At 40.1% G+C, this 144,179-nt stretch overlaps 3 protein-coding genes and 1 long non-coding RNA gene across 21 annotated transcripts in view; 2 read left to right on the top strand and 2 right to left on the bottom strand.

Annotated features, from left to right (window-relative positions):
- Positions 1 to 22,665, top strand: part of DMD (dystrophin) — a 994,758-nt gene extending 972,093 nt beyond the window's left edge. For all 8 annotated transcript variants that reach the window (XM_044441365.1, XM_044441364.1, XM_044441363.1 and 5 more), the window contains 5 exons: positions 4,515 to 4,758; positions 5,152 to 5,275; positions 11,584 to 11,676; positions 15,912 to 15,943; positions 19,940 to 22,665. In XM_044441365.1, the coding sequence (XP_044297300.1) occupies positions 4,515 to 4,758; positions 5,152 to 5,275; positions 11,584 to 11,676; positions 15,912 to 15,943; positions 19,940 to 19,951 (505 nt within the window). In that variant the 3' untranslated portion in view covers positions 19,952 to 22,665. The remainder of the gene's footprint in view (positions 1 to 4,514; positions 4,759 to 5,151; positions 5,276 to 11,583; positions 11,677 to 15,911; positions 15,944 to 19,939) is intronic.
- Positions 22,666 to 53,703: 31,038 nt separating this feature from the next.
- On the bottom strand, positions 53,704 to 65,380 carry LOC123028977. 5 transcript variants are annotated; one of them, XR_006415806.1, is made up of 4 exons: positions 64,894 to 65,380; positions 64,254 to 64,306; positions 62,874 to 62,963; positions 53,704 to 57,174 (listed from the first exon to the last, which is right to left on the bottom strand). It is a non-coding gene; the product is annotated as an uncharacterized LOC123028977 (long non-coding RNA). The 5 variants fall into 5 exon arrangements; XR_006415805.1 differs by lacking the exon at positions 64,894 to 65,380 and adding an exon at positions 64,577 to 64,878 and having other exon boundaries at positions 64,169 to 64,306; XR_006415807.1 differs by lacking the exon at positions 64,894 to 65,380 and adding an exon at positions 64,594 to 64,878.
- Positions 65,381 to 66,321: 941 nt separating this feature from the next.
- On the top strand, positions 66,322 to 117,822 carry TAB3 (TGF-beta activated kinase 1 (MAP3K7) binding protein 3). 7 transcript variants are annotated; one of them, XR_006415877.1, is made up of 9 exons: positions 66,322 to 66,517; positions 79,367 to 79,557; positions 80,432 to 81,890; positions 84,040 to 84,200; positions 87,107 to 87,200; positions 87,674 to 87,757; positions 89,612 to 89,777; positions 90,607 to 90,758; positions 116,123 to 117,822. XR_006415877.1 is itself a non-coding variant. In XM_044441794.1 (8 exons), exons 2-8 carry the CDS (start codon positions 79,456 to 79,458, stop codon positions 98,433 to 98,435), a joined length of 2,085 nt encoding a protein of 694 aa, XP_044297729.1. In that variant the 5' UTR covers positions 66,322 to 66,517; positions 79,367 to 79,455; the 3' UTR covers positions 98,436 to 99,971. The 7 variants fall into 7 exon arrangements, 4 of the variants coding, with proteins under 4 accessions (XP_044297729.1, XP_044297727.1, XP_044297730.1 ...); XR_006415876.1 differs by lacking the exon at positions 116,123 to 117,822 and adding an exon at positions 91,221 to 95,088; XM_044441794.1 differs by lacking the exons at positions 90,607 to 90,758; positions 116,123 to 117,822 and adding an exon at positions 98,417 to 99,971.
- Positions 116,999 to 137,376, bottom strand: LOC123029112. Its single transcript, XM_044441715.1, has 4 exons — positions 137,271 to 137,376; positions 128,104 to 128,792; positions 127,900 to 128,018; positions 116,999 to 117,187 (listed from the first exon to the last, which is right to left on the bottom strand). The coding sequence occupies exons 2-4, from the start codon at positions 128,747 to 128,749 to the stop codon at positions 116,999 to 117,001; spliced, it is 954 nt and encodes a 317-aa protein (XP_044297650.1). The 5' UTR covers positions 128,750 to 128,792; positions 137,271 to 137,376.
- Between the last annotated feature and the right edge of the window lie 6,803 nt (positions 137,377 to 144,179).

The following is a 144,179-nucleotide window of genomic DNA, read 5'->3' as shown; positions in this document are numbered from 1 at the left end:
CACTTTTTGTCAGCTTAGGCTGATATATACCAAGATATTGCCTTTGTATGGTAATTCATACCATGCAATCAATCCTGTGGTTGGATTACTGCAAGGCATTTGAAAGGAGTCCGGAACCTTTAGTTGGTGTAAGCTAGGGAAACCCGATGTTTAATTGACACCAGATGAGATGGTTATTTTGCATCAGTGCTTCATCATCTGCACTGGCTTCTTTTCAGATTCACTGAGTTCTTACATTTAATGACCTAAATGGCTTGGGGCCAGGGTACCTGAAGAATCACCTTCTGCCACATATACTTACCCGGATCTATGCCTTTTACCCAGAGCCTTCACTGGGTACCCCGTCACAGAAACTAAATGGGTGGATTCTAGGGAGAGAGGGTTTTTTGGCAGCAGAGATCTGTTATGGATTGCTTGCCCCAGGCAAACCTCTGACCAATCATTTTTTGTTTTTGTTTTTTCCAGCTCTAGATGAAAAGCACTTTATTTCCTCGTTTTCTAATCTGATCTTAAAAATAGAAGTATCAAGTTCTGTATTGCTTTTATTCTCTTGCTAGTTTTAGGCTGTGTTAGTTTTTATGGTAGCATTGTCTTACTGGTATATCGGATGGCTTTAATTTTATTCTAAGATGTGCAGCAACCTAAAAACAAAAGGAGAAATACACCCAGCCTTGCTCAAGAAGTGACATTTTGTATTTGAAGGGTTACATAGATGCTTAAGCAGTAGAAGAGAAAATATTCAGCAAGGAATACAAATAGGTATGCAGGTAGAGAGATGGAAAATTGTATCATATCATCAGTTATGTCATGGGCATTTTCTGATTAAGTGCCTATGTCAGTTGCTAAACCACATACTTAGCAGTCACATTATTAATACTAGCACTGACTAGGAGAAGAAAATTGCATTTAACCAGCAATCTCCAGACATAGTGTATTCACAGCAATGTTAGTGAAACTGGAGAAAAGATGTCTTTATCAACTGCAGCCAAATGGGTCTTTGGAATAAGAATTGCCCATACACAGCCTGGCGATGAGGTTATAATGCATTCATTGTATCTTGCTTTTAAATTGCACTGCTGTCTGAAATCAATCTGTTATACCTGGTGTGAAAAGTTTGGAGTATTATATTCATACCCTGGAGCAATAGTTCCACAGTTTCACTGGAGCCATCAGCCACTATTGTAATACAATGAGTAAAAGTTAATGATGAAATTATTGCCAAGGGCTGCATGATTCCAGCCTACTGCACAATCACTGCCATCATTTAATAAAATAGAGCCATTCAAAGAATGATCTTTTGTGGATGCCGCTTTCCCATAAGCTGCCTCCCAATTGCACTATAGAATTAAATAATAAATAGCACAACAACTGATGAAGCAAAAGCAACCGTGGGGTGCGGGGTGGAAAGCAGATGAAATGTAAGATAGACTACAGCAGCACCGGCAACAGCAAAGTAACAGATCTGGTATTCATATACACACCATGAGGTTGATAAAAGAAAATTTGTAGCAGCTCTGGAACACCAAGCTGAGTAACTGCATTGTGTAATCTAGGGGAAAACACTCTTCTTTGAAAAGTGTGTTTCATTTACGTGCCTCCATGTGTAGGAAATCAAATTCAGATGCAAAGCAAAAGATGCTGGGCAGAGCAGTCCTTTGGCCTGCTTAGATTCCCGGCTTCAAGTCTGGAAATCCACTCAGACCTCACAGCTGGGGATCCACCCCCAAACCCCACACTGTAGCCAGTGTAGGAAAGCTTGCCTGGAATCCTGGAGTGCTGCTGCCAGGCAGTGCCAGCAATACTGAACTGTATGGACCAGTGGTCTGACTCGGTGTAAGGCAGCTTCTGGCAGATATATTTGCCAGATAACATACATATTTGTCACTCTGCAGCCATGTCTAACAGTTCTGTTTAGTTGCCTACTGGGACCACAAAAGACAGCAGACATATAATTGGTAGACACTGGCTTGGAAAACAATAGGCGCCATGTATTTGCTATAAATATTTGCAATCCCTGGAAATAAATTACAATTGCTCATTTGCTACCACATGGAAGTTCTTCAGAAGGTTGGAATTGTTTATAGGGTAGTATGGCCACGTTTGTTGCCAGAATTGGTGTTCAGAAATCTTCAGGCCTACACAAATACTAGGAAGACAATTGGGAAAAGTTCACGGCAGAATTTTGGCTCAGGTCCATTTACAGTCAGTACCCTCAGTAGTATGGACTGATGCACCGGCACCCTTATAGGAAGTTCTTTCTCTCTTCCCTGCATCTTTTCTACTCACCAGCTAGCTATGTTCATTCCAAGATTATGTACAGTTCTATGAAAACAAATGCTTTGATTTTCTTTTTCAAAGGAAGGTTGGGCAGATATCAAACTTAAGGATATATTCCACCTCTCTCTTTGTAGTACAGTAAATGAATTTTCATATATATTAGTTAAACATTAGTTTAACTTTCCCAAATATTTAGTGCTACTGGTGTTATTCATGACACATGAATGCATTATCCAGCATTTACATTACTTGTATTTAAAACTGTTCCAAATGCTTTCTCTATTTTTCTTAAAGAAATGCCTCTTTGCTGATAGAATAGTTCTTATTCTTCTCAACTAGACATATTAATACGGCACAGTCTGGAGGCATCTTAGCTTTATTATGCAATGACGTCAGTTTGACCGCAAATAATAGCACCTGGCCCTAGTTGTAGTTTTGCAAGGAGGATTACAGAACACTGCCAGTTCCTGTGCTCCCATTCATTTTGAGAGGATTATGCTTTATCTCTCTTTCTCTTGCTCTGCCTTCTGCATCTATATCTTTCAAGAAATTATCTTTTTCTGAGCCTAACTCTGACTGACACGAGCAATGCCACAGAAGCTCTGTGTTTCCTCTCCCCCTTCACACTGGCTTAAGACTGCTCTCCAGAGCCTGGTGAAATATACTGAGAGGATTTCTTTTCTTCTCCTATGAATTTCACAAACAGATATCCTAAGCATCATTGTTTAGGCTGTAAACCTCTTTTACCTTAACTAGCACTTGGACAAAAGAATGCATTGCTGATTATATTGATGCAGTATTTCTTACATCATTCAACAATGTAAAAATTCAGGCTTTTAGAACTCAGAAAATAAGGCAGGGAACATCAGATTTAATACTAGATTTTTTCTTCCAGAGCAACTTCTATCCATCATCTCTCTTATTTCAATGTATCAAATCAAAATAATGAGACAAATCAAAGGACCCATTTCTTAAAAGAGTGGTGCTGAAAGTGCAAATGTATACGAAGTTAGTTACTTTGTGTAACTTATATAGGTTGCAGACCTCAGCTCTTGTCAAGGCAAAATTTGTGTTGTCTTAGCACATAATTTTCATCCTAAATGGTTGACCTGACGCCCAGCATTCACATGTTGGACTGTGAGGCCAGCATATAACTATTCTAAACGGCTAGTAGACTGCCCATGTCATGTTCTGTTCCCTCTTTCCCTTTTATCATTCAAGGCTATTCAGGCTTCACATCAGCCATTTATTAATGAAGCATATCAGTTTCTAGTGATGTCACTGACAGCAATCAGTTGAATTATACCGCATAGCTACTAGATGCGGACGGGGGAGCTGTCTTTCTCTTCAAGAAAAGTCTGGGAGGATTTTTCTTGGTAGTCACAAAATCTATTGCAAAAAATAAGCTGTGGACTGTACACCAATGTTCCTTTTCAGGCGAGAAAAATTAAGTTTATGTGCAGAAAAGACATATTAGTCTCATAAAGATACTATGTCTCTTTATCTGCGGTGCAGGATCACTTTCCTCATTTTTTAGACAAGTATAGACATTTTAATATTGTGAGTAAAGGGAAACTGTGATCAGCTGGGCAGAGACAAATGGATGCTGGAGCTTAAACTCAAATATAACTGGTCTGATCAAGCTGAGGACTGCTTCTTACATGTCTGCATTAGGTAATGTTTGCAAAGTGTCACAAACAGGAGGTCCCCAAATCATTCATATTTTTATTTGTAAAGTAAAAGTGCATTATGTAGCAGAACAAATATTCTCATACTTCACAGTACTGTTTAAGTGACTGAAAAACCTAGAACACTTTAACATTGATTATTATTTCTACATGTCATGAAGCTTGACTCTAAACTTAGAGTCTTGTTTCTAAACTGTGATGGATTTCTGGAATGCACAGATGAGGGATTAATACATCAATCTTTTCTGTACCACCTCTGTTATGAGAGAGAGAAGAATAAACCTTCTGAATTGGAAATTGTACAGGGATATACTATAGTAATTGTATACAATGTAATTACTTTTCAGTAATCTTAAGGCAGCAGCTCTTAATCAACTGCAGTTCAAAAACTATGGAAGCAGTCTCCATGGCCTGAAAACTTTAGTTTAATAGACTCCAGGTCTAATTTGTAAGATCAAGCTATAATGACCTGCATTTCAGTTATACATTGGAAAGGTATTTGCCTTTAACACAAATGTTAAGATATCACTTCTACTCTGTTTCCAATAGAAATCTCCAGGCAGAATATGATCGGCTGAAGCAGCAACATGATCACAAGGGACTGTCTCCACTGCCATCCCCACCTGAGATGATGCCTGTTTCCCCCCAGAGTCCACGAGATGCTGAACTCATTGCAGAAGCTAAGCTGCTTCGTCAACACAAAGGCCGCCTAGAAGCCAGGATGCAGATCCTGGAGGATCACAACAAACAGCTGGAGTCCCAGTTGCACAGGTTGAGACAGCTGCTGGAACAGGTGAGTCCTCAGCCTTTCCTCTTTCATCCAGTCAGGGTTTGACAACATGGGAGTAGCAAACATAGAATTGCTCTCCCGTGTATAGCTTCCATTTGCTATTAATTGTTGGAAGTACGTTGTCATCATTGGCTTTCTGTTCACAACTCGAGCTCTTTGTTTAGCTAATTTATTTTACATACCAATACATTTAAATGGAAAATTGCTAATATAAATATGGTGACATTGTTTCATAATATAAATATTTAGACTGCAGTCTCATGCGCACTTAGTTGGGAGAACATATTGTTGAGTTCAGTGCAACTTATTTCTGAGTAAATCTATATAGAATTATGTTGTAAGTCATCCTTTTCCTCTTTTATAGCATAACCACTATGTTTCCTTCTGGTATTTTAGCCTCAAGCAGATGCCAAGGTGAATGGTACAACTCAGTCTTCTCCTCCTACCTCGTTACAGAGGTCCGATAGTAATCAGCCGATGCTTCTCCGTGTAGTGGGCAGTCAGACTTCAGAATCTATGGGTAAGATGAAACAGATCCTTCTCTTTCTTTCTTTCTTTCTTTCTTTCTTTCTTTCTTTCTTTCTTTCTTTCTTTTTGAAAGATGGGAACAGTCTACAGTGTATGCTCAAATATTGGGTGAATACTGTTTCAGTTGGTGGCTAGCTTGGATCCCGTCCAAACAGTCACAGTTTCTTTTGGCAGTTGTGTTTCTTTGTAGGCAATCCCAATTTCATTTTGCTGCCTAGGACTTCTCATTTTCTTTACATTCAAACAACAAAATTTTGCTATTTTACCCCTGGCGAGTGTGATCAATTCTAATTGCAAGTACTGTATATTGTGCTGTTGCATGATGGCTGCAGGCTCATTGGTTCTGTCTGAGACATCACAATGAGTAGGATAACTCTCCACTTGCCTTCTGTAGAATTCTTAAAGTTATATTTTCTTGTGTTTCTGAATAGGCTTTTCCAAGCTATGCTTTAACCATTCAAGTACAGCAGGCCTCCTGTAGGCATTAAAATGAAAAACTAGGGCATACCGGGAAGGGTATCTCCACCCTTCCACTGGATGCAGGTGGTCCTTTCACTTAAAAACAGGGTGGATTTTTTCCCTTTTTAGTATTGCAGCAAAGTGGCATGAAGTTCCTTTCTTGGCCCACATTCCTCAACTTAAACCAAAATAATAAGTTAGTACCACTGCATTCAGCCCCATCCCAATCTGCAACCCTTTCATTACATGAAAGCAACTTATTGTGCTAGAGAAATTGTATCAGTATTAATGCAAAAGTAGTATTAAGGAAATTGTCATATATGGAATGTGGGGGACAAGCAGGGGTGGAGTGACTGGGAAATTCCCCAAATGTCATTTCAGGCATTTTTATGCTCCTCAGCTGGCTTGAAAGTATTGGTATAAATAATTTTAAAAAAGGCACCAAGAAGAGAGAACTGGGAGTGGAATTGTTTACTTTCTGGAGGCTGGGATAGCAACTGCTTGCCACAGGAGAAGATTCTCTGGGGCATGAACTGAGAGACGCTTGCTGAATTTCACAGCACTGGGATGCCTGTAAGAAGCAGAGGCCAAACTGACAGCATAGCAGGGTATGCTCTGCATCTTAGCAGCATGGCCTATACAAAACCTCAACGAAAGGTTCTCACATGAGAGCAGAGTATACATATTCTGGTGACTTCCTGACTGAACAGCTGCAGTGCTTTGTGTGGAGGGCTGCTTTTGACAATGGATCAGGAGTATCGTTTGTTTTCATTCTTTCTGTGAGCTACCCCAAGAACTACATTATATGGCAGCCTATAAATACTATAAGTGAAGATACATATTTTAGAGCACAAGATACTAATTCTCAGAGACAGAATGTCTCTCAATACTGTGGAATTTGCAATCACATGTCACCATGATGGCTGTCAATTTGGATGGCTTTGAAAGGAAATTTGACAGCTCTGTGGGAGATAAGGCTATCAATGGCTACATGTCGCGATGACCATATATTCATTCTAGTATCATTTAGTACCAGTTGTTAGAAAACACAAGTGGTTCAGGATTTGCTGTTTGCACTCATGGCCTGCTGTATACTTTCCATAGGTATCTGGCCTTTGTGATTGCATAATGCTGCACTAGATGGGTCCTTTTTGGTCTAATCCAGCCTAGCTCTTCCTGTGCCCTTAAAGGGAACAAAGCAAAATTTTGCTGATCAAGCTAATCCCACCTGGTGACTCTTTTATAAGCATTTCTATTCTCTGCATAATAGTTGGTATTAGCAGCAGCAGTGGCAGCAGCATGATGGATAAATTAAGCAGTTGTATCAGATGCTTTAGACACAACAAGTAGTGTAAACTGCCCAAAAGATGCTATTAATTGGAGAGTGCAGAAATATGAATAAATAAATTAATTAATTGGAGGATTTGTAAAGATAGCAGGGAAGACAGCCATAGGGAGAGCTGTAACACTAACTGCAGGGACAGCTTGTGGTGAATTCAGCCTAACCTGTCTTAACCAAACTAATTCCCTCATATGTTTTAGATTACAACTCCCAACCTTCCTGATCATTAGGTGTGCTGACTGAAGCTGGTAGTTGATATCCAAAACATGTGGAAGGGACATGGTTTGGGGAAGCCTAAGCTGTTAAAATGAGCAAGAATACCTGAGCCCTTAGTGACAAGGAGTACTTGGCATCTCCCAAAGGGAGTTCAGCCCCATCTAAAACAGACTGGATCATCTTTCCCAAGTACACCTTATTAGCACTGAGCTTCAGTTTTTTAGCTGTCTTCTAGCACATAACCAAGATCCATCACTGATTTAACTCTTTCACCACTTCATTGATGCGAGCATCAAAGAAAAATAAAATTGAGTGTCATCAGAATATTGATGGCACTTAATCTGAAATCTTCGGATGAATTCTTCTCTCATCTTCATAAATGTTAAGCAGTTTTATGAACCCAACAACACAAGTCCAATGTTTCTGAATAGCTTCCCCCAAAACCACCCTCTGTAAACAGGAGTAGAAACATAGTATTGCCATGCTTCCAGTTCACATAGCTGGTTCATATCTGATTGGATCAAAATATACTAATGTGAACACAGTCCTTCTGTCCTTCTCCTAATATCAAGGCAAGCAAGGTAGTTTCTTTGCCCAAACAAATCAGGTCTGAAACTTGATGGAATGGATCCTGAAAAACAGTTTATCCATAGAGCCTGGCATTGTAAAGCCACCACCTGCTCAAGCACATTACCAAAGAAATTGAATATATACAGCTAATTATCATTGTCACAAGCCTTGGGGTCCAAGGAAGACCTTTAAAAGTACTATTTTTTCAGTTTATGAATTATCTATTGCTGGAACTCTCAGTATGACATCATGTTTAATCAAAACAATCACAATAAAATCAATAATAAAATCATTTTCAAGAACTACAACCATTTTTAAAGTATTTTATTTATATTCTTATTGATACTTCAGGGATTTTTTTAGAGGCAAAGTCACACAATTGCTTCTCCAAAATAGTCAGGACTTCAAACGTCAGTGATTTTTATTTTAATACTAAAGCAATGTTATAATCCATAACTTATTTTACTGACTGGGCTGATTTCTGATCGAGAATTGAATGACTTGGATGGGACCATGGCTGATGGAGATTTTTCCCTTTTTAGACGCTGATGTTACATGCTATATTTGTAGATTGTGCCTTGGTACCTTTTCTTCCATATATTTATTTCCTTCCTCTTTATTATTGTACTTTGTGAAAACATTTTTTTAAATGAAAAGAATAGTGTGATCTTCTCCTTGCAAGGCATGTATCATTTGTGGAACCAGCTAGTTAGTCTCTGCTTTATAGATGTCATCAGCTGGGACAGCAGTCAGTCATAATGACCACCCCTGGCCAAGCATTTTTTCTACATCCTCAAACCACATTGCCTGGACATCATCTTGGAATATAACTGATCTTATTGTCGAAGTGTTTATTGTCTCACAACATGCCTTTGAAGTTCATATATTACATTCTGTGAAAAGGAAGATAGAAGTGTAGGCCCTGAACCACTCAAAAAAAATGTCTACTCGGTGACATTCTGAATATGAAACGGTGATAGTGAAGTACTGTTTCTTCATCACTGATAACAAACAAGTCCAATAATGAGTTTTCACTTATGGTCAGATGTTTATTATTCACTGCACTTGTATGCCACTCAATAATAAAATCTTCTCTGGGCATCCAATAAAAGACAAATAATAACACCAAAAAAAGCTTTAGATAAGAAAGCCAGTAGCATATGATAAAACCAATAACCAGCGATAAAAAAATACAACAAAAAATTCACAAAAGCATTGCAATTTTTTCAGCTTCCAGAACATAGTATAATTAAGTATGTCAGTGTTTAAAAGCCTGGAAAATGAAATAAACTTTTTTTGCCTTGCACCGATCAAAGCCTATTTGGGGAAGGTGTTTCATGCAAGGGTTCTACAGGTAAAAAGGCCCTTTCCCTAGTAGCTACCCAGTGACAGAAGGACAGGAAGTACATGTAGTAAAGGGCCTCCAAAAATTATATGAGAGTCTTATAATTAACCTGGTCCCAGGCTGTTTAGGGCTTTAAAGGTCTGGAATTGTTTTGAAAAGTTTGGCCAGCCCAAAATAGGACAGCAAGACTTTACTGGAGCTGGACAGTCTTTTACATTGGTGCTTTGGCATCTACTTAGCAGTCAATTTCCAGGCCGAATTCAAAGCATAACCACTCATACAACATGTTGCAGTAATCCATCAATATTGCATCTTCATGAACTTGGCCAGGGGCGTATTGCACAGCTGAGGCTAGTGTACCAACTGGTTCTTCCTAGGGATGTCTGATCTGGCTTATGGTCGCATATGCCTTATTTGCATGTCATTTGGACTACCGTACTATGTTCTGTGTTTTCGCTATTTAGAAACTGGAGCTCATTCAGAATGCTGCAGGGACTGTAGACCAGCGCAGGTTACAATGTGCAAGTACTTCTTACCTGCTACAATTGTTCCCCACTTCTGTAAAGCAGCATACAACTTGGGACCAGGCTCTCTGAATGACTGCCTTCTCCCATATAAACCTTCCCAGATCTTAAGATTTCAGGAGAAGCCCTTCTTTTTGGTGTGCTTGGTGGCTCTGCAAGAGAAGACCTTCTCCTTCATCACTTCCGCATGGTGGAAGTCTTTGCCAAAGGAAGCTCGGTTCACTCTGCTGTCCCTTTGCCAAAGTGCAAAAACCTCTTTATTCAACCAGGTCTTCAGCATATAAGCAGATTTGTTGTATTGGATGTCGTTTATATTCCATGATAGTTGTATGTTTATTTGTGTTTTAGTGAATATTAAAAATATTGTTCTAATCAAGTTTCATTTATGTTTGTAAGTATTCTTCTTCATAGAAAGGTGGGATACAAATGATAAGCAGCCCCCAACCTTCAATCTACGACTTAGTTTAGCTGATGAACTATCTTAAAGAAATGCATCGTTCTGCTTATGCCATTGTATAAACTCCAGTGTACTTGAATAAAACTCCAGTGTGCTGCTAGTTTCTGTGATGGCACAGTTTTGTGGATACATGATAGCCACCCTTTGGAAATCTTATTAAATAGCTAGGTACCAAGATGGTTACCATGTGGTAAGCTGTTTTTAGCAGCTAAGATTGCTTTTTCTTTATGCTACCACAAATTGCCAGATCAGACCAAATTAAAACAAAAAAACCATACACCCATTTATCCAGTCTGTGTGATGAGCTGCTGCACCACAAGAAATTTGTTAAAGTGATATCCACCAATTGAATTAATTCAGGTATTTTATTATGTTTTAAAATTAACTCTTCCTTGGATTAGCTGTCTGATATTAAAAGGTTGAAAGGTAAGGAAGCAAAAGAAGGATGACTTCAAATCATACTAGAAATTTTATAAAACTTGTAAAATGCAAATATTGCAAATATACATTGACTGCTGGAGTGTACCAAAGAATTTCAGAAGATCAGGCCGTGCTTTATATACTACTGCAAAGCCTTTGACTGTGTGGATCATAAGACACTATGGATAGTCCTGAAAGAAATGGATGTGCCTCATTTATAGTTGCTTTGTCACTGGTCCATAGAATGTATTTAGAAAACAAATGTACTATGCTTCGGTAAATCTTCCAGAGCAGACTTAAGAGTATAAATAATTTGTTATGCAACTTTTACCTAGCCAAATTAAATTGTCAAAATTAATACTAATATAATTGTGTATTTGTCAGCTTGTCAAGATTAATACTAATATAATTGTATTGCATTATGTTGTATTGTACAATTTGTCAGCTCTGATTTACTTTGCTATGAAAAACATTTCCAGTCTTGCCATGCCACCATTGAAATGCAGCTTATGACCACAGAAATTGTAGTAATGGGAGGTTCTTATTCATTGTAACAATTGCTGTCACCTTTTTCCTGGTATAGACACTTAAGACTTGTATTACTTCATAAATGAACTTAATAAATGAGCATAGTTAGCTGCGGCTATTGGGGAGGTATAAAAATAAACAAATAAATAAATGGCCCAAGCAAGGCAATTTTGAAAGAGATGAGGGAACCTATGTGTTTTGGCCCGTATAGTAAAACTACTATTAGATTATTAGCCAGGAAGGTTCATTTAAAAATGAAAAGATTTCAGTAAGATGAATTAAATACACTTTGGCTACAGTGCAGCAAAGGCACCCTTGCAGAAGTCCCAGGTGAATCGCTCAGGATCACAGGTTTGCAGATAAGAGCCCTGTATATAGAGCAGGTGCTTTCCTATGGCTGTTATCCCATGGCACTGCATTTGTGTTTTGGTTTGCTCAGGTGAGGATGATCTGCTCAGTCCTCCCCAGGACACAAGCACAGGGTTAGAAGAGGTCATGGAACAGCTCAACAATTCCTTCCCAAGTACAAGAGGTAAGCTTCGTTTCTCAGAAGCAAAGATCAGCTGTTAAATTATACCTAGTGCAGCTTCCTTGCAGGTAAGTCTTATACTTGAAAACCATTGCCTAGATGAACATTTTTGTATAGGAAAAAAGATCACATTGTGAAATCTTTCTAAAGCCTCTATCGAAGAACACTTGGATTTTACTGCAAAAAGTACGTGATCTGAAATGCTTTGTAGAAGAGACACAGTACATACATCTCCATATGTATTACAGTCACAATGCCATCACTTGGATTCACAGAAGCCTGTGCTTGGATGTGCAGGTGGATTTCTTTTGCTTGTGAGACCATTCATTCATTTCAGCAAAGGAGGCCAATCTGCATGTGCAACGGAGCTTTTGCATTCAAAAGGAAGGTATAGCTCGGGACATTCATACTTTATGATGTGTTCTCCCCCACCTCAGCTCCTTCTTTCATCAATTCCATTTTATTTCAATTCTCACATCTGTGTCCTTTCCCATTTTCAAATTTCTGAACTTGCACATGCACATGCACGTGTGCACACACATCAAAGCTATCTGGCACAAATCTTGCCATTTTTGGTGCCAGCTTAAGGTAGCCCTTTGTACTGAGGCTTTTAAAGATCTATCTGATTATTCAGGGGCTTGAGGGGATGACTCATCACAAAGATTTGCTTTTACAGCATTATTCACTGTGTGTTTTTAGCAGGTTTTATTTTTTAATTTATTTGTTTCTTTTGATTAGATTTTATGGCACTTCTTTAATATTTTATTGTATTTTTTTAATGTACTATGGTAAGCTACCCAGAGAGCCTTGGCTATTAGGCAATATAGACAAGAAAATAAGAACAACAACAATAACACACTTGGCACCAGAAGCAGAATGCAACCCAAAGCCATTCTAACCAAACATGAAGTAGAATGGCATGCAGTTGGAAGCTCTTCAATTTTTATTTGTCTGATTTTTCTTCCTTTGTCAGATTGAGAACAGATAGTGTTTGAATAATGTTTCCAATAAACGTTTAGCGTTCAAGAAAAGGTCACTGCTGAATCTGGCTACTACATTATAACAGGAATGTATAAAATGTGGATCAAAGTCTGCTGGTAGATCTCTGAGTGACTTGCAGTAAATCAGCAAGGGTTTCTGACTTACACAAATTTAACAGCAGCAATACCTGAATGCCTCTCTCTCTTTCCTGAAATAAAGAAAAATTGAGGGTGTTCAGGCAGGAAGGTGATCAAGAGTAGAGACTGGTGAGAAAAACCTAAGCATTCCATCCCGGTAAAGAAAAAAAATTCCTGGCTGAGCATGTGCTCAAGACTAAGCTTTTCTTTAATTCTAAGTGTATGCCCCATTGGATGACCATGCACACACTTGTTTCTAGTTGATGAATCTCAGGGAAGCTGATCCCACAAGGCTGCAGTCTGTTCAGTCTTGCAAAAAAGGGTGTGGGTTAGAGGAGACAGTGTTTCTATCTAGAGCAACATATTTGGCCATGCCACTGTTGGTAGGGCCAAGAAGAGGCAGTTTGGGAGCAGCTGGAAATGTACAAAAATTTTAGGTTCTCAGGTTAACACGGTACATCAAAGCAAGCCAGAAGCTGTGCCAGGCCAAGAGATCTGGCATTGTTAGTTCCTTTCTTTTGGAAGTGATGAGAGAGGAAAATTGGAAAAATGCCCTCCTCCTTCAACCCATACATTTCCTACCCTGAGTGGGACAGCCTAGCAAGCTTCAGAAGTGGCAGCAGTGCCACTACGGATCTTCCCACTGCAACGGGTAGGATTGCTTTGCCTATGAATAAAATAATTATACTATAAGTTTTATGTAGCATGTATTGCAGGAAGTTATAAATTACTGTTTGTATTATAGTAATGTCATTATTTTGATATTAGATTATAGGTGTTAGGCCATAATGAATATAACAGTATCTCTGGGGCAGCTAAATGTAAATCGGCAAACAGAAAAGCTATTCCAATATTTTCCATTTCCATAACTGCATGATTGTTGCACATTAGCTGACAATTGTAGAAGAGATTAGAGAAGAATATATTCCACAGGACAAAATATAAATTCTTCATGACAGTATTGGCTGGAGAAAAGAGTCTACTGAGATTAATGGAAAATTTAGGGTTATATTATATGTTACTTATATTATCTTATATTATTTTTTTCAGGCTTATGGGATTACAACTAGAACTTGTATGTGAAGTGTGATAAGTTTGATGTGCTTTTCACCCATTTTTCACAAACAATTCTATGAAGATAGATAGATAGATAGATAGATAGATAGATAGATAGATAGAATATATATAAAGGATTTCTGTGGTCTTTCCCCTTCCTTCCTTCCTTCCTTTAAAAGTGAAAAGCAATATTGTTCTATCATAGTTCCTCTCCACACACACAGTCTTGTAGCATCTCAACACATTTATTGTGGCATGACTATACTATATCCAGCTATATTTTATCATTTTCCTTTGAGAAGAAATACTGCATCATGTAGGAAAACCTAGCATGCCTTTGACCTATAATGGCAGATCTTCTGGAGGAAAACTAACTTATGTCATTGTATTTTCTCTTTGTTTTAACTTTAAAAACTGCTAATAATGCCTAAATTAGTAGAGGGGTCTTTGCATTCAATGCAAAGCTGAAGGTTGGTTCTGAAGGTGGTTTTACATCCATTACTGGGAATTTCTGCTGAGTTTCTGATCATTGCTGCCCCAAAGGAATTTGCTTTTTCTTATAAGATGTACAGTTTCCCTCCACATTCCTTTTAGCATGCTGCTCAAAGCAAATTCATAGTGGCTGCAGCTGCTTTTTCACAGCTGTTGTGCTAATTCAAAACAGATGTCAAAGCCAGAGGTCTGACATTTGGTGGAAATGTAGTATTAAATACCACTTTAGTGGTTTATTAAACCCTGCAAGGTAATAGGTCACAGAACAAATTGCTTTCACACTATACTCGTGTCTTGTGGGAGTTTTGTATATATCCAATGGGGGTTTTACTGGTTCATTTGTTTACATGTTCAAGAAATGTCAATGAAGTGTGAACTCAAAAATCCAATTTCTAAGCTGTGAGGTATGTAGAAGACATATGGGGCTTCCTTAGGACAAACAGCTTACTGGCCCCAAATAAAAGAAGGTTAAGCACATCAAGTCATGTTGAAATCAATGGGATTATCATGTCCTACTGATTATAATAGACATCACTCAAGGCCACAATTCTGAGAAGCTGAGTTCTGTATTTGTAGAGATTTTGGGGATATCTATAACACCTATTGAAGATTTGAGAATTTTAGAGGATAATAAATTTGACAAAAGGCCAATATTTCCATCACAAAGCTTTGTGGATAATCTGAGTCTGATGTGATACTTTCATTAAGACACTAGTTGATTTTTCTTCATGTGGTTTTAACCTGGCAGGCCCTAACATGTATTTGTGGTTCTGTTCTCTGCGAACACATCAGTCCCAAGAAGCTGTTTCTATCAGGACTAATGGAGTGTCAGTTCTATTAAAGTGTACAGTTGTCATTTTGATTCAAGCCCACTAAGTTCACGCTGCTCAAATGACAGTGCAGAAGGGGAGCATTTTATTTTATTTGACTCGGTACTTGCAGTGAGCCTGCAAGGACATTTTCTAAAAATAATAGTCTGTTGCCCTCTTTGTACTGTAAGAGGAAGGGACATAAGAGCCAAAAGATTGTCAGTATGTCCAAAGGCTAGATAATGCATAGTTTTGTGCATACACGAGAGATGTGTTTAGGAGCACTTTCCTGATTCTTCTGTTGAAGTCTACATAAATTCCTTGAAACTGCAGCCCACATGGAAATAACATACCACATGTAATATGCCATTTTCCAGCAAGGAATAATATGACTTCAGTAACTCCAATGCTAGTCATGACTAAGCCACCATTAGTGGAAAAGTGCCAAATGATCCTTTAAGATATCTGTGTCCATTTTTTAAAGAAAAAGATAAATTAGGGACTTGGGACCTCAAATCTTGAGAATCCATTAACAGTTTCTAGGTGTGATTGTTGAACTGTAATGATAGGAACATGCAACTTGAATGCTTCTCAGGAGAATTGCTTAGCCAAAATATGACATTCTCTGCACTTAAAAGCATTGTAATATCTCAGTTCTCTTTTTAAAAAATGTCTGTTTTGAATTTCATTCCATAATGAACACTGAAGTACTTCTGCATTTGTGTTTTTCCCATTTTTCTTTCTGATACTTCTGTTACTAAAGGAAGAAATATCCCTGGAAAGCCAGTGAGAGAGGTTAGTGAGTTGACACCCACTGCAATGGCTTCCTGTTTGCCTCACTCTTATTATTGTCTGGCATTCGTGGCACAGCATGTGTGTTACTAGGTACATTTTGTAGATGTGTTCTAATATGTAATACCTCTCAACTCTACATCCAAAAGATTAAGAATTGCTATTTCTATTAGGTCCCTACAGAATAGGTTAACTTGCCAAGGGAGAATTAAGATGAAACTGTTACCATAAAATCTTTTTTATGGTTCATAAGGTGTGAAATCATAATTTGGCTTTAGCCTGTGCCCTAAAACCATGTGAAAGACTTAGCTACAAATGTTTATAGGAAAATAATATTCTGCGTTCCTTTAGAAGAGATGGTTGAGAGGTATAAACATATTCCTTAAGCTTGCAAGTTCAGCACTGCACCAGCTAGAGTGGCACTAATACGCAGGGCCTACATTGCGCTCCATTAAACTACAGATACAAGTGAATAGAATGTGATACCACCAGGACCATTCTGCAAAGAGATCCCACTCATACCACAAATGAGCTTTACCACCACGCTTCCTACCTTCTAGTTGGGTCTGCCCCATAAAGACTTTTTGGGGCCAGAAAATGTTCTGTTTTTGTAGGACTGGATACTGGACTTTGCAGTCCTTCCGAGAAAATTTCTGCCGTCTTGGGTGTGTGTTTAGGGCGAGTGGGTGTTTTACGCTTCACTTTTGTGGCCTCTGTGCATTACACATATGAGTTCTGAAGCTGTGCAGGGCCTGTTGTCTGGAAGATTTTCCTAGACAAGCTCATTTGATAGCATAGCTTGTGATGATGATGGGAGGCATCTGCACCACAGGATGTTGGTTGCCTCCTTGCTGTCTCCCATATCTGAGTTGGTAATGGTTGAAGATAATGCTGTGGCATGCCATTTTGTGGAGTACGAAACCAACAGCCATTCAGGCCTGGACTAGTATGCTGATCTGGCCTTTATCAAGAAGATGTAGTGGGATGAGATTGGGCAAAAATCTCCCCCATTAGGGTTTTCCATGTTACAGCAGGCAAGACTTGGCAGTGGGTGGGGTGAACAGGGAGGCAAAGGTACAATCGTTTACCATGATTGTATCCCTTGGTCCAGGTGATCCAACCCACAGTCTAAGTTTTGAATGTGTGCATCTGAAGGTGGGTATTAGAGATAGTGTAAGGGCAACCTCTCCTGATATTTCTGCTGGACCTTTTATTGACTTTTGAGACTTCTGACCATGCTATCCTCCTAAGGCAACTGTCTGAGTGGGGACTGGGAGGTACTATTATATGGGTGTTCAAGTTCCTGAAGGTCTGGTCTCAGAAGGTGGTGGTGAGAGATTGCTGTTCAATGTCATGGCCATTGGCCGGGGTAATATATATATTGATGTTAGTTTGTCCTCCAGGATATAGGATGCTAGTGTTTAAAAATAATAAGAGTTATTTGTCAATAATTAGAAATATTATTGAATATGCATAGAACCTAGAATTTGTCTCCTTTTCTATAAGTTTTCTTTCTTTATATAATATAAAATGTGTGATGCTACAAAATGCTTATTATGGAATATGCACACTAATCAAGGTGGTAAAATTGGATTAAAGGTCTGAAGAGATGGAGAAATACTTGTGATTAAGTTACAGTTATGCAGGTCACTAAGCGATAAGGCTTCATTTGGTCTGCCTCTACAAACAGTGGTTACTCCTATAATGTGCTTTCAGTTAGAATTTAGTATTGGATAAAATGGAACTCCGTGGGACCCCATGGCATAACTGCCGTGGTGCAGAGCCACAGTTCCCCAGTGACACCATCTGGAATCAGCCTGCCAGGTGCGAGTGGAACGACTGCAAAGTAGTGCCTCCAACCCCCAACTCAGTCAGAAGAATACCGTGGTCGATGGTATCAAAAGCCCTAATCCGAACCCTAAAACAAATCATAGAAACAGTATAGGTAGATGACAGGAATGGAAATACATTTTAATTGTCTAATTACACTAGTCATCCAAAAGTGATATCACTAAAACCTTTGATGTCTCACTGTTCATATGCATAGAAGCAAATTACCAAGTGACAAACACAGCTTTTCAGCTGTGTTTTCTCTCCTTTTCTGTGATGAAAGTCAATAACTAGAACCCAGAACTCCCATACCCCAGTCCAAGACTCTCACCACTGCTTGCTAGTGATGTGTAGTGGACCATTCTGTGAATCATTTCCATAAATATTCTTACATTAACAATTAGGTAGATTAAATATTAGACTAAGTACTCTATAAAGTCAAATCAAAATGGACCTACCAACTTGGACAAATCTGAAGCAGCCTCCATAGTATGACCATAATATGTAGACCAGCCCTGAGTCACGGCCTTTTGAGAAAGATTCCATACGAGGAGCACTTAGGCATCATTTTTAATCCTTGTTTGCTATTGTTGCCTCTTTGGTGAGCATAACCATTGAACCACCATCCTCTTCATGAATTCTGAGGCTGTTAACAAAGGTCTTCCTTCATCTGCTTCCACCAGCAGAAGAGGTAGTGAGCAAAACAGTACTGTTTTAGAAGTTCCACTCTTTTGTCAATACTCTCTCCCCAGGGAGATTCTGCTGGTGTAGATTTTTTCTGTTTTGCAAGAGGGTGATGCTCATTTATTTGCTGAGGCTTTTTATGCCCGTTGGTGTTTATTTGTTATTTAAATGGTGCAGAATTGTTTTACTTGCTGCCTTCTAGTATATATAATTTTAGTTAGCTTTGTAAACCATTTTTAAGAGCTAAAATGTATGGTATAAAAGTTACACAAATGAAATATGCAGTTGGTGTAGTCAGCAGAATATTGGATTTAACATTGGAAATCTTATTCCAAATCCTAATTTAGAACTACACATGAAGACACAGCTTAGATACTTTGAGCATTCCCAGTTTTGCACGAAACTAGCCTGATAGAATTTGTACTGTATTGTGGTTTGCTTGCACAAGGTGATTCCTGCCAGCCATGTGGTCATTTCATCTTTGTCCAAAAACCAGGAATGTGAGAACTGCAGAAATGCACACAGAATATACATTGAGCCCAATAGAATATATGTGCATATACACCCCAAAACATTACATGGTCCTCTGAGTCTGCCTGGCCATTTTAATTTGCTGATTTGACTTTTCATGCTGGTCTTTTCCCTCTAACATGCTTATATCCACTTTCTCTGTTTCTGCTGTTTCTACAGTGTGATAACTCATAGTATATCAAGATACAGCTTTATTAGTAATGGATTAAGATAAACTACCACCTAACTAAAATACATAAATCCATCAAATTTAATGTATTGACATTATAAATAATATAAAGAGTATTAGAGCAAGTCAACCAAGAATAACAAACTTAACCTGACATATCCAGCTTTTCTCCCCCTCCCCCCTTGTTAATGGAATATATACAAACAATTTCCTTTAATTAGGAATAGTGTTTTAAAAGATTCAGTAAATTTATGTAGGTTGGTTTAACTCTGCATTTTGGTCACCAGTGGCAGTTTCGCCAGAGACCTTACTCTCATTAACATCAATTAGCACTTTGGCAAATTTTGCAGTCAAGTTGTTTGGGTTGATTGCGATTGATCAGGTTAGCAGTTACTTACTTTAATTGATTCATTTTCAAACACTTGTATAACAGTCTTTCATGCACATTTAATTTTGGAATTTCTGCCAAGGGTTTTCATGCATGAACCTTTGAAATTGATTTGCTCGGTATACCCTTTTAAAAACTCAGTATGGTGCTAGCTGAAAAAATCTTTGTAGGGTTCACAGAATTTTGCTAGTAGTTAGCAGTGTTAAAACTCCTCAAATTATTTGACAATTGCCCTTGCATGAAAGTGTTTATCGTTTTATGTTGTTATCTAACTGTGTGTCTGTCTGTCTGTCTCTCTCTCTCTCTCTCTCTCTTGTATAGTGCACCACAAGGGAGTCTTCAAAAGTAGCCACAGCACAGTGTCATTTGTGTAATCTTTTTGCCCTTTGTTTTACAGGCCACAATGTAGGCAGCCTTTTCCACATGGCAGACGACTTGGGCCGAGCAATGGAAACTCTAGTGACAGTGATGACTGACAACAAGATGTTAGAATAGCAAGATGTGTTTTACAACTTCAGGCATACCCGCATGGTTTTTATAATATTCATATGAAAAGGATTAGACTGTAAGCGTTTACATGAAAACAAATCTATATTTTTGTGAAGGGTAGTGGTACTATACTGTAGATTTCAGTAGTTTCTTAAGTCTGTTATTGTTTTGTTAACAATGGCAGGTTTTACACGTCTATGCAATTGTACAAAAAAAAAAAACTATAAGAAAACTACATGTAAAATCTTGATAGCTAAATAACTTGCCATTTCTTTATATGGAACGCATTTTGGGTTGTTTAAAAACTTTATAACCGTTATAAAGAAAGATTGTAAACAAAGTGTGCTTTATAAAAATAACTTTATATAAATCCCTATAAAAAACAAAAAAACAAAAACATAAGGCAGTGCATTTGTTTAGCATCACTTCAGCTCTGTAATTGTACCATGTTCTGTGTTCTTTTCTTTACAAATCAAAAAGAGAATTTCTGCAGCACCAAAACTAGTACATTTCTCATTGTTTGTTATCTGACTAGCACTGGCTTAAAATACGTTTGTTCTAAACTTCCAGTTGAGGTAGCTTTTTCACCTCCTTCCAAGTAGAATTAAGTCTTATTGGAATTATCCAGCTAGTTGGCAATAATATGAAAGAGCACATTACATGACAAATAGTATCTTCAGAGCTTGCAAAAATATAAAGACAAATTGAATCAGTAATCAGTGTTCCTGATGTTTCCTCCAGTACTCTGAACCTGAATGTTATTAGTAAACACAAAATAGGAATTGCCTTACCGGATTATACCTTTGGACTTTATTGTCCGGTATCCTGCCTCTGGCACTGGCCAGCACCTTAATGCTATGAAGTAGAAGTTTGCTTTGCTTTCATGCCCTGCAACATCACCCTTTCAAGAAATCCCACATCTGTGTGTGGAAGGATGAGGACTAGGCTACAGGTACTCATCTGTAATCTACTTGCATCCTGAAAGACTGAGTTATCTTATCATTTAATTTTAATTTTTATGGTACCAGCATTATTTGAATGCTGAAAATTGCTTAATCTCTTAGAAACAAAAATGGTCACAACAGATTTGCCTTGCAGCGAGTTCCAAGTTGCTACAGCAATTTGATTAAATAACAGGAAAGAGTGAGAAACAATTATACTTCTTTCCACTTGGTGTGCAACTGAAAGTAGCCACACTGCTTCCAGAGAGTTTGGTCATCCAAAACAAATAATCTTGTTCCTCCCTAGGTCTTTCTACAAGTAATACCGCACAATTAACAATGACTCAGGAGAGGGATAACAGAAGATAGATGTTACATAACAGCTCCTCAGGTTTACTATTCTAAAATTGTGAGGTGCTGTTAACAAAAGCTTTACCATTTCATTTCATTTCACTTCCTTCCACCAGCCTTTAACACCACTGTCCAAAAATAGAACTTCAACATCTAATTCATGTTAATATTTTGCAAGAGTAAAATCTGTTACCTCTTCTTGTATGAAGTGTAATTAAAACTTGGGAGAGAAAAAATATTTTATTTTTAATGCTAGTTAACATTAAACATGGGTAGTCATGTTATTTCTACCTCACTTTGGTTTTGTGGTGTTCCTGACAATTATGTACAGAAGTTATTACATCATCACCACTTGTCCATCGTGTAAACAGTTCTTACCATTTTAACAACAATAAATTTACAAAAAAGTATTAAAAGTGTAATAACTTGTAAAGGAAACCCCAAACACACAATTTCATAATAAATGTTTTCTTTTGTGACCTTTGGGTACAATCCATCGTTGTGTGAGTACAAAGCCCACATGCTAAAGAATTGGCACAGGCTTCAAAAGACTCCTGTTGCTGCCCCATCCCTTTCCCACCCTTTAGCACTTAGAGGAAATTGTGTCTGCACGCTGCTCCCCCCCCCGCCCCGCTTTGAAGCATCCAGCCTTCCATCTTGCCCAGAGGTACATTTCTTAAGATCTAGTAGCAATGCACACTGAGGAGAAGGGCAACAGAGCTACTGCGTCCTATGCCAATTCTACCCTACGCAGGCATTTTTCTTATACTGGGATAGACCATGCCTTTTCTTTATCACTGGGTATCCTTCACATTCAGATAGCCTTTATTTAGGAAAGTAAAGCATAGGGTTTATGGGGTGGGATTCCTTTTTTTTCTTTCATGCTGTTTAAGTTGAAAGTTCTCTTGGGTACATGATTGTTTTCATCAGGGGTTTTTTTCCTTTGTTTTCCTTTATAGACATTAGTTTTGAAGTGAGTCTGTCAAAAATATTTAAAAGAGTTTAAGAGCTTTATTGCTGCTTTTTGAGCATTTCTTTGGGAATATTTCATGTTCCTTATATCCACAAACTATTAAACTGTAAAACATTATCAGTGTAACTGAATAACTATCACCTGGCATGTTATACCATTGTTATCGAGTATCAGTTTATTACTTGGGTATCATAATCAATTGTGTTCTAACATCAACACTGTAACATTTACTAATTATTTTTATAAACTTCAGTTTTACTGCATTTTTCACAAGATATCAAATTTCACCAAATATATGCCTTACTTATTGTATTATATACTGCTTTACTGTGTATATCAATAAAGCACGCAATTATGTTATAAAAATAAGTGTGTCATTTTTACGGGTTGTCCAGCATTTAATTTGTGCTTCTCCTTCCCAGAGTGCCGTTATAGATTTCAACTGGGCAGAATGCCACCTTTCCCATTTCTGAATTCACTTCTTCCCCCAATGTAATTAATGTCCTGCAGCTAAAGACTCCATGGCCAAAAGCCAACAGCAATGCCTGTTTTTAAAAAGCACCTTTTAGAAGGGAGGGGGCTAAGCTTACTGTAATACCTTGTTCTTTTTCCTTCTTGTGGCTTAATTTGTAAGCCAAGACATACATGAGATCACATAAGAAATCTTGTATGGTGGTTGAAAACTTTTTTTATGAAAACAGCCTTGTTAAGTTGTAAACAAAGTTTTGGTTCAAACCTCAAATACTTTTTCTAGATGAAGCACTCCCTAAAATTCATATCAGTGGAAACACTGCTGCTTATATCCATCTCTCCACATGATTTCCACCTCTGACACCACATACTGCATTCAGTATTTGCATACAAGTGTTATCATATGCTCAGATAGGAAGTATTTAAACTCCTTTCCAAACTAAGCAGGAATGGACTTGTTTAGAGTTTGATTGCCAGAAATTGACTCTAGCTTTCTACGGTTAGGAGCTGGAAAATTGAGGATCATGCAGACACAATAGCCCCACTCTTATTCTTTCTTTTGTCCAAAGGCAACAAAGAATGCTTTTATGTTCAATTAATTTATCATCAGGAAATGGTGGCAGCACTTGACACTGGTACTGGTGTATAACTTTATTAACTGCCATCTGTAAAACAAAGCTAATTAATCTCTCACCATAGCTGTGGGCACTTAATCCCACTGCAAGCTTGAGACTGTATGTATAGGTATTCAGTAAAAAAAGGAGATTGGTGCCATCAGTTTTGATCATGTTGGTCATCCACTGGGGAGATTTAATTCTGGGTCCACCTGCCCTTCTTCTGCCAGATAACTTATGCACTGAAAGCAATTGTTCAGCAGACAGTCAAGACATATTTCTCCTACTGTGGGTTTGTTTGTTTTTTGAAAGTGAACATTACTTAGCTGTCCTGCTGCAGAGAATATATTATTCCCCATCTACTGTGGGCCAGGAGTATCATCGTACTAACAGTTAATCCGGTTATGTAGAACCCAGATTGTTTGTAATTAGGCATGAACACTTTTGAATAAAATAGCTGCAATATCTTAGAAATGGGACTCACTCAAACTGCAAGAGGCATTGAAGAGAAATGAGAGCTACTAAAAATCAGATCCTATATTATATTTTCCTCACTACTTTGCCAGTGAAATGATGTTTGGCTGATGCCCAAATGACTAACAGCACAATCCAATCCACTAGATGCAAGTGAATTACATTTCAGACACTTCTCTAGATCCAGTGCTAATATTTCTACAATGTGATAGCGATCATTAACACATAACTGTGAAAGATCTCTGCTGCTGCCACCATTAAAAGCTATTGCTGCTTTCATCATTTAGAACATATTTTTCTCTTATATTGGCTTTTTCTAAGTTTTGAAGAGCAGGTTGCTTAAAGGAGGGAAATTTCATTAGACCATTGAATCAGAAACCTATTCCAAATGCTGTAAAAAGCAACTTCTTAGTCACAGGCAAGGCAAAATGCAAGTTTTTAAGACACTGGGCAGCAAGTATCGTGTGTGCCATATTTCAAACTCAGCAAAGTGAAGGGCAGCAGCATTGGTTAATTTCCTTGGCTCATTCTTGTAAGAGGTCAAACTGAGGCAAAATAAACATAGGAAGCTGCCTTATGCCAGGTCAGACTATTCGGCCATCTGGCCCACAGTTACCTGCTTAGGGTCTTAAGCAAATGTCTTTCATGGCATCTGCTACTTAATCCTTTTTAAAGTGAGATGCCTGCGATTTGTACATGCAACACTTGTGTTAGTGGCATCATCTCCCCCACCCACTCCTATTTTAATAGCAGTGTTCTCCCTGTTCACATACATTTGTTTGGGATTGCAGCCTAATCCTTTCGCATCCAAAGGAGGAATAATGCACTCAGCCTGCCACTTAGACCTAAATTCTGAACAGCACCAGGTCGGGAAAAGCCATTCAAGCCATTTACACCAATCAACTTGGTCTTACCTCTCTCCTTTCAGCATAAATAAGAATAGACACTTTTGCAGAGCCTCTGCCTGACTGGAGATCCCACCACAAGAGGTAATCAGCTCCATTATCAATCTATTCTTATCATCCAAATGTTTTGCTAAATGTTCAACTGAAATCTACCTCCTCTACTCACCTATTAGATTAAATATTTGCTCTTTTCTTTCTATATTTGAGAAGTGCTGCCTGAAATTACATTAGCCTCTTCTGCAGCCAGACCATGTGTGTTCAGCTTGTGAGCCTTTCCAGTCTCAAGATTCCTTCACTGGTACTACTGTGTAGTGCCAGGCAATCTCCGTCCTATACCTGTGCATTTGATTTGTATTGTGGGGAAGATAAGTTTGTTTAGAAGCAGCGCTTCACATTAGCCTTGTTGAACTTCATTTTCAAAGAAGACTTTTTCATGTATCTTGAATTGTAAAGAAGAAGCCAGCTATGATTCAAAATATGGGTGTCCTTTAAAGTGAGAACTATGCCGTAGGCCAGACCAGGTGGGAAACCCCTTGGGGCCAGTTTGGGTCTTTGGGCTGTTATTCTGTTAGTTGTCCACCCTTTTCTCCAATAAACAAACAAGGACCTAGAGATGCTCCATATGGATTGGGGTGAGGACAGTTGCACTGCATGTTCATGAGTGCAAAGATGCAGAGAAAAGCTCATTCTTATCCCTAAATTGTCTAAAGGAGGGGTGGGCAACTTATGACCTTCTTAATGTTTTGACCTGAAATGCTCATCAAACCTCCTCATTGGCTATGCTAGCTAGGGCTAATTGAAACTGGACATCAAACCATCAGGTCAGCCACAAGTTCTCCATGGGCAACACATTGCCTACCCCCTGCTGCTACACAGAGGATCTTGGACTCTGCCAAACAGGGTGAGTTGTTATACAGTGGGGAACCTGCAAAACTGGACAACTTTTATGACAGAGCCTTCCATCAATGCAAGTCACATCCTAGCTCATTCCCCTGGTCTCTCTGTCTTTACCGCAGGCTCAACTGGCACACTCCTTGGAGGGAGAAAGTGAGGGAAGTCCTCACATTTCCAGATCTTGAGGGGGTCGGGTTAAATTTGACTAACCAAACTGATCCATTCCAGAATTTATTTTCACAACTACAGAGCTACAGTGTTGGGGATCATTGCAAGACTATTTACACCACCCTATCAAATCTTGTTATAAAATCTATAATTATGATATGATGCATGAGGAAGCAGATTAAGTTTGCATGGCTTGTGATGCATAATAATCCAAAGCACATTCCAAGCTTTAGCCATGCCTCATTCATGATCCCCAAAAGGAATCATGTCTCAATTTGATAAACAGAGCATTTTTTCATGGAAATGAAATGGATGTGTTATTTATATGTCATTTCTCTCACTTCATCCAAGAGGAAGTCATATGTAAACCTTGAAATAGCTAGACGGAAATGATTAAAAATAAGCATTTTGTTCACCTACAGAAAATGCTTGTATTTACCAATGCTAGCCTGAGAATAGTTGCTTCCTGAAAGTTTCTTTAAAATTGAAGGAAAAAAATTGCTTCTTTCACAGTAAACAAGCTAGGCTTCTTAGCAAGACCCAATCATTTAAAAATTTAAAGAGATTTTTATACTGAGAGGATGGTGACATCAGAATAACTTTAACCAAGAATCAGTGCGCCTTTACTACAGTTCACAGAAGCAGGAAACTTGCTACCTCAGAAAGGGGTGTAAAATGTTGCTGGTGTGCTGGACCTACCCTGGAAATGTAGATCTGTGTCAGCATATGCTTCTACCTTTCCCCAGCCTGGTTCTCTACAGATGTGTTGATCTACAATTCCTATTATTCCCATCCAGCATGTTCAATTGTCCTAATGGGCACCAGGATGAGGAAGGCTGTTTCTAACCCCCCTCCCCCGCCACCCCATCAACTTAATTTGACAAATGAAATGCTGAAAGAAGCCATGCCATGAGAAGGCAGGAAAAGGAGAAGAAGACAGTAGGGTCCAATTGAGATGACTTTCCAAGCTGAAACAAAATAAAAGTGGAAGAGCACAGCAAAAAGGCTTATGATTCTTAAGCAAGTCACCAAACCTGCAGCAGATGGGGTTATCGGGCAGAACAGAGAAAAGCAGCTCATGCCCTGAATTCCAGTGTGGTTGTAGTGAGGAACGGCTTCAGCAGTGTGAAAGAGTTTATATGAACAGCCACACACTCACTGAGAAAGGGAACCCACTGGTGAACACACCCAAACACCAGCTAGTGCAAACAATTCTAAGTCCCCTGCCACCAAGCCGTAACACCCAGACATCATCAGTCTAGTACAAGGTGCAGTATCACATTCATGTGTCGTTCAGATTTTGTGCTAGCAACACAGGCTAAGTTTTCAGTTAAGCAGCAAACCTGTATCTGAGCTTTAGGCTCCAGGCAAGGGCTCATATGACTGAGGGCCTTCTATATTGCATGTGTGTGCACGCGCATCAAATACACAGAAAACAAGGCAGGCCCAAAAAGAAAAAAAAAGACCTTTCTTTCCCCTTCTTTCCCCTTTTCTTTAGATGAGGTTTCTTGAGAAAGAGCTGCATCCATATATGGGGGCCCCCATGAACTGTGAAGTGGTACAGCCTAGACACATGCATAGCACTCTACTGTGCCCCAAGCACAAAGCGATGACTGTGTGTGCATCTTTGTCAGATTAACACTCACTGCGGACTGCAGAAGTCAAGTCTTATATAATCTAATGCACAGAATACAAACAGATGCCACATTTTATTGAAGACTTGAGGATTAAGTCAGGATGTAAGATCTGCCCATTTTAAAGATGAGAAAGAAGGGCAGCCAGTGAATGCATAGCAGAGAACTCAAAATATGCTGATCAGGTAACTCCAGACACTAAGGCGCAAATATATGCTAGCTGCAGCATATTGTCTAGAACAGGTGGGCAGAGGGTGCAGAGGGTGTAAGAGGAAGAAGCATGGAACTAATAGAGGGGGGTGGGAGAAACATGATGTGAGCACCATATATGTTCTTGTAAGTCAAGAAACTCACCAGCATGCACTGACATTTGTCCACTGCTCTTCTTGCAAGGTTTGCCAGAATATTCATCAAGGATTCAAATGCCTGGGTGGGAACAAGAGATAAAAGAGGCAAGGTTACTAATTTTAACATTGTAGTTGGTGCTGCAAAGCTAATAAAGTTTCACTAGTTTACATGATTCAAGCATTTCGTGGTGTCCCTTTCTGGTCAGAGTATACTGTACATATTAACTTTGGGTTAGAAAGCTCACTGAAGGTTGCAAAGTTGAAAGTTCACACACTCCTGAATTAAACACTTTGGCATGAAAACTGCCAGGACAACAGAAACGGGCCACGTGAGCCTTGAGGATTGCCAAGAGCAGCGATGTGTTCAAGTTCTTTACTCCAAGGCTTGAGTCAAATCTCAAGTCTTTACTTTCAAGTCCAAGTAAAGTTGAATTTTAAGTCATTCCAAGAAATGTTCAAGGCGAATCTCTATTCTTAAGTCTCCCCCTCCCCTCACGCCATCCCTCGTTGCTCCTTCCCACTGGCTCCCTCGTGCCAAAGGCCTTCCTTTCCCTTCCCACTATCACAGTGCCCTCCTCCCTTTCCTGCCCAGCCCGCCCTTAAAACTCCCTCCCTCCCATTGCGCCTGCTACATTCATGCCTGTCTTCCAGGATATTCTGCAGCACGGGAAGCCCTGGAACAACTTGGGCATTTTTTACTTGAGTAAAAAATGTGGACCTCTTGAGTCAAATCACTCGCTCATGGTTCCCGAGCTAAGTCTGACTTGAGCTGCTGACACAACTTGAGTTGGACTTGGGAGGCAGTCGCTCATCACCAGGCACTAACACTGGCCAAGGGGCTCATGCTTCAGGCCACGCCTCACCAATGTTTTCTCCAGGATCTCATGACTCTTGCTACCTTTCAGCATACATTTTACCCCTGACAGCCTCACCCAGCCATGCATTTGGACAACTGCTCTGCAAAAAAAATACTGGTTTGCATAAACGAGTTTTAATTTTCAGGAATCTTTTGTGAGCTAAGGTAGATGATCTGTAGCTATAGAAGATGCTATGGTATGAGGCTGTGTTTTACATTCCCATCTATTTACCTTTTCTCCATCTCTCCCCAGCTGCTTCTTTGCCTCTTCCTAATTATTTGTTGCTTGCTGTCATTTTTTTTTGCAAATGAGTTGAAAGAACGAAATACAAGCTATTAATTTTTAAACCCAAACTCTGTTATGATGGAAAGAAAACTAGGCAGCACTTTTTATCCATAGGAAAAGTGAAATTCCTGCAGTTGCATGTTGTCTGTGTTCCCTATGAAATAAATGACACTGAATTCAAATGTGACTGGGAGAAAGTTCACTTTCAGCTGCAATTTTAGTTTATTCTCAGAAAAAGGCTGATGCACCATGCATCAACTGGGTATTTTTGCTGTTGAACAAAAAAGAAAGGAAAAGAAAAGAAAAGAAATACTGATCTTATTGTTGATTCAGTTACAGGACAGCAGAAGTCAGGTAACGTATGAGCAGTAAATGAAGGTAAAATATAGCAGGTTCAAAAAATAGTTTTAATAGCTGTTATGTCAGCCTTACATCTACCCCTTAGCAGCACGAGGTTTAGAAATCTTATCTCTCTAAACAGATACTAGTTTCTACCCATATTTCAAGGCAGAGTTAAAGACTTATCTTCAAACTCCATAAAACAATATCCAAAGTTGCACAATTGGATAAATGCCAGACAGTAACAGCACCGTCTTCCTCTGAGAAAGTGACTGTCTTAATGGCTGTTGCCATGGGTACCGGAGCAGCAAACCGGAGGATAAAGTAGGCAAAGATAACCCATGATAACTATTGCAGGTTACAACAGAGCTTTAAATTAACTGCAGTCACAAACTGAGAGAAAAATCACACTGCATTCTTGCCGAATATATTGCAAAAGGAAATGCTATTAATATGTGACTCTTACAAGCCATTTGTTTGCACATGAAAGACTTCCTAACAAAGCTATTTTAATACCATGAAAGACTTGTTATTTCTGAATTCTCTGGGTATCTCACTTGCACCCATTTCCCTCAGAATGTTTGTTGTCTATCTTTTTAATGTTTTTGGCCTCCTGGCAAAGGCTCTCGGTTTCCCTGGGTAACAAATTACTTGGTCAGATTTAATGCTGAGAGGAAAAGAGATAATATATCTTCCCAATTAGATCCTCTATGTGACATCAGAATGTGCTGCTGTCTATTGTGGCATTAAGAGCTGGGGAAATCTCATGACTCAAATCAATAAATACGAAGAACTGACCAGCTTTGACTTTAGTTCCAAAAATAGAAGATGGCTGCAAGGAGGAGGTTACCAACCAAGCAAGCAACCAACAAAAAAACCCAGGCTCATCTCTCCAAAATAGGGCTTATCTGTCTCCACATAAGGTAAAGTATGTTGGGGCTGACTGTATTTGTTAAATTTACAATAAGTGCATCTTTAAAACAATAAAGAAAGTATATTTATTTATTTTCAAATTTATATGCCACTCAACAGCCTGACAGGACTCCCTAAGTGGCTAACAATATACAACAAACTGTACAAATATGGGAGGAAGAAGGGAGGAAATCTGTTGGAGTGAGCACTTATAACCAGTTTTTAAATTCAGGTTTGGTAAAACCTGCAAAAAAAGATGAACTTCACCTGGTGCCAAAATGAAAGCAGAGAAGGCACCAGGTGGCCCTCCTTAGAAAGCCTATTCCAAAGGTTTTTAAAATACTGTCTCAATTTAAATAGGCATTTTAAGATAGGATACTTGTACGTATTAAAATACTTTTTCTTCTACCTTCTATTATAAGAATTAACAAATATGAAGGATAAATATTTTTGCAACACTTTGAAATTTGTACATTACTTTCCTAATTCTGTTGTACAAAATGTTAGACAAAGATATATTGATATCTATAGTTGTGTGCAGTTTGTGTATGCTATATAAATTGTCAGTGCTCTTTCACTGATCTTTCCCCCCTATTCCAAATTATCATTTTCACCACATCACTTATCCTTGATTCTAATATATCCTGTAGTTTGAATCCATTCTGATTATTATCGGAAGGCTTGTTGCCTTCTTTCACGATTAGATACTTATCCCTTGTTTCACTTACAACAGAAAATAGAATGCTTCAGTTGTTACCATACTTACTTTTGCAATCCTTATTACATGGATATGCAAGGAAAAGAGAAACTTTTCTTCCTTGCACTAGTTGCCAACGTGTTGGTCCAAGAATGTGTCAGAAAGAAACTTACATTAAGGCTGTTATTAATGTCAGAATCTGGGCAGCCTAGCCACAAGCCCATCTGTTTTCCCATGTTAGTCAAGTAATCAAATTAATTTGCATGCTCAGTATTATTCCTGCAGGCATAAGAAGTAGATCAGGAAGATGCTGTGCTAGAGAAGGAGACGCTATTCATGAAGGCTCTGTAGTACCTCCAGTGTTAGAGAGAAGATACTTCTCAGTGTCAGTTGCTGGGAGACACCAATGGGATACTGCTAACACACCCATGTCCTGAACCTGAGCTTTTCTTAGGAATCTGGTTTGAAGTTGGCACCAGTAAGCTTGACAACAACATTTCTTGTTCAGAGACTATAATGTCAGTCTCAAGCGCACTGAGGGAATAGGTGGAACATCACTCTTGGAAGATTGGGGGGGGGGGTCCCCAACAAAATCTTCAGCTATGGAAGTGTTCTGAATGAAGGTGCCACACAGGCACCGAGTGCTATGTGGGATGCACAGAGACTGTGAAGAAGTTTGTGTGCCCCACGTGTGCTTGTCCCACTTTGGCCCAAAGTGAGTAAGCAAAGCTGTTTTAAAATATCTGGACGGTGGTCTCCAGATAGTTCTTAAACTGCTTTGAACACACGTCGGGGTGCTGGCAGTGTTTTATCCAAAAATCTGTGGCTGCCTTCCTCAATCTGGTGCCCTCCAATTGTGTTGGTCCACAACAATCCTGGCTGTGGGATTATAGGAAGTGCAGTCCAACAATCTAGAGAGCACCAAGCTGGAGAAAGGGGGGCAGGTCCTGTAGAAGGATTTCAGATAGCTTCATGCAGTAGATAAAACCCTATTGGCATTTAAAACAGCAGGTGTGTGCCACCTTGTGGTTAACAATTATAATAAAACTTTATATTGGTGTTGTAAGCATTCTCATATATAATGGCATAATTAAATGCATTTCTATGCAGTGTTTTGTATACCATTAGGTTCTTGGGTCTACATAAGACCAACTCCAATTTGGTTGGGCAACAAAGAGTAAGAACCAGGTCCAATCTCTGGATAACTTAAAGGCTAGAGCTTATGTGTTAAGATATGAGATAAGAGTGAATACAGGCAGCCATTTATCATGTGATAATTTGACGTGATTTGTACATTAAACTTGTTAACCGGATTATCTGATTTGGCCCTCAGCTCCTACCATGCATTAGAATCCATAACATCATGCTTCCTTGAAATATAAACCATGCAAATCTGAGGAGACAAAACTTACCACTCAGTGAGTAAAACAAACAGGGGATATGAACATGAAAACAAGGACTAAGTAGGATATGGTATTCTGTGTATAGATACAAGGTTAGAAATAGTTACCTGCATTTAGATTTCAGAGAAGGGAAACCAATTAATTTCCATCCAAACTGCCCAAATACAACTCTTCAGTTAGTTTGCAAACCTCAAATAATTTCTCCTAAATGCGGTGGTCTTTGAATCAAAACCAAGTAAACCAAGCAAGGGGCTTAGGAAAAGAAAAGTGAACTCGCAGCAGGCCATGTTGCTGTCTGGCTTTGCTCTCCCTCAGCTAGGTAAGGCAACCCCCACTGTCTTTGCTCTCCCTCAGCTAGGTAAGGCAACCCCCCCTGACCTGCTTTCCCACCATGGAAGGCTAAAAGAAGACTCTTCAGCAGGCAGAAAGCAGCTGGCAGAGCGAGGGCTAGGAAGGCTGGGGCACGCCTACTGGGCTGCCACCAAACACCTCCCCCCATGCACTGCCTTGCACACTTCACCTCTTCCCTTCTCGTTTATGTGTCTGAGTGTGGTGAGGGGCTTTGTTTTGTTTTTGTTTTTTTGCTTACTGTTTGGTTTTACTGTTACTCTAAAGGCCACTGCCAGGGTCATTCTACGTGAACAGGGGCCTCAAGTATGCTGTAGGCAAACAATGGTATATGAAGACTTCCTAACATTTTCTTTTCTTTCCAGGGATATCATACAGAAAAATGTCCAGAAAGGTATCAGAGTCAGTTTATCTCTGAAAAGAAACAGAAGCTATGGTACATCATCAAATATCATAATTTCCCTGAAGCTTTTAAACTTTGATTCATGTGACATGGCAAGATGCACCTGCATTGATTTAGTGTAGAAAGGATAAAACAGAGCAGGAACAAAACAGTAATCCTAACCCTCTTTCTTCCCAGCTTAAACCAGGCACCTAGGATGGCTCGCATGATAAAATTGTAAAAACCTACTGTATCTTGGGCATAAGGGAATTGTAGTTTCTTTACAGTTGCTATAGGAAACAGACTTCATAGTTCTTCCTGTAGCAGGAAGGAGTTTAGTAAATGGTTAGTAAAATACAAATTAGATTTGCCAAGGAGTCAACACATTTTATTGGTAGTTAGAAGGTCCATAAAGAAATGCTGAATAAAAGAAGAGCAGTGAGTGAAGACTCTCACTGGATGGGTTAAGGACAAGCTTTGTCAGTGTTTCTATCTATGAGAGAAGGAGAAAAAGGGTAGCCAGTTAGAAACCTACTGGTTGTTGACAGCTGGTTTTTGGTTAGAAGGAGACCTGAAGACTACAGGTGGTCACTCAGATATGAAAGTTAACACAGCATTCCTTAATTGTGAGGTCTGAGAACATTATTAAATATTTTGGCAGGAAGGTCCATAGGCCCACAATTGAAGCAAGAGTCTAATTTTAAGCTCTAATATGATCCTAGGTGATACAACAGTAATGAATATTCCATTCTAATGAATATTCCAGTAGTTAGAATCATTCTAAGACATATTTGGAATTCTGCCTTCCAAGGTATAAGGTGTTCTTTGGTTATTTAACAAGTGGATCTTGTTCTCAAAATAAGTGTCGCAAACTGAGGTTTCATCCTCTGCGCATTCAAAAACCACAGACCTTTTTCTTTGCAAAACATTATGTATTGACACAAAAGTGTAAATCACACACAACGAATATCTGAGCATGCACAGAGCTGTTTCTTGAATCCCATCTAGTATTCCCCTTCAGGAACTCACCTTATGAACATGCCTGGTTTCCATCCCTTTGTGCACGGTTTTCCCAAAGTGAGCACAATTTCTCTTCATGCACCAAGCCTCTAATTGAGCCACCTGTCTCTGCTAATGCCTTGTCATGGGGCCAAGAGCCAGGCCAGGCTGCCTGGTCTGCCTCATTCTCATAGTCCCCTCCCATTGGCTGTATATCTTGGCTATTCACAGGAACTACCTGCACACCTGAAGAGTATGGCCTTGAGATAAGCACACCTGCTTCTCTCGTTTCAGTGTCTCAGCATCCTCCCCAACTCCCCCTTGATCTGCTTCACATTCTGATTCTGATTCTTCTGAAACACAGCCAGCTGTCCTTGGGAATGAGTGCTCGATGAAGCCATCCTGCTCACTCGCAGCAATAAGAGAGGGACCTTCCCAGAAGGATGGCACAGAATGTCAGAAGCCATCAGCAAATGCATGTTCTGATGAGTCACATGTTCTCACACAAGTCTGTATGCATACTTGTATTCGCATAGCACCACTGAAGGAACATGGGTGGGGCCAGTGAGCATGATCCTGACCTATGGATGACTATGCAGTTTGTACTTCTAGTAATGGAAAATAGCAGAAATGCCAGCAGAGCATGTCTGTACATGCTAATATGTATTTACCATATTCTGATAATAGATAATAAATTATATTTTGACAATAAGTTGGTAGGAGACCTATCTGATTCTACTTATGGAAAACATGCTTTTTTTCTGATGTAAATAATTTGGACATCACAAACACTGTAATCTTTTTAACATCTAACTCATAATTTTTCATTGCCCTTGTCTCATTTTTGAAATAATAATTTAAGAAGAGGAAATGATAGGAATTTTTAAACTATCATTTGACTTATTAGTGCTATATAATTCATTATGCACACACAGCTTTTATAAGAGCCTTAAATCAACACGGCTTCTTAATTAGAGACCTGAGGCTGTTTCAGTTGTAATAACCAAGGACTTGACCTCTAGATCACTCAATGACCATCAGGTTCAGGCCAGCTTTCTATTTTTTCCCTTGACAGAAAGAACAATTAATTATTATCAAGGTTATAGGAAGGGAAATAAATTGCATTCCTTTTTACAAGTAACATCAACATTGTCAGCGTTCTCAGTACATAAAGGAGAAACTAAATCAGTATTAGTTGTATCTGTTTGGTTCAACAATGTATTGATAGATAGGACAAGCCATACAAGTGTTGCCTGAGCACAACTCTTTCTTCAATAATTCTCATAAAAGGTACTGACTGGGTTTGCACAATGTGAGAAAAGGAGTTAGGGGTGAGCACACATCTGCACCTACCTGAGCACGTAGAGGCTCAGGATAAACGCAAAATGTATACCAGCATGTGGACTAGCTGTGGGCAGAGCAGACAGATGAACATCTTACTGTGAAGGGGGTTTGAATCCCAGCACATCCCTTTTTCATATGAAAAGATGCATGGTCCCTTTGTTTTCTTTTGACAGCTATCAAGAAAAAGAGGGGAGGGGATTTGAAACCTCTTCTGGGCAAGCTCCAGGGTTGGTGTCTGCTGCACCTTGGTAATAGGCACTCCCCAAGATATTGCTGCAGCTGTGGGTTAAACCCTGTGTAGCTGTGCAACTGCCCCTAAAAATATTAAAAGTGAATAAAGTACTCTTTTTGCATATTTTTATTTTCAAACAGATTCTGCTAGCCACTGCGAGCTCCTCCGAGGAGCTGGCGTGTGTCTCTGCTTGTCCGACTGAAATACAAGCACCGTTGGGGTATCAGGCAGTTATAAAACCCTTAACACAAACCATGTTCCTTTCCTTATTCTGTGGTGCAGACTCACTGTATAAAACTCACTTTATAGAGTGGCCACTGTGGCAAAATCACCTCACTTTTAATAACATTGGGTTGAACAGATTGGGAGAAAGAAAAATAAGTCTCATAGCTAACTATGTAGTATATGGTTCTTCCCTCTTTCCCTTGATGTGGCATAGATACAAATATGTGTAGTGACATGACAGCAGGAGCATTAAAATGTATGATGACATTTTCTACAAAATACAGCTACATTTATGTTTGAGAAATGTACAAGTTGCTCAAGTTTCAAAGATCATAATATCTTTCTTTCTTTCTTACTCACTAGTAATAGTTTCTGCAAGAGGTTATAAATTAAATTCAACCAACTCCAGATTAAATAGAGATGATGACAATGGCTCATTTCTTGATTCAAGGAACTTAAAAATTAAGGTTCAATGGTGCTGTTCTTGTTCCACAGTTTTCAAGTGGTAATTCTCAGAAGGGTTCTTTCCCAGCTTTTCTTGGTACATTTTCTCTTTGAAAGCTAAGAACTTGCCTCAAGAATCTATGCCTTGCTGACCTCTAGACTAGACTATTGCCAATACAATTGTAAATGGGACTGCCAGAAATACTAGTTCAGAAACTACACTGATTCAAAATCCAGCAGCCTGAATTTAAATGAAAGTTCACTGCCAAATGATGGCAGAACACAAAATGGTGTTATCTCAGTCTCAGTGATCTAATTGTACCTAGGCCAGTGCTAGGTGCTGCTGTGGACCTTGACAAGTTGAGGTGTATGTGCCTGAAGGAACATGTTGTCTTATGTTGTGCACCAAAGCTTTTTAAGGAGCGTCATCTACCTGTATCTTCAGCCACAGGTATGAACTAGAACGTTTGAGGCAATGATGGCATAGTTGTTAAACTCCCTCTTTGATGTCATTTAGTGGGCTGATAAAGTCTGTTTTTATTTCAGAGGCCATTTAACTGAAAGTAAAAATTACCACTGAAAACACACACAAAATCAGAATAAGGTAATACTGTACTATTTGTTTTTCGAAGCATTCTTGCTTTGGGGAGTTTTAATTTTTTTTATTTTGCTTAATTTGTATTGAAAGCCATTCAGTTATGCTGTATGAACATCCCATGTATTTAATGAATAAATATGACATGCAGTTTGTATCATGCTCAGATAGTGGCTTTAGATATCAAAGTGATATAGCCTAACCCTGCTTAACAAGAGGAAAATAGACCAGTAGCAGAACGTTCCAGACTCCACCACTGGCATCTAGCTAAAAGGTTCAGATAGCAGGGGGTGCAAAATGCCTTTCCTCACATCCCTGGAGTTTTCCCAAGTCCTCAACTCCCTCCACCAGGCAGAGGAGTGAATTCTGTTGCCAGATGAACAAATAGGCTCGACTGTTAAAAGTTGTCTTCCTGAAAGTCCATATTGGTGCTCATCTGTGAGAATGCATTTTGTAGGAATAAATTGATCTTCCTGCTGTTTTTTAAAAGCCACCTGTGATTTGCATTTCCTCTAGAATACAGAAGTATGAAGGAAAGAATCTGGCTTTGTTCTTAGGTCTGACCCTACAGATGATGGCATAGTTTGCATTCTAATCTGATATATAAGAACCTTCCTAGTCTCATTTTGGTGTGTGATGAGTAGCTGCCTCTTCAGCTAACATTAGTGGGGAAGAAGATATTCAACATTTTTTAAAGGCATTTCTAGAAGCTATCCCAATTTCAGCTGACAGCCAATTTAAATGGTTTCATACTTAATGGAAGTTATACATTGTAAAATACATTCAGAAAGCCAATACAAAAAACAAGCTGTATGGATGTTTTGCTGACTTGTTGCGTGGTTGTCTTTCTCCATCTTTATCTATATGCTATTACCTTAAAATGATGTGACGGCTATAAAGCTGCATTTATAAACCTTGTTTGGGGTAGAATAACATCAAGGCATTCTATGATAGCGGTATTCACAAACTCTGCCTTTGACCTTCAAGAGCTAGAGAATACTTTGTGTCACTGCAGGGTCTGAAGCATTAAATATCCATTAACTTTTTTCACCAAGATGACAACTCTGATATTGCAAGTTGTCCTCTGTGCTAACCAAGTTTGTGAGTCATCAAACACGGAGCCCTGCCCAACCAGCAATTACCTTGTCAGAGATGGCTGCGCCTTTACTTACAATACAGATTATCATAGTCATGTCAGCATACATTGCCTTTCATCTTGTGTTACCTTTCACCAAAGTCATGTCCTTTACAGCATGCACAATTCAGATGCATCCAACTGAATGTTTTCCTGCATTTATTAGACTCTTAGACTTATGGCCTGACTTGCAGGAACCACTGCATAGGCATATAAGTATTCATAGCACCAGACACTGGAAAGAACATTCCAAGAACGCAAATGGTAGCGTCATTCTGAGCCATATGCGCAACCTGTGACATTGGCACCAAATTAAATAAAAATGTGTGCTAGAAGTAGGGTGTGGTGGTGATAGGGTTTAGAAAAGATCCAAATAGCTCCTCCCGTAATAGGAATGTATAATAAAAATGAAAGAATTAACAATCTCCTGTCTTTTAATGGTGGCCCTTAAATCCCCGCTAAGACAGGCTGCTGACATGACAAACCCTGGGCTATCCCAGGAGTCTTCACACAAACATTTGCCTGTGAATGAAGAGATCAGAGAGAACAGTGGGGTCCATCCTGCAAAGAAATACGATCAGAAAGTAATTCCTAAAATCTGACAGAAAAATGATTCAGCATTACCGGCTTTTATAAAAGGATAGGACAAGCCAGAGGCCTCCAGCATATTTTAAATGGATATGGGGCTGAGACACACAATATATTGAACAATACTGCTTCACATAGTCCATACCCATCTGAATGAGTTCTGGTTCTTACGGTTTTCCATAGACAAAAAGTTTTATTGATAGTCTGAGGAGGCTTTCTGGTTTTGGTTATTTGCTGTAGTATTTTTAACAGGTTCTAAAGTCTCCTCACTGCATCTCTAGATAAAATAGTATATAATCTGTTTTCTATTATTTCAGCTTGCCCATTTTCCATTGCAGATTCAGTATTGTTATATTTCCCACCATTTACCGGCATTCCAGGAAAAGCCTCACCTGCCCAATTCCTTTGTGCCAGGCTGCTATTAGAGGCACAGAAACATAGCCAGTTTTAAAAATGATTTATTCATATTTTTTCTCTCATATTTTATTTGCCTGATGTAAAAGCCTTGTATTGGAGATTTGGGATCCATGTGGCATTTTTAATTTTTTTTCAAATGGTCTGTATATCAGGTCTGTATCAATATCAGGTCTGTATATACATTTGTATATTTTAAGAAACATCTCATGTCCACCAAAGCCCATCCAAAGATAGAAGTCAAACTGAAGCAGTTGGACTATTGTTCTCCATGTGTGCCTTGCAGTTCATACAGTCAAAGCCTGATCTATCTATGTCCATACTGGACCAATTGTATGTGGAAACCCAGATACTCTAACTGGATGTTGCAATATGCTGTCAGGTTAACTCCAACTTGCAACAACCATATGAACTAGACACTCTAGCTTGCCTACATTGAGTAAGACTCATACCTACCTACATCCCTCTCCTTGACAATTTGGACACACAGTCCAGTAAAACACCCAATATTGGGATTTGGGATCCATGGGATCCAATAGCCTTCCAAAAGGTGCTGCTATTGTATCAACCTTGTGAAAATAAGTATTAAGTCTCAAAATGGCCTTAAACAATCCCATTCTACTCAGTTTATCCAGACTATCAGACAAATACCTTCAAAACAGAGCATGTCTGAAGAATTAGTACCATCCTGCTGTTCCTTTTTATACATTTATACCTACATACATCCATGTTACATTTGTTACATTGTTACATTTATAGCACTTCTTTTCTCCAGGATAGTGGCAATCACATCAAGAGTAAGGCTGAAAAAGTGACTGGTTCACCAAGTTGACTATATGACCAAGCAGGGATTTGCAATTAAGTTTCCAGTGTTCTAGTCCAACACTGAAGTGCCTGGCTGCATGATTAAAACTCAGAATCAAAGTCAGTAATTACAGCTATCAGCCTTCTCCAACCTGATGCCCTCCAGATCTGTTGAATTTCAACCCCTTCAGATAATATGAACAGATAACTAAAATTTGGCATTGATGCTTCAAAACAACAGACCCATCCCTAAAGCAAAGGTTTGGGTGGGTTGCTGTCTTAGCTGACTTTCCTAATGCATGGTGTGTGCCTCATGAATAAAGTACTTGGAAGGGAACGAGAAAATGCAATATATCCAGTCCAAAGCTGATGCTGGCCCAACAAAAAATATGAATAAACTTTCCTATGGAAAAGCAGCTATGGGATTTCCTTGAACTACTTCCAGGTGCAGGGAAACTACAGCAGGATAGAACCTTCTTGTCCTTCTTCTGGGCTTCCAAGAGGCATCTGGTTTAACCACTAGAGGGAACCAGATACTGGAATGCAGAGACCTTTTGTGTGATTCAGCAGGGTTCTTCTTACATTACTACAGAAGCCAGTGCAACTGTTCTCTGTGGAATGCACTGCTAGTTAAATGTGATTAGAACATTTTCTTTAGGATGTTTCTTATGCAACAGTATTCAGGCCCCCAGGATAAGATACGTCAGACAGAACATTCTGATGCCACAAAGATGTTGAGATGCTGATAAAGAAAGGTAAACAGGGTAGCATTGTGTGCATACTCCAGTCCTGCGATATGGTATACCTTCAAGAGCGGTACCTTGGCAGGGATGAACAACTCTAACACACTATATTTCACAGCTAGTCGAGACAGCTTCATTTGTGCTAATGCCCCAAAGCAATTTTGCCATTGCGAACAATAGAATTACTAAGAAAACAAGCTTACAGGAAAATGCTGCTCTCCCAGACGTTTACCAATCTGAAATAAGCTCAGGAAAACACATCAGCTATTCAATAATTTCTGTGTGTCAAGCTCCAGTTAAATGACAATGGTGGCTGGGGGGGGGTGGGGGGGTTATGCGACAGTGCTAACAGCAGGGAACATAGCAATTCTGATTCACCAACAGAATATACACAGGACAGTGAAGCTATGTGTGTTGCTCTTCTAAAAGATGTCAAAACCCTGTCAAGTAGCTGTTGGTGAGGAAAGGAGAGCTGTGGGGCTAAATCCAGCCCCTACCTACCCTCGCAGACAACTGATGGGTTTGATTTTACTATTAAAAAGAAGTTACAAGTCTGTGCATTGGGTTGGGCAGTAGAAACCTTATACTCCATTGAGAATGTGCCTTTTCCCTCCAGCCACAAATACACCGCCCCAATGGGGGGGGGGGCAGCTTTGCAAATCTTATTGTCTAAGCCTTGTATCTATGGACAAAAGATACAGGAACATAAGCTAATCTCCACCATCATAAGTTAAATGTATGCTTTGTTATTTTTTTAAAAAAACAATATGTTTAGCTTTTATGCTTGCAAGTATCAGCACATTCCAATGCATGGTTAGCAAGGAAGTCAATGGGATTTGAGTTCAATGGGATTTATTTCTCACTCAATTTAAACTTGTTTTTCTTCTTGTGTGCCTGTGTTTTAATAAGTACTCCCTACTTGCTCAGGAAAAGCTCCTTCTGCTAAGGTAGCTCTACAAAAGGCATGTGGGGGCAGATGAGAGTGGAAGAGAAAAGAAACTCTTGCTTGCACTTTACCACGATCTGACCTGCTTTCAAGTGGGACTTTGGGAAGCAGCTAAGAAAAAGATGCAACAAAAATGGAATGGCAAATGCAAACAAGCTGAAGGCATGTATTTTTTCTGCTTGTGCAGCCTGATTTCAGTCATATTCTTTAGATGACCACCAGTAGCATGGAACTGATTCTATTGCCTGTTTTCTGTTTTGTTACTATAAATACAAGCCTTACAAGGTGTGCTAAATGTTTCATGAAAATGCTTCATGTAGGCGGAAGCCATTTGGTGTTGGCCTTCTGGTTTTTGCAAAGCCCAGGAAAGATGCTGCGGTTCCAAAGTACTGATTGAGCTGTTGCAAGGAGGGTACTCCCAGCACTTCTGATTGCACTTAGGCCTTTGTGCTGTCCTCATCTTCAGTGCTGAATTCTAGCTAGTGTTTATATTGCACGCACAGCTCCCTCTGAAATGGATGTTGTTCATCATGTCGCCTTCCTTAAAGCGATTCACATTTGTTACTTTTGCAGCCATTAAGAGCCCAGACACAATAGAGATAATTTTCAGCATTAAAGAACAGCTGTGTAATTACTCTGAACTTGGCCTGTTCTCTGAATGGGTTATTTAGTTTGAGTGTGTGTGTGTGCACGCACATCTGTGCGTGCATGTGTATAACAGAGTAGCCAGAGGTAGAAATCAATAAGTCATTACACAGCAAGGCTTGGATAAATGTATGCTGAATTCTTGGTGGCAGTGCGGAGGGCTGGGGGAGAGCTACAGAGGTGAGGAACTCCATTTTTTTCTTAACCATTTATGCTCACTGCTTTTACCAATTTCTCTTAGACATGCAGTGCTGGAATCCATTTACCAGAAGAAAAGGAAACAGGCATTTAGAAGAATGCATTCACTCCACCAATTCCTAGAGCAGTATCAGAAATTACCCTGGTCATTTCTGGCTGAGGCAGGAAATATAAATAATGTTCCCTCACACCACAATGGCAAAGTACATTATTACAGTAAGTGGAATTTGCTCTGTAGAAAGTGTGCATAGCATTGTTTCACTAGTATTTCAGGTTCAGCAAGATTATCTGTGTTTGTGGTAACCTGGCTGCACCTCTGCCGCATTAGTTTAATAGTTTATTCTTTGATTATAACTCTGGGTTGTTTCTCTCCCATGAAACCAGAATTCTAGGGTCAGACAGCATGAAGAAACAGCAGACATGCTGGAGCATTTGGGTTGTTTAGTGCAATGGGGAAATGATTGGGAGCCAGCACACTTTCTTACTCCTGAACAAGCCATGGTTAATAAACTGGGTTAATTCTTCATGTGGACCAGGTCATAGACACCTGTAGTCTGGTAAACATAAAGGATGCAATATTATGCACACTTCTGTAACACTTAATTTGATGGGAATTACTTCTTAATAGATATGCAGCTGTGATCTATCAGATTTATAGTGTAGATTTCAGATGCAAGCAGTATTATCCACAGTTGGCAAACATAATGTTCATGCAAACATATGCAAACATTTAAATAAAAAAAATGGGAGCAGATAAAACCATGACATCTAAGATGGCATGTTGAAATCTACTATATATTGCTAATTATATTCACCTGCCTAATTATAGGGCCAGCAATTTTCAGAACTCTATGTTGCTACAACCCTTTGTTGCTCTAATAACAGTACGTAATAGTCTCACTTCCTTGATGTTCAAAATACTTCACACACACTATTCCAGCAATCCTTACAAGATTCCTGCATTTTAACTTAGGGCAATTTAGTTTCATGGCTGAGGATACAAGATAACAGCAAGCCCAAGGCTACCTTGTGAGTTTTGAATAGATAGTTACAGTCTTCTTACTCTGTCAGATTCTTGTACAATACAGAGGAGGTCTTTGTCTTGAGGAACTGCCATTTGTGTGGATTTATTGTCAGCAAGGGGATGCCCGTGTTGCTTTACTTGTTAGTATTTTCTAATTCTCTTTTTACTGTTCTCTGCTGTGTTCCTTTCTGGATGGAAAAGCAGCACATACAATTTAATAGCATGCCGGTAAAAGATTTACCAGCACAGTATCTGTCTCATGAGTAGCTATTAAAGGACAGGTGCCCTGCCAGAAAGAAACTGGCAACCCTCGTGGCAAATGCTGATAACAGAGCAATGGGTCTAAATGACTCTGGCACACAGTGCAGGAGAAGGAGATTATGCCTGTGTTCCAGCTTTTCTTGTGATTTGATTCTGCTAGTAAAACTCATGAGCAGAAAACACATTCTGCATAATGATGGTTTTTCTCCTCCAAAGCACCCACTCACTGCTTCACTGTTCTGGCACTAACCTGAAAATGTTGATGCCACTGGCAAAAGTGCAGTTTGTATCTCTTTAAATGAAGGCAACCTGGCAATTCAAATCTAGTTTTCTTCCAATTAATCCACTTTATATCCTACTTCCTATGGTAAGAGGCTTATGCACCGTTACTTGCTACATCACTTGGTAGTGGAAAGAGAATTTCCCCTGCACAGGTTTGCATCTCATTTCACATGCAAGTCCACAATTGTCTGAGGTACTGCTTGCTGTTGGCTAGATGGTTGCTTCCATTTCTGGGAGAAGCTTCCAGAGCTGGCCAAGAAGAGAGACCCTCACCCAGGCCAAAAGGAAGTGCAGGCCATCTGTGCTTGTCCCCAGGATGGCCTTTATAGGCTGGCCCAGAGGCAGGGTGCTGAGAACCCAAAGCAGATGATTCTACGGAGGCGTTCCCTTTGGGGGAAGGTGCTTTGCGGGAAGCATAGGCAAGGACCAGTTCCATAAAAACTTGGCCAGTTGAGTTGCTTACTGCCTTTGGCAGGGGAGCCCGTTCATGTATGTGCTTAGGAGGGAACATCTGGGTCCAGAAAGCTTTTCTATTGGACTGTACAAATGTAATATTAACATAAGTGTAATAAATAAACACCTAAAAAGAGCGACCTGTGGGAGACCAAATTAGTGTAATGATTAGTAGAGGAAGATAAGGTGTCTGGAAGAGGGCTAGTCAAGTAAGGGCAACACACCCAGCCACTGACTATGCCATGATCTGGTCTTCCTCACGCCCCCAGGTTTGGTGGTTGCCCTTTCAGCCTGCCCTCAGCTCTCCAGATGCTGCTTTTAAATGCCAGATCAATCTAAAATAAGACCTCTTTCACCCATGATTTCATAATAGATAAGGCAGTTGATCTGGTATGCATTAGATGAGATCTGGCTTGGGACCAGGATAACTGAAGGAACGTCTCCATCCTTATATGCCCTCAATGCCCCTTATCTGCTCTGGGTACCTCTCTGAAGGAGGTAAAAAGGACATCTACTCAGAGTAGGGTCTTCTCTGCTGTGGCGCCCAGATTGTGGAATGCACTACCCAGAGAGGTTTGCCTGGCGCCGAGCCTATATTCTTTTTGGCACCAGGTTAAAACCTTTTTATTTAAACGTTATTTTAAAATTTAGCAATTTTAATAACAGTTGCTTTGATTTATTTTATTGGTTATACATTATTTTATTGTATTGTTTTTATTTGCTGTAAGCCCTCCTGAGAAGATTGTTGTAAAGGACGGCATGCAAATGTTTTAAATAAATAAATAAATCTGGGTGGAAGAACAAAGAGGAGCTACCCTCTTCAGTTATGCCCACTGGGGTACTTGGTCCAGCACCAGAGTAGACCTGAATGCCAGGCAAAGTGGGTTGCTGAGGTCTATAAGCCCTTCGCCTTTCTTTCCAGCTGGCTCCCTGTCCATCTGACTGCTAGGCTGGAGTCTTTGGATCTCACCAGTAGGGAAGACTGGGGATTCTGCTATTGTGCATGACTCAAAAGTTCCCCTACCTGAGTCTAGCTATGACAATGGGTCGGATAAAGGCTAACAAAGTGAAGCTCAACCAAAACAAGATGGATTTGTGGTTTTTCTGATGTGATGGAGGCTGCTCAATTTGTTTGCTCTTTTGAAGGAGCATGTACATAGACTTGGGTCTTCCTGGAACTACCTCTATCACATGAAGCTTGGGTGGCTCAGTGGCATGGAGGGACTTCTACCAACTTCAGCTGGTGGTCCAGCTATGCCCTTGTCTGAACAGTAAAAGCCTGATTTCAGTAATCTGTGGTCTGGTAATCTGCAAATTAAATTACTGCAATGCGTTATATGCGAAGCTGCTCCTGAAAACTAATCATGCTGCAGCTTGTGCAAAATGAGGCAGTCAGACTGATAACTAGGAACAATGTTCCAAGCATTAACACCCATTGTGACCTGCTTGCATTGACCTGAATGCTTCTGAGCCCAATTCAAGGTGCTGATTTTAACCTACAAAACCTTATACAACTCAGGACCACAAGACCAGTTGGAGCACCTCTCTCTTCAGCGTCAATCTACCTGGACACTGTGTGCACCCTCTGAAGAAGGTCCTGAAGGTGGCAACAAGGAAGAGGGCCTCCTCAATGGTGCCCCCCCCCCCCCAATTATGGAATGATCTCCTTACTGAGGCCTGGCTGCACCAATTCGGCTATTCTTTCAGGGTCAAGTTAAGACTGCCCTCTAATGGTTTTCAGTGGCATATAGGGGGCTTATATTAGTTGTTATTTCTATATAACAGTGTTGGATGTGTTGAGCTTGTTTTCGATTTTTTGTTTTAAAGGCTGTAGTGGGTCTTGTGGTGTTTTTATGGTATTTGTATTTTGCATTGTATATTATCAAATCCTATCAATGGTCCTTAAATTCTTAGAAGGCTTCAGCAATAAGACAATACCAAAATAAATAGCATTGTTATTATATTTTTCTCTTTAAAAATCATCACCATCACATGTTGCTATTATTTTATAAATTTTTTAGAGCAGGCTTGCTCTACTGAATTCAAGAGGTAGCAGCAAAGCGAATCAGATTCTGATGATGTCTTGATATAATCGCACTTACTGCTATTCTTCTTCATTCAGGTGTTTCTTCCTAGAAGTAAGCACAACTGACTTCAGTAGGTAAGTAAGCATATAATTGAAGCCTATGTTAATTTAGGACTTGCTCATATATATTTTTCAGTCTGAAACTTCTTATGGCTAACCGTCTTTCTCCTATCCCCTCTCATTTTAGCATACGGATGTGGGAACACATCCTGCCCCAGTGTGGAATTAATGGGACAGCTCCCTTCATTAACCTAGTTAAGGAGGACTTTGGAGAAAAAATCACTATTACAGTTCCATCTGGCCTTTCATCTTAAGAGTTCAGAGGGTTTTTCAAATATGGGAGCAATATAGACTTCTCATCAAGCTTAATCTCACATGCCTTGTTCTGACAAAGTGGTTTCCTAAGAGTTTTTAGTTAGAAGCAAGCCATGCTGTCATTTTTTCTGGGATTATTTCTGCACAAGGGTGTCAACTAAATGGAAGCCAGTCAGTTTTCTCTAGGAACCATCAGGTGGCACTGATTGAAAGGTGTCCTGCTTCTTCCACTGCCTTCTTCCATACAATGTTTAATGGAGAGGTGTTGAGGTTTAAGCTTATCCCAAAAATCATAGGCTATGACCTGGAAGCTTTTCTCTCAAGCAAGAGACAAGTAGTTGCAGTTGAGGAATAAGGTCTCCACACAGCAGTCCACGTCTCCTATTTCAGCTCGGGGACTTGGCTGGTTTGCTTTAATGAGAGAACAACTAGATTTCTGTACTGTGACCCTGACTTTGGGTGCAATTCCATGCATATTTGACAGCATGCTGACAATTGTAGGACTTAGCTCTGCTTTGACATGTACACATTTGCACCAATAATTTATTTATTGGATTACACTTCTTTTTGCTATAGCACAACAATCATATAGCCTGTTCAGACACTTGCATTTCTAAAGGAATGGGAAACATTGAAAAACTGAGAAAGTATAGAATTCCCAAAGGAACAGAATTATTTTAATATTTGTGGTGGATGATCCTAAAATTCCCCAAATCAAATGCTTAGCCAAGAAACTGTCAATTCTACGGTGGATCATATTTGCTTCATTACAATTACAATGCCATCATATATCCTAGTAAAGATACATTTTTGGATTTAGTCCTCCATGTGCCAGTCTTTATATAATCAACACATCACTAATTGGAAATTACAGAAGTACAAAATGAATGTGGAGGGAATAATCTTATGGCAGCTGGCCAGCATCTGAGGGGCCATAAGATAGTTTGATTTACCAGTTCTGAGATCAGAGACAGCACTCTGACCTTGGACCTGGGAATCAGAACGTCTCCCTTTTCCCCCACCTGGGCACTGTCAGCAAAGATAGAACTAAACCAATTTTTCTTTGACTTGAAATTCTGGAAAATAAAACAGTGGAAGAAAATTCATTGATACCAGAGGACCTTGTCCTCCACAATTCTACCTCAGAAGCTCCACACAAACTTTGGGATACAGTCCCTCAATTATGACTGGCCCCCACTCTCTTGGATTTTAGAAAGGATATGAAGTCATATCTCTCCAGCTTTTTAAATGACATACTTTTTAATGGCATGTTTTACTGTTTTCAGTGTTCTTATTTTGTTGTTTTGCTCACATCATGAGAAGGCAACACTCCCTGAAGAAGACAAATGTGCTATGGAAAGTTCAAGGCAGAAGAAGAAAAGGAATACAAAATACGAGATGAATAGACTCCATAAAGGAAGCCACAAAAGCTGAACAGAGCTGACATGGACAGGCGATTTTGGAGGACTGTAATTCTTATGGTTGGCATAAGTCAGCAGTGACTAAATGGCACATAAGCATCACAACAAATGTTTTGTTGTTTTAAATTGTGCTCTACCTTATTTTTTCCCTTCCCTTTTTAGCAAACAGGACAGGATATAAATATTAAGAATAGATAAATAATTTAAGTCCTTGAGAAAGCTGACCCAGAATATGGGTTAAAACATTTTTTGATTAATTTCTAATTTACTTTTTCACTGGCTCCCACATATTCATCATTTTCTAACCCAAATATAAAATACATAATGGATGCTCACCATAAATATCCTACATTTGCAGATCTTATAGCACATTTTAACAGTGTCTTTTGGTTTATAATGAACAGATAGCTTCCAGATAATCCAGCCTAACCTGGATTAGTAAATAGGCGTACTCCAGGAAAAGAAGAGGAAGCTGGGACCTCAATAGCCACCAAGCTCCAAGTGGGATTCCCAGAGTGTCACAATGGTCATGGAGGACGGGTAGCATAATTCCTAGACTCTCCCTTTAGGACAAAGGCAGATGTGGATCTTCAGGATTGAGCTGTAAAGCTTAATGTCACGATAGTGGCCAGCCCTGTCTCCCATGTATGTTTACTTAGAGGTAAGTCCTTTACTGAGCATTAGTCCCTAGCAAATCTGAACAGGATTTCAGTCCAATTCTGATGTTGCTATTCAGTATCTGGTCCATGCAAGCAAGAATCCAATGTGACATCTCAGTAGACATGCACAGGATCAGGCTGGAAATAACTAACTAAAGGAGACTATGGTATTACTGACACAATTCTAAAATGCCCTCATTTAATTTTGCCCTTTGTTTACTCAATTCCTAGATTTTTTTTTGCTTAAGAAATCAATTGCCTTAATTACTAAATCATTTCTTTTGATCAGTCTACATGCCTTTAAGTTACAAAACCATCAGTCAAACAGTAGTCAGATGAGGACATGGCAATGTGTGGAGCAGACCAAGAGCATTTACCTTTTCTCCATCCTTGCACATTTGATAGCAGATTAACAGTTCAAGCATTAAAAGCAAGCTGGGCTATGCCCCCTGGTGGCCATTTTAGCTGGAGAATTCAATGGAAAATAAAAAATCCTAACATAAAACACAGTACCAGGTGGGAGAGCACTTTAAGACCTTTTATTTTCCATATAAAATAGTATAACAACACCCTGCGCACAGTTTTGCTAAATTTTACTAGATGAGTAAAAAACAAAAACAGAAAACAATCAGAACTGGCATATGTAACATCTGATGCATGGCTATCATAGCATTATCACCCTGTAATACAAGCATACACCACATACACCAAGAATAAAAGGCTGCAGGCTAAAGAAGAAGGGAAACTGTTCGTACTTACTACATTTTTTGGTGTAATATGACATCTGTATGTGGGATAAGCATCACAGTACCTTTAGGGAATTTTAGAACTTGTTAAGATAAATACAGGAAGAGTGTGTTTTCAAACCACCAAAGACAGTAATATGATCAAACTCTGGCAGCATTTGGGTTTGAAATATTGTGTGAAGTAAAGAAGAAGATGGAAAGTTATAAAGGTTTGCTGTTTCTTAGATAATTGCATTTAAAATGGATGAAGATCCATGAAGAACTTTGGTTTACAGTTCATTCCAAAGTCAGTTCTGATAAAACCCACAGATGTAATTCTGTGGTAGCTTTCCTGGAAGCAAGGCTCACTGAGCTGAATGGGATTTACTTCTAAGTAGACATGTAGAGGACTGCAGTATTAGATGCTTTTTCCCAAGTATTTATCATCATTAATGTATCTTGTTAAACCGTAAAGTTTATTATTTCACATTATCTGAAGCACAAGCAATAGAAAGTCCTCAAGCAATGTCATAGTGTCAGTTCCCTAAAGTAGAGATGCTGTGTAATTTATTATTGAAGAATTATCCTGGGTTTTTAACTGTATTAGTTTAAAATTCTACAAAGTTATTAGATGCTGGAAGCACGACTTGAATGTTTGATAAGTCTACCTTCATACAAAATTTTCTCTAACCATAACTGCCTAGCCTCTGCACCTATCCTTCTGCAATCTTACAATTTCTTCCCTCTATGATGTATGCATTCTCATAGAAGCACATCCTGTTTTATAAACCTCCAAATTGTAAAGGCTACTCTTATTGCAAAGTTCTCTGTACCTATTTCTCTGAATTCAACTTGGCAGGCTTGACCTCCTCAGAAAGAGCAATTATCCCTATCCTAGCCAGTGTAATCCACTCCTGCTGGCCAGTACAGTGTCCAACAAGTTCATCAAATGCTAACAGAAGACCAAAAACCAGTTATTTTTAAAAACCCATGTTAAGCAATGGGAGTCACAAAACCTCAGATTTCTAAATCTTGACTCCAATTTGGTTCCTACATGAAAGCTAGTGGCCTCTGAACTGGTTCAAACTAAACTGGGGCATTTTCTGAAGCAACAAACCAGAAGTCAAATGAAATATTGTGATCGTTAGACACCTCTACACCAAGCACAAAAAACACCAGGGCGATTTCTTTGTGTTTAAATACCACCAGTATTGAAGAACCCTTCAGGCTGGAGCTTTAGTGTTGAGTGCTTGCCAAATATTTGATGAAACATTGACTTTTTCAGTAGGTGGCTATTCTCTCACTACTTTTTCATCTGTTTCTTCATCATTAACTACACTACCTGTTTTACCTGAATTGTGACACAGAAGAAGGAGCCTCAGATTTATTCATGGCGTCTAAATGTTGTTGAAGAATTCGGTGTGGATTCCTAATGTTCTGGCTCTGTGCCTTCAGTCTCTTATTCAAGTAACATTGCAATAAATCCGAGACTTTGATTAAATAAGGGGGTGAAATTATGGAGAAAAGAAGGGGCAGACTCTTGATCAGTGGTCAAAATACCTATCTGAATGTGAAGATATATATATATATATTCAAAGATCTGGCCAATAGAGTGATGGGTGGAGGAGATGAACAATGCAAAAGACATTTCTGTCATGAGCTCTGAGAGTTTCTGTTGCATATCAGTGTAGTTCTTGCCTCCAGGTAATAGGGGAAATTGTGTAAGCTCTGTCAAGCTTTTATCTGATCCCAGATAAATCCTTAAGTATTTGTTCACACACATCCATATGCAGAAGCCATTACTGGCTAGTTCCTGCTGTTTGGACATCAAGGTATTGTTTAAATGAATGTCTTCTTAATTACCATTTCCTACCATTGAACTTGCTTGGGTTTTTTAAACATAATGACCTTTTCAGCCTGCTTTTTGTGGCTCAAGAGGTGATGTGAGAATACCACAAGTTTCCAAGGTATTGGAACTGCAAAAAATGAACATACAAATTCTGCTTTTGCAATATTTTTCTTTGGGAATGCTTAGTTTCCTGTATTATGATCGATGAGCAACAGAAGGTGGGGAACAATAAACCCTGTCAGCAGATAACATAATTATAGGTCAGATTCATTAAGGGGCATACTGGGAGCTATAGGCTTTTGTTCCGTCTAATCTTGTATAGAATTGCACCGTAAGTCAACTAAAATAGTGCTATGTTTTAGTGCCCCGATGACATATAAGGTTTATAATAACACCAAAGGGTCTTACCACTTCATACAAGGGAGGTCCTATCAATTATGCCTTCAACTAACTCCCACAAAAATCATAGCCTGATTCTTCCAGTCAGATGAAAAAGGGTCTTCTAATTGCTGGACTTTGGAATGTAGAGTAATAATATTTTTACATTTTTTTTCTATAGGAACAAAGACTAACCATGTTTAAACTGAAAATGCAGAATCTTGGAAGCTTATTCAGAGTGTGGTGGATGTTTTAGGTTCTATGTTTGAAAGCTTTAAATAGAGGTTGATCAATTTTCTAATATTTTAGTGTAACCCCTTAAATAACCTGTTTTATATCTCTAGGAGGTCTTGTATGCCTCTGATGTTATTAATGGCTTTTGCCAGAGAGAAGAAAGCATAATAAACCAGAAGAAAATTTCTCTTTCGACTGTGATCAACGTTCATTCCAGAAACATTTTTCTCTGTTACTGAGCAGAGACCTGAGACAAGGGGCTGTCATCCGGTGTGCAATTGCTCATCCATCATGTGAGTTAAGATCTATTCACTCTCAGTATTTTGACTCCTCATCATTCATATGAAAAGGTCCCCATTTAGATAAATGAACTACAGAATTATTATTGCATTAAAGTTGTCCTTACAGATAAATTAAAAAATGTTATTACCATCTTTTTCAGTCTTGCAGTGTTGCATGCATACTTCGTGAAACCACATAATTTAATCAGGGCCAGCTAGTGAGTGATAAGCGCAGAAGTACAGAGAACCTGAACACACAGAGCACAATGCTGAAATCTACTCTGAAGAGTAATGAGGCTACATTTGCCTTTCTGTCTTGCTCTGTAGATTGCTTATCTGGTAGAAATGGGGAACAGTGGAGGATATGGCATCTTCTCCCATTTGTAGCTGATAGGTTACATTCCAAGCACTTGGTGGCACAGATAATGGAATGCACAACCATTTTCATCTCTGTACTTCAATGAGGAAATAATGAAAAAGTAGTGTCTCTTTCTGTAAAATCTGTTACTTCTGTTCCAAAACTCAACCAAGCAAACCGCAACATTTGGAATGTCAATCTAGGACAACTAATTTGTATTATAACATTATTGTTCCACTAATGATTTCTTGCTAACTTCTACCTGTTTCATGTTATCACAGGATGAATGCTATCTGGAAGTCCTGATCCTCTTCTGTTAAGTGTCCTTGCCTTTTTCCAATTCCAGCTGCAATGGTACTGGATTTTTTCTTTTTCTTTTCCTTTTCATTGGCATTTCTATACTTTCTGTTGATCATGTCATGTTAAGGTTCCCATTAAAAACATTTAACTGGTTTTAGACCAGGGCTAATTAGCCTCACAATATACCAGGGCTAATTAGCTTTTCATCATCATGGCAAAGTGATTGCACCAACAGAGGAATCCATCCTTTTTCATCAGCCTTTGACTCAATTCCATCCTAGAAGTATCACCGTCTGACTGGAGCCCTAAAGTATATCAGGATCTGAGTATAGTAAATATACTAGGAGGAGGTGCACTAGCCTCCAGGCACGAGCCCCATGGCCACCATCTTTCTGCATGACTTTTGGAAGGCAAGAGCCTTCTGTCTCCATAGAAGCCATGTGATTGCAAACACTGAAAAAATCAGTTTTCAGAATTACACAGGACAAACTCCATGGTTTGAGAAGGCTTTTCCTTCAGAAAGTTGTCCTCCTTTGTAGAGAGCAACAGAAATGGTGATAGAGGGTGGCAGACCTAATGCACTCACCCCCTCAAATCTTTACTACTCTTGGATTTTGAGTGCCTTTATAGGGTTCCAGATAAGTACATACACATGTGCCCCAACTTTTCTGAGCAGTGAGAAAAGTTGGCAGTTACCCAGGTTTGATTTGTTTTGGAAGGAGGGCACTGGAAGCTTATGGCATTTTGTAATCTTTGAGTTTATTTAGAAATATAAAGATCAAGCAGGAAACACAGAGCTTAAAACACATCAACAGCCAATTCCACTGTCCTATATTAGATCACTAGAGAAAGGCAGGCATTACCCCAGTTTTGTAGCAGCCAAACTTAAAAGCAGCCAAACCCAGGTTACCCCAGTCCATAGGTCTCTCTCGGTCTGATCTTATGGACAGGTCATGAATGTCCACAAGTTGTACTGTTAACCTCAGTTTGAACTTAGTGTTACATATTAGTGAGGCTCATATTATCAGTGATAAGGTACTGCAAAAAAAAAAAAAAAATCACAAACCTTAAGAAACAGCAGGTATCCAACAGCCCCAATGTAGCATAATTTACAGTACAATCCAATGCAGGTTTATTCAGAAATCCTACATGGGCTTAATCCAAGGTAAGTGAGTAGAGGATTGCAGCCTTAAAATGTTTAATGCAGGAATGAAAGGTACTGAACAAAGAACTGATCTTTATTTCCTTATTTTGGTGCTAGTTGGTCTTATACTGGCAAAACACTGGAACGGTAAGACATTTGGAATCAAAAGGTGTGGTATGTTGCTTTGGTAGAGGTATGATTCCAGCAAATCTACCTATTTAAATGAGAAACACAGTCAGCCACCTTCATTTCAGTTTGCTAGTGCTTTATTTCATTTACAAATTTGAACGACACAGGAAGAGAATCACTTACCCCCCAAGTAAATCTATAAAAAGGTATATAAACTAAAATTAAACAAAACAAAGGAAAATAGGTCAGTATCACAAAACTATGAACTTATCAGGCTTCTTGAGCAATCACTGAAAAGGTGCAATCTATGTATGGAAAAGGAGGAAAAAAGAAAGAGCATTATTTTTTCCTTATTTTGGAAATAGACATTAAATGCTTTAAATATCATGTTCCAAGCAAGGATATTATGAACTTCACCAGTATCACTGGTTCTAGTAAGTCTCTTCTTGCTGTAGAATTGTTCATGAAGGTCTTAAGTGTGGATCTGGGACATAGCCATCCTCCACCCAATTCCTTTTTGACAAAAGGCCAACATGAGTAATTTGCAATAGCCACAAAATTGGAGTCCTGTGCTCAGCTCATGATCCTTTGTTGCACAGTGAACTACAAAAGTGCAACAAAAACAAAGAACTCATGTGTCCTACAAGTTTATGTTCTGTGAAGGAGATTTGTCTATCAAATATCTCAACTCTGTGTCTGCTATGGTTCTGGACACACTAATTTATTGTACCACTTCTTACATTGGCCACAGTTGGGTGGATGTCATGCACAGAATCATAGCATTAGAATACATCTTCGAATTCATCTAATCTAACACCCTCTGTGAATGCAGAAGATCTACAGTGTGGTTCTTCTTCTCCACTCCATTTCCACACACTTATCTCCAACCCATCTAAAACTGAATCTTAGATCACTCAAATAGAAGTTGCTTCTGTGTAGGGCTAGATGGCAATCTACCCTCTTCAGTCACCATTCCACTGAACATCTCTAGGTTTTACTGGGGGCATCTCCCCAGAGGTTCCCCCATCATCATCATCACCATCATCACCACCACTACCACCACCACCAGCATCCCAATATCACTTCTGCAGATATGTCTCTCTTGTGCATGGATGGCATTGCTTGGGCTAAATGAGCTGAGACCATTGTCAGTATGTGTATTAAGATGTGATGTATCTGCTATAGCCACTAAAGGAAAACTATAGATTTTTGTGCCTGTTTTGTTTCTAGGTATCATTTCTGTTATATATGTGGGTGTCCCTACAAACATCAAAGAAACACTGCTTTAGTTGCAACTCCCATTTAATTTTGCACACAAAAACAAAAACTTAACCTCAAATGTTTTTCAATGAGTCCTGCAAGACAGAATGGACTTCCAGAATTTCAGAGTCTGGCCTATGTAATAGAGATATGGGTGATGGCTGAAAAAAGATATGAGATACCATGGCCATCTGTTACATCTTACCAAGTGGGAAGGAGAACATTATCATACATCAACTGCCAAAGCATGGGGAAATGGTAGTCTGTATTGACTGTCTGTTTACTGCTGCTCTCAAAATGTCATTATTCTCTTAGTACAATGCAGTTATAATGTAACACCTTGCTGTGCTGTGGAATCATGAACACTGTTGCAGAAGAGATTAGGTTCTTTTTTCTTTTTTTAAACAGAAACCTGAGGCCTGCAACATCTTATGGCATGTCACATTAGTGTCAACAAAGACAAAATGTTCAACCTGGCAGATTTCAAAGGTCTTGGAATCTATTCAGCTTTGTCACAGCATAGATTGCATACTAGTTAAACATGTACGTGGGTGTTTTTCTTTTCTAAGTTGTATGCAAAATGTATTAGAAACATTCAATTCACATTATATTTTGGGTTTCATTTGCATATTTGTGACATTTTTTCTGATCCACTTTAAAGATTGCAAGTCAGACCCTAGAAATAAAAGAATATAATTTTCTAGAAGACGTACAAAATCTCTACCTTTACTTGAACGTTGACTACATCGTTTCATTTTCACTTTTCAGCTGTTACAGATTATTGTGAGAAGAACACAAAAACTCAGATATGGTCTTTTTCAGGACCCTTTTCTATGTAGTGAAAGCTGTTCGGTCCAATGAAGCTAATTACCACGGAAGTGGGTACTGAAGTACAGTCTTAAAAGCACTTCACAAGACTGATCACTGCTGATCAAAACAGGCTCTAGGTTTGACACTAGGCTCAAATCAAGCACGCTCCTGCTAATGTAGCCTTCATTTAAAAATAAGTATTGTCTACCTTAATATGAAAATAAATGGTACTTGATTTTTTAAAAAGACATTTCTCACAAAACTGCACTGCTGACCAATATTTATAGTATTTACAAGCATCGCATAAAAGAAATTTCATTTTCACAGACAATTAAAGTGGAATGTAGAGAATCAAGAGGGTGCATTTTGTGGTTATTAATACAGCCAGGAAACAGAATTGCTTTAATGCATAAACTACAGATTCTGCCATAGCAATTATTTTGAAATTTGTATCACCTCTGTGAAAACACATGCTATATAGGCAGACTTTGTCCTTTTAGGACATTTGTGTAACTACATTTGAAGGAACACTTCTGCTCCCATATAAATTTATTTTGCATTCAAAGAGCCAGTTTACCATCTGAATATGCGATATGAGCCAGTGTTCTATGCCAGCTAGTAACCTTATTGGGACTGCCATCTTCCTGCATGTTTCTTGTTCAGTATAAAATATGTTTTTCTTTTGTGGGCCTGACAATTTCTCCATTTTTCCAAGTGGAGTTATAAATTGAAGTTGATCCAATTCTGGGTCCTTTCCAGAGTGAGAGTTTATAGTGCAATAAATGTGTAGTACTTACTATGCTTTGTGGCAGCTGTTCTCTTACCAGCTTATCTCATTCTTCCAGGTGAAGCTCCAATATTTTGCCACTGGAAAAATGAGACCATTGCCTTATTAACAAAGCTCACAGTGTTGGATCTAAACTGGTGTGAGTTCAAAGACGCTCACATAAAGGAACTTCCCAGTGCTTCCTGCCAGTTGTGTTCCTCTGTGCTCCCTGAATAATGCCCTCAGGAAATGATGTGCACTAGGTTCCCTACTTTCGCACATTCAAGCTATATGCTGTTCTTGCAAAACATTCTTCATTGACCAAAACATTTTCCAGAAGGAACCTCTGAGCATGCACAGAGTGATTCATAGACTCTACTATTCTGGAAGGTACCATGAAGGCCATCGGATCCAGGCCCCTGCTGTTGCAGGACATCAAGGTACACCATCCCACTCAGATGGCTCTCAAGTTTCTTTTTGAATGTCTCTAGTGTGGGAGAGCCCACCACCTCTTTAGGCGGCTGGTTCCACTGCTGTATTGCTCTGACAGTGAGGGAGCTTTTCCCGATGTCCAGCCTGAATCTGGGTTGTCGCAGCTTGACTTGATTTGTTGAATCCAGTCTAGTACCTGCGTCTAGTAAATTCCCTTATGATTATCTTTGGGCCCCATACTTTTGGCAGGAGCCTTTCGCAAATGAGCACTCTCCTTTCTGCATGACAGGAGCTGCCTCTCCTCTGCCAACCTCTTGAGTCAAGAAGCATACCCTCATCGGTCTCTGAGAGTCTCCCCTGTTCCAAGCCCTCTCCCAATAACTGTGCAACTTGTTTTTTCTCAGAGGCTGCCTGCACACCAGGCCTTGAGATAAATGGCTCAGCTCAGTGTCTGAAACTGGCTCACATTCCAAGGGCTCCTAGTGCTCCTTCCGAGTCCAAATCAGGCCTTGGGAATGTAGACCAAGAGCAACTGCCGCTACAGGAAAGACCTGGAATGTGGAGCAGGGTTGGCCAGCATAGTCAATAGTGAAGGATGCTGGGAGCAAAATATCTGGAGGCCAGCCCACATATTTCCCATCCCTGCTCTAGTTTTACCTTACTCTTTCTCTTCCTTGCAACTTTGGTGTTATGGGAAAATGCAATGGCAAAACTAGCACAGGTGCTTACAGCTTTACCTAGTTAGGTGAAAAACTGTGTATTTATTTGTTGACTGTGACTCTTTGATGAGCAAAAGATAATTACTAGAAGAAAAGCAAGTTAAGTTCCACAGTCCTGCTACCTGATTATATTATAAGAGCTGAAGTGTGAAATAAAGAGAAAGAAACTGGAGAGGATGTGTGGCTAATGGTTATAGAACCAATTTTGTAACTAATATCGGGGTTTCCACCTCATAAAATCTAATCGAAACAATGGGGAATGTCTCATTAGCAGCACCATGAATGCTTTTGGAGCTTGCAGTCCAAGAGAGTGATGAGTAATTAGATACAGCCAAGAGTAAACTTTTTAGTCTTCCTGTCTTTTATGTGGAAGCAATTTGCTACTCTCTTTAATTTGTTATGGAATATAATTAGAGACTGTTTTAGAGTATGGAAAACAAAAGTGGTCTCCTTGGAGTGCTGTCAGCACTTCAGAATAAGACACTTATGTCCAAGCTTATTTATGTTCCCCTATATGTGCTATAAAGTCCCAAAATTTCCTGACTTAGCAAAGCATCACACTGTGGCTGAGCAAAATGCACCTTGTGTCAGCTATTTATACTCATTTACTTTGATAAAATGCTTCAGTGCTATATCATTATACTGTCCACCATCTCTGAGATACTGCAGGTGAAATAATTAACAGCATGAAAATGTTCACTTGCAAACTAAACTTATTATAGCTTAAATTCTTAAACATGAAGGTGGTACAAGTATGAATGTTCCATTGCTCTTCCACTGGGTGAACTGTTGGGGTGAAGAGTGGGAGTTCATTCCTAGCTAATTGTTTTAAGTTTCTTGTCAAATACTAATTTCTCTGTGCCTATTGATACTGCCTTCCTTTTTGCCCCGACTAATCACTTTCTGCCATGGATGCCACCTGGAAAGAAAATAAAGTGGGACAAATCTAAGAGCTTGCAGCTGCATGTCTGTTTGCCTGTTGGCTTCCCTGCTACTTCAAATCACATACTTTGTTGTCATAATATTCTAATTCTGTTCATACTTCTTTTCCTGTCTTCCATGTGCACCTCAATTAAACCAAGCTAGACTGGTATTAAATGTATTAGTTCATGTGCTCCTTTTTAATGCGTATAGCTGCACAGAAGGGGGGCCAGAATTAGGGCAGGTAAGACGATAGTTTAATCTTTTCTACTCACCATGACCCAACAAAAATTAGCTTCCTCCAACTCTAATACTATGTACATTAGGAGGATATTTACCTTGCATCATGCTATTTACATCACTTTTTCAGATTAGAATTAAAAGGGGTGTGTATTTAGAATTCCCTTCTCATTCGGAGGTTTAAGTGACATCTTGTAGAATGAAGGATGCTTTGCAGCATATGACCAATGTGATGGTAGGTGTATAGAGTTCATTTCCACATTTTTTCTGGATAGACCTAGTAAATGATCTGCAAGCATTTCTAACCCCAACCATTTCTTTCTAGAGTCTTCATTAAGATAATAGGCTGGTTTAACAAGATCCCAGATGTTATGGGCACAAATTGTCTCCCTTCTATAGGGAGAGATCAATTGTTGATACCGGGCTCTTTGTTAATTAAACAAACATATGCTTCTCAGTTTAGTCAGTCACTGGTGTTTCCTCTGTCAGGAAATCCTTAATTCATTCCAGAGACTTCTACAGGACAGAGTTTTACAATGTGCTAGCTGGCTCCCGTGCAGATCCAACATTTCTGGCTGGAGTGTCCTCTATTCCAATGCAGCATAATCGATAAAAGTCCTTGCCTTCTGAAACAAGCCTCAGAAAGCAAGAGTTATAAGATAGGCAGGACGAGTGTACTGTTGACTTTTGAAAAAATGACAATGGGGAAAAAGGGAAGAAAACAAGGGAACAGGGTACTGAGAATACGCTCTTATAAACAGTAGCAGTCAGGGTCTTGGATCTTAGGGTGTTTTGGATTCAGTTTTAAAATGGGACTGATATATTTAATTGGCAGTAATTCCCAATTCATGTGTTGGGATTTCAGGAGCTACTGAAAAGCTTGTAGTGTAGTTGTGGGAACTAAAGTGTGGCAGTGGGGGCAAACGACTTTAACTGGAGTCTTTCATAAACACCAGATATGCAACTAAGATATGGGAACAACTAGTGACACTTGGGGAACAATTCTACAGAAAAAGTCCTGCAACTCCAAGGATTGTCCAGCTAGTACAGGGAATCCTGGCTAGCTGTTTAGGGAATCCTGGGTGCTGTAGGACTTTTTTCCCATCATGGAATTGTACCCTTAAGGGTGTCATAGGATAACCTCAGACCTCCTTATTGTAATTTTGTCACTTACATTATTACATGGTTATTTATCATAGAAACAATACATTGCATTTTTCATCTTGCAGATATTAAGTTTCTACCCTTAAAAGCAGGGAGGCATTGTTGTTAAGAGTCCCCCCCCACAAACACTTTTGCTAGAATTCAGCAAATTCTATGTAGAATTCTATGACTTTATATAGTATTTTCAGAGGGCTGGAGGTTGCGGCATAGCAAGAAGTGAAGAAATCCATTTTTACCAGCGCAATTGATCCAATTAAATCAGAATTCAATCAAAGATGTTTTGGCCTATAGCTGCCAACTGCCCTAGCTAGCATATCCAAAGATGAGGGATGATGGAAACTGTAGCTAAAAAGATCTGGAGGGCCACAATTTAGAACCATCTCTTATATATAAAAGGGTAGTATTGAATAGCTGTTCGATTGCATCAAAAGATCAGTACTGACTCTGAAATAAAGGTTATTGATCTTGTAACATGATTAGTTATCCCCTGCAATTGAAGGATTTCCGTAAGGGTTTTGTGACATAGTTTCCTTTCTAAGGGTAGTTCCAAAGCATCTATTCTTTTTGCTCCAAAAGCTGGACTGGATGGACGGTCTTTAGCGGAAATGCTTAGAACTCCACAAATGGCTCAATACTCTAGATTCTTTTATCTTTCTTTCTTTCTTCTTTTTGGGTGGGGAGGGGAGATCGAACTCTTATAAAGATCCACCAGTAAGAAAAGTAATTTCGTGTCCTTCGTGATACCGACCAGGCCTGGTTGTGACAGATGAACTAAACATCTATCACGATTTTAGCTCTTCAGCCCACAAGTGGAGCTTCTCATTATCCAGTCCTCCTACACAAAATTTACAGCATATACTCCCAACATTGACACTTTGTCCATTGACAAAGGGCAAGAGTTCTAACCTTTTCAATGGGAAAGCATTCCCCCATGGGAGTCCCAACTTGCAGAATATAAGGGGCCTGAATGAATTACAGTCCTCTATCACATTACTTATTATGTATACTTGCTTTGGATTTGCCAGTAATATAGTACAGTGGTACCTTGGCTCATGAACTTAATCCGTTCCAGGACTCTGTTTGTGACTGAAGTTAAAATTCCCCATAAGGTTTAAAAAAAAAATGCAAAGCCAAGTGACAAACAACAAAGATCGCAGTCATCTCCCCCCCCCCCACCCTGAGCACAGCCATCTCCCTGCCCCACCCCCAGCACGACCAGGATCACGCCTTTCATCCCTGCACACGTCCGTCATCCTGGCACACTGGAGGAGAGACGGGCGCAATCACAGGCATGCTGGGGGAGGGGAGGAGGAGACGGGCATGTTTGAGGGGGAGACAGGTGCGGAGATGGCCAAGATCACAGTTGCGCTCCTGCAGGAAGGACGGGCGCAACCTCAGCCATATCCCCTCCATCTCCAGCACGATTGCAGCCATCTCCCCACTCGGGGTGGGGAGATGGCCGCGATCGCAGTTGCCACCCAATGCGGAGTTCACAACCTGAGTCAAAATTTTTATGAAATTTTTGTTTGTGACTCAATTTAGTCATGAACTGAGGTGTTCATGAGCCAAGGTACCACTGTACTATGTGGCCTATAGTGAGTGGGATCATTTTGGGGTGAAAAGAGGCAAAATGTTAGCAAGAAATCCCTTTAGTTCTTTGGTGGCAAAATCTTTGGTCAGTTATGACCTGTATTCCAAGTACATGTGGTATAATTCCTACCCTGGTATTACCACTTAAATAATTATTAGGTAGCAGCAGGTGTTGTTAAAGATCCATGCCAAAGATCCTGGACAGCCACTACCATTAAGAGTATGCAATATTCCCATGAACTGGAATTTGGTTAGAAATCATAAGTTCAACTCCACATCAAGCATTTTGGCAAAAAGCAAGTTATAAATTTAAATGTACATTTGCTAATTCAGGATAGCTGCTAATAAGCAGCCATTTTCCATTAAGTGGCAATGCTGATTTATATACACAGTTCATTTTCATCGCAATAAAAAGGGTATCTTGCATTCATCACCAGTAATCCATATTTTTAAATTGTGGAGTTAAGCTCTCTGTTCATAGAATTGATATGAAACAGATTTAGGCCCACTGCCACTATGCCTCCAGCTAGCATTTAATACACTAACTCAGCTGGTAAAAGCAAAAACATGCATTATTAACTCCACCCCCTTCCTGAAATGTTAATGTTATATCAACCTCTCATTTTGAAAAATGCATGATTTTATTATAGCTTTCCATTGCTACTAATATGCTTATATTGTTATTGCAAAGATGATAACTTATATTACATAGCTGGACACATTCAAATACCTACCCTTCAATCTTCTGCATCAAAGTAAATTATTTCCCCTGCCTTGTCCATATCTGTGCATGTAGGTTACTGCTGACTTGCTCGATGTCATATCTGAAACGGGGCAAGTCAGCATAGTAAATGACTTGTTGATCTGTCCTGATCCAGAAACAAGGATTTCCACTAGTTCCCAAAGCTGTTTCAAGAACTGTTTGTTCTTGCACAAGCTATCTCTTCTGGAATTGCAAAAGACCTAGCAGAGGTGCAGTGGAAGTACAAATTACTACCCTTTATCTTTGGTCATTTTATTTTACATAAGCCTCAATTTCACTGATCTGAGATCCTTCCCTTAAAAATGATATACGTGTATATGTCAGAGAAAAAGAGAGAATGTACCCAGAAAGGTCTGAAATCTGTACTAACTGCTGAAAAGCAGTTCCCAAAGTTTTACCTTCATTTTGGTGTAATCAAAATTTAAAAGGAACCAGGGAGCCTGTGCAAAACTGCCTTCACTTTAAATAGATAAAAGTCAATTTTCCACAGTGAAATTATTGGAATATAAATCTGTGAATGGGATGTTCCTTTCATGACTTTCAAAGTGATGCACCTGAAACTATAACCCAGGTTTTACCTTTTTATTCTGCACTCTCAATCACTCATGCAGATTAAAATTAGCACCTAAAAATAGTGGAGAAACCCACCCTGGTTTTATAACTACAAAGTGGTCAACTGTTTTGGTTGAGTAATACTTAGCCAGCACTAAATAATGAATACATAGTATAACATATGTATTTACTTGATTTATTTATTAGATTTGTATTTTGTCTTTTTTCTTCCAAGAACTCAAGGCAACTTACATAATTCTCCTCCACCTGCTCTTAACCTTATCCCCACAACAGTAACCCTGTGAGGTAGGTTGAGCTAGGAGTACTGATGAACACAGAAAAACTTACAATTACTATATTATACCTGAGAAAGAAAGAGGCAGGAAAAAAGCTATTTCATTTATTACATTTCTATACTGAAAATAGCCACAGCTGTCTGAATGGCTTACAAACATTAAAGCCTAAAATAACGTATGAACGCTACATTTATGTAAACATATAAACAAACAACACAGGGAAAAACACACAGATATAAAAACAATTTAGGGCAATTAAGTCAAAAAGCACGACTTGTTTAAAAACCGCATCTTCTGTTGCCAAATTCCGACATTGTCCACCAAAATAAAAACTTGCCCTTGCTGCAAAATGAATACAAGTAATTTTAATCGGCCAATGAAACTCCATTTTATTATCTAAAGCAGGGGACTGGAATACCTGCAATTCAATTAGCAGGAAAGGGGGAAAACATAATAAAAGAATGTCTTCTCACTACCAATCGTTAGCACATGGCTTGCCTTACACGGCTGAATTCTTCTTTTCCCGGCTGTTGTAAAGGAGCGAGAGGATGCGATTCTGTGCGGGACAAGAGAGAGAAATCCGCTGAACTGCGCAGGAACTTTGCCGCCGACTGAAGAAAGAGCTCGACCTAAATACACGCTTGCACTTTATTTCTTTAGCAACAGAATCAGTACCGCCCCCGTGAACTGAAGCTCAGCACGAACAACACAGCCCCCGTGCCCGAAAGCTAAAATAAAGATTAAACTAGCAATGGGACTCGGATAAAAGAGGGAAAGAGAAGAGGAAGGCGCCTCCCTTTCAGTACCGGGCCGCCCAGTGCCTCACCTTTCCCGCATTCCTACCATTCTCTCAGCACCATAGAGTTTTCAGGCGGCCCCACACTGCGTACTCACTCGCAACTACGACGACACCCATTCACTTCCGGTTACCGCAAAGGGTGACGGGAATTGACACAGCCTCAGACGTCCGTAATATTCCCTCCCAACCCCTTAAAAGTACGAACCCTCCAAAATGTCAAATTGCCTTGTCTCCTAGAATGAGCCCACCGTAAGGGAGTCCGATCCCAGCCCAGGATGAGGCCCACCACCCCTCCCTGTCCAATAACTTCGAACTGCACGGCCGCCAGCCCGTCTTTCGGCCACCTGCTCCCAGACATTCGCGCTTCGCCGCCGAATCTCGCGATATTTCCTTAGCCGGGAGGTGTCACACTGGAAGAGGCGAGAAGGCTGGGTGCAAGGGTTAGGCTCCCAATGATTTTTGAGCCGTATTTCCGATTCCTGATCGTATTTCTAAGAGTATCCCCTGAATGCGGGGCAAGTGTAGTTGGAATAAGTCTAAAGATACCACGGACACGGAACAGTTCTTCTGCCATAAAAAGCAGAAGAAGGAAAGCGGCTCTTTTTCCTGGCGTGATTCTTCTATTCCGGGGCTGCGGAGACTTCTGTGCCTTTAAAGCTGCCTGCGTGATTTGGAAAGAATAATTACATGCTGTAGGACTTTAAACGCACAGAAACCGCAAGCCATTATGAAGCTTTCAAGGTTTCTACTTTCGGGCTGGTGGTCCCAAGAAGAGTCAGTTTGTAACTCGTGCTTTAAAACCGTAAAGCCAAGCACTTAGCAAAGCTGCGTGTTATTACCTTGTGACTTCAACCTGTGTGTGTTCACACGCGCGCGCACACACCTCGACAACTGAAGATCTCTCTCTCTTTGATGAAATGGGTTGTAGTTCAAGAAAGCTTAGGCCATTATTATTTATTTTATTTTACAGGTTAAGTCTTTAAGAAAGATACGTCTTCCTCTTTGCTTTTGCTAGTTGAGTAACGCGCTACCCCCCCAGAATTTCAATCGCTCTTGTTAAAGTTCTGCCTGCCCTTCCGAAGGCACAGGAGCTTTGCCAGGAGAAGATACGGGGTTGCGGGGGTAGGCAACCTGATGCTTTCTAGACATTTTGCATCACAATTCTGCATGACCATTGGCCGTGCCGTTTGGTATTTATGGGGGTCGGAGTCCAAAACATCTGGAGGGCGCTAGACTGCCTGCCTCTGGTGAATCCTGTCGTGAGGATGTCGATCTATAATCCCAAGTTCCTTCTATCCTGAGTTACTGCAGCGAAAGAGAGTGTCTAACATTGCTTTATTAAATATGTTTGTTTATAAATTATTGCATTTGTACACCACTTGATATAGCAAACATGTCTTAGCGTTTTGCACGCATAGGCTGCAAATTTACCTTACCCTAGGAATACGCCTTTACGAACTCGATGGGGCTTACTTCTGGATAGACATATAAAGGCTTGCAGCGTTTGCTCGACTCTGACTGATGACACGGATTCCCACATCCTTCCATCGCTCCAGCCCCGCATATGGAGAATTCTCGGCGCTTCACTTGCGCATCGGAAATGAAGCATGTGTGGATCTTCTGGATACATTGCCCAAAACAGAAAACCTCTTTGGAAGGCGAAGCCGGCTAGCTTCACCCCGCCTTTCGCTTCAGCCTGTTGGGCCTTTGGCTGACACAGGCGGGATCCCGGAAGCGCTTTACGGCCCTGTCTAGCGCGCTGGCCCGCCCCTTCCCTCCACTCCCCCTCCTACGCGCTCTGCCGGTACCACCCGGAGACGCCCCCCTCGCCTCACGTAGACGGCTAGAGGGGGGCCTGCCCCACCCCCGCGAAGCGAGGGGGGTGGTCGCCTCTGTTCCCCCTTGCCTGGGGGCCGAGTGGAAGGGAAGCGCGAGATGGTCTTACTGGAACCGGCCCCCCCGCGAGCGGTGAGAGGGGAAGGGCCCGGGCTGTGCGAGTGAAGGGACGGAGAGGGCTGTTGGCAAAGCATGACAGGCGCGGGCGGGGGTTGCCTGTGCACCCGAATACGTGGGGCAGAGGTGGCCAGGAGCCGTTAAAGCGACAGGCTGGGGGGAGGTTGGGGGTAGAGCGTGTGGGGGCGGCAATCACGTTCTTGTAGTCTGAGGGGGCATTTATCCCCCCCCCCCCCCCCGTTATTCAGGGCAGGCAACAGAGACATGCACGAAAATTCTGCTTGGGTAGTATCAACGCTGGCAAAATGTCAGTAAGGTTATCCTGATGCACACGTACATATATGCATGATAGGTTAAAAAAAAAAATACATTCTCCTGCATTTATATGTGCTGTAGATTGAGCGAGGGTGCTGTTCTTGAAGTCACAGTGGCTTTTTAAAGGAGGTAAGGTGTGAAGGATTCAGTTGTGAGTGAACCACTCCTTGAGGCCTGAAGTGGAGGGTCAGTATGTGAGGGTCAGGTGTTGTGGTACCCTGAACCTGTTTTGCTTCAATTTCTCTATTCCTGAGCATTTCTTGATTTTCTTAGGTTCTGAATTACTGTAGTGGAGGCAAGGCAAAAGATTAAAAAGGGTGTGATTAATGTGAGTCTTTTTGTCTACACCCATATGTAAAACTTTTTGTCTGTTTTGGAGGCTATTTTCAGGTTGCTTAGAGATGCCACACCTGTGTTGGTGTTTGTATCACAGGGTGTAGGTAGTGCCCACAATTATGGTCTTGTTTGTGTTGTAAGTAATTGCATTTGTAACAGTTGCTTCTTCCTTTGGCATATCGTCTCAGCATGGTGACTGCAGTATGATGCTGCTGCTTTGGTTTTGGCAGCTTCAGAAATGGAAAATCCTGAGTGCTAGCAAGACCTTGGCAATGTACTGTAACTTCAGTTTGCTGAATTTTGGTTCACTTTTATTGTTGTTCATGTGTATCTAGAACATATCTTTTCAAAAGAGATCATCAAGGTAGGAGCCTATGTAGATTATTAAAAACACAAGTATTTGTCTTAGTGCTGTATTTGCACTAAGATGGAGCCAATGTTCCTTGTGTTAGAGTTTTTTCTTTCATAATTAAAGACAGCAGGATAAGCTTGCTGCCGGGAGAACTGATATTTCCCCACAAATCAACATGAAATGGGGGCGGGCATTGTGTATTAGTATATGTCTCTTAATTTTATTTTTCTTCTTGGTAAAGAACCTTATAAATAACCTGCCCATGCATATCAACAGTTGTTATTCTAGTCATTTGTGACAGGAAATGGATAATCAACACATATAATGCTTCTATGCCTGGTTGCCTAGTATAAATACTTACACTCCACAAGTGAATCATTATTGTGTTTAAAGGACTTTTTCATACAATGATATAGTGGAATATCTTTGAGCCTGTAAAGAAGTAAAATAAAAAATAAAAGCAAGTTTACAAAAATGACAAAATAAGACAAACACATGGACTGAAGTTATATTACTTGTTGCTTGTAATTTGACAGCCTTGTAGCATAGTGCCACTTTCACAGCCATGTTCCACGTTGTACTCGCAGCACTATCTGAGGGTCAGAGCTCAGTGACCCTCATTTTCCCAGTGATAATATATTAAATGCAGTTATCACTGATTACCATTTTTGCGTGGAAAGCCTAACTAAATTGACATAACAGAATAGTAAAAGCATTATGTGAAAGGGAGGGACCATTAGTCCTCACAATACATACATCATAAAAAAGAAAGTAACAGTTATAGTAACAGGTACCTTTAAAAAGAGCAATGCAATTTCAGGCGGTCTGTCCATGGTCATTAGCAACAATAGCTAAACATGAATCCTTCATGTTCAAAAGCAGTTTGCTTCATATTTGTTTTATAGGGATGAAAAACATAGCAAAGACTACCACTGTCTCAGACTGCTTGTGCTATTCCTTGGGGCCTCATCCTGCCTGCTTTCAGTGACTCAGCATGGGACCATAGCTAGACTAGCATTTAACCATTGCTGTAGCAGATTATGAAAATATCTAATTTTGTGTACATATATTTTTTCTATTAGTTTAAACTGCAAAGAGAGATGAGGAAAACAGTAGTTTAGGCTTTTTGCATGTATGCATAATGTATCACTGATTATATGATACCAAATTAATGAATCACAATTTAGTTCTTTAGTGCAGTTAGGCAACACAGATCAGCATTGATGATCATCTTTGAAAAGTAGCTCAGGTTGGAGTTAACACCTATATTTTGATGGGTCTCTGATGCCATCTGTGCATTTTCAGTTGAGAGAATTGAAGTAGAAGCTCAGCATCCTCCTGGGACATACAAAAGATGACAATATAAGGATGAAGGATTTATTAAACTGAATAATCTTTTAAACAAAAAAATCTACACAAACCATTATATTTTTTCTGTGTTTTATGTGATCTTTGTTTCTGTTTTCAGCGGAATGTCTGGCTAGTAGAGAAGCCTAACACTCCCTCTAGCCAATTGTTCACAAGGATGCTTTTTCTAGGTTACTTTCTAATTTTCTACTATGGCTCAGTTAAATGTTGTGCCTACAAGTCTTACATATTCCCTTGCATTAGAAGGATTATAATACTGCTCAAACTATTCTTAAATTGTTGTGCTTTGTTCTTGAGACCTTTCCTTCTAATACTTAGCTTAGTGATGAGAAACACACCATGTGGGACTTCTGTACTTCTTTAAGAACTCGGAGGTGAATATTGGAGGATTTGAATGATAAGGATAAGATCTCATACCAGCTTCTGCCTCTACTGACAGATATGAGCAAGGGCAGTCAGCATAAGTTGAGCTTACCTAGATGTTCCAGTGCCCTGGGTCATATAGCATACTTGGGGTCTGCACAAATTAGTCACTACTTACGGTTCCAAACATATGGGCCCAGATTGGACATAAACGGAAGTTAAGCCTCAGAGTGGACCTTGGCTTATTAATGCTTGTGCATGCTGCACAATTTTCCATACTACAAGCAGGAACAGCTTAAACAAAACACAGATCACCTGCCCATAGGTTGTTTTGTTCTGTGTGAGCTGAGAATTTATATGTTTTCCTCCAAGTTAGCCAGTGTCCTAAGCCATGACCAAACTAAGCCTGAATAAAACCAAAATTTAGCTTAAAAATCTAACCCTCCCTCTTCAACAGAGGATTTGCTTGTCAAGTTGCAAAATCACTTCAGTTACGGTTCCCCAAACTGGCTTGCAGCCAATTCTTAACTGTGGGTTACATGGGCTACTTGTGGCCCTCTAAACCTTTTGGCTTTCAGCTATCATCACGTCTGTCCAATGTAGGCAATGCCGAACCATGGTGATAGTTGTAGGCCAAAATATCAGGAGAGCTACAAGATGCTCATCCCAGGTTAAATATTTAAAAATAGCTATTAAATATTGTTAAAAATGGTTTTATCTGTGTATAAGTTTTACTTGTCAAGCCTGTATCTGCTCTCAGTCTTAATAATGAGATTGAAATGAGACATGTTTGCCCTGTTGTTTCTCTAAGGCCTTAGATTTCTATTCTCCCCAGTTAAAAGATGCAGAATTTAGATGAACCCAGAGTGATATGTCATCCCAAAATTTAATTTGCACACAGAATGGTTGTCTGTGCAAGTGTACCCAGGTTTGAAAAATTGATTAATAATGCCAGAACTAATGTCCAAATAGATAGATGTAAGGGTACACCCAGCCTACCTAGTTATTGTTATGTTTGTTTCTCAGCATCTAACCTTTTACTTGTGTTAGGTTAACAGAAAACAATAAAATGTTGAGAAATTGAATTGCACTAGTGTATTCTACAAATGCTTTATTCTTCAATTCTAGGCAGGTTCTCATACCATGGGTTATTTAACCCATGATTTTCCATGGACAAGTGAGTGTGAGTAAGCATGCTGTTCCTGTATACTAATTTCTGTTTTTAATCAACATCTTACAACAATCCAGGTGATAGGCAACAAAGCATGAGTTATATATATATGCGAACTGGGTCGATATACTACATAAATAATACATATTTAGGGCAGGGGTCCTCAAACTTTTTCATCAGGGGACCAGTTGAAAGGTGCCGGTGGTGCGCACGAGCCGGAAAGGTGGTGCCGGCAGTGTGTGTGGGCCGGAGTGGGGGGCGCACTGAGGTGGGAGCAGGGCACGCAGCGAGGCGAGGCGAGGCGAAGCATGGGCAAGTGCGTGTGGGGAGGGAAGGGGAGGCGCAGGTGGGGGCAGGCTCGCGCCATGAGGCGGGCGCATGAGGCAGCGGCTTGCTCACTTGGAGATCGTTTTCTCCAAGCGGGCAAACCGCTGCCTCCCTGCATGTGGGGCGAGGTGGGCGGCGGCAGGGGCACACGTGGACACACACACGCGGCGGGTCCAAATGGGTATGGCAGGCCAGATAAATGGGCATGGCGGGCCGGATCCATCCCCCAGGCTGTAGTTTGAGGACCCATCGTTTAGGGTCATGAACCAAACTCTTAACTTGAACTCTGTGGGTATGTTATTGGCTCTGTGCATGTTTCCAGTTCTCATGACACATTGAACTGATATAGGTTATGTTAAGATTGATATTGGTGGCCTAATATCTTCACAGGGGACCATGTTTCTTGACTATGATTTTGAGAAACACTAATTATGTTGATAGATTGATTTAGTAACAATTTCAAAATAAAAAGAGTATATAAATGAAATTAATGTGTGTCTGCTACAATGTGTCCTTCATGAAAATCATACTATATTGAATTAATATAGTTAAAATATGAAAAAAATATTTGCAGGACAAGTATGTTACATATTTGCAAAATGCTCTTCTGTGTGGAAGAAGACTTCAAATCTTATTTGACCTAAAACTGACTTGGGAAACTGGAATCTGTGCCACAGCCTATTTATTTAAATGCTGTTTACTCTGCTCTTCTGAAAATGATCCCAGGATCGCTCTTTGTGATCCTTGCCGCATACTGAGCGTACAGTTTTGTGGTGTGCTACTTGGAATCAAGGCAGCTTCTAAGTGTCACTTCACAAAATTGTCCTACAACAGCTAGAAAACCAGAAGAAGGTCTAGTTCTTATTTTTCAGTTGCAAGGTCTGTCTTTAGTCACATTCATGTAGCATTATGGGGAACATGCAGCAGCAGTCTGAAGAGATTGCCTTTTCCTGTGTACTTTGTTGTCCTGTTTTCCGATTTAAATGGTGAGTTTGCTGTTAGATGTTACCCTCCAATTAGAATCAATTCTGAATTACTAAGTCACATCAGTTGTGTCCTTCTGAACACACAGTAATTTTCTGGATCATAATTTAGCATTCAGAAATGAATAGGAACACAATACTTTCCCTATTACCTTATAGAGAGTTGATCTTTGTGTCCTTGGATGTTTTATATCTTAGAACAAGCTTGTTTGTTTTTTGTATACCACTGGTGTTGGGAAGCAGATGTACTTTTTAGGATTCTTCAGTAATACGATTCTAATTACAATCTTGCACCCTATACGAGATTCCCATGCTTAAGATAATAGCCTTTTTAAGGCTATCAGAAGCAATATAACTTTTTAATACTCAAAAATTGCTTGATTGAGACATCAGGTGCATGTCAGTAAGAAATTGATGCAGCATATAATTGTCTGAAAAAGGAGCACAGAGTCAAACGTGATATCTTTTACTTGAATTGCACAAATAATATTTCCCTATATCAGCAAAAAACTTTTAAAATTGGAATTCAACTAAGCTGAATCCTTAAGTGATTTCTCCTTGCTCCCAAAACACTTCAATAATGCAAGGGTGTATTCACTCATATGTAGCCAGCAGTTACATTGGCTGTATAAATTGAGGTAGTGGCTCACTTGCTGTCATTGTCCACATTGAACAACTACTGTGTATGACCATCCAAATGCTCCAGTGCATTTTCAACACCTATGAAGATTTTCTGGCTCCATTAACTGGGCTGTCAATTGTAAATTTTTGATATATGGTCTCTCTTTGACTAGAAGTGGTTAAATCATGAACCACACCAAAATGCTGCTCTGTTTGTCTCCATAAATTGTGTTTCAGTAAAAAATAAATTATCAATATCATGTCTCTCTGCCTATTATGGTAATATGTGATAAGAAAAATGCAAATTTGGAAATGCATCAGGATACTTAGAACAAGCTTCAGGTTTGACCTTTTCTTAATTGTTGTAAACCCCCCAGAGAGCTTCAACAGTGGGGCAGCGTAGAAATGAAATGAAAAATAATAAAATATATTTTTCCTCTGTGTGTTGTGCTTGTGCAAGAGACATACAGTGGACATATAGGAACACATATCCTGTTGTGTGGGTGCAGGCAGCCTGAAGACGAGCTGTTTTGGAATACAACTCAGCACGATCAGTGGATAGGAATCACGGGAGATATAGTTTAAAATATCTAGATAGCATTAGGTTGCTTCTCCTTGCTGTAATGTGTAAGGTGGCCCTTGGAATTGTGATGGAACATTTAGTCAAAGTGCAGGTTGATCAGTGCAGGTATGTTCCAGGCTGTTAAGGTTAGCACTTAGTCAAGGTTCTTGCAACTGTGAATCAGTGTAATTCTTTCAGTGGAGGTATTATGCCTCTGCTCTGTGAATAGCTGAACTGCAAGTAATTTCGATACAATAACAGCATGGACCTGGGACTCAGGTGATCTAGGACCAGGGCGGCTCAGGACTTCATGGCCTCCATGACGGCCATGGGGCTGTCTCAACATGTCACCGGCCCGACCCATGAATGTGGACACACCCTGGGCCTGGTTTTCTCAACGGGGCAGGAAGAGGGTGGTCTGAGGGTGAAGAATTTATGCCTGACACCCCTGTCATGGTCAGATCACTTCCTGGTGAGGTTTGTTCTCAAGAGTGGCCTCTCCCTCTGTAAGGGTGCGGACCCGATTGTGTGGGTCCGCCCTCGGAGCCGGTTGGATCCGAATGGATTCCTGAAGGCCCTGGGGGAGTTTCCGGCTGACAAGACTGGTGCTCCTGTTGAGCCCTGGTCGAATTGTGGAACGGGGAGATGACCAGGGCTGTTGACACGATCGCTCTTAAGCGTCCTCTCCCGCCGGGCAGAGCCCACTCTTCCCCTTGGTATACACCTGAATTGCAGGCGATGAAGCAGGCTGGGAGACGGCTAGAGCGTAGGTGGAGGAAATCACGGGATGAATCTGACCGAACACACTTAAGAGCCCATTATTGGGCCTATGCTGTGGCGGTGAGGGCGGCGAAAAAGAAATTCTTCTCCATCTCCATTGCCTCTTCAAAATGCTGTCCAGCAGAGCTTTTTCGAGTGGTGCATGGCCTGGTTTATCCTGGCCCCAAGAAAGATCTGGTTTCACCCTCGAAGGCCCGCTGTGACGACTTTGCCAAGCATTTCAGGGAGAAAATCGCTCAGATTCATCACAAGCTAGACTCTACTAGTGACTCAGAGGTTTCTGGGGAGATACCAATGCCTCCGCCTGGTCCAAAATTAATGGATGAATTTCAGTTATTGCGGCCTGATGATGTGGACAAGGTGCTTGGACAAGTACGTCCCATCACTTGCCTATTGGACCCTTGCCCGTCTTGGTTAATAAATAACGCCAAGCACAGGATTGGGATCTGGATCTTGGAAGTGGTTAATGCTTCTCTGAGGGAGGGTCGGGTACCTGCCTCTTTAAAGGAGGCGGTAGTCCAACCGGTTCTGAAGAAAGTGTCACTGGATCCAGAGATGGCCACTAATTATGGACCAGTGGCCAACATCCCGTTTTTGGGCAAGGTGTTGGAGCTGGTGGTGGCGGGACAACTCCAAGCACTCTTGGATGAAACTGATTATCTGGACCCATTTCAGTCCAGCTTCAGACCCGGGTATGGTACTGAATCTCCCTTGGTCACCCTGTATGATGACCTGTGCAGGGAGAAGGACAGGGGGAGTGCATCCCTGTTGTTTCTTCTGGACCTCTCAGCGGCTTTCGATACCATTGACCATAGTATCCTTCTGGATAGGCTAGCGGGAGTAGGGGTCAGAGGCACTGCTCTGCAGTGGTTCCGCTCTTATCTCAATGACCATTTCCAGAAGGTGGTGCTGGGGGACTATGGCTCTGCGCCATGGCAGCTATGCCATGAAGTACCACAGGGGTCCATTTTGTCCCCTTTGCTGTAACGTCTATATGAAACCGCTGGGAGAGGTCATCAGGAGGTGTGGGTTGCGGAATCATCAGTATGCTGATGATACCCAGCTCTACCTCTCGTTTTCCACCAATCCAGGTGAGGCAGTGGCTGTGCTGAACTGGTGCCTGGCCGAGGTAATGGGCTGGATGAGGGCCAATAAACTGAAGCTCAATCCAGGCAAGACGGAGGTCCTGTTGGTCGGCGGATCGAGCTTCGGTGAGGGTGAATTGAACCTAGTCCTGAATGGGGTTGCACTCCCTCTTAGGGACAAGGTCCGCAGCTTGGGAGTGCTCCTTGACCCAGAGCTTTCACTGGAAGCTAAGGTGACAGCGGTGGCGAGGAGCGCTTTCTTTCAGCTTCGGCTGATCCATCAGCTGCGCCCCTACCTGGAGTACGACTGCCTGGCGACTGTGACACACATGTTGGTGACTTCCCGCCTAGACTTCTGCAATGCGATCTAGGTGGGGCTACCTTTGAAGACGGTCCGGATACTTCAATTGGTTCAGAATAGAGCTGCCAGGCTGTTGACGGGGACTGGGTGTTATGCTCACATGACTCCAGTGCTCCGTCAGCTTCACTGGCTTCCCATTGAAGTCCGGGCTCAATTCAAGGTGTTGGTGATTGCTTATAAAGCCCTAAACGGCTTGGGTCCTGGCTACCTGAAGGAGCGCTTATGTCCATATATGCCCGTCCGCCCCCTGAGATCAGTGGGAGAGGCCTTCTCTGGGAACCTTCCTTGAAGGAAATTAGGAGGATAGGTACTCGGAGGAGGGCTTTCTCTGCGGTGGCGCCCAGTCTATGGAATGCGCTCCCCAGAGAGGTCTGCCTGGCGCCGTCGTTATTTGTTTTTCGGCACCAGGCGAAGACCTTTTTATTCAAGCGTCATTTTAATTGTTAATGTTATTTTTATTTTAAAGTTTTTTGGCCAGGGCGACGTATTTTATACAGTTATGTGTATTTTATATTGTTATTTATGTATTTTAATTTATTCGTTTGTAAGCCGCCCCGAGGCTTTGGTGAATGGGACGGCCTAGAAATTTTCTAAATAAATAAATAAAAATAAATAGGTTCTAGTCTCTACTCAGCCATGGGACCAACTGGGTGACTCTAGGCCAGTCACACACTCTCAGCCCAACCTACCTCACAGGTTGTTGTAAGAATACGATTGAGAGCAGGAGGAAGAAAATTGTGTAAGCTGATTTGGGTTCTTTAAAAGAAAAAGAGTGGGATATAAATCTAATAAATAAAAATGCATGTAATTCTGATACTCTGTAATTTATCAAGTACTTGCAATTACTAGATAAATATGTGAAATTACTTGAGAATAATTCTGATAATCAGTTTGGAGATCTTTTAAGAAATGTATTGTAGGAAAATTATACTTTTCATAGTTGGAGAGGATATTGTGTGGGAGGTTAAAAGTGGAATTTCTGTGGACCAAATAAAAACTAAACATTATGAGGATACTTAACATAAACTGTTATCTATAATATGTAAGTTTAGGTTTTATAGTTCTCTATTGTGATGATTGAACAAATTGTTCTTCGAATATAACCTCAAAGGCAAGTAATATACAATATACAACCATGCATGCATACCAGTGCAACCATACCAGTGCATCTAGTCTTTGTTTACAAGTCAGCTGAGCAACAGTTATTTGACTATGGTCAAATATTCCATGAAACCAAGAATACCATCATGTAATCGGCAGCTTATCTTTTTAATTTCACTGTAGTGCCTTTTGTTACCAGCATTTATGAGTTTGCTCTGTCAGGGCATCCTATCTGATAGGAAAAATAATGAAGCAAGTTGAGGTGAAAATTAATTTAACACCCATGATGCTCCAAGAATTGCCAACATAGTCGCAATGGGCTTTAACAAGCTCAGTGTTGTTACTTTTAAATGCTGTTTCTGTTAAAGTTGTGAAGGTTCTTTTAGATTTGCAACCAGTAATATGAGGCAGGAAAGTTTAGAAACATTTTTTTTTCTGATACTCTATTTTTCCATGGAAATTTTTATAGGCCATGTATTTCTGAGTTTATCCATAACTGTCTGAACGGTTGTACTGTCATCAATCATGCTAGATAAGCTAAATATAGGATATAAACTTATATAATTTATTCTTCTAAGGCAAATATTGATAAACCAGTACTTAGTTGCCCATGGGGAAACTGAAAAATAAGGTACGACACAATGCAGTGCACAATACATTTGGCTCCAGGCTGGGTCTGAACATGATATATTTGCCTACTGGCACTAACATGCTTCAGTAACAAACTAAGGGAGAACTTTTTATTTTTTTATTTTTAAATTGTATCATAATTATTTTAAATAGTTGCACACACAACCTTATTCATGCATCTGTAAATAAAACAATTCGAATACTCTCTTAACCCATTGATGTGTCAAATTAGATTCTACCACTTCAGAAATCCAGCTGACTAGTTGGAGGGCTCCTTGTTCTGAAGGAAAACTGAAACTGAAACTTTTCACAGAGAAGTGTCTCATTTCTTCTCATGAGCTCATGAAGTTAGAAAGGTTCGCATAAGATTGGCTAGTCATTTCATGCTTATGATTACTTTGAGCTACATTGTTGTCGTAATGCCGAAACAGCAGAAGGCTAGTGGTGGCTACATTACAGTGAAAACAGTGAAGTAAGAAAAACGGTTGGTACATGTGAAATACTGAATGGGAATATGTTAGCAATGCTACAAAAATGAGGAAGCATTTAACATGTAAAAACTATCCTAAAAAATACAAGGCCCATATAGGAAGCCAGTACAAGAAGTGGACCTCTTTATTTGTAAAGTTGGAAAATTTCCTGGAAAATTTTCTAGCTTTGCTTTTTATGAAAAATCCACATCACCGTCAGTAATTTGACTATTGTGTTCCAGAATAAAAACTGGACTGAGGAACTGTTGAGTGATTCTCTTACTGATAAGATAGGAACCATACTTACTTTAGTTAAGTGTTATAATACTTTTTGCACTAAGCAGAGAAGTTAATCTGGTGATTACTAATGCTTGTGAAATTGGCATAAGTTTAAGATTTATCATTGTTACTTAATGAAGTTAGTGCTGTTGACAATATTTGATTGTCAAATTGACCAAAAATACAACAAAGAGTACAGTATAAAGAATTTAAGCAGTATGATTGATAGTTGGAAAGTAGTAAAAAAGAGGCATGGTATGGGAGAAAAGGAAGCTATGCTGTTAGTGTGCATCTTGTCTTTTAGGCTGTACTCTCTCATCTTGCACTGTGCACAGAAATTTACAACCACCTAGTAGGTGTATAATCCACTAGTAGGTGTATAATCCACAAATTTCACCACCATGATTAACAAAAAAAAAAAAAAGATACAAAATGTCGATGCAAAACAGAAATTTGATACACTTTCTAAGTTTATGTAAAGAATTATTATGCATTACATTAAACACATAAGTATCACTAAATATGTGTTGTTGCTACATTGGATAAAATTGATGAAAAAGAAACTGCTGCCAAAGAACTTGCTGCTGCTGCTGCTGCTGCTGCTGCTGCTGGTGCTGCTTATTATTATTATTATTATTATTATTATTATTATTATTATTATTATTCTTTAGTCTCAACCATTGGTGTTAAAAATACAGTTTGTAGGTATTAAATCAAGAATGGTGTGCTATGACATCACCACTCCTGACCTGCTGCCGGCGGCAGCAGCATGTAGCAGCATATCAGCAATTTATTTTGATTTAGTACGTCTGGTACTCTTTGACTGTTCATTGATGGATAACACTCTACAGTTGGCCTTTTGCATGGTGCTGCAAATTGTCAGTGGGTCAATATATAACTTTTTTCAGTCTTTTGGAAGTATCACTCTAATGAAGCATCACTCTAATGAGAAATCCCAAAAGTAAGATGCAAAGGAAAGGTTTTACAACCCTTTCAAAAGCTAAACAAAGAGGATGAATTTATTCACATAAAACTGACCCATTGATTGTTTTTTTCAACAAAAAAATCCCATGGTAACATTACTGTTCTTCTGTGCAACTAAATCAGGAACATTGAAGTTGCCATTCTAATTGCTTTTGTAAGATATGTTAGAAATATGAGTTACTACATGAGTAGAAGAGAAATCTAACACTGAGGATTATGAAGATGTCCTTTTCCAGAGCTCTTTTGCTAGAACCATAGGAGTGTTGGTTTATCTTATCCAGAGAGATTTCTTGTCTGATTTGCTTGAAGATTTGGGAAAGATTCTTAGATTGTGAGTTTTATTTTATTCATTACATCCTCTTGTGAATTTACTATATTTATATTTCATCTTTTTTTAAAGGAACTCAGTAAAGTAAATCTGCTTACATTAATTCCCCTTCTCTCAATTTTACCCTCACAATAACAACCCTGTGAAGAAGGTTGAACTGAGAGTCTATGACTGGCTGAAAGCACTCAGTGAGTGCCATAAGTGAGTAGGGATTAGAACCCAGATCTCTCATTCTTAACCACTATACTATATGGGGTTTCAGCATAGCATTGAGCAAAGTGGTGAAGGTAATTGTCTTAGGAAATATTAAATTGGGATGTTGGCACACGCACACATACATGTATCTGTATCTGTATCTATTTTATATATAAAGACTTTCTGAATCAGAACATACGTGATTTTGAGTTTTCTTCATAAACATTTTCTTCATTGTACTATCTGTTAATAGAAGATGCTGGAAGCATCAGAAGATCATAACCACTGGGAAGCGTGTTGACTGCTGTTTCCTGAAAATCTTGAGACTAACATCAGTCTGGCATGGCGCAGGGCAGCCAGCAACTTGATATGCAGGTACTCCATGATCTCCGACAACGTTTCCCTGAGATTCCAGAAGGTGTGGTGTCTCAATGCATGCTCCAGGTAGGAGTTAATACAACACTGATATATCTTTTTAACTTTGCAGGCTCCATTATGATAAACTAGTAAGACCTAAGCATAACTTTAAGTTTTTTGTTTCTGAAACTGTTATTCTGGGGGGAAGGTATTAAGTTCTAATTAGGGGAGTAGAAATATTGGGATTCCTATTTTTCTCTGTTACTCTTCAGTCTTTATATGCTTTATAGTTAAGCACTGCTTAACTACAGGATAGATGGTCAACCATTTTCCCAAATACAGCAAGAAGACCAAGAATAAGCCTAGTTGTCAGGTTCAGAGAATACTGACAAAACTCTGAACAAACTGTTTCGAATCATTGGTACAAGGGGAAAAATGTGCTTACTTGAACCATAAGTTCAAAGACATATGTTGACTTTCATCCATTCTCACTACTAAATAGCGAAGGTCATAATCAGAATAACAGTTATACTGTGGTGATGGCATGTGCACCTGAACTAGCTCTTGCTACTGGATTGTATAAGCATGATAGTTTCTAATAGCTTCTGTCCCAGTGTAGTATACTGGAAGCACTGGAAACTGTAATTTCCGTGAATCTCAGAGGCAGTAGATGCTCAGGCAGGTTGGCCCAGGAAAAAAGTAAGATTTATATTGGATCACAGTAAAATCTTATGTTTTCTCCATTGTATAGATGCAGAAAGAGACAAAAGCTTATAAAATGTGTGCTTCATCTTTAACAAGGGTGCCTTTTCTTTAATGAACCCTTGCTTTATATGCAAATTTAATCAATCATTATTCAATCAAGAGTTTTACTTAGGTGATAGTTCATACTGAAATGTGAAACTGAATATATGTTTAAGTTAGGCTTTAATACTTAATATGTGCTACCTCTTACTACTAGAACAACAACAACCTGGATGCTTGTTGTCGGGTTCTTGCCCAAGAAAGTAACAAATACCTGTATATGGAGTACCATAGCCCAGATGACACCCGAATGAACAGGAATCGCCTTCTGCATATTAACCTGGGTATCCATCCTCATGCCAGCTATCATGGAGGAGACGGAGCTCAACTTAATGGTAGTCGTACACTGGTACATAGTTCAAGTGATGGACATATTGATCCACAACGCACAGCAGGTAAACAGCTGATATGCTTAGTTCAAGAACCACATTCTGCTCCGGCTGTTGTGACAGCTTCTCCCAACTACAATCCATTTTTTATGAATGACCAGAATAGAAATGCAGCTACTCCTCCTCCTCAGCCACCTCAGCAACCTTCTTCGATACAACCTGGAATGAATACATCTGCTATGCAAGGCCCTCCTCCTCCTCCTACATATATGCACATACCTCGGTACAGCACAAATCCTATAACTGTTACAGTGTCGCAAAACCTACCTTCTGGACAGACTGTACCCAGAGCATTACAAATTCTTCCTCCGATTCCAAGCAGCCCTTATGGGACTCCTGGCTCTCTCTACATTAGGCAGACATCTCAAGGTTCTTCAGGACGACAGACTCCTACTCAAAATACACAGTGGCATTCATCGCCACAAGGTCCAGTTCCACATTACAGTCCACATCCATTACCTGTCTATCCACACCAACAAAACTATCAACCTTCTCAGTATTCTCCAAAACAGCCCCAGATTCCTCAGTCACCTTTTCGATCACCACCTGCTTCTCAGTGCCCTTCTCCTTTTGGCTCACCTCAACATCAAGTTCAGCCTACTCAGTTAGGACATCAAAGTTCTCATGTGTTTATGCCGCCTAGTCCTTCAACTGTACTACCCCATCCATATCAACAAACACCCCAGACGTATCAAAAACCAAGTGGGCACTCAGTATCTTATCTCCCTTATGGTGGACCTACCTTATCTAAAGGCTCCATGAACAAGATAGAAATTACAGTTGAGCCACCACAAAGAACAGGGACAGCACTTAATAGGAGCCCTTCGCCTATAAGTAACCAACCATCCCAACGGAACCAGCACCCACTGTATGCACCTGCTACTCCACCTTCAAGTTCTCCTTCCAGAAGTATGTCAGGTCAGCCCAAACCTCCTTATAGTGTTAATCCTGTATATATAACGTACACACAGCCAGCTGGACCTACAGGCGTACTTACACAGTCCCCCCGGGTAATGGTATCTCAGCCAAATCCAGCAGTTTTTAAAATTACAGTAGGCCGAGCACCAGCTGAGAACCTTTTAAATTTAGTGGACCAAGAAGAGCATTCTGCAGCACCAGAACCTATTCAGCCCATTTCAGTTGTACCAGGAGCTGGAGGTGAAAGGGGAAGCCATAAGTACCAGAGGAGTTCCAGTTCTGGATCAGATGACTATGCTTATACACAAGGTAAACTTTTTTAGAATTTCTGAGATGTGCACTTCAAACTTTTTTTAAAAATAAAAATTGAACTGTTCTGCTTCCTAAATGCTTGTGTCCTTAAACTACTAACGGTCTTTCAAATTCATAAGCCAGTGTGAGATGCAATATTTATGTATTATGCATTGGTTAATAACAAATATGTGTTATGTTGTCCCATGAGAGATGAGGTAAGAGAAGCACATACTTCTGGAGTTTACTCAATTTGTTTTTTGCAGCAGCAAAGAAGGTGTCAGGAAGGGGCTTAATGACAGCTTTGTCAGTGTAATATGGGGTGACAGTATCACTCAATTGTCAGAAATAATATACATTGCATTGATACAATGTAGTAAGTTACTGTTACTGCAGAAGAAGTAGTTGTCACTGTTACACAATGTGTCACATAATGCTACAGAAATGGACAGGGAGTGTCCAAGAGCAGGTGATGCATTGAATAAAAGAAAAACTAAACAGTTGAAACAAATAATAAAATGATCAGAGACAGGTAAAACACCATTGGTCTTTGGGAAAGCATCAGACTTTAGTCATTCAACAGTGGGATTCTCTCTCTTCAGTGCCTGTAGTTACTTTTTTATTACTGTATTATTATCATTATTAAAACACTGCATTGTGCTTAAGGTGTTTTAGTCTATATGGAAGTATTTCTGAAGTATTTTGTATGCTTTTTATATGTGATCTGACTTACATACAAATTCAACTTAAAGACAGTCTCAGGAATGGAACTTATTCTGGGTGTATCTGCTGTAAAGCAGTTAATGTACGTACACAAAATCCCTCTCCCTTTACTTTCTAGCCAAAAGTCCTTAGAATGCATAATGTATGAGTTGTTTGGATCTGTTCTACTCTACTCACTGGGCTTTTAAATACTTTTATCATGAGGGGGATTTGGTTAGTTTCTACCCCAGTTGGTAAGAAGTCTGGCTTACTAATCTATTGTGTGACTCAAAGTGTAGAATTTGGTGTAGGGTGGATGTAAATTGGAGCATTGAAGGGTTCCCATGTTGTGGTCCCATTTGTGCTATGATTTCTCCAGCACCACTGCTTCCTGCTTGGCAGTTAGTGGAAGAGATGGCTATTCTGTTGTCTGCACATAATCACATCTAATATGCCAAGAGGTTGGGTGCTGTCCAGTTAGTTGACAGCCCAAGGCCTCAATTCTCCCCAAAGACAGCTGGTGTTAGTACTTTGAACAGGCAGAAAGAGTAAAACTGCATTTCTAGCACTACACAAATGCCTCCAGTCTCTTGATTGCAGCAGACTGCATTGCTCGGAGCAAGATGGCAAGAGGGGATTGGGAATGTCTTCAGAAATAGTCAAACCATAAAGTTGTTTCACTCTATTTCGTGCAGTCAGCATGTTTATCTGTTTGCAGAATGCCCCCCCCCCGCCCCTGCACACACACCTTCTTTTAGTTTGAGGTTCTTGTTATTTTTTTCCTTAGGGAAAGTGTTGAGTTGTGAAGGAAGTACTAAAAAGGAGAGATTAGAAAAGGAGAGATTAGGACTGAATGGTTAAATGTTTGTTCTAAAATGAAAGATTAAGACATCAATCAAGGAGGGAGTCCTTTTTTCCCCATACGACAGCTCTAGTAGCTAATTATGTCTTTCCATAATCTCAGGCTTTTAGAGTTTATTTTGTCTTTGTGCACAGATTTTGTAATCTGGAGACAAAAGATGCTTTTCCAATGAGTAAAGACCATTTTATCAGACAACTTTATTAATCGGAGCAGTGAAAACTACCTTGTAGTCTAGTTTTTTATTTGAATTTTAGTCTTGCCAGAGCATTGTTGATACAATTAGATTGCCATTTCATCCTGAGAAGCTTTCTCCCTATATAGGTGTCTTTTTATTTTTGAGTGGACAAAGAACAAAACAAAAAAGCAGTGGCCTGAAATGGTAATATCTTCACATTACTTCTCTAAAATTATTTTTATGGTGGAAGAACTTCATATCTACAGCTATAGTTCTGTTCTCATGAAGCAACTCTGCATTGATTTTTGACTGCATACTTATGATTGATTCCTGTTCTTAAAAAGGCTGCTTGTGTTTAATACCTGAGTTACCAATTGTTTTTCCCAGTTTAGTGCCTTGCACTGACTTTGTCTTCTACACTACACTAGCCTTGTTATTACACCAACGTGCAAGGATGGAGAGGCTAGCAAAAGAACTGAAGTTTGAAAATGAGGAGCTTGAGAAGCTTAAAGGTGAAGTGAATGGCATGGAACATGATCTTATGCAAAGGCGTCTGAGAAGAGTGAGCTGTACAACATCTATCCCAACAGTAAGTAAAAGTTTTTGCAAATTTATTTATTTATTTAGGATACTTATATGCCGTCCTAACCTTGTTTTCCTTTTTGACAATGCAGGAGACTCATCCAACATGTCTTTTACTTTTATGCATTATTATTATTATTATTATTATTATTATTATTATTATTATTACATTTCTATGCCGCCCCTTGCCGAAACCTCGGGGCGGCTTACAACACGATAAAATACAATGAAATACAATAGCACATAATAAATTACCATTAAATACAAAATATAAAAAATACATTGATTTACAAATATAAGATTAAAATTATCAGTATAAATTAAGTAAATAAAAATATAGGAGGAGAAAGAGAAGGAAAAAGAAGTTGCCCTGGCCAGATCATATGTTTTAACAATTAAAATGATGTTTAAATAAAAAGGTCTTTACCTGGCGCCGAAAAACCAGTAACGACGGTGCCAGGCGGACCTTTTTGGGGAGTGAATTCCATAGGTTGGGTGCCACCGCAGAGAAAGCCCTCCTCCGAGTACTTACTCTCCTAATTTCTTTCATGGAGGGTTCCCAGAGAAGGGACTCTCCCGCAGATCTCAAAGGGCGGTCGGGCATATATGGACGTAAGCGCTCGTTCAGGTAGCCAGGACCCAAGCCGTTTAGGGCTTTATAGGTCATAATCAACACCTTGAATTGGGCCCGGGCTTCAATGGGAAGCCAGTGAAGCTGACGGAGGACTGGAGTCATGTGAGCATAACGCCCCGTCCCCGTCAGCAACCTGGCAGCTCTATTTTGCACCAATTGAAGTGTTCGGACTGTCTTCAGGGGAAGCCCCCCCAAAGCGCGTTACAGAAGTCTAGGCGGGAAGTCACCAGCGCGTGTGTCACCGTCGCCAGGCAGTCGTACTCCAGGTAGGGGCGCAGCTGATTAATCAGCTGAAGCTGAAGGAAGGCGTTCCTCGCCACCGCTGTCACCTGAGCTTCCAAAGAAAGCTCTGGGTCGAGGAGTACTCCTAGGCTGCGGACCTTATCCCTAAGAGGGAGTGTTGTACCATTCAGGACCAGGTCAAATCCACCCTCTCCGAAACCCGATCCGCCAACCAACAGGACCTCCGTCTTGTCTGGGTTGAGTTTCAGTTTATTTGTCCTCATCCATTCCCTTACCTCGGCCAAGCACCGGTTCAGCACAGCCACTGCCTCACCTGGATTAGTGGAAAACGAGAGGTAAAGCTGGGTATCATCAGCGTATTGATGATTCCGCAGCCCACACCTCCTGATGACCTCTCCCAGCGGTTTCATATAGATGTTAAATAGCAGAGGGGATAGAATGGAGCCCTGTGGTACTCCATGGCATAGCTGCCATGACGTAGAGACATGGTCCCCCAGCACTACCTTCTGGAATCGACCGTTGAGATAGGAGCGGAACCACTGCAGAGCAGTGCCTCCAACCCCCAATCCCGCAAGTCTATCCAGAAGGATACCATGGTCGATGGTATCGAAAGCCGCCAAGAGGTCCAGAAGAACCAACAGGGATGTACTCCCCCTGTCCTTCTCCCTGCACAGGTCATCGTACAGGGCGACCAAGGCAGATTCAGTACTGTACCCGGGTCTGAAGCCGGACTGAAAAGGATCCAGATAATCAGTTTCATCCAAGAGTGCTTGGAGTTGTCCTGCCACCACTCGCTCCAACACCTTGCCCAGAAACGGGATGTTGGCCACAGGTCTATAGTTAGTGGCCATCTCTGGATCCAGTGACGCTTTCTTCAGGACCGGTCGTATTACCGCCTCCTTTAAAGGGGCAGGCACTCGACCCTCCCTCAGAGAAGCGTTAAGCACTTCCAAGATCCAGGTCCCAATCCCGTGCTTGGAGTTATTTATTAACCAAGACGGGCAAGGATCCAATAGGCAAGTGGTGGGACATACTCGTCCAAGCACCTTGTCCAGATCATCAGGCCGCAATAATTGAAATTCTTCCAATAATTTTGGACCAGATTGTAGCATTGGTGACTCCTCAGAGACCTCCGATTCATTAGTGGAGTCCAGCTCGTGACTGGATATAGTTCACATAAACTGTTTTCATATGCAGTGTCATAATTGGCCCATGCTGTTTCCCAGGTCAGAAAGAACACACACCTACTGTTTGAAGTCACTGAATTGGCAGTGTGGTGGCATCTTCAGCTGGAAATAAGACACTTGGGTGAAAAGATCAGTCTAAAGCTGAGGCAGGAAGATTTAAGCTTGGGGTCCTGGAAAAAGCATTGCCTTTGGGATACGCAACTTGATTTAAGTCTTGTTAGGCTACAGTCTATGAGGAATTTTCTTAGTTGCTGTTTTTGTTCTGATAAGGATGATTTGTTTCTTATTTTACAAGTATAAAATCTCATTTTGGCTAGATACACAGGTGAATTGATTAATTGCCTTAAAATGATGGCTTTTCATGTGCTTCATTGAGGTGCCTATATGCTAGTTAATTATTTTTCACAACAAAGCACAGTAGCTTTCCGATCACATCTATGCTGCACTACTTTGAAACCTGTTTCATATAGTTTATCTCCAAGAGTTTCTAAGAATGTGTACTACAATGTCGTGCTGAAACTCCCATGAGTGATCGCAATAGAGGGGGTTGGTTTTAAAGCACGAGGATTTGAATCAACAGTTTTAATCGGTCTTAAATTACCAAGGAGATGGATTTAAATTAAACTTCCTGCTTGTAAATTATATTTTTCCTGATGAAAAAGCTCATATTGCCATAATACTGAAAACAGAGCATTTCAATAAATGTTGCACCTATGCAGTTACATCTGCATAGATTTAAGGGGGCGAATAAGTAATAAGTTTCTGTTTGGCTGTATGTTTCTGTGTAGCTTAACAAAAAATGGTTGTGCTGACTTTCCTTCCATTGCTATTTTTGGTTCTCTTTACTAGCCTGAGGAGATGACCAGATTGAGAAGTGTGAACAGGCAGCTCCAGATAAACGTTGACTGTACACAGAAAGAAATTGACCTCCTTCAGTCTAGAGGTATATAGTTTTAATACATTTCTTTATCAAAGAATTTTTTCTTTGGAGCAGTATATTTAAATGCTATCAATTTCTTGCATATTATTGATCTGTCTTTTCACTGTTGTACAGTGAAAGACATGTGGTTCTGTTTTTTCTTAATCAGTTAGCCTGTCAATGCTGTTAGATATTTCAGTTGCCCTAGTAAAAGGAACAAGATTTAAAAACTAGAGCATACTTGCAAAAAATAATTTTGGTAGTGCTTTAAGGAACTGCATTCCATTCATCGTGCAATCATTCTTTATAAGTATATCTCCCAAACAGCAGGGCATCATAACAGGAAGGTACAGAAGTCCAATGGGGCAGGAAACTGTGTAGTCTATAAAATACCTCATGTTGAAATCTTGCATATTTGAATGAGGCTCTTAACTTCCGTGACCCTTAAATATTTATATTGTTCTGAGGCTGTATAATTTTCTGTCTCATATTAATAGGGAACTTTGACCCGAAAGCCATGAGCAACTTTTATGATAACATAGAACCTGGTCCTGTTGTGCCACCAAAGCCATGTAAAAAAGGTGAGTCACCAAATAAATATTTACATTTTAATTACTAATAACTTGGTGCTAAGGTTTTCTTGTCATTATTTCCCCGTGCAAGCTGTGCAAAAACCACATACTTGGACAGATGTATTGCAGCCATAGCAAAGGTAGCAAATGGCATGTTCTTAATGTATTGGGAGATAGCTATTATAGTATGCTTATGCATGATGTGGCGTTTTGAGAAGCAACACTTTTTAGTTTTATATTCCTTTCCTGGATAGGTCCTACTTGCTTGGTTTGCTTTTGTACTTACAGTCCTTTATACATCTCAGTTCAAGGGGTTTCTCCTACCCCTGCCTTTTCTCAGCTTGTATAGTTAGTATTTGATCCTCTTAAGGCTATATATTTTAAAAGTGGCCTACCCTTCGGCCCACCTGGTTCTTTCTTTTGGTTAGCAACTTCAGAGGAAAGAATCATGGCATACGTGCAGGTACTCTCATTTTGTCCTTCTCCACTGTGCCAACCTACAAACTTTCTAAGGTGGCTTTCGCCCTGTATTTCCAACTCTCCAGTGGGCAGACTGGACAAATTAAGGGACTGAAAACACTGGAGCAGAAATTAATTGGAAGTGTCAGGGACCAGGTGGCTATTTCAAATTAATTTGTAATAAAGCCAAGCATGACTTAATCATGCTGTCTCTTCCCCCTGCTCCCCCCCTCCATGCACTTTGTGTTCATTTTGCTGGAACACACCTTATAGAACTTACAGGTCACCTTAAGTCATAATGTTGTACTATGGCTCCTTTGAAGAAGCTGCTTTCCTTGGGGAAAAAATAGCATAGCTTGAAAATAAGTCTGTGAAAGGTAAATGCCTGAAGTCAGCCCTCTAGTTATTTTCAGATAAGTGGAGGATATATATGCATAAAGGAAGATACCTTGTACTGAGTAGTGAAAAAAGATATACTGAAAAATGTTGGTGTCTTTCTGCCAAGTAGTACCAACAGCAATTTGGTAATGTTTCGACAAAGTGGTAAGCATGTTTAAATGCTGTTATTCTATAGAAAACACATGATATATGTATTCACATTTCTAACAGTTCATTTTGCTAGCATTCTAAAAAGTGTTAGCTGTTGAGGCAAAACACAGATAAGTAATCTGTGAGGAAATGAGAGAGCCTAAAAGGGATGGGCCATTAGGGCCTTTCTGAATATCCTGCAGCAAAATTTGAATTTTCTGTGGAAATTTTAGGTCAGTTGAAACAGCACAATATCCAGGGCTTTGTTGCCTGTAGTCAAATGCTGTATGCTTACATTAAAGCTTGATGTGTCAAGTTCATTCTGCTGGATTCACAGAAGTATCCAGCTTAATCCCATGGATTGTAAGATAAAATTTGCTTGTGAAGATGAAAGTAGCACAGGACAAATCTTTTGTAGATGTTGTGATGGTCATTGACATACTAAAAGGTTACGGCAACTATAACCATGCTTGATATTAAGGTGAATGTAGATTTTTTTTAAAACTGTAATGTAGGTAAACTACAGTATTGCAGTAAATTCTGTCTGATGCACATATGGACCTTTGTCCATCTTTAAATAGAACTGTAAGAAGTAATCAGTGCTGCCCTTTGACATTAGCATACCTGAATAGCCATGCCCGTTGCCAGATTGGATTCCTCCAACCAAACTGGTAGATCAGATATGATTTGTCATGCCCCTAAACTTCTAAAATTTAGAATACTGATTTAATCTATATACATAAAATACTGTGTGCCACTAGATCCTCGCTGAGAACAAAGATAATATGGTATGGATAACAGTCTGAACAGAAGAAAAATGTTGAAATTTCAGTGTTTTACTATAGCATGCATTGTTTTGTGCACTTACAACTATAGAATTTAAAAGGAAATCATTCTCTGTAGACCATCAGAACAGTTCCAAGCAAGTTCCGCGATCACAGCCAAGAGATGAAGACTTTGAAGGAGCTCCGTGGAATTGTGACAGCTGTACTTTTTTGAACCATCCAGCACTGAATCGCTGTGAGCAGTGTGAAATGCCGCGGTATGCCTAAATCCATAAAGATCTGCTTTGGATTAAAAACGGGCTATAGAGCACACAGCCATAGAAGGAATGAGAGGCACCTTTCAGTCCATCTACCAGGCGTCTGACAACCAATCATTTTTAAATTATAAGGGAGAAATCCCTCTTCCACCCATGCTGCACTAAAGATTAGTTTGGTGGGGAGTGATACTCTTATCCCACTGTGGTGAACAAAGCTGAAAGGAAATCCTAAACCCTCAGTGGAATCCCTCCATGAAGAATGTATACAGGAAAGCAAGTGATTGCTGCTCTTCTAGCCCCTATAATTACATTTGCTGGGTAGTAGCCCTTATATATATTTTTATAAGCATAGAACTATTACTTTGTGGTGTGAAGTGTTACAGGTATCCAGACAAACTGTGAATTACCAGACCTGATAATCTGGCCACAGCAAGCTGGAAAAGAAAGGCTCCCTGTGCTTCCAGATTGTAAACTACTGAAAAAGGGGTGGGGTGGGTTCAAAGAGCAAAAAAGGGTATTTGTAAAATGCTGCTTTTTTCAGGGTAATTTAAGTCTACACAATTGCTGTCTTGAAATCATGAAACATGGTGAGGAGGGGGAAGTACTGTATGAGCCTTATTTATAGAGTACAATCAGAGGTGATTTTACAATCCCTTTCGCTTACACAGCACTCACCAAGTCATGTTAACACTGGTAATTAAATAATTATACCATATTACAGAGGAAAAAGAATAGCTGCATGCTTTTATTAGGCTTTTGTGTTTTAAAGCTAAAAGTAAAGTATGCTTTTATAATGATGTTCCCTTAAAACTGTGCTTGATGACAGTAGAGCGGACATATGCCAAATGCAGAACTATTCCAAATTCTCTTTGGAAGACTTGAGCTCAGCCATCGTTATGTATGAGAAGTGTTTGCACCCTGTTCCTTAGGCCTTTCAGCTTCCAATTATGTGAAGAATTCATGATGTTTACAGCACAGAAGGTACTTTGTGCCCCCATTCTGATTTAGCTGAAAACTAATAATCAATATTAGCTCTTCAATAAAGGTTTATTTGCACATTGTCAATAAACCAGCCTGTATTAACTAATATGAGTGGTGGATCTTGAAATGTTGCACACTGCATTTCTTTTTTGAATGTCAGCAGTTAATGGACATACAAGAGTACAAAAAAGGAACTGTACTGGTACTTGATGCATCCGATTATTATAAAGATGTTTGATTTGAGTGCTTCTAGATGCTGAAATAAAGCACTCTTTTGTGAAGGTTTCTTGGTTTTGAAGAAGTCATTCAAAAATAAAATTGTACAAGAACAGTCAGGATGTTTTTTTCCCCTCACTGATAAAATACTGAGACAGTGTATTTAGTTTCTTACACACTCAAAATGTGTTCCTCCAGATCCTTGCAGCTTTTCACATCTTTTCCATGTAAATGTTTCTCTCATAGGTTGGTATGTACAGAAGATAAATGCTTGGTCAAAGTGGAGGTTATCTGCTGTGATTCATAAGTGTTACCTCATACCATAAAAATGGTACCGAAGCTGGTTTCAAATAGCAAGGAGCACAATGAAATTAAAGGAATCAGTGTTGAGATATTTTAAATTCCTGATCTTTACATCATTGCAAATATTATGACCTTGAATCTCTGAAGAAAATGCTAAGAATTCTGCTGCCCCTAGAGAAGGGTTCATTATAAAATTCTGTTCTGTAAAATAGAACAAAGATGAAATACTGCAGGCAGAGTATTGTTCATAGTTACCAGTTAAATAACATTTTATGTCTTGGGCTGATCAGTAACATTGTCATGATTTCATATGGCTGTTTTTGCCTTTTTTGAACACAAGCTCTTTGGCACTTATTTGTGCTGCTGTTGGCAAGGAACGTACTGTAGTTAAGAGTAGAAGTAGTATGTTTGAAAGATATGTGCCACTTTTTCACCTCAGTATGACTACAAGGGTTTTTGACTGGAGGAGGCATTATTTACAATTGCATGCAACCTGTCAATTCTGGGCACAGTCCATCTTTGCAGCATAAATAAGGCAGCATAACCAAAATTCCCATAGGGCCTTTGTATGCTTACACCTCCTGTTTCAGGAGGGATTTCCTGTTTCATTTTGTGAGTAGGGAATGCTCTGCATATGTGGAATGGCCACTTCATGTACACAGTATTCTCTGATTCATGGGAGATAACAGGGAAGCCATAAACATACATCACAGTACTGCACACTGTGGAGTTGTTGCTGTTTTGAAGAATCATTTCCTTTTACTAATACCTTTTATCTATGGAAAAGATGACAAGATCACAGCTTATGGTGGGGAAGACAAGCTGATAGCTAGTGACCCCATTCAAAGAAACTTAAAACTTGTAAGTTATTGTTACTTGCTCAGTGTGCAAAATACCATTGTACGTGTTTACTTGTATATATCCTTTTATGCTGTAATGCTGATAATAGCAATGAAATTAATTTTAATTTGTAAGAGTTGTATATGAGTATTGATTTGCATTTGGAAGCTAATTGGGGATCTGAAGTGGGTTTAGGTTATGCCAGAGTAAACCTAACAACATAAAATAATTGGTTAAGGTGCTAACAACTTATATCCCTTCACATAGAAAATGCACTGCAAGTATATAACTTTGGAATGTGCACATCTGAGTGGTGGGTTTTTGAGGGCATCATGAATTCGAAAAATGCACTACTTTTTAATAATTGAGCTTTTTCTCTCACCCGTAGTACTTGGGCACTGTACTATTTGGGCGCTGAATATTCAAAACTATGACCAGGTTTTCCAAAATACTTGTTTATAAAATTATTTAACCACTATGAAAATGCTTCCCTTTCACATAAAAATACAAAAGCTCAGTGTTTAGTCAATAGAATAGTTATGGAAAAATTCAGAAGATAGCAAGCCAAAATTAAATCTTGAACTTGGGTATGTGAACTATCATACTGTCTTGTTTGATACTTGGAACTATCAAACTATCTTGTATACGTAGAAAGGGAGGAGTTAGTAAGGTAAGAGAACATGTTTTGTGAACTAGATCAAATTGAAAAGTGTGTGCGTGTGTCTGTGGTATGTATGTATTTTTCTTTATGGCAGATGTGTGAAGCAAGTGTAATTTTTAAAGAGCTGGTCTCAGTCATGCTACTAAGTCATGTATTCCTCAGTTACTATATATTCCAGTTATGTACCCTTCTTTCATGCCTTTGATTGTAAACTTCTGCAGCCTCACTGGATTTTGACAGACTTTTAAATTGGGACAAAAATTTAAAAATGCTTTAAAGAGAATATGAAAGATGAAATATGCTGTTTAATGGATTGTGGTCATGGACAACTCAAGAAGAAAAATGTAGTGTAGCCTAAAATGTGAAATCAGTTTATAGTTTGATATAGCTGGATGGGCCCTTAGCTCTTCTACCTGTTCAGGTGCTATGAGCCTACAGTGAAAGATGAAAATGGGCACAGAATGAATGCATATTATAGCCAATACAGGCTCTGTGTGCTATATTTGTTTTTCCAAATAACTGTTCAAATTTGCCATGTGTGGGAGGTTTCGAAGGTGATCCTTGTTTCTGTTATAAGTGGGAGGGCTTCTTGTTTTCTAACTACTCAAAGGTCACTTGAGTTAATGCAATATTCTAAAGTTCTCAGGACCTTTGAGCAGTTTTTAAAGAATTGTGTTCTTTAAGTGATAAAACAATGTGTTTAATCTATTTTTGTGTTGTTCAATTCTTGTAAATTTTTTCATTATAAAAAAAAACGTGATCTTTTAAAATCCTGTAAATAGGATGTTTCTTATGATCTAGAATGTGTATGCTGAGTGGAAATTAACTATTGCAACATGAAATGTGTAAATGCATTAAGAGGCTGTGCATGCATGGTACCTCCAAATGACACATACTGAAAGCTGCAGTTGCCTAAATAAACAAATAGAAAACAAAAACAAAATAAACCTTAAGAAAATGTAGCATTTATTCTCATGTAGAAAGGAAACTTCTAAAATAACTTGTTTTGATAGCCATTCTCTCATTTTAAAAGGGGTCTTTCCTCTTCACTTTCTGTTATATTGTGTGTGGGTCTAGTACATACTCTTTTTGATGACCATTTTATTAAATCATCTTGTTAAGGAAAACTGTTTGGACCTTGTCAGTTTCCAGTGTGACTCCTTCTTAGTCTGTCAGAGTCAGAAATCACTCTTTGAGCTTAAATCAATTATAGTCATTTAATAGTTGTCCCCCCCCCCCCCACACCCAACATGTTTTTAAATGCCGAATTGGTAGCTGTATCATACTGCTTGCATTGTCTCAACAGGAATGAATTTGAATGGTGGTGCAAGAAAGAAAAATGTATCTTTTTATAGCCATTTTAATCTTTTGTTTTATACTCTTCATGGTTCCCTATTTCAGTCAAAAAGTGAAAATTGACCCAGTACCAGTTGATCCCAGTTGTTGCAGAGCTGATTTTGGCTATTTGTTTAGCAGGGCTGAGAGTAACAAAGCCATTCTTTCCCTCCAGCACGTCTCCCTTTGGCTAACACTCCCCTACTCCACCCCACAAAACGACACTTCCCTCTCAAACAAGAATTGAAACCGGGTATTTAGCATTTATACTGGATTTATACTTGAATAATCAGATTCCAGATATGATTGCCTGTATGCCTGTTTTTACAGGATTGAGACAACTCAGAAAATGTTAACTGAGCTGTGATGCTTGTGATTATATGTAATGAAAATAGCACCACCACATCAGTTATTACAAAAGCTGATTATCACTCAGGCTAGAGTCAGACTAGAGGTTGACTAGAGTAGCTCTGAGTGTGCCTGCTACACACAGCAGTATATGTTGTCTTATAGATAGTGGCCTGTATTTCTGAAGTGTTTAAATGTATCTTAGCTTGTACTTTATATTACCTTGACATCTTTTTTTTCCTTCACTTTTGAAATGCAAGAAAAATCATTTGCCCCTCCATATGTAGTCTGATAGTTCTCTACTATTTTATTGAGAACTTGCTGTACCTCAGTAGCACAGGTGCACGTGTTCTGATCACATGAAAGAAAAGCATTTCTGCAATTATCACAATCTCAGAACTGCTACAACTTGGCCTTTCATTTGAATCTATTATTCCTTATTCCCTGTATGTGAACAGTGAAGAGCTTTGAATGGAGGGAAAATTATGGCAAATCAGTTAACTTGGAAGTGTATCCCTTATAACTTAATTCCAGATGTTCTCTGTTTACATTACATTTATAGTACAACTGCTTTATTTTACAATATGAACACTAGAAAAAGCTTGAAAAATAAACATAGAAAATACACTGCCTGTTTCTGTTTCTTCTTCACAGCAGGGGTACAACATGCATGAAGGCTTTAAAAATCCACGTGCTCATTGTTCAAAGCGTGATAGTCATTATTCCCAGGCAATAATGACTTTGCTGAAGTTAACAAAAACTCCTTTGTTAGGTTCACTGGAAAGCAAATATTGGAAGTCAGTAAATGTGCACATGTTCTTATTACACAACTTTTTATGAAATAAAATTAATCGATGGAAAAGAAGTTTGCAATCACACTGAAAACTGACATTTGAAAGTTAGACAAATGCAACCATGTTGGTTTAAATGAACAGCGATATGGTGGGTACTGTTTGAAATCTAGAAGACATATTCTGAACTGAAGCCCTCTTTTGATGACAGAAAATCATAAAAGTGCCTGCAGATAGGGAATGTTTTCTTACATAAGTGGCAATAGTCAGGAAGAGTATATTGTTAGGCATTTACAGTTTTCCTTTACACAGTTAATATCCAGTGCTTTGGGTGGTGGAGGAATGATTGTTGGAGCTGTTTATTGCAGCACTGTTACGTCCAGGTATATGAAGAAAGAGTTAAGGAAAAGGGAACTGCTGAAGTGGGAATCAGAGTTTATTTATGGGACTGCTTCAGTGCTGCATGTGAATACTGCAATGGTGTTCATTTTGTAAAGGCAGTTGAGGAAAAGTGAAATATTGAAAAACATGGATGGAGTCATAGGAAGTTTTGATTGACTATTAATATAATACTAACTATTCATGTGACATGTGACTGCATATAACATTCACAACTTTTTTCTGGAGAAATAGCCATATGTTCTCAGCTACTAGATTTGGAGTTAGCCTTTAAAATTTAATCCCTTACTTGAAGGGGATATTACTGCATTGGAAGCAGGAAACAACTTGACTTTTGCTACACAGGACCCTGGGGTACCAGCAGGACCCCAGAAGAGGAATGGGAGAACAACTCATAGTAAGCCCAATCATGTGTTAGGTGCACTGCAGCTTGTTTGCATGATGGGTTGCCATGCCATGCAAACTCACCCACTGTGTCATAAAATTATTTGTCATTGTTTAAAACACATAAGGTTGGAGAAATTTATACTGGATCAACTGTGCTGAGAAGTAGAATTTCCTATCTCCTGCATCCCATGGCAGCTGCTCAGAAATGCTAGGCAGGGAGTTGGGAGGACCTGGCTCAATAGTATTATCTGTATTGGGGAAAGGAATGCCCCTCACAAAAAGCGGGGTGGGCAGAATGACCTTCTGCAAACAGAGACCTCTCTTTCCTAAAGTTCCCTTGCTGTTGCCAAAGGGCCCTTGCTCACAGAAAGTAGATGCTGGAGTCAGCCCAAACTATATGTCAAGTCTTTGACCTTTTTATGGATGGGGGAAAATAGTAACATTCTGTCCAACGGTATAGGTGTGGATATTTTAAAAAAATGACATACAGCTCTGACTCTCATTTTCATACAGCTCTGATTCATTTTCCTCTGGGTAAATCTGTGGTGTTCTCAATTAAAATAGATATCCATCTCTTGAGTATCATGGTGGCTACCATCCCATCTAACCTCCTCCTCCTCCTCCAAGGCATGCAGCCACCTCACCATTCTTGTATAACTTGCTAGATGCTGTATACATAATTTTATCAAAAGTATTTTAACAATTCCACATTTGGCTTCAGATTTTAGTTTCATTGTGTGCAAAGAAAATAAGTTTCAGTAAATTCTCAGTCATCTGTACACAATATAGCAATGAAGTGTGTGTGTGTGTGTGTATCCCTGGCCCGTAACCAGGACTGGACTGGGTGGCTGAGCTGGGGTAGCTTTTGAAGAGTCTGGGCGATGAGGAAGAAGCCTCTATAAAATAAGTAAAAATTTGAAAGAGGATTGGGACTGAGGGCCAGGGCAAAATATGAATGCATGAAGGATAAGTTATATGTAAGCATAATATGCAAGACAGTAAAATATCTTTACTGCTTACATGATATGCAAGATAAGGCAGGAGTCTAACTTAAAATTCATGAATTTTGGAACATAAGCTGAATTTGAGAGAGTCATGCCAGTCTCGAACTTTTAACCTAATCTGTGTGCACCTGTTGAAGCTGTCCTTCTGTTCTTCCTTATGCCTTCTGTGAAAGTTATTCATTTGGCAGTATAGCAACAGCAATCAAAAATCCCAATATTATCTGAACACAAGATGTAACAATATTTTTTTTCATAGATTCATAGAATAGGAGGCTCGGAAGGGGCCTAGAAGGCCATTGGGTCCAACCCACTGCTGCTGCAAGACGTCAAGTCACATGGCAGCATAATGTTTCACTGAATTCAGGGATCAAGGAAGGCGATTGCTATGGCCAGGAGATATGTAAGAATAGGGTTACAATAGAAGTGGTTACAATAGAAAGATCAAACTTTTGCTGGTATATATGCCTTTACAAAGAGGTACTGTATTTACAGAGCCACTTTGAACTGTGTTATCCATGAGCTCAAGTTTGTCTTCTGTAGCAAAAATCATTACAGTTTTGTTCTTTGGAATTTGCATAACTTACAAAGGAAGTCCTATTGGGCGGAGGTTAAAGTGGTCAGAAATTAACATGTATGGAATGAGTGGAATACTGATGAAACATCCAGTTCTAGGAATTGTTTTTGCCGACATTGATTGCAAAGTGTTTAGCACCAGTGAAACACTGTGGGAGTTTGAATGCACAGTATTATAGAAATAATGATTTTGAGTAAGGCTTGTATACATGCTATGCTTGTTTGTATACTATATGAGAACAATGCTTTTGGAAGGCTTGATAACAAGACATTAACAGTTAACTCCTCTGAACAAGGAGTTCCAGGCATGGTTATTCTTCAACAGAGTTGAAAACAAAATTAAATTTAGGACCCAAGGGAGTGGTAAGTCATGATTTCCCACAAACTTCACTTTTTTCACCCTTGCACTCTAGTTCTTACTGTGATGGGATAATACTATGCACTTATGTTTACATTAACATTTTTATGTAATGTTGCATAGGTAAATGGCTAATTTTTTGTTGCTGGTTTTACTGCTGTTTTTATCACTATATTTATTGCTGTTTTTACTGTGTTGTTAACATTTTATTGTATTGCATTGCTCTTGATATCTTACATTTTTATACATTTTATTGCTGTACACTGCAAGTTTGGAGAATCAGTTTTGGATGCTGTTCTGTGCTTTGCTTCTACCGTGATAACCACACTTTTGCTGGTATGCATGTTGGGCTGCACAAGTGTGTTTGGTATAGGTATAATGTTGAACATGATGATGACTATGACTGCAGAACATTGTTTATCTCCTTTTTACTTTCCTTGCAGGGAGGGAGATAAAGGCTGAACAATTGAGAACTTAAAAGCACAACACACTAAACAAACAGTAAAACATTACCAAAGAAAATAGCGTGTTCCTTGAAAAGTTCCATCATGCTTTCCCACTTGGTCACCTTCCAGCTCTATTCCAAGATAGTTCTCTTCTTTTTCAAACAGCTTTCCCAAATACTTGACTGTGCCTTTGCTGATTTTCCCTGTTGGACCTGAAAATTTAACTAAATTTCCAACTTTCAAATCTGCAACACTTCTGGGTGCAAATGGTCGTCTTGATGAGGCTGTCTTATTCATATGCAACCTTGGGTAAAATGATCATAGAAAATCAACAGCTTTTATTTGAAAGACAGCAAAGAACACATGCACAATTTTATGACGATACTTCAGAATAAGCAACGAAGCATATGTTTATGGACAAACAAGACTTCGTGGTAAATCTGTGGCTCTTCTTCTATTGTCTTTGTATACAAACAAAATTGGATCAGGCTATGGCAGTGGGATTTACTCCTTCCCCTCAAAGAAATTTGTGGGAGATTTGAAGAGAATCACCATGGAGTAGGAAAGGAGGAAAGTGAGAAACAAGTAACTGATTTTATTCTTCCCCCCGCAAATAGTAGAAAGCTAGTAGCTTCTCTATGTGGCTTTTTCAGCAAATAAGGGGGGTACTAAATTTTCCTCCCAGTAAAGTTGAGACTTAGATCCATTGTTGGTGTTTGCACAGTTTCTATTGTGTGTAAAAAGTGTGTAAAAGGACTTCTTAGGATGTGTTCACAGAACCTGAATGTTACGTCTAGTTTGTCCTTACAGATTTATGTGGAAAATAGCTGGTCCACTTGAATTTGTGAGCACTCCAATCTGAGTTCAAACTGCAACCAGAGTCATAGAGTCATGATGCATTCTTCTGTAAGTTGTCTAAATTTTCCTGTCTAATTACATATGTGAATAGATCATTGCCAAGGTTACATAAAAACTGACTGATAATTTGCTCTGTAGAGGACATGTATCTGTGCTAGAGTAGCAGAAGCCATAATTCAGGTGCCAACTGCTAGTGTAGGATGTATTTTATGCACAGCAAGTTTTTTTCAGGGAGGGAACTCCGAAACTTCACTCAGTGATCACTGCTCTACAGATTTTTAAAGAAAGCAAAGTTCTATTTTGCCACATTGGTCTTCCAAAGGAGGCTGAAGATAAGCCAACAGATGCTGCTGCATCTATCTCAAGGGATATAAGGAGTTCATTATCCTCCTACATAGAGGATTATGAATGATTGCATATTTCTGGAAGACTTGAAGTTAGAGAGTCCCTGGATCTCTTTTAATAGCATTGCAGAAATGGCTGCACAGCAGTAAAAGAGATCTTCTATAAAGTTACTTCCTATAATTGGGTCCTCTTGAAGCTTCCTGACTTGCCAGAAATAGAATGTGGGGTTTGTTTTGTTTTTTGCTTAATATTTCTATTCTGTGGTTTTACTATTTCACTGCACACAGCTTTCTCAATGTATGTGGAACATGCAGAGACAACAATTTTCAAATAAACCTAATTTTCCTTACCTGGTTTGGAGCTACAATTCACATGCCTTCTAGGAGGGAGCCCAGGAGACTGACCTATGATTTCTAATTTGTGTGGGCAAGAACATACCTCTCCCATTGGTCCCCAGATTTTCTCCAAAGTTTATCACTTTCAGGCTAAATTCTTTTTAGCAGGGACAATTGTAGATTCCTCAAAATCACTGAGTTCAACAGTTAAGCTCCCTATCACCAGAAAATCAATTGGTTAACTGTTCAAGTGTCTCACCAGCATTTTCACCACAATTCCTTTCTCTTGTTTGGAGCAGACATTTTCACTGACTTAGGCTAAACTCTAAACCACAAAAATTATGGAAAACCTGATCTTTAGTATTCTGTGAAAAATTATGGGAGTGGTCAATGTGTAGCCTTCCAGATGTTGTCTTTAAGCCATTGGCTTTGATCTTTTGCAATCATTTAACAATTGCCTGTGTTGACTGATGCGACGTTCAGTCCAAAAACTTCTGGAGGGCTACAAGTTGCCCACCACACTTCTCAGAGAAGCGTGTCCTTTTCAGAAGGTCATGAAATATTTCCCATAAATAGTTGTTAATCAAGATAGCTGGAGAAACCTCAGTGATTGTAGCAGAATTTGCCCATTGCTAACAAAGCATTTCACTCAAAGCTGTATTTACTTTGCTGACCTCAACAACAATGTTGCACTGCATGTAGAAAATAACGCAGATGTGCAGTGGATCTTTCACTTTTCACAGGGAGTGATGTAGTCTTTTAACAAAAATTCTATCCGAAGACAAGGAGTTGTATTGCCTGAACATCTGTTAAAGCCTGACAATTACCAGAATCATATGCAGCCTTTTCAGAAGCTCAGCTCATTATATTCTGCCTGTTGAGGTCACAGAGAAGGAAGAATTCTCTCTATAATTGCTTAAATATCTTTTTTTTCCTATTAGAAGAGATGTCCCAAAATTCTCATCCCAGCAATTGGCCATGCTGTTATTGAAAACATCTGGAGGAACCCAGGTTGGAGGAGGCTGTTCTAAAAATATACAGAGTTGCTGTCCAGTACTCTGTTGATGCCATTGTTGGACCCTACAGGGAAGACTGATGTTTTTCAGACTTCCTAGCCTTAGAGAATCTTATCAATGTTGATTTATCTGCTTCGGGTCTCTGAGCATTGCCAAAGACTCTTTGGTACTTTTTAGGAGGCGCCTCATTTTATAAAGCTGAACAGGCTTAACTTTAGCATGTCCTAGATTACATGCAACTCTCATACTATTGTGTTTTTAGTTATAGTGGATCTTCAAAGAGATTTGAAGTGCTCTTGGGAAATCAGGATACTGCTGTGGTCAGGCATGCTTTCAGCCCATTCAGGCTGGTGCTTTCTGTCCTTTGGTAACAAAGTCCAGATAAGATTACTGGAATGTATTCTGGAATAGTCCCTTGGCATTTTCATACAGAACACTGTGGGAGTTTGAACACACATTATTATGGAAATAATGATGTTGAGTAAGGCTTGCAAGAGTACAGCAAGGCTCTATTTTATCCCCCATGCTTTTTAACAACTACATGAAACCGCTGGGGGAGGTTACCTGGAGGTGTGGGCTGAGATGTCACCAATATGCTGATGACACTCAGCTCTGCCTCTTTTTCATCTAATCCAGGTGAGGCAGTGGCTGGGCTTGAGGACCAATGGAAAGGATGAGGACCAATAAACTTAAGACTTAATCCATGTAAGAAGGAGATGCTGCTGCTGCTGCTGGGGGTCATCTGTCCAGTTAGGTGGCTTTAAACCTGTCCTGGATGGGGTTGCACTCTTCCCAAAGGACAAGGTTCATAGTTTGGGGGTGCTTCTGAATGCTGAACTGTCACTAGAGTCACAGGCTGACTTGGTGGCCCGGAGCACCTTCTATCAGCTCAGGCTAATCTATCAAGTATGACCGCACCAGGACAGGCAGAGCCTCACAGCAGTTGATCTATGCTCTGGTAACTCTCACGTGGATTGCAATGTACTCTAGGTGGGGCTACCTTTGAAGATGGTCTGGAAACTTCAGACCATCTTCAGAACAGGGCAACAAGGCTGCTGATACAAACACATTATTCCAGTCCTCTTCCAACTCTACTGACTACCACTGGCAGTCCAGTGGAATAAATATATATAAAATGCTTAAATCAGAAAAGTGCCTCTTTAGCTGCTGTCGTCAGGAGATTATCTGCTACAGAAACTCTGAAACTGTCTTTAAGAAATATATCTTCAACTGGAGCAATTCTACTTTGGTTTTGGATGTGAATTCCCATCCTGGGAATGGACTACTTTGGAACACACCATGTGAGGTAGGAGAGGCAAGAGTTGATGCCTACCAGGTAATTCCCAAAAGGTCGCATGGCTTTGTAGGCTAAGTGCCCTTACTACCTGTGTTAGGATTTCTTAATTTCCTACAGGCTTGTTTTGCAACTAGGGGTACTCAACATTCTAGGCAAAGAGAGTTTTCACCTGCTTCAACTGTCATCTCTTTTCTGTGTAAATGAAAACATCCGCATGTAGGGATGGTACGTTTCCACTGGGAAAAGAAAAGTTAACTCATGAAAGCAGAGGGAGACAGCACCCTGCCCACAGCAATACCCAGCCAGTTACAAATTCCCCTGGAAAAAATAGGGGCATGTATGGAGGCTACGCAGCCTCTAAACAGCTTGTCTGCTGGCTACAAATCTGTGGTCCCTAGAGTTGCTATAGGAAGCCGACGCAGTTACATGTAGCACTCTAGTCTGTGTGTCTCTGAATTTTGGCAACAAGCCCCCCATTTCAGCTTGTTTTTTCTTGGACACCTGCAGCCTCTCTGGCGAATGTGGTGGGGTAAAAATGGTCCCTGGGCCTCTGAAGGTTGCCCAGCCCTGCATTAGGAATGTTAGACATCAATCTGTTCCTCCACCTACACTTAGGTTAAGATAACTTTGGGTTGTTTCAAGGTTTTATAGTCTAATGATTATCTTGATTCTGACTGAGCAATAGAGTTTTCAGTCCAAACCTGTTACTCACTCAGTGCAATATCAAGTTATAGATCTCCTTAGGCCTAGTTTCCAAAGTTCAGCTAGCATATTTGTATGATAGAACATTCTCAATTGTCAGTTCCTGGAGCACAAAGGAGAAGACAATTGAGCTCGCCTAATGTGCTGGTGTGATCCATTTGATGAACTCGGAGCTAAGTGTTACAAGGTCAGAACTAGACCTTAATGCTGTGGTGAAATTTATTTTAGTAGCCATGTTCTGAAACTTCCCAGAAGCTTTAACTAAAGTAACTCCCACTCTGTGTATTTGTATGGTTAGCACTCAGAATGTATAATGAAGTACTGCTTGTGTTGTATCACCAAGACTGGAGGTGCAGTTTCATTTTCAAACAGCTAAGGCAAAGCCTCAAATTTTGAGTAGCCAGGATTGTAGGCCTGTTGGAAGCTGTGTCCATTATTTTCCCTACACACCATGTTAAGCAAGACACAGTCTGTATTCAGAGACCACAACAGAGGTGTTCAATGTTCACAATGACCATTTTAGCTAAACTGAAAATTAAGAATTACATTATGTTAAAAAAAACCCCTGGAAACTAAGTTTTAGAACAGGTAAATTCTTTCTCATGCATTGTTTTTTTAGTAAAATCTCAGTTCTTTTTCTCTTGCACTTAAGCTGCTCACCTCAGTGAAACAGAAACTTTCTGAGATCCTTACAAATTATTTTTCAACTAGCAATATCTGTAATGCTTCTATTGTTGTTAATGTAGGGATGCACCATCTTTTAAATGAGATAAATTCAGGGTGTATTATTCCTTACCTGTTTGGAAAAAAATTACAGCCAATGTCCACCTGAGAGAAATTGTTTGGAGTTGAGGTCAAGATGGTTTGCTTAGAGTTCTCCTGACTGGTTTGATTGTGTCCACTAATGCAAGGAATGTTGTTGTCATGCACCTTTGCATTCTTTTCAGATGCATCATCTTGATAAAACATGAAAAAGAGCTGCTAGAGAAATGGGCACCAAATCTATATGCAACATTTTGCACAAGGGTGTCAAACTCAAATAGGTATATAGGTTGATGGCCCTAAGGCAAAGGAGGACCCATTGCAAAACCTTCTGTTACAGGGTACTCCCATCCAGAGCAATTAATCTCAGCCCTGAAATTCACCTGCCCCTGATTGCTTCCCCCCCCCCCCCCGGGGGCAGTACTTTGAATGACAGCTGAGCTAGCACTGAGCTCCAATTGACAATGGCAACCTATCACGTTGGATTACCAGAACTGCAAGCACTGTTGATTGCAGATGAATGATGGCTTAGCAGCCATTCCAAAGGGGTGCTGGCAGCAGCCGGCATGCACAGTTGCCCAGGAAACATGTCTGATCTAGCAATGAGTGAGTGCCTTGTGGTGGCCCTATTGCCACAGACTGGAGCAGACCATGAGCTAGCTCCACTCCCATTCAAAAGCTCAGCCAGTGTTGCCTTCTGTGGATATACATCTGGGCCAAGGAGTTAAGTGACTGGTGGTGGTGGTGTGTATACACAACATACAGCAGCATGGTGGGGGACAACCAGGGGCCAGATCAGCGTTGCAGCAGTGCTGTGTGGGGGAGTCCCAGTGCAGTTTGCTGGCATCATGCCAAAGTCCCACAGCGGCCTGGCTTCAGTTACTTCAGCGCCATTTCCTTCTCTGTTAACCAGGGTAGCACCAGTTCTTTATTCCCTCTCCTGGCTCCTTCTGTTCTTTAACTGCTGGCAAATAGTATATTCTACCCTCTGTTCTAATGCGCTCTAAGTGACCAGTCTCTCGTTTCCCTTACTTGCCAGAGTTCTGAACCCTCACTAAACATTTGAGAGCCCAAGGACAGAAATGCTGGTGCTACACCATGCAGTAGCAGCTACTTGTGTGTCATTCTCCTTTGACCTGTTTCGGGCATCAGCTTCTGCACCCTGAAGGTGGCTCAGCAGGTTGAGGAAGATGTGGTGGGCTGTTATAGGCTGCACTGATGATCTCAAAGGGCCCTAATAAAATCCCTGGACTGAATGTTTAGCTTTCTGGGTTAGCAACACTGAGGTGAAAGAGCTCATCGGAGTATCCACTTCATTTCCACAAATACTAACATCTACTTTACAGATACATTATGGCAACGCCAATCCTGAATTTAATTTATTTATGATAACTCTATTACTAACCTCATAGTCTTTTCTCTTTTGTGTAGGCCTCTAAGCCAGCACAAAATTGATGCATAAGAACAATCTGCTTCTCTCAAATTGTGGTTCTTAAAGCGAATATTGTGTTCTACACAGAGCCTTTTTTCAGAACTCTGTAGAGCAAGGGGAGTCTGTTTGGTGGGCCCCTTACCCGCAGCCTCTGTATGCATGGTCAAGTCAATATGGCTTCCACCTGTCCCATTCACCATGTACCTCATCCAAATGATTGGTGGTGAGATGGCCTGGCACATGTATAACACTTCATGTTATCACTGTACCTGCTGATAGGCAGATTGGAGAAGGGGGCACGATGCGCAGGAGTCATAGCTGGCTATTAAAAGGCTCTGCCACTTTATGCTGGTTGGATGACTAGAATTTCAGAGCCATGCAGCTTTTCTTGTGAGAACACAAAGATGTCTAACAAGACCGACCCCTCTACGCCCAGTGAGCATGATGTAATGGCAGCTGGATGAGGACCTGTTCTGCTAGCCCCATGAGTCAAACATTGCTGCCAAGCCTTTCCATTAAGCCCAGGATGTTTTCTGTCCTCGTGCTAAAAATACTTCATTGTCAAAAAGGAGGATCTTGATCCTTCTTTTAATCCGCCGTGTAATTCCAAAAAAACACCACCAAGCATGCCTATGAAGTGCAGTGGCTCTGCTGTTGCTCTCCATGTTATTCTTTACTAACAGTTGCTTCCTGCTGAAATATTTTGACTGGTGTCTTCTTCCAGAGGGTGGTCAAAAAGGAGAAAGTTTCCTCTCACAATAGTTGTTGATATCAAAATGTTCTCAGCAATGGCTGAGTAGAACTATAAAGTTATGTTCTCTTCCTTCATGATTAGCAGGCATAGGATGAATTTGCTGGCACAACTGGGTCAGAGTGGTCTCAGCAAAGATGGAACCAGGCACAGTCTGGTTTAAGCAGAGAATCTTCACTGTCCTCTTGGAATGTGTGGAGTTTCCCTAGTCAGAGGCATGGCAGGTGGCTTATCCCATCATCTCTTTGTCACTTGTAAAAGTGCTGGTCGTGTGGAGATCGCCACTGGGGCACTGTGCACCGAACGAAAGAGCAGATCTTTGCTGGACGTCAAAGCCTAGTGCCCAGACCCTGTGCAGTAGATGTTCTGAATACATTTAGGCAACTTCTGTGGGAGGTAATAGAGTGCCATCATCAATGTGCAGGTCTAGTGAAGAGATGGCTAGTACCACAAACCACACTGACTTCAAGTGAGACAGGCATTCCTCCAGCTCCAAGGACTGACCTTGCTTTCAGTTGGTTTGAGCAGTGGCAAGGTGCCACCACTGACAAGCTGAGACAACCTGGTTGATGTGAGGTTTCAAACTGGAAAAATGATGGTCCAAAGAGGATGGTGGCAACAGTGCTGCAGAGGATGCTTTTTGACAAAGTTATTGATTCAAGGAGCATGAGCATGATTTGCAAGACCAGCACCAAGGCTGCCACAGCCTTTGAGTCCAGGGGCATTTGTACTGACAAAGCTGTAAGACCACCCTGAGGATATGTAGTGTGGAGGACAGTAATGTGGGAGACAAGGTCAAGATGGCAGATGTAGCAACATTTGTAGCCTTAGAGATTAGCTGCGATCAAAAGAACTATAACCATCAGAAACTAATGGTAGTGGTGAGGGTGGAGTGGGGGGTAAGCATGATAAAGGGGAATCTGCTTCTGCTTCAACATCTGTGCTAGGATGTATTCCCATGCCCATGATCACCAGTGGAATAATGTGCTGGTTCAGAAAAAAGTCCCTTGTCCCTGAATCTCAGCCAGTTGTAATTGTGACGACAGTGTTTCCTAGGTGATGGCAGCCTTGGCAAAGATCTCTGGGAGGTCAACTTGAGTGGGAATTGTGAATCTGTTAAGGGTCTGGGGAGACGCCTTAGCATCTGCTGCAGGCAGAGTCTGTTCCCAGAAGGAGCTCTGTGTACTTGTTTTATGAAGCACTGGTAGTACTGGCAAAAGTCATTTGCTATTGGACAAAAGATGCAAGGTGTGGCTTTCTGTGGAAGGGAGTTTGTACCTTGTACTTTGGAACACTTGTGGAAGGCAGCTGTTTTCAGAGTAGCCTTTCAAAAACTCCTAAAAGGGGCAGGTGAGGTAACCAAAACAAAAGACAGTGGAAAAGGTAAATGCTGAAGTAATAACCAAGGTAACCAAGTAAAGAGAAAGATGCAGACATATTTTCCCAAGTTTGTCTAGCAAAGAGAAGTTGACCTTGTGGTTGCTGCTGCTTGGACATTCGAAAAATGTATGAGCAAGAGAGGCATGGGTCACCCCCTGCCAAACATGTGTGCCAGAGGTGGAGGTGGGCAACCTGCCCAAATACCTTAGCTCTAGAAAATTCCAAAATGAGGCTCTGAGCAGGTGTGGAACCCTTATCTGTGACTCTTCTCATGACTGCTGGGCAAATAGTGAAACCTGTATGCTAATCAAGCATCCCTTCCACAGGATGGAGCAAAAGGCGCTACTGTAGTGCAAAACCTACAATTTCAAGGTACCTAACTGAAACCATTCCAGTACAACCTGTGGCTGTATTACAGCAATGGAGCTCAAGTTGTGAAGGGTCTTTCCTTTGCTTTGGAACCACTGAAATCTGCCATTTTCTGGATGATGGATGCAATCTGAATCCAATGAATAGCTGAAGTTGGTATCTCAGAACGGATAGATCTTGGCTTTCCTAGTTCATTTGAACAGGGACTGAAAAAGCAAGTAATCTAGCTATTGACATGACAATTCAACTTCTTTCAGTACAAACTCAAGATGATATTGAACATTGGGATTGCATGTTTGGGTTAACATACCTTTGAAATGCTTGTTTTCTTTTGCTATCTCTGTCTCACAGTATCCAGCAATCAGAATTTCTGTGGACTCACTATTTACTGATGATGGGGAAGTATTGTTCATAGAATGTTCTTGTAGTTTTTCTAAATAAAAGTAGAAGTCTTGTTCATAGCCAGTCCTGTTCAGTAAAGTATTGCTAAAATATCGAAACAATTTCTTTAAAAAAGCCAAGACAAATCTTCAGGGCTGGCCCAAACCATTTTGTTGGCTGTGATCTTGTATGTTTGCTTGCAAGCATAAAAGTCCAAGTGGACTCAAAGCGAGGAAAATTTTTGAAACATAAGGCAAAAATCCCATCTCTATCAGAACAAAATTACAGTAATCACTAATTAACAACTTGCTGTCCTTTTATGAAACTAAAGTGGCCTCATCCTACCTAAATGGTGGGACTAGTCCTGAAAATCTCAATGCTACTAGGTTGGTCAAGCACTTTTCAACTAATAAAATGCTATATTTTCAGAAAATCACTTTCTAATACATTTTTAAATGATCCTCTGTAACAACTAGCTCTAAGGCAACAGTCTTGCTGAATTCTTAAAGATCACTGATCTGACTTTTAAGGTTCACTATGTATCAACATGGAAAGACACACAACAGCAATGATCCCACCACAGCCAAGCTTTTAAAAGTTTTGTTATCATTAAGACTGCAATTTCTTGTACATTGAGCTGGCTATAAGCTTATCGATCTCAGTGGGGCTTGCTTCTGAGTAGACATTGGGTAAATTCATGAAACAAAATTAATCTTCCTTATTCTTAATTGACTTATCCTTTATAGAAACATTTCTCCTTTAAATAAAACTGCAATGAAATCAGAAATACTAGATATTAACCAGAGAAGGGTTGTGTTAAATGGATATAGTAGCTGCTGCCAGCAATATTGGTCTTAATAGATTTAGGGAAGCCATTTTATAGGTCTTTCTTGTGAAGTTTTGGCTGCAGTAGAGTTGCATGCATCTCCTTTCTTTGCTCATCAGCTCTGAGTGTATTAATCACCTGTTGAGCGTGTCCAGACTTAATCAGCAGACACCCCTTCTTAGTATTTCAGACAATGAAGTTATGTTTTAACACATTTGGTTGAATTGGGCTATTGTATCTTGAAATTGCTATTGTCACATAGGCCTTATAAATTCTAAAAATATTTAGTGAGAGTGAGTATGCAAACATGGCTAACTATTACAGAGAACATCTTTGTGAAAACAAAATCTACACTTCTAGAAGATAAACAAAAATGGGCAACCCAGGATGATGAAATTAGGTGCCAATATGTCTCTTCATAAGCAGCTGAAAGAGAAGGTCTGCATTTGCCCAAGTGGAATGGCAATTGTTCTCCAAGCATAGTTTGCTGCACTAGCCACTAGAGCATAGGAAAGGAACATGTAGCCCATCAGCCTCTGGAGGTCCACACATCCTAAACTCCTGCACTAAAGTGTGTTGTGATGCTTTATTTGGGAACTTTAAGCATCAATTTGGTCACTTAATGGAATTCATATCAAAGTGTATTTTTCAAAAAAGGGGCTTTACCATTGTAGCTGCTACTTGCCACACAGATAATCATGGAACTGAGTGGGCCTTCCCAATGAGATGCATAAGAAAAAAAATCCATTTCAACAGACTTTCAATAGAAAGGGCAACTCTCCACAATGAATGTTCTTCTTATGCATTAGGAGTTGTCATATTCATCGTGTCCCTTTGTGATAGTTCAATTCCATGTCAATCTGACAGTGCAGCAGATACAACCATCACCACACAATGGGATGGGGAGCTGCTTGAGTCATTTTTCCTAACCTATTCTGTATTTGATGGTGGACCACATGACAAGCCCACTTAGAAGACTAGGGTCCAGGTCACTCCCTGAAAGTGACTGATGCCAATGTCCATTTGATCTTGCTCACTGGTTTCGCAAGACCAACATACGAGCTTACTGCTGAGTCTCTTAAGAACCTGAACCAATATACTATAAAAAGGTTTTTCCTTTACCATCTGGTTTGCCAGTAAGTGTATGCATTAGCCATTCATATTGCCTCTTCAAATCCCACAGTTCTTCTTTCAGCCTATGGTTTTCCTCATTCAGCTGGTGACTGATTTCCCTCAGCCTCTTGGATTCACTCCTTAATTTACAGATCTCCTCATGCTGGGATCGTTCATAAGTGCTTCCTGGATCATGTATGTTGTGTATCCTGTTGATCTTTAAACAGGAAACGATAAGTTTAAAATGTGATTCAATTCTAGAAACAGGAAGGAAATATTCAATAGGAAGGAAGGAATAAAAAGTGGAAGCTTTTATGTGCACATGTTGGAATTGAGCCCACTGCTCCTCTAAAAGAACCTGCAAAGAATCAGATTCTGAATCAGAAGGGGTGGGGGGGGGGGCAGAATCTGCTGCTGAAATGCCAAGGCCCACAGTCTCAGGCAAGCCAGGCAGGTGCTGAGATCAGAAAGTTTCATATTATGTGAAAGGATTTAGTGAGCATTTCTTTCATTGGTCAGTACTCTAACTATACTTACTGATTTCTGCAATATGCCAAAAGCAGGGGGAGAAGACTGCCCACAACAGTATGAAGTTATTGGAAACATAATTTATCCACTCTGAACTGTTGTAATTATCGTGTTAATACAAGATTTGACTTAGTAGCTTATCTGCATTTGTAGGAAAATTACAGGGTGCAACCTACGTAGGACTGTGGCTCTTTAGACTGTATGTTAGATTCTCATGTTTAAATGCCACATAGAAAAACAGCATTCAAGCAGAAAAGTAGCTGGACTATAATACTATATGTATTAGCATGCCATGTTTCTGTGAGTTTCCAACTGTGGGTGGGCATCAGAACTGTAGTATCTTCTCTCTCTCTCCATTTTACTATTATTTATTTCATGCTTATACTGTCCAATAGCCGAGGCTCTCATACTAGAACCTGTACTACATTAAAATCAAAGAACATGCAGCCTCTGACACTGATGCTAGAAATCTGTTTTCAGTACCAGAAATGAACTGAGCATATCCCAGCCACTTCCTGATTACCTGAACCCTTTCCCATTTTAGCAGCCTAATTTACTTGAGATTATGGAGTCAGAAGCCCTGGCCAATCTTTTCCAAATCCGCAAGGATCTACCAGTCAATTCTGATCAACCTTATGCTCACCTCTGATTTAACAACATGATCTAAGCGAGGAGTAGGCAGCAAGTGGCCCATGGGCCACAGGCAGCCCCTGCTGTGGCTCACATTGCCCTTGAATGCAGTTGACTGTAGGAGGGGGAGGCTGTAACACAGAGCACTAAAAAATTAGCTTCTAAACAAGATTTAAATGGCTCCTGGACCTCCTGCAGTTGCTCACTCCTGTTCTAAAGAGCGTATGTAAAAAGTATAATTATGTGCTACATGCACATAAAGGTTGTAAGTTATTCTTAATGTCTAATGTAAAAAGGAAAAGCTAAAGGTTTCCCTTTGACATTAAGTCCAGTCATGCCTGACTCTAGGGGGTGGTGCTCATCTCCATTTCTTAGCCAAGGGAGCCGAACATTTGTCCGCAGACAGTTTCTGTGGTCATGTGGCCGGCATGATTAAACGCCAAAGAGCACAGAAGACTTTTAGCTTCCCACCAAAGTGGTACCTACTTTCATTTGCATGCTTTTGAACTGCTCGGTTGGCAGAAGCTTGGACAGAGCAACAGGAGATCACCCGATCACACGGATCCAAACTGACCTTTCAGTCGACAAGCCCAGAGGCTCAGCAGTTTAAACCACTGACACTCATGTCCCAGTGTGTAATGTAGCTCTCCTAAATTCAAACTGTTATAAGCAAAAATATGTAGCTATCAGTTGTTGCATAATTTTGGTTATGGTTGGTACGTGATAAAATCTGCTTTCTTCTCCCCGTTTCCCTTTACTAAATGAACAAGTTTAAAATTTCATTATAGAAGATCAAATTGAGAATTAAATGAAATCTCTAGGGGTGGCTTACCTTTTTCTTCAAAATAAGGTTTTCTTCTTTGAAGACTGCTAACTTTTGTAGATATTCAGATTTTAACTGAGCCATTTCATTCTTTAGGTGTGAGATCTCCTCATCTGCCTTTGCTAGCTCTAAGACCGCAGTCTTGTTGGCTTCTTGAAGATCACTGATCTGACTTTTAAGGCTCACTATATATCAACATGGAAAGACACACAGTAGGAATGATCCCACAGTCAAGCTTTTAAAAGCCCTATTATCATTAAGGCTGCATTTTTTGCATGTTTAGCTGGCTGTGAGCTTATTGATCTCAGTGGGGCTTGCTTCTGAGTAGATATTGGGTAATACTGCAGATTTTTTCCTACTGAAATAGAAGGAACTTCAGCATGCTTAGCTGGCAGCCCAATCCTATGTTTGCTTACTCAGAAGTAATGCCCCATCAAGTCAATGAGTATGTTAGTACATTAGTATAAGCACATACTTACAGTCTTGACTGAAGGGTGGCTAATATTTGTAGAGCAAAGAAAACATGGCCAAATTAAGGAATGAAGACTTCACTATGTATCTGATTGCTAACCATTACACTACATCACTGAGCAGGTTAAAAGAAATCCATGGATTAGGGGAAATTGCAGACCATAAGAGATGTCTTGAAATTATAAAGTGGGAACAGTCAGAGTATGAAATAGAGCAGCAATGATCTTGGTCATAAGTTCAAAGAAAATTCTTCCAGCTTGAATTAGTATGCAAAACCTGAATTTTGTTTACTTGATTTCATGGCTGAGTTTGATGACTTTCCCCCTGAAATCTCTAAATATTTCAGAGATATATTTAGAGATTATTTATCTTATGTTCAGTTCCACTGCCTCCCACAGTAAGATTTTTAAGACTGATTTTAGAAAGTGACAGAAATTCAAAGAGTTTGCCAAATTTGGAAGATTTGCCAAATTTTTATAATATGTTGCTATAGAAATCTGTCTGTCCCAGCTTCAAGAACCACAAGAAGCACTTCCTCCTGCATTAAGTTAGCTGGATGAGGCACTGCTAAGAGTTTCATCTACAGAAGATGTTCAAGATGCGCTCATGATAAGAGGACATTTTCTGTTGTGGCACTCCAAATCTGGAGGGGTACGACTGGTGCTGGCTTTTCACACCAGGACAGTATGTTTTTCTCTGCCCAAATTACAAATTGATGGTATGGATTTACCTAGTTGAAGAGCTGTCTTTATCATCTGTCAGTTTTTATTGTTATTTGGTTTTATACTTTATGATTTATTTGAATTATAGTTTGAAATTTTAAGTATACTGCCCTGGAACCCAGTGTAAAAAAATAAATAAAACACTTGTCCAAGATGGATAGGGTTTTTTTGGTAACACACTTAAATGCCCAATAGATTATGGTCCATCATCTTCCAGCATGCTAAGCCCTTGCAGAAGTCCAAACTAGGTTCATACAACATGGCAACCCACTGTGGGTAATAGCAATGGTGGATTGCTATGCCACCGAAACCATCTCCTGCAGGGAGGCTTATTTTTTGGCAACAAGCTACCCTAACAACACATGGAATTTTCTAGGTCTTGTCTAATCCACCATGGGTTGTCAAGTTATTGACACCTGCCAGTTTCAGCACAGGGTGTGGGAAATGGCTAGCGAGCCATTGGGCAAGAGTGGCAAAGACTCGGACTGTCCTTTGTGATCTCGCCCTTGCTGCTGCCAGTGGAAGCTCCTTCATGTATGCCCAAGTGGCACTTTGGAGCTGTCATCTTTGGTTTGTCACCTTTTCGGGGAGGAGTGATCTTTTTGATGCATCTATTCCCCTTTGCTTTTCAACTGATAGCAGGTAGCTGTGCACAAATCAGTGTATATGCACATTTCCCACATTTCTCATTGTCAATCAATTACCTACTTCCTTTTGAAAACTGAAACTTATAAGGCTATTGAGAAGGCAAGACTGCATAAATGGAACAGCCATTTATGCACACTTGTGTACCTGCAAAAGACGGTCAATTATAGTACTGCTACATTGCAAACATAGCTGCATAATTTTCAAGGGCAAGGAAAAAATTACTTTAGCTGGGCTTTGGAAGCTTCAACCCTCTGAAGAAAAAGCAATGGCAAACAGTGAGAAGGACAAGATGGGTTCTTCCACTGAGATACTGGTTGGAGGAGCAACACACATCATCTTTCTGGTACACCATTCATTCGTCAGTGAAAAACCAACCCAGTGTAGTTATTTGTGGGGTGGTTTAGTGAGCATGTGGATGTGACCATAAGGTGGTAATACATCTCTCCAGCATGGTATATGTACAAAGTAACAAAGAACCGAACTGGGCTTGCTGCAGCACCTTGGCTTGAATTGCCGCCACTCTAATTAGCAGTGAGGCTATTGTGCTCAACATCCATCCAGGGCCTTGGAAGAGCAGAATTTGGCGTTACAGTGTCTGCAAACCACTGTTTTACCATTCATTGAACATAACATGGTTTGATACATGTAAAAACAAATTACCGCACAGTCCAGAAATGGGGAAATTAAAAGCACTGAATGTTGAACAAGATTAATAAGGTGCAATGCCTTCATACCAATCAGTTGCTGCAGAATTACAGGAGAGCTGCATTCAAATTTCAGCAGGCTGAGAGATGAGTCCTCTTTGTTAAGAATATCGTTTCCCTAAAACAATGAATTCATTGTAGCAGTTTATTTTGTTGAGAAAAAATATAGGCTGTATTTTTCTTGGTCTCATTTTTAAAAATGCAGTCATGTTTTCCCCTTTTTCTTCTCTATAACCTTTCTTTCCCACTTGGTTTTTATGTTTTCTGTAGTATAAATACATTAAACTTCTCTTGGCATGAGTGTTTGCAGGCCTAAGAATCTCTAACAGTTCACCCACCCACTGAACTATTTTTATCCTTTGATTCTTGCCATTGCCATCTGTCTTGCGTACAACTTAGACTATTTTGGAAGGATTTCAGTTTACTTGACTTGCAGCTCCCTTCTACTAGAATTACAGAAGTGCACAGCTTAATCAATCAATTATATCAGGTTTTTGGTACAGGTTGACAGAGCTTCACAGTGAGGAAAGAAGGGATATGATAGGCAACCATAAATATTTTTGCGAATTGGTTATACAGGTCACTTCATTCTTGTAGCTATTGGATGGTTATTTAAGAGGACCTTAGCCTTTCCTTTTTGCATTTAAAAAACATTTAACAGCTTGACTGAATGAAGAATGTCAGTACTGAAGTAAAGTAGAGCTTGAAGCTGAAATCAAGACCCGTGTGCTCTGTTTACCCAAGGACATGCTTAAGTGACTCCTTAAAGCAAAGGCTTCTTGTGGTACTCAAAATGTCCCTTCAGTAGAATGGCTGCTAGCTTTCTAGTGTAGCACATGGCTACATTCCAAAAGTGGACACCCACTGGCACAGCAAGGCCCATAGAAAAGACCTCTGGTGGCAGGGCCAACTTTTGAAACTTGGTTGTTGGTTTTTTTGCATATATTCAAGCAGAAATTAAAATAAGAGCACTGAATAATGAAATCAACAAGATGCAGTGTCTGAACTACTGCAAACCAAAATGCTGTGAGGCTACAGTCCCCCACCAGCTTCCTTTTGTCAGAATGCTTCTGAGTCTTAGCGATCCATAGATGTGTCCTGCAATTTTTTGGTGCTTTTGTTCATAAAAGTATATAGAGATCCATAAGAATCAGTGCCTTGGATCAATGTGTCATGCTACCACTGGCTAATGCGAGATCTATGATTTTCATAGTAGTTAACATAAGCTTTAATACAGTGCTAGTTTGCAGGCAGGGCAGGAATGTGTATACAAATTATGTGTACAAGTTCAGCTTTTAGCTCCCTATCATTTTGTAATTGGTTGCATACACCCTGCCATTCATTTAGTGGCAGTATGAAATCCCAGATGTGCTGCTAGGCCTGAAAAACTGTGTATAAGTTATGATACTGTTACTAGAAGTATTTTTTGTTACTTCTGCCAGGAGTGACTGAGTCTTAAGCAGGGGTCTTTCCCAGTCCTGGAGCTTCAGACCCAGCCCCTTTGACATGTAAAGCATACGCATATGCCTTACTGTCTAGCATAAATACCTTATGCAACTTTTGTGTGATTATAGATATGGCCACTGATTTTTAATATATTGTCAATACAGCCTCATGCCCTGAACCAACTGTTCAGTTCTGCCAGGATGGCTATCAGCAAGTCCAGTGAGGGAGAGATCACAGAGCACCTCAATGCAGAGGACTGTTCTACAGGCCATCACTTCGTCCTTCCTTCATACACAGAAGACGTTGATCACCAGCAACAGCAAAGCAAACCAATCCAACATGTGAAACATTCTGAAGTACCGAGTCCTAAAGCTGGTATAGATTTTGTTTTGGGGATATTTTTATTATTAAATTGAAGTCTTTTCAATCTGTCATAAATAATCCAAAAGGATCTGAAATCCCTTATCTTCACCCACAATAAGCCTCTGAACAACCTCACCAATTAGTGGAATGTTGCTGACACACAACTGCTAGTGTTGCTGACACACAAATGAAATAAGTTTGATTGACTGATTGATTTGTATCCCACCTTTTTCCCAAAAATGGCTCTTGAGGAAGTTTACAGGAACAATTAAAATTGATTGAAATAATAAGGTACTACAGTAAAATGCAATAAAAACAGTATTTCTGGGATTCTCATTATTAGTAGCAAAAATAGCCGGCAGTTAATACGTCAAAGTCCTTCTTGAATAAGTCAGTATTTGTCTGCCAGTGGCAAGACAGCAGAAATGGAGTGAAGCTAGCGTCACCCGGGATGGAGTTCTGCAGACTGGGAGCAGCCACTGAACATGATCTGCACTTGGGTTGCTATCAAATATACCTCTGAAGGTAGCAGTCTGGAAAGAAAGACCCCCCAAGAAGAGTATTCTTGTATTCTTTAGTCTTCCTATCTATGTGAACCCTTTATCCCAACTGCTAGATTTATTTTTAAAACTGTACCTCACACAGTATGATGAAATACATTTAGATTTTTTCTTCTTTTAAAAATGCAATTTCTTTACCTTCCTATAAAGCTTTCCAACATCAGCAAGATTCAGACTCTGTCCCTGTAAGAAAAGTTGGCCTTCAGGCTGCATTTTCTTCCTGGACTGATTAAATTCCTGTTTGTTCTCAGTTGGAGAATTTAGCAGCAACTTTGACACCACCGGCGACTCCCCTGTCTTTCTTGACTAACCAAAAAAATAAAATAAATACAAAATTAAAAAACATAAGATTGCATTTCAAGCATTTGACTTCCCTTCTGCTGTTAAATGAAAGTACTGGATATTGTGATGCACACCATTTTCTGTTTATTAAGCAGATAGAAACGCTGGTTTTTTTAAAGTCCTTTAAGCAGAACACAGGTTTTTGTATTTGTACAATCTAAAGACTTCATTGTATATTACTATTGCCGTTACAGCATTTATATACCACATTACAGCTACTTGATGGATCTCAAAGCATATAAGTCAATAAAATACACAAAGCAAATACAAATTAACAACTCAATTTCTTTATGTAAATATTATAACTATAAAGATTCACTATTCAAGGAAGATGGGAAAGAAGCACAGTCCAGATCCTCAGGAGCTAGAGTCAAACTTACTATTGCAAGTAACATTTGTTGAAAAACATATTTTTTCATTATTTGAAATACAAAAAAGTAAAGGCTCCTTAGCACAAATTTCTGTCTTGATTGGCTTTGTTTGAGGGGTTGTTTCCTTACACTCCTTAAAAATTCTGTTGCTTTCTATTATAAATGCAGGATTAGCACCCTGGTAATGTTTAGTCTTAACGGCTTGGGTCCTGGTTACCTGAAGGAGTGCTTATGTCCATATATGCCTGCCCGTCCCTTGAGATCAGCGGGAGAGGCCCTTCTCCGGGAACCCTCCGTGAAGGATATTAGGAGGGTTAGTACTCAGAGGAGGGCTTTCTCTGTGGTGGCACCCAACCTATGGAATGCGCTCCCCAGAGAGGTCCGCCTGGCGCCGTTGTTATTTTTCGGCACCAGGCGAAGACCTTTTTATTCAAACACTATTTTAACTGCTAATATTATTTATTTATTTTATTTTTCGGGCCAGGTCGACTCATATTGTTTCATACTGTTCGTATTTATTTATTATTGTGAGCCACCCCGAGGCTTCGGTGAATGGGACGGCATAGAAGCCTACTAAATAAATAAACAGTCATTAAAATTGTGAAATTTAACTTGATGGTGCTCCAAAATTTCCTGACCTGGCTCTTCTTCATTTTCTGAAGTGAAACAGAATAATGAAGAATGGTCTAATACATGATGTGTGTTGTTTTAATGTTACCCAAGAAGAGACAGATATGCGGCTGCTGATTTTAGTCGCAACCCTTCATCACCTTTTGCATGCAATTCAATCGTAAACTTGATAGTACTTGAATGTTGATACAGCAGCCTTTGGAGCAGGGTGAAAGAGCTGTAACTGCAAATTTACTGTACACAGAATCATAGCCTTCCTCTGGCAAATCTTTTTTTGTCCACTTTAATGCTGGGGTTCCAGTTTCAGAAAAGCACTGACTATAGACCTTTGCTTAGCTGCAGGCAGGAAGGTCAGCTCTCCTAGGGTAGACTCCTCTGAGAGAGAGGGTGGGGGGGGAGAGAGAGAGAGGGAGAGAGATCTAAAAAAAAAAAAAATCCTATAGCCTCTGGAACACATTCCTAGAGACCCTAAGATTATACCCTAATTTACTCTCTAGTGATAGCAGCTTCAAGCAGACATGAGGGTCATTTCTCATGATCACCATGGGTTAAACAAGCCACACTGTTAGTTTAAGTTGCAGTATATGCTGGGCTCCATTTGCCTTATTCTGCATTTGGGTGTAGATTGTCATGTCATCAGAACTTGGATGGCATGATTTATATGACTCGTGGCTCTTCAAACAAACCATGCAGCCTGGGTTTGAATTACATGACAAGCTATGCCCATGTAGGTAGACAAATGACACCTGGCACTTGATGGCTAAACAACCTGCAGCTTATTCAACCTGTGATGGTGTGAAGCAAATCAAGGTCAATCTGCCTGTATAAAGCTGGAGAGCACTATATCCTTATGCTTAGATTATAAATTTACAAATACATTCATAGGGTGCTTCCAGAGGATATATTTTTAGTGCAATCATGTTGTCTCATTCATGGAATTCAGAAAAAATTGTCATCTATTTGTAAGCACCCCACTGCAATATGTTCCACCACATCTTCCCTCTTTTTATTCCCAGAAAGTTAACCAAAGAGGGAAACAGGCACTAACTTGTAATTGTAAAACTCCTCCATCTTGAAGCACTCTTATAGCACAATCTTATGCTGTCTGCCCTTGATGTTGTAAGCTTCTAAACATGGAGGTTTATGTGTGCACCTAATGGGAAGGTGGAGCAGTGTCAGTCATCTTTGCCCACTGTACTTGGAACTCTCTATTTGTACAGAGCACTGGTTTGGGCAATCTAGATGAAGCATGGTAGAAGGGGATGGAAAGAAAGGAACCCAGATGCTGTTTTGATGTAATGCAATCTACTGCTCCCAGTCGTTTCCCTTTCCTGCCCCACCAGCATGCTCCCTCAGCCCTCTCTGCAATCAGTTTCCAGCTTCAGAGACACAGCAGGCACAGTCAGGGTATCTTGGAGCTGGAACTCTGAATAATGTAATGCCCCCCAGACAATGTTGGGAAGCGATAGAATTATGCCCTTAGTCTCAACTTCACTTCTGTATAATCATGTTTATATTAATAAATCATGATGGAAGTTTAAGGCTTATATTCAACAAAGCACAGCAAATGGTAATAAAGATGTACTTCTAACATATAGAACTTACATTCTTCCTCCACCTTTTTATTGAATATATTTTAAAATGTTATTTTAATTTTTTGTTGTAAGCCGCCCCGAGGCTTCGGCGAATGGGGCGGCATAAAAATGTTTTAATAAAATAAATAATAATAATAATAATAATAATAATAATAATAATTGCTGATGTTTGTATGTGCTAACCATTTGAAGCTACAGAGACCCAAACAGTCATAGGGATTAATGGAAGCTCAAAGATGATACAGAAATGCAGCCTAACAATATCACTGGGAATAGTCAGATAAAGCCTTTCAGTGCAATCAAAATGAAAAAGGTAAAAGCCATCTCTGAAAATATTTAACAGCTATGACATTGTGACAAAAGTCCTTGAAGCCTGAATCTGAGAAAGAAATCAAAATGGCTTATTTTAGAAAGAAAACGAGGCAGTTATAATCTGGATTTGGCAGATTTAGGTTCTGTTTGCTGTACAACTTCATGTAAGCAAAATCATGCATTTTATAATTTTGACACTGAAATGTATTACAGAAATGATTATTAAATAAGCTTCTAGCATAACACTGTTGTTTTTGATTAGCAAGTGATCATTGCTCTATTCAGATTTTATTAAAAGAAAAACTGATTTAACAGCACTTTCTATTTTACCTCTGCTATTTTATTCAGTTGGCCAGTATTCATTCTTCCAGATTCAGCATCCCCAGCAATCCTTCTGTAATGGCAGTACCCTCTGTTTACATCCAGAACATGCTTTTGTGTTGGGAATCAAAGCACCACCAAGCCAGAAGGCAGGGCTTTGTCAAAATGCATCGCTTGAGCAGCAGCTGCTGAAGTCTGGTTTAACGTGCAAAAGGCAAGGAAGACAAGAGGGCCTCTTCTGAGCAAAATGGAGCCCCAAGCCATATGGAACATTTTAGTGCACAAATATACCATCCAGACTTTTAAAGAAGATATTTCTTCTCATGTCTGCCTACCATGCATTTGGTTAACAACGTTAGCTAACACTATTTCCCCCATTTTAAGCAATGGGTTGCAGATTTTATTGGATTTCTTTTTTCAGGATTTAGAGAATATTTGAACAGGTATCTGGAAGAGGAGGTCATGTATATAAAAACTTCATATCTGACTGTCTGCCATGCACATGTGCTGGGTCCTGCCCCCTCCCCCCGTCTGTCTGTCTGTCTGTCTGTGTGAGAGAGAGCAAGAGAGAGATCAAGCAGCAGAATACAGAACCAGCATGATCAGCTTTGCATCTTATGCTCAGGTAGGCCAAAGGGGAAACTTCAACTATTTTTCTCCCGAGATGGATTTTGTAACTGATTTACATTAGCAAAAAGACAAAGAATTACCAAGCATGCACATGCCACAATGCACTGATAATAAGCTGTTGCTGGAAGTAGGTTTCTGCTTCCCCATCTCCAACAACTGCAAAGACAAATTTCTACCACAAGTGTGATTTTTCTCCACTCAAAGTGCACTGGGGTTGGACTGTGATGCTCTGGTAAGCAGGGCTACGAAAGACAAGTTGCTTATGCATAACCAGAATTGTCTGAGTGGCCATTTGTGTATTCATACACCTGAGCTGTGCAGATGCATGGAACTATTCAGGAAACATCTGTAGCAGAGGAATTTCAGAAGGAACCCCTTGTCCACTGTACTGTCCATAGCCTTAGCAGGGTCTCGTCTGTTCCCGCAGTTCCAGAAGACCAGCATTATGATCTTGGAACTGAGAGGAAAGAAACTTCCCTGTTTTACAGGAAAGCAACACTAGAGAGTGAACTAGGCATCAGCACTGGTACAGATAGCACTGAAGCAAGGTATGTGAGTGCACAGATAAGCACTCGAAGATCTACAGTTACAAGGTATGCAACCTGTCATTCTTCTTCATGGTCTCAGCATATCACACACGTGTGAGTAGGAAGCTGACTTACTGGTGGTCAGTGATACCATTGCAACAATGAAGAAAGGACAGTTCAGCCAGATGAAGAGTCTGTGTAGGTCTGAACATCCAGTCTGTAGTGCTTGAGAAAAGCTGAAAGAGCATTCCTTAGCAAAATTCCACTGCTGTTGCCCTCCAGTGAGTTCTATTCCAGCCAGTTTATATGCCAAGGAAAAAGCACGATCCACCCAGGATGCAAAATGTTGCAGTAAGACTAGCAAGCCTTTGCATTTCCCTTCATAACAAAATGAAATTGGCAAAATAGCTTGGTACAACTTTGAAGGAAGTTAGAACACTTCTCCCATGAAGGAAAGGTAAGGCCTCTGAGTCCTGTGACAGAGATGAAGGGGGAGAAATATAGGAAAGGCAATAAGAGCTGGTGTGGCGGTTAAGAGTGTTGGACTGGGACTCAGCCATGTAGTTGAATGACTTCGGGCCAGACTCTCAGTCCAACCTGCCTCACACAGTAGTTGTTGTGAGGATAGACTGAGAGAAGGAAGAAAACTATGTAATTTGTTTTGAGTTCCTTGACAGAAAAAAAAGGCTAGATAGATTGATAAAAATTCATGTCAAAGAAAACTGTACCTGGGCACAGAACTCCTTTGTTGCTACAGAAAGATAAGTAGGAAGGATCGATTCTGAGTACACAGAGTTCACTGGACCAGCAAGCTGAGGTAATTGCCACCAAAAGGGCCATCCACCAAGAAAGAAGATGGAGGTGAGTGGTGGCAAGGCGCTTAAATGGTTTAATAGTTAGAGCCTTAAGCACCACGGACAAGCTCCACTCTGGTACCGGTATGTGAACTGGTGGGACAAGACCGCCAACGCCACACAAAAAGTGTTGAACTAGAATGGGAAAAAATATGAGAGTAGTTTCAGTGGTGCATGGAAAACTGAGCTTGAAAATTGGATTTGAACAGGTGAAAATTTCAATCCACATTCTGAGAGTGTCTGTGCAAAATGTAAGATATGCTGAATGGAATGAGTCAATGTGAATAATCTGTGTAAAGGATGAGAAAGCCTTCCACTTTGCAGTGTAAGACCTCTTTGTTGCTAGCTTTTTAGCTGCATCCAGATCTGCACTGATTGCAGTATTGGAGACATATCCCTCACCAGAGCCTCCAAGCTGCCAGATGGAGCATTCTGATATCAGAATCAATCCCAATCCCAAGTGAGGAGGGTTGGTGTAGATGCAAAATTACAATATTCTCCCCAGCATCCATGCAGAAATGATGAAGACTATGCCAAACTATGGCCTCTGTTGAACACTGTTGATAAAGTTCAGGTTCTCCAGCAAGGAACCTGGTGATGAAAGGGAAAAGGTAGAATGCCAGCTTCCACTGGATGGCAAATGTATCTCCCAAGAAACCTGCCCAGTTCTGAAGCAAAACCTCTGGGATACCACATTATGTGCTCTAGCGAACAGGTCTACATTGGTTGAATCACAAAATTTGAGGAGCCATTCCAAAAATACATGTTTAAGAGCCCTGCTCAGAATCTGCCCAAACACCGTCATTGCCCGTGATGTGTGTTGAAGTAAATGTTATATCCCTTGATAACCACCCATTGGAACATTCAGAGGATCAAGTGGATTAGGAGGTTGGACCTGGTTCCACTCTGCTTGTTCAAGTACGTTGTGACCCTAGTATTGTCCATAATCATCTGTAGCTGCTGATGTGCCAAATGTGGTTCAAAAGAACTCAGTGCCTTCCAAACCACTGAGAGTAACTGATGTGATGTAATTGTTCTCCTGCATGTCAAAGCTCTTGCACTGCCACTGAACCATAATATGCTCCCCATCTGAAAAGTGACTCATCTGTAAAAGGAATGTCACTGCTGTTGTCAGAAGAGAGACTGGTAGTCCTTCAGTAAAATGATTGGTGGTCATCCATCAAAGCAGGCATGACTTTAGTTCTGGTTCCCTCATAGGCAGGTTTGATGGGTGCCATGAACTGTGTCAAAACACTCTTTGTCATCCAGTCTGAAGATCCACTTGAACTTGGGTAAAGGCAACAACTGATACTGTTGACACTGTTAGTCCCAAAGTCTTTGAATACTGAAAGCAGTGATCTGATTGTTCCTGTAAATTTTGTTTAATAGGGTGAATCCTGCCAAACCTGTTCTGGTAGGAGGTAGGGCAGTCTGATACAAGCACTGAGTATGGTTCCAGTAAATTAGATAGTTCTTATAGGAGCCAGTACCAATTCTTCTATGCTCACATAGTACTCAAATCACCTCAAGAAGGAAAATTTGGCAACAAGAACACAATGAAGATCTTCTTCCATGCAATCTGCCAGAAATCATTCATCCGGGTACTGGAAAATTTAATGCCTTGAGTTCAAATATGAGTACATACAACTATGCACTTTGCAAATATACTCTTTGATAGACCAAAGGTTGATAGACCAAACTGCATGATCCTGAATTGGTCATGTCTTGTCCCACTCTGGCCATGAGGAAGTGCTGGCTCTTCCAGTGGTTCATATGCATCTTTTAGCCCAATAGTTTTGTTTCTGCACAAGGGTGCCTGATTCAGATCTATCTGCTACAGGCTGGTCCTTGAAATCCCTGGGAGTGGTGTAAACCTTAACTTCCTTGAGGTTCAGAATCCATCTGCTTGGAACACATTGGAGGACAATGTGGCATGAATGACACTTAAAGGTGGGAGGGGTTGATCCAGAAGTCTGATGAAACAATTGCATCAGAGTTGCCACTTGCCCATAGAATCTCCTTTCCCTTTGCAAGGTTGATTCCAAGAGGGTGGGTGAATCCCTTTGGTATGTGAGAGATGGATGGGTGAAACTGTCTCTGTGGATCTGGGAAGGCTGCTGGTGAGTCTAGAGGTGGTAATGTGAAAGCTGTTCTAAACCCATTTTTCTCACATTGTCTTGGCATTTTCCACTTGAGTCCATAACCGCACCTGTTTTGGAACTGAGGAGTCCTTCTCCATCACAAGGTAGGTTCTCAATTCTTTATCTTACATCTTGTGATAATCTGGCTGATCTTAATCATCACCTTCACATTACAGACAGCCTGGTGATGTACCATGTTTACCTGTTGCTTGAAAATGTCAGTGCTTTTGCCTGAAACATCCCAACCAGAATGATAATCAGAGAGAGAGAGTTGCAAAGCAACTGCATCTTCTCCCAGTGGAACAGTTGGTATTTCAACATTGTCACCTGATAATTAGCAATTTAGACACCAAGTGTTGCTAAGGAATAACTCCCATCTCATTCAAGCATCAATCCTCCTTATAAACCAATAAAGAATGTTTTTGAGACTGACCTGGAGCAGAATCAGAGATGATAGCCATGGGTACTTTTCATTTTGTTTCTGCACTTTGTACATGCTTTCCAGACCTTTCAAGGTTGGATACCTTCCATGACTATTGTGCCATGTGAAGAGTAAGGAGAAAGTAAATTTTCATTGCTACCTCTAGATAAACAGCATCATTAATCCTCAGTATTGGCTGCTGGGTTTCCAGCCCAAGTGGATGTGCCATCTAAAACATTTGTTCGAAAAAGTGACCCATTTCTTCCAATGGTGAAGCAGAGCTTCTGGTACCCATGGCTGCATCAGGGGAAGTCACTGAAGTGGCAAGTGACAATGATGGTACTGAGGTTTGAAACAGTAGTTATCTGCCAGAGAGGGAGGAGTTTCTTGGATGCTTCTCAGCTACAGCTGAAGGTACTGGAAGTGATCAGGAGTGGTATTCTTGTCAAGGAGAATTCCTCAGAAAGGACACTGGAGGCCTAGTCTGTATCAGTTGCAAGGTCTTCAGTGGCAGGGCTGGCAACAGTTGAAATTCAGTCAACACTGATGGGAGTCTGACAGCAGTAGAAGGCTTTTTACATGCTGAGAGGAGACCTCTCCCTCCGTCATAAGAGGTGTTGCTTGGTGGGCAAAATTGCTAATCATCCTAATAAAAGGTGGATGATGATTGAGATGGTAAAGCCCACTCAGATTACCTGCCAGAGTCAGAAGATGGGGAATAGGAAGGGGGTGTCATGATGACTAAAGGTGTAGTCTCATCTATTAATCCTGCTCACATCTGACATCCATACCACAGAAGAGCAGAACACACCCAAAGGGGAAGGAGAGGCTCCTGACAGGCCTTGCTCCCACTGTAGAATTGGGTCTCAGTTTTTCAGCCTTCTGAGATTCACGCCTGCAATGCTTGGTCTTGACTTGGTTTCAATACAGAGCTTGGGATCAATGTGCTGAGCAGTGGAGGAGGAGGAGGAGGCATCTGGTATTGGTGCGTCTGGCCTTTTCATACTTCCAAAATGGGGTGTGAAGGCCATAAACCTTTCAGTTTAAATGTAATCCTGCAGTTGCAAATAAAGAAAGCAACTTTAAAAAAGTAAAGGAGTACTTAAGGAGAGACAGAAACAAACAGAGTAACCTTCACTAATAATGAAAAAAGTTCCTGACAAAGTAACCACAATGGTTGTCAAAGAGGAACTGAGGGCCCACATGGATATACATAATGGTGGGGAAAGGGTCCCTTTCAAAATTCCTCAGCTAGAGGAGTTTCCTGAACAAGAGGTTGTGCAAGTGCAGAGTCCACGGATATGATGCACAGAGACCATGAAGAAAGTAGGTGCTGGACATGGCCCAGGCTGAGACCACTGGTAGCATCTTAGGAGACTGTGGTAAAGCAGCTTCCTGATGAATTCTCAGTTTACTAAAGCCTTTAATCTTGCCACTGTCTAGAGTATTGGAACCAGTGATCGGTAGTTCTCCCAGAGTAATTTAGATTATTAAAGAGACGTGAACCTGTAGTTCAATTCACATCTGAGAAAGCATAACACAACCACCAGCTATGCTTACTTATTCAGGTACTTATTCATCTATCCAAAACTACAACTTTAAAGGAAATCTTGTCAGTGCATAATCACAGTTACTGTTCAGTATGGTATCAGTTCTTTTAGCTCATTTCAAAAGCAGATGTCAGGTTTTTTGTTTGTTTTAGTAATCTACCTCTCCTCTTCCCATTCCATTCCTTTTTCCTTGTGTGCCATGTCTTCTTATGGGCAGGATTTTAAAAACCTATCAGCTCTGGAAGGCTTTTTGGCTGAGAAATTGGATAAAGATACTTTGATATATTTTTTTTTGAAATCATGCAATAGTTTACTATGGGCCAATGACAGTGTCTTTGACTTCCATTAGATTATTCAATCCCCACCCACTGTTCCTAGGCTTGGGCTTTGTGTCATGGCCTAGACAAACTAGAGACATGCTCCTCTTTATCCTTTCTCCAAATGCAAGCCTTCATTCATCATTATACCTTCCAGATGCCTTAAAAGAATCAAGGGCCAGGCACGACATCCAACACAGCAGCCATCATCCTTCTATGCCACCTTTATAAAATTATAATTGGAGTATTTTATCTACCAGCAATGGCACCCTGCCTGTGGGATGGCATGCCGGAGAGATTCGGTTGGCACTTAGACTAGGGGATTTCAGTGCCAGGTGAAGGCCTTTTTATTCTCACAGGCATTTAAGGAATTGCTGGAGAACTTTTAGATTGTTGCACTGTTCATTGTTGTGGCTTATTTATTATGCACTGCACTGTTTTACCCCTTGAAACTGATTTTGTGTTATTTTACTACCATTGTTTATTGGGATTTTGTATTTCTGATTTTTAATTCACCTGCCCACAGAACTTCAGTAGCTAGTCAGTTCTGAAAAGGAATAAATGAATAAAAGGAAACTTCTCCAAACCATTCAATTTGCTGAGCCATCTCCTTTCTTGGTCTCCTCTCTTTCACTTGCACTACCAATCCATAAGCTGATGATTCTAAGTAGGGCTGCCAACCAGTCCAATTCCCAACACCCCCTGCAATCTGGACTGCTTCTATCCCTTAAAAAGAAGTTTGACATGCAAAATCAGCTTGCAAAGCTTTATTCATTTATTTCTTCCCCAGCTGCCACAGTCAGTTGTTTGTTTATTCTGAATGCTCTTCAGTACCAGCACCTTCTCTTGCCAATGATCTCTGCATGAAAGATTTTGCATTACCAATATATTCTGTATATATGATAATTAAATAAGATGCTGGACCAATGTAACAATCTCCAGTCCAGAAATATTTCTAATATCAGAATTCACACCACATTAATGATAACACAACTTTTTTTTTTAACCTCGTGATTATTAGAATTGCTTTCCCAGCCTGCTGATGCGGAGGTATTGTATAAGCTGTTTGGTGAAGCAGCAGCTGTCCAAAGCTGGTCAATCAAACCTGGATCTTGTTGATCGATGGCTGAAAAAAGGACACAAAGAAGAATGATATTTCACTGATGAACCACACAGCAACTCAAAAATCACGAGGAAATTATCCTGGTTACCTGAACTATGTACTTGATTGAATTGAATTTCAACTCCTGGAAGCATCTCTGTTCCTGGGACCAATCCATTTGAAGATTGCTTTGGGTAGTTTGCATCTCTGGGCCTAGGTGATCCAGCAGTTACTATAGGAAAAGCTGTTTTGGAGTCTATTGTGCAAGCAGTACCTGGGTTACAGTTAAGCACATTAGTACATACTTTGAAAGCGACTTCATCTCCAATTATATCATCTACTACATCTTGCTTATTTCTCGATGTTGGCTTATGCCCTCCATCTGTGCTTTCTTGAATGTCACCTGAAAGATTTGCCAGTGTGCCCTGTGACTGACTAGATCTCAAAACCTTCCATTCAAGAGGCAGGAGGGATTGGTAAGAAGTTAAAGATAATATATTATCGGCAGAGCCACCTATCCGATACCTTGAGCGCTTTAACGGTTCCTCATCTGGGCTCAATAAAGTCTGTAGATCCCAATCTGTTATTTGCACAATTGGCTCTCTTATTGGCTTCCTTCCAGCATCAATGTGATCATTCTCCCTTGCAGCAGTATCCTCTTGGACATCTCCAGTATGCACAGGAGAAATTTCAGGCTGATCTCCTTCTACTAGAAAATCAAGGTTTTCTATGGCTGCATTTGATGTTGGATCCATTGTGAGGGCCAGATTCCTTCAATTCCAATTATCCTTCTGAATCCTAAGAACAGTAATTAAAAACAAACAAACAAACATATTTAGACACATTTATGTGATATTCACAATACCTTATATTTTTAAGTAAAAGCGAGGAAGTTTCTCCTACTGGATTTTCTTGCCAACCAATTACAAGGCAGTATGTGTGAAAATATACAAGAGGCACAGTTCCTCTCTTTTTGGCCCATTCCAATAAGATGCTGACCACTGTGCAAACTGTGGAACTCCCTTCCCAAAGAGGTTTGGGTTGGCCCCATCATTCTTGAGTTTTAGGGTGGCGGCACTGAGGGTTTTATAACATCATGCCTTTCATATGCATTCATCTTTGGGTTGTTGTTGTTAGTCGCGAAGTCATGTCCAACCCATCGCAACCCCATGGACAACATTCCTCCAGGCCTTCCTGTCCTCCACCATCCTCCGGAGTCCACTTAAGCTCACTTGACTGCTTCAGTGACTCCATCTAGCCACCTCATCCTGTGCTGTTCCCTTCTTCTTTTGCCATCTATTGTGGTGCTGCACCCTATTTCCAAAATGAGCCAGTTAGCTCATTCACTGTTCATGTTGCTGCGTTAATGATTTACAGAACAATCCTATGATTGTTGGGGGTGGGGGATGCTAAGAAATGAATGTTTCCAGGAAATATGCTAAGAATGCTGTTGCTAGAGAACAGTTCTACCTCCTAAAAAAAATAAATGAATGCTGTTACTTGGAAAGATCATTAAGCAAAGTGTCTAAATGGCATGCATGTTTGTTGGGTGTATGTTTTGAACTCATACTTAGGTAGCATCTAAAAACACATTAGTTATCATTATATGTCGCTAACTCAACCTAGTGAAACACTGTAAATTAGCAGAACAGTCATATTAAAGCACATTTCAAAAAGATGTAACTGTTTGTGTATATAGTAATTATTTCTCAATATACTTTAAAAGCAATTTTGAGGAGCATGCAATTACTATGTTGTTCAAGCTAGTTTGAATATGTGTTTGGGAAGTTAATATAAATTATGGAAAGTAGATTTGTTTTATGGCCAGTAAAGACATTTCAAGATGCAGAGCATATTTAACAGCTTTGAGGTATATTTTGATGTATAATATTCTGCAGAATAAATTAACACAAACATCAAGGTACTTTTTTAAAGCCTGCTTCACACTGAGGTCAACAGTGCTGAAGCAAAATAATCTGTGAATATTCATTTTTTCATTGGAAGTTATAATTAGAGGAGGCTCTAATAAGGACAAATAAGTATCTATTCTCCACTGGATTTTTATTCTGATCTATGAGCACAATTGCAGGCTGCACTCTTCATTAAACCCCCTGAGAATGTGCAGGTCCTGAAAAGACAGCTGGTTGTGCAGCAAGTGAGAAAGGAAAAACAGCAGGGATGAAGTCAAGGCAAAAGGAAGGGTGTTGAAGCAGGAAAGTGGGTCAGAGCAATCGAAATAATGGCTCAGGTCAAGGGAAGCACGGCTCTTGGACAGAAAACTCTTGTGCAGCCAATAATTGTCCCCAGATGATAGCAGGGTATCATTTGGACAGTATAGTCCAAATGGGTCTTTAAATTTGGCAACTACAGTTGGACCCTTTTCTTATGAGAAATCCCACCTGAGGTACAGTAGGATGGCTCTGAGAGATGTTCAGACTGGAAATATAACTGTTTTTGGAGAAGAAAAAGAAGCACTGAAACTTCTAGAATATGTTAGAATTGTGACTATCTGGGAAACATAAAGCTTTTCTGACTAAAATAAAATTTCAAAACCTAAGAAAAATTAGTGCCTGGGCATGAGAAAACTGTTACAAATGTGAGTCAGTGGAAATAGAAGAGTGAAAGGGGCAACACAACGATAACCTTCATGTTCACCCAATGCCTACCTTTGCTTTTTTGCAATCGGTACAATTTTTGCCTTCACAGCAAATTCAGTGCTAAACTCGACAATGGGGAGCTGCAGCTGCTGGTGGGTTTGTGGGGTGGGGGAAGCGAACCATGGCTCCCTGATCCCTGCAAGTTGCTTACCCCATTTTAAAAGGATGCTCAAATATATGGCCAGCTGCAGGTTGGACCGGTGATGCCCTGAATTCAGGTTTGTGTGATCGATGCTGCCTTGTATTGGGACTCTTTGGCCAGCCATACGAACAAAGGAAGCTGCTTTATGCCAAGCCACGACCTTGCCCTACTGAGCAGTGTTGCTGATACTCACTGCAGTATCCCTGCAAGGTTTCAGGCAGGATTCCTAGGCATACTTGGAGATACTGGCGACTGAGCCTGAGTCCTTCTGCATACATGATGCACCCTATGACTGAGCTGTTGCCCTCCAAACAAAAGCACAGTGTAGAACAGAAGCTTGTGGGTGTGGATCTGTGCTAAAACTTAAGGAAAGAGTGCTACCAGTGCATGAATAGCAGAGGACTTGGCTTTCCATCCAAGAACTGAACACAGTTCTTTCATGTAATATCTGCTGTCGTTCATACCTTGGCCCCTAGCTGTATACATTTCAGTAGCTTGATTTAGAAATAAGAATCTGCATCATCATTGCTAATTTTAAACAATTGAAAATCAATCTGCCAATGACTCAGAAGAAGAGTTTGCACAGCACAACAGTCTTTGCTGTAGTGCATCGTTTGCCCCAGGGCCTTACCCATGATCAGGCGCATTGTGAATCCTTGAACTTCCTTCCCCCTGGTCGTGCCATGAGAATACTGAGGGCACTGCGCATGAGCAAGTCTTTTCTCCCCTCCCTACACTCGCAGTAGCAGCAAAGAGTGGGACAGGGGAGCAAGGACTACTTCAGCCAGCTGATAATCCAGCCAGTTGAAGCTATCTCTGCTCCATGCCACCACCTCAGCTGGCGGCCAGGCCATCTTTTGCCATCTCCCTTGCCTGCTCCCAGGGCAGCTGATTTGGGCACAATGCATCCTCGGGGGCAGAAACCACTGAAGCCTGGTGGATAGTCGCTGCAGTTACCCCAGCTCCTCCACTCACTGTTGCCCCAGCAAGCAACAGAAGGGTTGCTGTGGAAGCAAAGAACTCTGACAGCCACTTCCAAAGGCCGCTTGAGTGCTCTGGGGCAGCTAGCAGCAGCCTGGCCCATAAGCGATCCTATGTATATTTGGACAGAAAGTCCTACAATTACCAGCATTCCCCAGCCAGCATGGGAAGTTGTAGGGCATTTTTTCCTTGTCTAAACAGGCATAGCATTGCATCCTTAAGTCCCTAACCCTTCCCCAATGCAAAGGGGTAAGTAATTCTGGAGCTGAATCCATAAGACAGATAACTGGAAGAAATGCTGTGGTTGCATCTGAAGCTTATTTTAAAAATGTTTATTCCCTTTAGCACACTTCAAAGGAGAGAGTGTGTGTATGTGTGATATATGGAGAGAGAAATTGTGGACAGTTCTCTTGGATACAAAGTCTATTAGATGAACCCAAATCTGCCAAGGGAAATACTGAACACTGTTCATGTACTTTCTTCAAATTAGGTTTTCAGTTTTGGATGGGTTTTCTATTGATTTCAGCAGAAAAAGTAATAAGGTCCTGGAACATATTTTCATCTTAACTTTTTAATGACTGCTTAGGACTTTTCTTCCTGCACTCCTTACCTTCTCTAATGTAGGGTATTTACATACGCATGCATTTTAAACAAGGAAGATAGGCAACTCATTTTGTCATTTCTTTCTCAAGAGAATGTGTTTTCCCTGGAAATAATTACTAGAATGAAAAAGGGACAATTTAAGAATGGTCTGGCTAGATTAATTTTGTTTAGAAGAATTCTCCAACTCAATGAATTAGCTGAAAATGTTAAATAAGGAAAATATCGGTACTAAACATTAAAAATATAACATGCAAGGTATTTTTAGAATTGGTTTTCAAGGCCAGTTTTCAATTTTACACTGTGTTGAACCGATTGAAATGGTTGTAGCAGTTAGTACCAGTGTTAAAGCTGAAAATGTAATGTTTCTCAATTGCATGATTGTTAGGGTGGACGGGTCTTATAAAACATATTATCCCTGTTCTAGCATCTGTATCTCTAACACGAAAGAGATTAACTGCAGGGACACCTCAAAGACTGAATGGTATATGGAAGCACGAGCTATTCTTCCTCACAAGGAACACACTATTCTGGGGGTCAGACTAGTTGGCCGCAAGGTCCCCTCTGACTTGGTCTGTTTCTATGTTTCTATTTTTACAGATTCAGGACACCTTTAGAAGTGCTAGTACTCAAAAGTAGTTCATTTGTAACTAATTATGCTAAGTTTGAGACAAAAGGGACAGAAAGAGAGCCCTCAGATTTATGCAATTATCATCCACAAACAAAGACATGTTTTCTGTTCTGACCAGAGACACCAAAATGTAATATTATCAAAGTCTTTAACTATGGTAACTAAAAATCCACAGGTATAAGGAGACACTAAAATGGCGTAGCTGACATCAGATTTGGCAAACCTTAAACTTGCCTAGAGTAATGCCAAACAAAAACTTAGGACAAAAAAGTGATGTATCAAACATGCGTCCTAGTACTTTCTCATGCAGAAGTGAGATATGGATTACCTCCCGCTTGAAAGTGGCAACCACCCAATCGTTTTTCTGTTGATACTACATTCCTAGCAATGTAAGACATGCACACACTGGTCCAGGCCAACTTATTAGACACCTGGACTCTTATTCCATATACTTATTCCTATATTTAGTCCCTTTTTAAGGACTAAAGGTCCTTAAGGTCTAATGGAGGAGGGAAAAATCAGAGACACTGCTCCCAAACCCCTGTCTGCCAGTCTCTTGAAGATACTTAGGCTCTGCTGAAAAAAACAAGGCATCTCTGTCACCACCCATGAAATGGGGAAAAACAAACCAAGGACAATTGCTTTGAAATGCTAAAATGCTGACAAAGGAACATCCCCACCTACCTTCTGTGGCTCAGCTGCTCCTTGGGTCACTTCCTAGTTATGTAGCTTCTGTAGAAACTCTAGGAAGTCTTGCAGGAGCCACAGAGCCTTCCAAGGGCAACACCCAGATGATTGTCTCAAGGACAGTCCAACAGACTGACCCCTCTCCTTGGCACCTGCTGCTCACACCCTCTGTGGTCACCAGGGTACAGAGTGAAGCATGACTTTGCACACTCTTAAAAATAAGGGAAAGAAAGCAATGGAGCAAGGAAGGGGAACATGTGTAGTGCATGCATTAAAAGAAATACTGATTACAGAAAAGGAGGCAGGATATAAATTATACACTGAGATATACTAAAATTTTAGAAATGAGAAGAGTAGATGAGATACCTAACATTAAAGAACCAAAATGATCACCTGATTAAAGTTAAATGCAGGTTGAGTGGGATAGAAAAAATATTGGTTATAAACATACCTAGTGTTTTTACTGCAGGATCGATGGGAGCAAGATTAAAGCTCCTGCCTCACACCCCTGTGTATGTAGAGCTCCATGTATATGTGTGTGGCCCCTGGTAACCAATTGAAACCAAATAAGATAATTAAGATTGAAAAGGCTATGCATCTTTGAGCTACTATATGGAATCCTGTATGAATCTCTGTATGGAATATAGTCAAAGTGGTGGACAGAGTATAAAAGTTTTAAATAAATAAATAAGCATTTAATGGTGCAAATTTAGGGACTGGACAGTATAGGAGGGGGAATTTACACAGAAGTAGTGACTACTCCAGAAGAACTGCAAAAAGGTGGGGGGGGGGGCGTCAATAGCTTCTCTTTCTGGACCTGCTGGAGATACACTGAACAAGAGGACAACACTGACAAGCTTCAGCTCAGCACCTGAAAACAAGAGGATAACATTGCCAAATGGGAGATATTTCTACTCCTTTTTATTCCTCCTCCTTTTTAGTGCTTCTGCATTGCTTAGATGTTGCAATGTATGGCTGTGAAAGTTGGACCATAAGGAAGGCTGAGCACTGAAGAATTGAGCCGTTGAATTGTAGTGCTGGAGAAGACCCCTGCGAGTCCCTTGGACTGCAAGGTGACCAAACCAGTCAGTCCTAGAGGAGAGCAACCCTGACTGCTCTTTAACGGCCAGATACTGAAGATGAAACTCAAATACTTTGGCCACCTAATGAGAAGGAAGGACTCACTGGAGAAGAGCCTAATGCTGGGAACAAATGAAGGCAAAAGAAGGGGACAGCAGAGGATGAGGTGACTAGATGGAGTCACTGAAGCAGTCGGCATGAGCTTAAGTGGGCTCCAGGGGATGGTGGAGGACAGGAAGGCCTGGAGGAATGTTGTCCATGGGGTCGCGATGGGTCCGACACAACTTCACGGCTAACAACAACAATTGCTTCGATGGGGTTTTTCCTTTGTATTACTATTGTTTTCTCCCATCTCCATCACAACTATGCACAAATTATCCTATATGTAGTCTTCTTCTCTCAATTTCCCTATATGTTACCTATCTGGCTTAGTTGCTCCTTTTGGCAGTTGAAACATACATAGTAATTGACAAGACTATACTACAAACATATGACAGAGATTTTCATGCTACCAGTTGCACAAATTTCAAGATTCCCCCATGTTTTTTTTAATTCAGTGTGTACATTATTTGCACAAGTGACACAACCCATATATGAACAAAATATTTCCAGTTTTAAGGAAAACTCAACTGCGGTCTATTGCTGCTTATCAGAACAAAAACACTGCAGAATCCTTTTGGCTGGAAATAAGGGGATTTTCAGTGTTGCATGATGTTGTTCATGGCCAGGCACTGAACATTCAGGGTGGTACCACAGGCACTGTGCCTCATTGTGACTTAAAGATGCCACAATGAGATGCATCATGTTAGGCAAACCCAGTCAATAGCTTGCTTAAGACCTTCTAGTAAGCTCATTATAGAAATAAGTATTGAACCACAGAGTATCTCATCTTCTAAGCCTCTCAAAGTGTAATTGTCCTAAAATGTCATGGTGAGAGCACAGGCATGTTCAGAGCCCCAGGTTATCAACCACTGAGATGGAGCTCCAACCACCAAGCCTGTGCCCCACCCCCACTGGCAGGGGGTGCAAAGAAAACTGTGCCACCTGCCAGTCCCAGGACTGCGACTTGGAAAATGCCTATCTAGATGAAATGCAGGAGAAGAGGCGCTACAGCAGCGAGCCTTGCTACCACTGTCCCTTGCTCCGTCCACTGGATGCACATACATTTCAGAGTTTGGAGACTCACATGAAGCCAGAGCAGAAGGCATTTGATTGCAGCCTTAGCCACACTGTTTCAGCTGGTAAGACCAGCAGTTAAATTAACACCATTGCTAGTTAATGCTGTCAGGACAGCTAATCTGAGGGTGGAAATGTAGACATGGATTACTCTTAATGGGTCAGAATTAATATTTTCTGTTCCTGCATTCCAATACACAGGGGAATCATGAGAAGAGAAAAGTAACAGGCAGTACCAAGACAAAATTCTCAATCATATGTCAAACATAACTAAAGAAGAAATGAGACTAGAGGATTAAAGGGTGATTTCTTTTCAATGAAAAAAGTTGCAAGAGTTTCAGCAATTCTTTTGAGGGACAGAATGGAAGGCTTGGTGTAAGAACAATGTTGAAGTGAACAGAGAGAACATGACCTGAATGATGAGTGACAGTTATGAAGTGAAAAATTAAGATCCAAGGAAGTAGCACAAAAGAGAAAATGAAAGGAAAGGAATCAGAAGTCCTATCAGTCTGAATGTTAAAATCTCCAAGGATGAGTATAACTGAACTCAGGAGAACAAGCAAAGCTGAGAATCAAAGTCATAAAGAAGAGGTGCCAGCATCAGAGAAGAGGAATAAAAATGGAAAGAGTGCACCATTCTATATTTGGTGATTTGATGTGCTGAACTACAGAGTGAAGGAGTGTAGATTCTATCACAAAAAAAAGAGTGTAGATACAATCACATGATAGATTTTACTTCCCCTCTTAACTGTTAGATAGGAAGCTTAGATTTTAATACCTGCAACCCTATCATATAATGAAATTACTTTTTTCTAGCTGTGTAGCCATGGGTGTGGGCAGGAAATAACAGTAAAATCAGGGCTGAAATAAAAAAAATAAAATAAACTTCACCTATTCACTAAAGGGAAAAATAAAAATTGGACTATCAGCTGCAACTATGTAGCAAAAAGAAGAAAATACATAACTGCTAGATACATCTTGAACATAGGTTAAAAATTAAGCCTTAAGAAATCAGTTCTAAGGGATACAGTGGGGCTTATTCCCATGAAAGAATGCATAGGGTTACAGCATTGGATTCTGTTTAAAATCTCCCACTTAATAAATATTTCAACATAGGAAACATTTAGGCACTCTAACAATATGATGTTCTATTTTCCTTCCTCAGGTTTTGAAAGATAAGTGACACATCATTACTAGAACTGTTACACCCGATAGCAGCAAATTAATTATGTGAAAAATTTTAATGGGCAAATTGCTGCACAGACAACAATTTAAGCACACCCTTAAACAAGCACATTTGCCAAATTTCACTTAATACTTACCAGAAATGCAGGAGCCTTGAACCTTCAGAGAATGGCCATTCAACACAGCTATTTAATCTTTATTGCAGTAAAATGTCTCAGTTGCAGCAGATGTTGATGAGGCCATCTGGAAGAAGTAGCGACAGGACAAATAAGTAAAATGTAGTTCTTTTTTACTGCTCTCTGAAGAGCCTTAGCTAAAATGTCCTTCTAATTTAAAAGCATCTGGAGCTATTTATCACAAACAGTTTAGAAATGCTACTGGCTGTTATGGGAAAATACAGAACAAAATAAACTACAAATGGTTGTAGAGCCCACCTCAGTGAATATAGGTCCTAAGTTAACTGTGGTTTTTGGTTTTTGTTTTGTTCCTTCTTGACTTATCAGCATGCTGAATACTACAATAGTTATTATAAACTAGCAAAGCAACTGACACACTTACTGAAGCAAGCAATCTATAAAGGTTCAGGGAACAGAGAGAAAAGAATCCATGTTTGCACTTTGCGCACATTGATATTTGATATTGGCTGCATGCTGTATGTTTGTGAAATCCTTTCCCATTTGTTGAGAGGCAAAACTGTACACAAATGGTATGCATGTTGCAGACATGAAGGAAATTGTTCCGGTAAATTTATGAATGAGTCCATAGGAAGGAGAGGACGTGGTAAAAGCCATAATGAGGGGAAAGTGAGAAGTGTAGCAGAATGAAATAAGAAATGAAAGGAGCAACAAACAGATACTAAAGTATGGTGACATATTTGGTAGATACAAAGTTAGTCTTGGTTCTTGTTTCATGCCATTAAGTTGTCTCTGACTTCTAACAACTCTATGCGTGAATGCCCCTCTGTCCTCACCAACCTTTTCAGTTATTGGAAACACAGGGCTGTAGCTTGTTTTATGGAATTATGAAAGGCCTAAGGAAGACCTTTTTATTTAAACAATATTTAAACAATATTTTAAATGTTAATTACTGTTTTTAATTTATTGGTTTTAAATTATTGCCGAGATGCTCCAAAATTTTTAATGTTATTTGATGTTTGTTTATTCTTCCTTGTAAGCCGCCCCGAGGCTTTCTGCGATGGGGACGGCATAAAAATGTTATAAATAAATTTCTCCATTGGGTCGTCTTCATCTTATTCTGTGTTTGACTTTCCCTAGCATTGTAGTCCTACCTGGTGAAACTTTCCCTTCTCATGATGTGCCTAAAGTATGACAGCATCTGTCTTGTTATTTTTGTTTCTAGGGAAAGTTCTGGTTTTTTTTTTTTTATTATTATTATTATTATTATTATTATAACATTTCTATGCCGCCCCTTGCCGAAACCTCGGGGCGGCTTACAACACGATAAAATACAATGAAATACAATAGCACATAATAAATTACCATTAAATACAAAATACAAAAAATACATTGATTTACAAATATAAGATTAAAATTATCAGTATAAATTAAGTAAATAAAAATATAGGAGGAGAAAGAGAAGGAAGAAGAAGTTGCCCTGGCCAGATCATATGTTTTAACAATTCAAATGATGTTTAAATAAAAAGGTCTTTACCTGGCGCCGAAAAACCAGTAACGACGGTGCCAGGCGGACCTCTTTGGGGAGTGAATTCCATAGGTTGGGTGCCACCGCAGAGAAAGCCCTCTTCCGAGTACTTACTCTCCTAATTTCTTTCATGGAGGGTTCCCGGAGAAGGGACTCTCCCGCAGATCTCAAAGGGCGGTCGGGCATATATGGACGTAAGCGCTCGTTCAGGTAGCCAGGACCCAAGCCGTTTAGGGCTTTGTAGGTCATAATCAACACCTTGAATTGGGCCCGGGCTTCAATGGGAAGCCAGTGAAGCTGACGGAGGACTGGAGTCATGTGAGCATAACGCCCCGTCCCCGTCAGCAACCTGGCAGCTCTATTTTGCACCAATTGAAGTGTTCGGACTGTCTTCAGGGGAAGCCCCCCCAAAGCGCATTACAGAAGTCTAGGCGGGAAGTCACCAGCGCGTGTGTCACCGTCGCCAGGCAGTCGTACTCCAGGTAGGGGCGCAGCTGATTAATCAGCCGAAGCTGAAGGAAGGCGTTCCTCGCCACCGCTGTCACCTGAGCTTCCAAAGAAAGCTCTGGGTCAAGGAGTACTCCTAGGCTGCGGACCTTATCCCTAAGAGGGAGTGTTGCACCATTCAGGACCAGGTCAAATCCACCCTCTCCGAAACCCAATCCGCCAACCAACAGGACCTCCGTCTTGTCTGGGTTGAGTTTCAGTTTATTTGCCCTCATCCATTCCCTTACCTCAGCCAAGCACCGGTTCAGCACAGCCACTGCCTCACCTGGATTAGTGGAAAACGAGAGGTAAAGCTGGGTATCATCAGCGTATTGATGATTCCGCAGCCCACACCTCCTGATGACCTCTCCCAGCGGTTTCATATAGATGTTAAATAGCAGAGGGGATAGAATGGAGCCCTGTGGTACTCCATGGCATAGCTAATTGGATCTAGGAACTTGTTGTTCATCTTTCTGTGAGTCCAGAGTATTCACAAAGCTTTCCTCCAGCACTATGTGTGAACACATCTGTTTTCTGTATTTGGTCTTTCCATTCATATTTGATATTTTATGCTGATTCTGTTCTATCTGCTAAAAGATTTCTGTAATTTGGCTTTGGCTTTGATTGATTGTCGATTGGGTTCTGAATGGTGTTAGTCACCTTGAGTGCCACTTTGGTAAGTGGAAATATAGAATATAAACACTTCAAATAAATACAGGCTGGGCTAAAAGCTTGTGGGGACACACCTGGGAATAAACTCCACTGTACCCAATGACTTTCCTTATGAGCCTTTGTGGCTCTGTAGTAAGGAGCTGCCTAATTCCATGGCGTACATTTTGCCCATCTAGCATAATAATGAGCACTAACATGAGCTGCAGCCCTCCCACTATGTTTGAACACATCTGTTTTCTTCCTGTCAGCTTTCTGCATGCCCAGCTTTCACACCAATATATAGTATTCAGGAAGACAATAGTGTGGACAATCTTGGCCTTGAACTGTAAAGGCATTTCATGGCAGACCATGATCTCCCTAGAGGCATCCTTCATTGGTGCCTTTCCAAGCCTCAGTCTTGTAATTTCGTGGCTGCGGTCTCAATTGGAATTGATGGTTGAGCCAGATATTGAGAGCTGTGAAAGCGTTTTAAGAAAAGGAAGAAACTTACACTTATAAACCAATAAAGTTTATAAACCTTTATAACCTATAAGGCCCTAAACGGCTTCGGACCAGGTCCATGTCTCCTTCCTTATATGCCCTTGTGCCCTTAAGAGGGCAGGAGAAGCTTTGCTCCAGGAACCCTCCCTGAAGGAGCTAAAGAGGGTGTCTGCCTGGAGGGAGGCCTTCTCTGTGGTGGCATCCAGATTGTGGAATGCGCTCCCCAGAGAGGACCACCTGGTGCCGACTTTATACTCTTTTCAGCACCAGGTAAAAACCTTTTTATTCACCCATCATTTTAAGGGATTTTAAATGGTTTTTAACATCAACAGTCACATATTGTTTTTGTTGGAGTTATGAAAGTTATTTATTGTTTGTTATTTATTGTAATTATTACTGTTTGTATTGTAATTATCATTACTGTAGTTATAATTGTCTTAAATATATTATTGTTATTGTAATTTTTATTGTCTTGATCACTGTAAGCGTTTTGGGACATTTTTTCATGTAGGACAGGGAAGAAATATTTTAAATAAATAAAGACTTCTCAAGACTTCATTTTCTATAGTGTGTATACATTTTCTTTTCTGCCTCACTGTTACCTCAAAGATTTTTTCAAGATTTTTAACCATTTAAAAACCCCATGGGGTTGCAATGGGTCAGTCATGACTTCACAACTAACAACAACAACTGATTTATCAAAGGAAATGCTGGGATAAGTGCAGATACTTATCACCTTTTTACATATCACCTTTTACTGTCTGAAAAACTCTCCAGCATAAGGGAATAAAAACAGGAAAACTACAAGATGAATAATGCAAGATTTCAAATTGCATGAGACTCTTCAATTAGGGAGACGGAAATGGAGATATTCTCAACTGTAAACACTGTATTGTTATATTTACAATGCAACTTTTTAATCATTTTAAATGAGTAGTGGCCTTATCGCACAGTTTTTGATTAGTTGTAATGGCTTTGCAATTTGTATTATTTTAGACATACTTGAAAAACTAGATGTTTCACGAATATTTAACTCTTCTACTCACATTCTAGAAATTCTGGATTTGAGCCCCTGCAGGTTCTTACACGGGACCCTTTCCATGTCAAGTACTTCCACCACTTGTGTAGGAGTGATCTGTGGTTACCTGAATTGAGTGGAAATGCTCATTTTGGAAGGAAGGAGGCAAGCTGGTGGGGCTTGCACGGGGAGTGCTGCTGACACGCCTCCTTACAGAAATAAGTGTTCTAGCTCATTCTCGGGCTTCCTGTAGGGAGCATGAAAGCTCTGTTGCATTTTGCCTCCACACTAGGATTGGTAGTAGCCATCACTTAACACAAGAGAATTGCTGGGGAGTGGAGAAACTGATGGGGTGTAGGGTCCTTGGTGGATTCAGTCTTTTGTTTTCCTGCTGTGAATTGTGCTGCAAAAAGTATGTCTTAATTTGGGGTGTTAAGGTCTCAGATTTTGGAAAATGTGAAAAAGGTTCCTGGATATTCAAACTCATTGATAGGAATCCCCTCCTCCTTTATTTAGCAAACGAGAGGGGATGGTGGGAGTCTCATTTGAAGGACCACATCTGACCACACATTTCCCATCAAGTCATTAAATACTGGGGGTGAGGTTGTGTACTATGCTTATGTAAAGATTCTGTCAGATACAGCTTAACAAGCTGAGATCTCCTTGAAGTTAAGAAGAAAAGCAATAGTATGCAATTTGTGTATGTGCGTTTTCCTAAACTCAAAATTTAATATTCTAGATAAGATTTTTCCAAAGATGGACTACAAGGTTTGTCTTCCTTATTTATTCTAGCCACTGAGTGAAATATATTCTTCTCTTCATCTATAAGAATTTATATACTCCAAATTACATATTAAAATAATACAATTATTAGGCCAACTGAAAGGTCACAAAATAGTGTGCAAAATTTTGAGTTCTCCAGAACTCTTCATCATAGTAGGTGGTAAAACAAGGAGTGGGGAGGTACAAAGGAGAAAAAGTGGCTGATAGACTTTGGAAATTCCAAAAATTGGACTTGGGTATCTTTGCTATGTGTGTGTGCGAGAGGACTACCTATCCAGATATAGTTGAGTACCAGCCTTCTTCTGTTCTGTCTGAGGTAGACTTTGGTGCCTCTTGAAAAGCTGCAACAACAGAAGCTGACTTAAAGCATAATGCCTGCCATACTTCCAAGAGTGCATGGCACATCATTTAGAATGGCCGGAAGGAGAAAAGACTACCATAGTTCTAGATGTTTGTGAGGAGGTTAAAGTTGAGAAAATGTTTCTTTAAAAATTTCATTGAAATAGGTGAAGGTTAATTAGATAATCTGATAGCTCAATTCCTTATGTAACACAAACTGAACAATGTGATAGATTGAATAATTCTCAGTATGTATCAATTAATATTTAAATGCTGAAACTTTCTCCAACAAAGCAGCATGCATGTGGGGTGGGGCGGAATTTACCAAGAAAAAGATAAGTCTGGATTTGGGCTTGGGTTTTAGAATCCTGCAGCCTATAAAATCATTATCCCAGTTACAGTACCTAAGGCAGCCAGCTAAGCAGATTCATACAGCTTTTTATGCTTCCTTCTTTGAAGATGTGAATGGAAGTGGGTTATAGATTCACTTTAATGAAAGTTTAAAAATAGAAGTTTAAAAAAAAGGATATGAACATGTATTGAGGTTAAAAAGCTTCATTTTCTAAATATCACTGTATAGTCTACAGATGTAACCACTCTATAAGTAAGAGAAAAATTAGGTACTCGTTGCTAAGCAATTTGAAGCACTTGTCCTTTAAACAGAATGCATAATCTGTATTTGGTTGGAATATTTATGCAGGAGGTCACAATGCCCTTGACTGTTGCATGTTTATTTTCTTCATTTTGACTTAAATTCATCAGCAAGAACATTAAAAAACATATTTAAGCTCCCCTGTGCACTCTGTTAGTGCCTTTGTACAGCCAGCTGGAGAGCTATATAACTCTTTTGGTGCCTCTTCCTTTATGGATTTAAATCTGTTTTACTTTCAACAATATCTGAAACATTTATTGCTACACTCTGAGGCTGTAACCCTCTACACAAAGGGTGGGCAACATGCAGCCCGTGGGCAGCTTATGAGCACTGCCACCCTCAGATTTGCTGCTAAGGAGGTGACAGTGGCAAAACAAGTACCAGTTTGCCATCAAACTTTGCCTGCAAACCATGATGGTGGCCTAGAAGTCTGCACAACAACAGCCCTGTGAGGCAGTTTGGGCTGAGAGTCTGTGACCAGCCCAGAGTCACAGATTCTGGCTCCATGGCTGAGTGGGGACTAGCTCCATGGGGGGACTCAGCTCCATGGCTGAGTGGGGACTAGAACCCAGATCACCTGAGTCCCAGACCCGCACTCTTAACCACTAAATCACACTGGCTTTTATAGTGATGGACCTTGTAGCAGAAGCATGTGTATTCAATTCAGGCATATGTTATTCAATTCTATGTCTACCTCCCTACTTGAAAGGATGGATGGATATGCTCTAAGTTGCTTTCTGGCAAGGTTAACTATTGATATAGCACTATTACGGTGGTCTAGGAACCCTCCAGTACACAGCCGAACATAGGAAGTTTCCTTATACCAAGTCTAGTCCTCCGGTTCACCAAGTCTAAACGGAGTGGGTTTCCTAAGCTAAACCATAGTTTGGTTTAATGCACAAAACCAAACTTGCCCAGAAACCAGGACCTGGAATCACAATTTAAAGGTGGTTT

Source organism: Varanus komodoensis, unplaced genomic scaffold, assembly GCF_004798865.1.
Source record: "Varanus komodoensis strain SLA01 unplaced genomic scaffold, ASM479886v1 scaffold4, whole genome shotgun sequence".
Taxonomy (NCBI): domain Eukaryota; kingdom Metazoa; phylum Chordata; class Lepidosauria; order Squamata; family Varanidae; genus Varanus; species Varanus komodoensis.
This window is presented reverse-complemented; position numbering and strand designations above follow the sequence as displayed.

What these genes read in the sequence shown, in the direction of transcription:
- TAB3 (XM_044441792.1), top strand. Translation starts at nt 79,456, where the DNA reads ATGGCGCAGGGCAGCCAGCAACTTGATATGCAGGTACTCCATGATCTC. An exon ending in TGACTATGCTTATACACAAG is followed by an intron (nt 81,891 to 84,039) that starts GTAAACTTTTTT and finishes ACACTACACTAG; the next exon opens with CCTTGTTATTACACCAACGT. An exon ending in GTACAACATCTATCCCAACA is followed by an intron (nt 84,201 to 87,106) that starts GTAAGTAAAAGT and finishes TCTCTTTACTAG; the next exon opens with CCTGAGGAGATGACCAGATT.
- LOC123029112 (XM_044441715.1), bottom strand. Translation starts at nt 128,749, where the DNA reads ATGGATCCAACATCAAATGCAGCCATAGAAAACCTTGATTTTCTAGTA. An exon ending in CAATCAAGTACATAGTTCAG is followed by an intron (nt 128,019 to 128,103) that starts GTAACCAGGATA and finishes TCCTTTTTTCAG; the next exon opens with CCATCGATCAACAAGATCCA. An exon ending in GCAATTCTAATAATCACGAG is followed by an intron (nt 117,188 to 127,899) that starts GTTAAAAAAAAA and finishes TTTTTTGGTTAG; the next exon opens with TCAAGAAAGACAGGGGAGTC.